Source organism: Malaya genurostris, chromosome 2 (assembly GCF_030247185.1).
Source record: "Malaya genurostris strain Urasoe2022 chromosome 2, Malgen_1.1, whole genome shotgun sequence".
NCBI classification, from domain to species: domain Eukaryota; kingdom Metazoa; phylum Arthropoda; class Insecta; order Diptera; family Culicidae; genus Malaya; species Malaya genurostris.
Window position 1 is genome coordinate 142,462,424 of NC_080571.1, and position 144,179 is coordinate 142,606,602.

A 144,179-nucleotide genomic window follows, 5' to 3' on the forward strand; every position below is an offset into this window, starting at 1 on the left:
GTTAACAACGTCATCCAGCAAAACAAATCAGTGTCCAAAACGACTGCCATGGCAATATTGGATATTGAAAAGGCATTCGAGAATGTGTGGCACGATGGACTGGTGTTCAAACTGCATCGGTATAATTTTCCCATGTATCTTATTAAAATTATCAAAAATTATCTTGCAGATAGAGCATTCCAGGTTTCTCTGAATAATGCACTTTCAGAAAGATTTACTATTCCTGCTGGTGTACCCCAAGGAAGTATCCTAGGTCCCATTCTATACAACATTTTCACATCAGACATCCCACCTCTCCCAGGTGGTGGTGTTCTGTCACAATTTGCTGATGATACTGCCATTCTTTACAAAGGTCGTGTCATTAATGCTCTGAAGAATAAACCACAGACAGGTCTGGACGCTTTAACGGAATATTTTACAAGCTGGAAAATTGTGATCCATGCAGCAAAAACTCAGGTCATCTTGTTTCCACATTCAAGATCTCCAAAACTTGTTCCATCAGACGAATGCAGAATACGATTCGGTGATGAGGTCATTCAATGGTCCGATGAAGTTATCTATCTAGGACTCACCTTTGACAGACATCTGATATTCAAGTCACATGTTGACAAAATCGTTCAAAAATGCAGCATACTCATTAGGTCTCTGTATGCGCTGATTTGTAGAACATCTAAACTGTGCCTGAAGAATCAGATGGCTGTCTATAAACAAATCATTTACCCCGCAATTGAATACGCAGTCCCTGTTTGGCGGGGCTGTGCACGAACACACAAACTTAGGCTTCAGAGCATTCAAAGTAGGATCTTAAAGATGATTCTAAATCTACCTCCTTGGACAAGGACTAGTGAAGTACATGAGATGGCCTCACTGGATATACTAGAACAAAAATTCGAACAATACTGCACGAAATTTGAAGAGAGGTGCTCAATCTCTGAAATACAAATAATTCAAAATTTGTACGTATTAGGTTAGGGATAGTTATAAGTAGGTAGACATTTTATAAATAATTAAAATAAATATTATGATTACACATTAGTATGTAAAACAAGAGTAACTAAAACACCTAATATTAATAACGAATCGTATGAACAACAAAGATGAAAGGCCAAAGGGTCAAAACACTTGTACTGTAAAATGTTGATGTAATACACAAAAATAAGATTAATAAACAGATATTTATGCAAAAAAAAGCTAACGTTTCAGTCCTACACGTAGCTTGCGAGAGGTAGGTTGTTGCTACACAGCAAGACAAAAAGTGCAATTTTGAGTGCATAAGACTAATTTTCGTTGGCTCGATTTTGATTCTGATTCGTTGCATCCATGTCATGTATCCTTTTTTATCTGACTTTTTAGGGAAGGAATGGAACGATATATCTGGTCGATATCTTTTTTTTGCAATCTGGAACATAACACACTGTTCGGCTCGTCGACTTTTTTATATTGTTGTTCTCATCAACATAACTAACACTATCAGAAAATCTGTTTGCGACCCCATCCGAACAACTTTTCAAATCCATGATCTGCAGAATTTAGAGAAAAAAATTCGCAAAAAAATCTAAATTACCTTCTTTTGTGATATAATGAATTGGTTTTTCATAATAAAATATCTAAGAAAAATTGTTTTATCATGAAAAATTAAATATTCCCTTACCTATGCGGATTGCTAGCGCCGGGAGAGAAGTTTTATTTTGCTTCGTATTAACAGAATTCCTGCTATGACACACCACAAAGCAAGTGAAAAAGGTAAAACACAAGGCGTTTCAACTTTTACCACCTCAACACGCACAACATCACATAAAAAACTACAAGGATCAGCCCCATGGGGTTGTTCGAGCCATTAATGTGGAACAAGGCAACCAAAATTTCTAATGATCGACATTTTCAATTAATCGGGAGAGGGGGGAGTGAGAGGGGGGGTTGGATTTTGGAATGTGACGTCTAATATTTTCAATGAGCGCATTTTTGAAATACCTAACTATATTATTGCTTTGCCCTATTTCCTGAAGAAATCACCACAATAAACGTTTACATTCTATAGGAAAATGTGTATTTGTTGATGTAAAAGCTTCTTCTTGTAAATTCGGAAATGAGTGATGCAGGAAATCATTTCTGTTGTGATCAGCAAAAGTGCACGGAGGAGCGAGTAAATTAGCGAAATTAATAAATTTTGCCTAATATGAGTAAAAAAGAAAAAGATGCCTTCAAACGGTTTAACTTAAGTTATGCGCTGACAATTTTTTCAGTAATTTGATTTTCTAGCATTGATAATAGTACATCATAAGAATTTCTCTTATCTGATTCTGATGCAGTTTATTCAATTGTACTCCATTTGAAAAAGGGCGGGAGATCAACGATTTCAGACGTAGATCATGTCATATCTCGATCATATGTGATTTTCCTCCACCAACGTCAAAGCTTATCGAATCATCCAATGATTGAACTTACATAAATCAAGAATCATTTTAGCTCAAAATCACTACCCATTGTGTGACGGAAGATCAGTACCGATATTGATCGATGTGATTTAAATTTCACTGATCAACTGATAATGAAAAGATTCTCCGGCAGTGATCTCGTTTTGATGAGGTTTTGGTCTTTATTTTCTCAGCCCTGTATGTATGTATGTGACATGATATTAATAATTTATACAAAATTGACTGAGCTGTAATTGTTCAAAACCTGACCACATTTATACGTGTATTTTTTCTCGAGTTTCTAGTTTGCACCCCTACATAGAAAACAAAAATGTGTTCCACATTAAAACCAGAGAATTAATAAATTTTATTTTAGCGAAAAAAATGTCTTCCTTTGTTTACATCCACTTCACACACAGATTAAACTTTCATAGGTAGCAGCACCGTTCCTTCTAAGTCGCGAATTGATTGAATTGTAGGAGAGAAAAGCAATATTATTGACCTTACTCCTAATGGGAACATTAAATATGACAATTTGATTGTCAAACGATATTATTTCGATCATATGTGAACACTCCCACGTGATATGCATATCATCTCGGTATATCAAGTAATATAAGCGCTAATGTGAACATTGTATAAATCTTTGAATTCGCCGAAACCGCAGAATTCCGCCTGCAGTTTAACTGTTTGGACAAAATCCTCGGCCGACTCATCTGGTTGTTGAACCCGATGACTGAATCTAAAACGTTGAACCAAATCTGGTTCAGTTTTGTCGAATTTTCGCTTTAATTTACTAATAATATCATTATAACTCGCAGCATCCATCGCGTCTTTTTTATAAATTAATTTTAGTTGAGAATAAACGAAAGGGCCACATAGGTTCATAAAATGACATTTCCTTTTAGCTTCCGTAACCTCATTAGCTTCAAAAGTGTATGCTGAACGGTCTGCCCAGTCCCCAAAGTAAGTTCCTTTGCGATAGGGCTCCCAAATTCATTTTGATAAAATATATTATATGACAGAAAATCCGACCTTTGCCAGTTAATAATATAATTCTTAATTATAAGCCCAACTCTCACGATCAATTTTCCACAATTCTATTTGATACCGATATCCGTCGATGTTTTCCTAGTTATCAAAGAAAAGAACTCGTATTATTGAAATCTAATTAACGTATTGTACTTATGTTCAGCGTATTTTGTTAAATAAAACCTTTGTCACACCACCAAATTCTTTCTATATATATATTTCATTTAAAAAAACGTACAACACTCTCCTTTCAATGAAAAGTTCCAGTCCACCAATTTAGATCAAATTAGTAATTCACTTCGAATGTTTTTTTTTGTGAAAAAAACTTACGTTCGGCTTACCGAGACACCGCAGACAGAGATGACACACTTGCAATAAATTGTGATGGCTTCTAATTATCCCGTTAGAAATTATTCCTTCCCTGTGCTGTTATATAAAATGATCGTTTTTATAGAGTAACCTGTACGAGATTTAAATCTTCAGCAACCGCTAGTTACGATGTCAGGAATGCAGATTTTGATCATTCGTTACCCCTGGTTTATTTTCGCGATGGCCGCCAATTCAAACCTCGTGAAATCAACGTGTCGCAGTACAGGAATTGCACCAACCTTTTGCCGTTTTATGCGTGAGAACTAACAATTACTCCACCGTGAATAAAATTAGCCACTCCTAAAAATATTATCCCTCTCGTCGCCACTTTTATAAATTTTAAATTTATTTAATAATTTTCTTTTATTTTCAGCACTGGATTTCGGATGAACTAACAACGCGACTGTACTCCACGATTTTCCAGAAAGAAGTGAAGGGTATATTCTTTTTCTTTTCTTTGACCGTATACACTTTGTTCTTACAATTGGTAACACTGGTGGTTGATGAAACATATCGACCATGTATAATTTATGTATAGGTGTATACATATCAAGGAGGTGGAAATAATGTCCAAAATAATGAACAGAGACACAATCTGTAAACTTGACAGAGTTTTCCCTCGCCTGGGGTATCCTTGAACTATAACGCTCGACAATTTCAAGCAAGTACGGAGTTAGATTCATACAGCAAGCTTCACGGAATCACATTGAACCATTCAACACCATATTGGCCGCAAGAAAACGGTCTCGTCGAACGCAAAACAGATCTCTCGTAAAACGGTTCAGATCAGCGCTGCTCTAGGCAGAGATTAGAAAAAAGATCTACATGATTACTTCATTATGTATTATAGAACACCACACTCGACTACCGGAAAAACGCCTACCGAGCCTTTGTATGGTTACACGATTCGATCAAAGCTACCAGCTTTAGGAGATATCGAGACCGATAAAAAAACATAGATTTTCGAGACCGTGATTAATCATTGAAAGAGAAAGGAAAAGAGATAGAGGATACACGTCGTCGAGCTACTCGATCTTCAATTGATTTAGTTGACACTGTGCTTGTGCAGAACCCAGTGCCAAGTTATAAGCTGTCCACAACTTTTAACCCGAGGCGATACACAGTGGTTTCGCGATCTGGCCCTCGTGTAACGGTTGAAGACCCTCAGACGTTGAAATCCTACGACAGAAATGTCGCTCAACTCAAGAAGATTATCGAGCTTGAGGAATTATCGACTAAAGTAACTGACAACAGCTCTGAAAATCAAGAGCTGCCCCGAACATCATCAGACGAAGATTTTCATGGGTTTGAGCTGGATGATAATACAGAACGGATCCCGATCTTGTCAGATCGTCAGCGCAGAACGGTGAAGAAACCTGCCTGGCTCAACGATTACCACCTTTAACTTCTTCAACTTAAACAAAGGGAGATATGATACCGAGTGTGGCCCTGCCTCGGTAATGCAGCTGTTAGAGTGAGTGAATAGAGGAGTATGGATGAAATTAAACACGCGGCTCAATAAATAGAAACTAGGCCCGTGCGCAGGAGGGGTTTTGGGGGTTTTAACCCCCCCATGAAGAATTTTTTTTAAATTAAGTTTCATGAACAATGGAGTACTTATTATATTAAAGTGCAAATAACTTTACAATTCATACTACGTTTTCAGAAATTTTTTTACAGTTTCAATATTGTGGATGACGCAACTTTCTTTTTCAAAATTTGGCGCCATTCCCACTTTCTGTCAAGTGTTACTGGAAATGCAGTCATCGATGTTACGCATTTGTATAGTGCGTGCCCGAAGTACCGACTACCACCGCTCTCAATAACGCGCATCTTTTCTCTAGAATAAAGCCCAATACTCACATGCAGGGGAACTGTTTCTTTTATCGTTTTCGCTAAAAAATGTTCGACAAAATTGCCCCCCTTTAATGATTTCTGCGCACGAGCCTGTCAGAATTCGTTTTACATTGTCAATATAGTGGATGAGGCGCCTTTTCGCTTTTTGGACAACCACCTCTCCCCTTGAAACGCCCCCCCCCCCCCCCCTTGGATGATTCCTGCGCACGGGCCTGATAGAAACATACGTTATTGGACACATCTTAATATTAAATATCACATTAGCACCACGATTACTACAGTCGTCAATGGAATATTTTTGGATATTCAATGAATGAACAGTATTGTACGAAAATATTTCATTTATATTTTATTTAAAGTGAATTAATAGTACTAAATGCTTCCAAACAAGTTTTTAAAATACCGATTCTGCTGAACGGGACAGCTGCACTGGATGAGATGGAGAACGAGCCAGTCGTTTTTTGGGTAATCGTTCCAGTAGTCCTAGTAGTTTAGGAAAATCGGGTCGGTCATCAGATAGATAGCTCCAGCTAATCATTAGAATATCTTTCACATCTCTTGAAGCTTGAAGATTCGCCAGAGTTTGCTTCATTCCTCGACCTACTTGCCATATAACCGATTCAGAAGGTTGAGATTTAAATGGAAATTCACCACATAGCAGCTCGTACCAAACAGTTCCGAAAGCAAAAATATCTGACGCTTTAGAGAAAGGTAAGTCTACATCAACAGGACGATAGGGCGTTAGGTTTCGTATCAATTCTGGTGCCAAGTAGCATAACCAGCCACTTGGAATTCCTAAACCTAAATCACAATACAATAGTTTGGTGGCACTGAAAAGGCCAAAATCTGTTATAATTACTTTTCCATTCTCTAGAAAAATATTTTTCGTTTTCAAGTCCTTATGAACAATACCTCGAGCATGTAAATATCCCATACCTTGTGAAATTTGTTGAGCCACAATTGTAGTACGATTTAGATTGAATTTATCTTTCCGTATGTGAATGTGTGTGTACAAAGTATTGCCTTTGCAAAGCGAGGTTACAATAGCTAATCGCGGAGGTTTCATGCAAGCGCCCATAAAAAGCACAACATTTTCATGACGAGTTTTTTTGAATGTTGCTACTTCTAGTTTAAATGCCTCCAGCGTCCGCTCATCGGCAACATAATCTTCTTTGAAAAGTTTAACCGCCACATCGCCATGCCAGAGCGCCCGATGAACCGTCCCAAATCGTCCGTTACCTATTTTTTCCAGCAATTTTAAATCATCATATGGAATATCCCATTCCTTTAATGAAATACTATTCTGCCTTGGCCAGTTGTCATTTTCTCTTTCTTCTGTGGAATCTAGACGGATTGGTGTTCGTTCAGAAGAATCTGTGCTTGTTGCACTAGTGGATCCAGTCTTATCGCTGTCATTACTTTGATTGGATTCCGGTAGTTTTGAGAGGTGCAATTTAGGAATTTTATTACTATGACTGAGGAGTTCTCCGCTGAAAGTACTTTGTTTGACGTTATTATGTATGGGGTGTGTTTCTATCAGTATGCCATCATGATCTATAACGTGATTTAGACTGCAAACTTCTGGAAAGTTGAATTGCGTATATTTAGATGCAATAGGAGTCTGGAGAGGAAGAGACAGCAATGCAGGACTAGACGGAGAAGAACTATTGCAACTAGATCCAGCTGAACTACTGTCGGGACCTCCGTGGATTCCATGAATTGATACACGATTTCGATCTCTAGTGTGCATTCTTCGACCGCCAAGATTTGGTGATACATTAGGCATTAATGTGTCGGACTGCAAACTTTTCTTAAATTCGTCTACAAACTCCTGAGGTAACCCACAAGAAGGGGGAACATTTGTTTTGCAGTCTTTGTGGCAACGATATTTACATTCTGTACATTTGAATCCAAAAAACATTTGTTTATTGCATAGATCGCACGTGCTTTTACTAACCAAGAACTTTTTAGTAAACCGATGTTGTATCATATGACCCATACCTCTCGTTATTATTGGTGTACAAGGAGATTTTGGAGGAATGGATAAGTTGTGGAATGCAGATATAGTATTTTCTGTGGAATCATTGGAATGTTGATCCGGACTTGGCTCAGTATGGAGGCGAGTGCGTACGGCAGACATAGTAACACTATTATTACCCATATAGTGCTGTGAATGTTGGCTCGAAGTAATATTATTGCAGTTGACTATATTTTGCTGATTTACATTGATGATCGATTCTGATAGTTGTAGCGGTTGATTCGGTAGGAACTGTGATTCGTGTGATTTTGATTTTGTAAGAGATACAACATGTTCATTGTTGGAATTTGCGGGATTTGAATTAGTGGCATTAATGCAATTGTTATTTTGTAGTATCTGCTGTTGATGCGATGATGATTGTTGCATAGCCATGTGCCGCATGTGTGTTTGGTGCTTTTTTTTTGGTGGCGGTGTGGTAGGAAACCCCTTTTTAATTTGCTTTGCTAATGCAACATTTGATGGTGAAGTGGGTGGTGAGGGTGAAGGTGTTAACGTATACGTTGAACCTTCCTCATGAGCAACGATGTGTCGTGGATGTAGTAAATGTTCCGGTAAGACATCAGATGAACTCGTTGTAAGTGAAACAACATCTACTGGACTTTGAGCGATACCATTTATTCGATGGATGGCTGGCATGAATATATTTCCACAACGCGGTTGAGAACGACTGATTCTAGGAGACACACGATGATGTAATGGATGGCGGTCCCAAGAGTCCCAATACAAATCCATAGGTTCTTTTAACTCACTAGAATGTAATTGATCCCGGCAACGTTTCAGATTGTTCATTGCACGAATCAAACGACGGCGATCTTCCCCATGTGCGTTAATATTGTTCGTCAGTATTTCCTCCAACTCGTCTTCACTTTTGTCAAGTAATAATTCCAAAGAATTAACCTTTTGTATCACAGCCTGTAATGACGCAGAACTCAAACCTGCAAGTACAAAGAAAATAAATTAAAACTTTGCAACATTCAATCTAGTATGTATGTTTGCGTTTATTTATACATTAGTAAATTAGCTTAATTATTTTGTGAAAATTTCAGTATGATTCATTGACGGTCGGGAAACTCTTTTTTCTGAAGGAAGAATTGCATAGCTGAAAACGACAACTTTCAACTTGTTCATTGAATATCTCGCCTTCAAAGGCATGCATCCAAAATCTATCCTGACAATGTCTAGATAATTTAATTTAGATGCGATTAATGCAAAAAACATAGGTGTTGTCGCGATAAAAATTAAGTGAATGTTATTTTTGTGAAGGTAAGTCTGCTCCAGTTTCCTGGTAACGTTACGAAAAATGAGAGAGAAATAAAATCGGCTGTGCAAAGCTGCCAAACAAGCGGTAGCTTTATTTGATGGAGACACATTTTATGCTTATAGATGTCAATCCCATACGACCGATTGATGTCGTCAAACTTGTAACCGAAACCTGTTTTAATCCACCTAGTGGTGTAATGATGCCTTTCTCATATTACCTATATTTTCAAAAATATCACCAGAACATTTTGTGACGATTTTTTTTTCAATCTTGAATAACCCTATAGTTCTGAAACTGGAAATCGGACCCGGATGAAATTAAACAGCAACCTATGAGACTGTAGGAACTTTTATTTGAGCCTGTTTGTGGAAATCGATCAAATCATCTCTGAGAAAATTGAAAAATTGAGTGTGTCTCGTTTTAAACTTTTTGACCACTACTTCTGGTACAGTATAACCAAAGTCGGTTCGTTCAGTAAGTAACTAATACCTATAGGACTACGAGAATAAACTCAACAAGTTATGGGCCTTTTTTTAAATAACTATTTATTGGAATATGAGTTAAAATTAAATTATTAAGATTTAAATTGCGTGTTCAGTTCAGGCATTGTGTAATGGGGAAAAGGAACTTATATACTAACTTATTAACTAATACAGAGAGCGAATCGATTCAATTGAAGATTCTGAATCCTTTGAAGCGTTTTCTTTCTGGTGGAACAACAACTTGACCAAATTGGTACTGCATAAAGCATGGCGGGTCTGAAAACTTGTTTATTAATTAACAATTTGTTTTTTAGACAGAGCTTAGAATTTCTGTTTATAAGAGGATATAAACATTTAATATATTTATTACACTTTGCCTGGATTCCTTCAATGTGATCCTTGAAAGTGAGTTTTTTTTCCATACGTAAACCTAAGTATTTAGCTTGATCAGACCATGTCAATTCCAAGCCATTCAATTTGAGAATGTGATTATTGTTTGGTTTAAAAAAAGAAGCTTTTGGCTTATGAGGAAAGATAATTAATTGCGTTTTTGCTGCATTTGGTTTAATTTTCCATTTTGACAGATAATCACTGAAAATATTTAAACTTCTTTGTAGGCTGTGGCTAACAGACTTGTGTCGTCACAGATTAGCGATTTCTGACAACCAACGGGTAGATTTGGAAGATCATAAGTGAAAATATTATACAAGATTGAAGCTACGCTCGAACCCTGCGGAACACCGGTTCGTACGGGTAGCAATTCAGATTTACAATTCTGATAGCTAACCTGAAGAGTACGATCAGTTAAATCATTTTCAGGGTTGTTACGAAAAAATTCAAGATCAAAACGCGCGAAATCCGCGTGAGGTCAAAAAAACTAAACTAAAACGCGCTAAATCCGCGCGAAATTGAAAACTGAAACGCGCGATATTAGAGTGAAGCGTTAGACAACTATTTTTATGCAGGTGATAATTTCCGCAGAACATGAAAATTCACTTAAATATAATTTAAAAATCTGCATAAGTTTGTCATATGAACGCATACAACACGTCACTTCGAGAAATCCCATGAAAATGATTGCATTTTTATTCTACAGCTTTTTCGATGTTCTTAGTTAATTAATAAAAAATAAAAATGCTTACAATTGTGATATTGAAAGAAGTTAAACAGATTTCAGCGAAGACATTTTTTTCGCTTCAACATCTTCCTCGGCCAACATCTTTCTACTTTCAGTTTCAATTATAATAGAGCCTTCTCCTGTTGTCAGATTTTACTCTGAATGTCTTTCTGTTCCTCCTCATCTTTTGCTCTTCTATTTGGATCAAGGAAAAGCCCACTGGAATTAGTATCTATCAAACTTGTTCTCCAGCAGGCATAAAACCTCCTCATCTTTTGCATTAATAGATTAAAATCATCCAAATGATACATTTCCTTAAATCTAGTGCTTCTATAGTAACTAAATCTAATGAGACAGTAACATAAGAAACGGTTTCTTGATAACATTTCCTGATAAATGAAAGTCGAAAGAATTGAATAATTTTTTAAATATGCGGCACATGCTAGCAACGTGCTCGTTATATCCATAATAAGTTCCAACATAGGGAATCTGAAGAAAAAAATAGGATCGAAGATTACGACATCGAATGACAAATTGTAACAATTGCAATCACTCGGATCTGCGACTGAAGTAGGTCTGCCACAAAACTAGCCTTACAAACATCTCGATGAACAAATAATAAATCGAGACCAATCAGTTTGCGGCGGTCATGGTAACTCGGTAAGTTTAAAGGATATTTCCATAGAATACGTCGAAGAGCTAATCGGACAAATTTGCGATGAATCGCTTTAATACCAGATAACCAGATAACCGCTGCATATTCCAGTTGAGTGAACTAAAGCACAATACGGAGCTTACAAGCAATGTACATCAGAGATTTTTTTAGTAACGCGAATAATGAATCCTAATAGCTTAGAGGTTTAGAACATAGTGAGCTCTATGTGCTCATTAAAATTTAACTTGATTCCAGAAGAACACCCAGGTCCTCAACAAACGATGCGTGTTCGAGAACAGTTTGTGAAATATTATAGTCGGACTTGGACACAGACTTTTTATTACTAAAAGAGATGACGGAGCATTTAGTAGCATTTAAAACTATTTTGAAATATGAAATATAAAAGTCATCGACGATAGTTTCATACACTTGATCGAAAAATTTAGATCGTTGAGAAACATTAAAATTAATAACTGTCCAAGGTGACTTCCTTGAGGAACTCCAGAGGTAACAGCAAATGGTGAGGATGTACAAGCTCCTTTTTTCAATTTCATTCCATGACCAGTTAGATATGATCGAAGCCAATTCAAAAATAATCCGTTTAATCCCAGTCTCGTACTTAACTTGGAGATCGTTTGTGATGATTGTTTTTGTCGAACGGAATAGCGAAATCGGTGTATATAGAATATACTTGTAGTCGTGCTTGTAAAGAACGTATGATCAAGGAAGTACAGGTTACTAAATTTGGGGAAATGGAAGGCTTTGGCATGGATCCATGCTTAGTCTCAGATATGTAGTGAAAATTCCAGAAAGCAAAGAACAATTGAAAATGTTGGATAGTGGAACCAACAAACTGTTAGAACAATTTCTTATCATCACGGATGGAATCCCATAACTTCTTCTTTTTTTCTTGTCAGACTTCGTAAGCCTGTCGTGCAAATTTTGCTTTAAGAATGCGATTTTTATCATGCTCATCATTTGTGACCATATTATTGAAGAATATCATTTCATTAATTACGTTCTTTGCATTATTGAATGTGTTTTCACTGAGACGATATCTTCCATCAGACATCAATATCCTTGAGTGCGAAAATCTTTCGATTTCTGCATTAGAATGGGAAAACGCAATCACATATATCGATAAAAATTTGTAATTCCTGGTAACAGCTCTGTTGAAATAGCAATTTGTATTACTCGAGACCGAAGAGCATAAAATCTAAATTTTGTCCACTGAACATTTTCTAGAACCGCCTTCTAGTAAATTTTGGTTTTATCAAGGTGAAAATTCACCAATTCGGCCAGTTCGACCAATTGCTGAAACGTTCGCCCATCTTTAATATTTTAGGGTTTCATAAAACTCACAAGCTTCGAAAATTTGCAAAGAACTTTTTTTATTCGAACAAATGATTCACAAATGTGGAATAATGTTTCTTGAAATTCGCGCGAAATCCGCGCCATAGCATCGAAATCTTAGCAGAAACCGCGCTAAATCCGCGAAAATCGCGAAATTCGCGAAAACTGCGAAATTCGCGCGACCGTAACAACCCTGCATTTTTAATCATTTTGATCATATAAATAGTAAACTGGAAATCAGACATTTTTGCTGTTAAACCTTTGTGCCAAACACTGTCGAATGCTTTTTCTATGTCTAGAAGAGCAACTCCAGTGGATAACCCTGAAGATTTATTTGCTTTTATCATGTTCGTAACTCTTACAAGTTGATGAGTAGTTGAATGTTCATGACGAAATCCAAACTGCTCTGGTAAAAAAATTGAATTCTCATTTATATGAGACATCATTCTCAACAAGATAATTTTTTCAAAAAGTTTACTGATAGAAGAATAAGCTGCTAAGCTAATTGGCCGATAACTTGATGTTTCTGCTGGGTTTTTATCAGGTTTTAGGATGGGAATTACTTTAGCGTTTTTCCATCTTTTTGGGAAGTAAGCTAATGAAAAACACTTGTTGAAAATTTTAACCAGGAGTCTCAAGGCAACATCGGGAAGATTTTTAATAAGAATCATTACCAGGAGCCTTCATGTTTTTAAGTTTCCTAATAATTGATTTAATTTCATCAAAATTCGTCTCAATAATGTCTTCTTGTAATAACACTTGAGTTGAAATATGATCATATTTCAGTGAGACTTCATTTTCAATAGGACTCACAACGTTCAAATTAAAATTGTGTACACTCTCGAACTGCTGAGCAAGTTTTTGAGCTTTTTCGCCATTTGTAAGAAGTATTTGATTTCCTTCCTTGAGAGCAGGAATTGGTTTCTGAGGTTTCTTAAGAACCTTAGAAAGTTTCCAGAAGGGTTTAGAACATGGTTTAATTTGTTCAACTTCTTTAGCGAAATTTTCATTTCGCAAAAGAGTAAATCTATGCCTAATTTCTTTTTGTAAATCCTTAACTATGTTTTTCATAGCAGGATCACGGGAACGTTGATATTGTCGTCGACGAACATTCTTCAACCAAATGAGCAGTTGAAGATTGTCATCGATGATAGGAGAATTTAATTTTGTTTGAGCTTTGGGAACTGAAAGATTTCTAGCTTCGATAATGTAATGATTCAAATTATCAATTGCTGTGTCGACGTCTGCAGAATTTTCTAAAATAGTTTCATGATCCACATGATTTTCAATGTGAGATCTGTAATCCAACCAATTAGCTCTATGATAGTTGAATATAGAACTAATTGGATTAATTATAGCTTCGTTGGAAAGTCTGAATGTTACAGGAAGATGATCTGAGTCAAAGTCAGCATGTGTAATCGGTTCACTACAAATGTGACTTTGACTTGTTAGAACCAGTGTAATATGACCATGTAACATTAAACCTTTCACACATCCCAGACCATGTAACATTAAATCTTTCACACATCCCAGACCATGTAAAATATTCAAAAGTAAATCTTTCCCACACTTCAGACCACACGCACTTGACAAATTTCCATAAAACACGTACTCGACAAATTTCCATTTGACACCAAGTCACGAAGCCCAGAAACCCACTTGAAATATAAACTTCACCTACATAAGACAATTAAATTGTCAGCACTTACTTCAACCCAACGAAAAATATCGCATTTATACAACAAACGTAAACACGGAAACTTGAGCATCAAATATCAACTAAAAACAATTCAGTTATGTCATTTCCCCGCTTCTCCACTTTCCACACCTCTACACCTCTCTCAAACAGTGCCATATGGCATGACCTAGAATAACGGTAACCCAGGAAAAGACACTGACTCGAACCGACACTCACGAGAGTTAAACCTGACTACTCTCAACCTCCCCTCTCCGCATCACACTCACACACTTGTCTAGAAACATTACTCACTCTCTCTCTTACTCAAATAGATTACAATGACCGAGACACGTCATTGGTTAAATCAGACTTAAGCTACGCGTTCTAACTCCTCCCCCCGGATTTATAGCAATCCATACTGGAAATTTTAATTTAACAAAGTTAGGAGAGAATAGACTATAAAAGGATGATATTTCAATAAAGAAGACAGATTATGATTATGTTTGAAACCGTGCGTATTTATTATTAAATGGCGACCGTGTGTTTTTCCGACCAGCGATTCCGTGGTGTGCAAGTGATAGAATTTCTTAATGATTCGCGGGAATTGAACTTGTGAAACAATTCGGTTTCAGTTAAAGTACTATTGACTGTTTTATACGTGCAAGTGATGGAATTTCTTAACGATTCTCGGGAATTGAACTTGTGAAACAATTCGGTTTCAGTTAAAGTACTATTGACTGTTTTATAAGTGCAAGTGATAAGGCAAGAAAAAAAAATTCGAAGAAATAAACTCTAACAATGATCAGGATTCAAAATTCGGAACAGTGCAAAAGTGCCTATATTTTTCCAAAGGAAGTTACTACTGCTTCAAAGAAATTAACTTATGAAATAGTTGCAAGCCTGTAAAAAGTGTTCCTGACATTCCACAGTGATGGCAACAAGCTCCAATTATCGGTGATTTGGTGAAGTGTGCGATTTGGCTTAAGTGGCTAAACAGAATACAAGAAATTGACTTATGAAATAGTTGCATGCCCGTAAAAAGTGTTCCTGGCATCCCACAGTGATGGCAACAAATTCCAATTATTGGTGATTTGGTGAAGTGTGCAATTCGGCTTTAGTGGCTAACAATAAACAGAATGCAATAACTGATAAACGAGTGTTTAATGATGAAAAGATGCAAGTGACGATCGTTATTATCGTTAGTTTGTTCGACTTTCGGTAATTGGTGCTCGTTTGATAGCAGTGAATAACCAGAAAACATCGTGCGACGCTAACTATGAACTACCGGAGAAATTCTGTGTGCAAACAGAATTAAAACAAAACCGTGTGTCACCAAGGAAGGATCCGCTACAACACGAAGAGACGACGACAACGCTCACACAGGAGTACCGGCAACATGAGGACGAAAAGGGAGTAAAACTAAGGTACTGTGCTTAAATTAGGAATTAGGGACAACTAGCTAGGAATATATCGAGTTGAGACAAAACAACATTTGTGAATAGGATTATGGGTTGGTTTTCGTCAGACGAAACCATCAATAACACAATAGCCTCCCCGACGAGGGAAACGGAAGGCATCGCACTCTGCGCGTTGGTAGGGATAGTAATAGGCTATCTGCTACTGAAAGGCCTACTAAAATTACACAAACAATATACGGAAAAGATAGCAGTCAAGGCCGCACGTCAGGTACAACTGACCAACGTTTAAATTTAGACTACGTACACAAACATTTTTAGGCGACAATGGAAAATTCTTATAACGACAAATGGCCTTTAACGGTCAAAGAGAAACTTAATGAAATTAAAAAATTCGTGTAGAGGAAAAACGCAAACAGGCGATTCCTGAAAAACACAAATGTGGTTATGCATGTATATTCATGTCCAGAAGACTACACACTATATCTTATAATTGCGAAAGGAATGATTTTTTCTTTTAACAAAAAAAAAAAAAAAATTACATAACGATAAAAATAATATAATGTCCACTTAAAATACGATAAATTTTTATATAAACGTTATATATATCCAAGCAAAAATGAAATGCAAAATTATAAGGAGCTAGAAAAACTCCACATTTATGTAAAAAAAGTCTATAAACACGAAACTATCAGAAAAATTACTCGACGAAAAATTGAATAGATGCCAAGAATTAAAAACAGACCTTGAAAAATTTTTTACAAAAGAACAAGAAATTATCGACGACAAAACTTTCCACAACTTAGTAAAAAATACGAGACTGTGGACTGACGAAATTTGCGAAATAATAAAATTTAAACTCGCATGTATTAAAGCAACCAAAAACGACACAATGACCCAAACAACAACCCCGTTCGACTTACGTCAGGCGACGGCTCTTATACAACCTTACGATGGTTCTCCTGAGAACTTATACACGTTTATCGACTCAGCTAGATTGCTGAATGAGTTAGTTCTGCCAGACCACATGGCCATGGCAATAAAATTTCTAAAAACCAGACTGTCCGGAAAAGCCAGACAAGGCATTCCTGAAACAGTCAACACAATCGATAATTTGATACAACTAGTCGAGGAAAGGTGTAAAATCACGACCACCCCCGAAAGTATCATAGCAAAAATAAACACATTAAAGCAAAAAAACTCAATAAATAGTTTTTGCGATGAAATTGAAACCCTCTGCACAAAACTAGAAAATACCTATGTCGAGCAAAATATCCCACTACCAGTGGCAAAATCAATGAGCACTAAGATAGGGGTAAACGCTCTAATAAAAGGGTGTAACAACACCGAATTAAAAATAATTCTCAAAGCTGGTAATTTCAGCAACATAAGAGAAGCAAACCAGAAAGCACAAGAATTGGGTACAGATGAAATAACCCACTCCCAAATAATGCACACACGTTTTGTTCAACAGCACCAACAACGTGTGAATAATTTTAATAGAGGGGCAAGACAATATAATGCACCCAGATATCCAGTGCAATACAATAGGTATCCACAAAAACAATTATTTCATAATAATAGAAATAATTATAATCATAATAATTTTAATAATAATTTCAACCATAACAATTTTAATGCAAATAATCAAGAATTCCGGCATGAAGGTAATATGCGGAATACAACAAATTACCGTGGAAGACCCCGCAGAGAAGGTCAATACCACGAAAATTTCCGAAGGAACGGAAATAACAGAATATTATTAACCAACGAGGAACAGATGGAAAATGCCTCACAAAATGAAACATTAAATATAATACCAAGTCAGTACGAACAAGTACAAAATATTAACCAATACCCAACGAACCAAAATTTTTAAGAAAGACCTTGTATACCATGAATATACACGCCGCTAATTTTATCAAAGTAGGTATAAGAATGACAAATTCAATATGCACATTTATTATTGATTCAGGTGCAGATATATCAGTATTTAAAGCAAACAAAATATCTCCACAACAACCAATCAATATAAATAATAAAATTAAACTTACCGGAATTACCGATAGCGAGATAGAAACCATCGCATCGACAGAAACAGAATTAATATTTAACAACGAAGTTTCTATTAAACATAGATTCCACCTAGTAAGCCCAAATTTTCCTATTTCTACAGATGGCATCTTGGGTAGAGATTTCCTATCGGCTCATAAATGCCTAATAGATTATGAATGTTGGATATTAAACTTTACAATTAACAATATTCAAATAGCAATACCGATTCAAGATACAATCGATAAAAATTACATTATACCAGGAAGATGCGAAGTTATCAGAATAATGCAAAATTTAAATATCAGTGAGGACATGGTACTACACTCACAGGAAATTAAACAAGGGTTATTTTGCGCAAGCGCAATTATTTCACCACAAAATCAATTCGTAAAATTTATGAATACTACTGACAAACCTATAAAGGTCAGCCAATCTGAATTCAAGCCAATTTTAGAACCTTTAAGTAAGTACACAATTTTGAAAAACAACATGTACAAAAATAACACTAGAAAAAACAAAGTTCTAACTGAACTCGATTTAAGCAATGTACCCATATACGCTAAAAACAGCCTGGAAAAATTAATTTCAAATTATTCTGATATATTTTGCTTACCAGACGAACCAGTTTCGTCAAACAATTTTTATTCACAAAATATCGAACTGAGCGATAGAGTCCCAGTATACATTCCAAACTACAAAACGATTCACTCACAAAGCAACGAAATTGCAACACAAGTAAACAAAATGTTGAGAGATGATATTATCGAACCATCCATATCACCATATAACAATCCAATTTTACTAGTCCCGAAAAAATCAGAAAACAATAATACAAAATGGAGATTAGTAGTTGATTTCCGGCAACTTAACAAAAAAATATTAGCCGATAAATTCCCACTGCCAAGAATTGATGCTATCCTAGATCAGCTTGGTAGAGCAAAATATTTTACAACTCTGGATTTAATGTCAGGATTCCATCAAATACCCTTAGAAGTAAACTCCAGGAAATTTACAGCATTTTCAACCCAATCCGGTCACTTTCAATTTAAAAGATTACCGTTTGGTTTAAATATCAGCCCAAACAGTTTTCAAAGAATGATGACAATCGCAATGTCAGGATTAACACCTGAACATGCTTTTGTATATATAGATGACATTATAGTAGTTGGATGTTCAATTCAACACCACCTTCAGAATTTAGAGAAAGTTTTTGAACGCATTAGGAAGTACAATCTCAAATTAAACCTCAATAAGTGTAAATTTTTTAATACAGAAGTAACATATTTAGGTCACAAAATTACAGACAAAGGAATACTACCGGATAGTAATAAATACGAAGCAATAAAAAATTATCCTACGCCAACAAGTAGCGACGACGTACGAAGATTCGTTGCCTTTTGCAACTATTACAGAAAGTTCGTCCCAAATTTCGCAACCATAGCCTACCCATTAAATCAGCTACTAAAGAAAAACCAGAAATTTTCATGGACATTAGAATGTCAGCATGCTTTTGTAACCTTAAAATCCTTCTTAATGTCACCAAAACTTCTACAATACCCAGATTTTAATGAACAATTTATTTTAACCACAGACGCCTCAGACGTTGGATGTGGTGCAGTTTTATCACAAATAATTAATGGCAATGACCTACCAATAGCATTCGCCAGCAAAAGCTTTACACCCGGAGAAAAAAATAAATCAGTAATTTTGAAAGAATTGACAGCAATACACTGGTCAATTAATTACTTTAAGTCCTACCTATATGGACGTAAATTTACTATACGAACGGATCACAGACCGTTAGTATTTCTATTTAATATGAAAAACCCAACCTCCAAATTAACTAGAATGAGGTTAGATTTAGAGGAATTTGAATTTAATATAGAATATATTCAAGGTAAAAGTAATGTTGCAGCCGATGCGTTATCACGCATAATAATGTCTTCCGATGAATTAAAGGCAAATAGTATTTTGATGGTTAATACAAGGTCAATGTCAAAAAAACAAGAACTGATAAAATAGAAAAAAGAACAAGATAAATTAAATAATACCAAAAATACTAACTATAATAATAATTTAAGTAATAATCCTTGCATCAACAGTGAGCCTGATCAACTCTCTGTTTATTCAACGGAAACTCCTAGCGAAGTAAGAAACTTATTGAAAATGAGGTGTTTTTTCGAAAACAACCACATTATAATTGATACAAATCAAGGGATACAAAAACAAAAACCGATGCATCGTGTAATTACAGAAATAAGAGATATCAGACAAACACTCGTGTTTGCAATCTCCAAATATGATGAAGAAATGAGAAAATTAAAAGTTAGCAGAGTAGCAATCTCTTGCAATGATAAAATATTTGAAATGGTACCTATGGAAATGTTTAAAGGTCTCGCCCTAAAAACAATTAAAACATTACAAATTATTATCTACAAACCACCGAAGTTTATTAGTAAACCTCAGGAAATACAAACAATATTAAAGAATCACCATGAATTACCAACAGGAGGACACATCGGACAAAACAGATTGTACCTCAAATTAAGAGAAATATACACATGGAAATTTATGAAAAGTTCAATTGCTAATTTCATCAAGGCCTGTGAAATTTGCAAAAAGAACAAAATTATTAAACATACTAAAGAAAAATTACAAATTACTAATACACCTAACAAACCATTTGAAGTAGTGGCAATCGATACGGTTGGACCATTACCCAAAACAATCCATAATAATAGATACGCTGTAAGCATACAGTGTGAATTAACCAAATACGTTGTATATATACCTATTCCAACCAAAGAAGCTAACATCGTAGCTAAAGCGTTAGTAGAAAATTTCATTTTAACTTACGGTAAATTTCTTGAGTTAAAAACCGACAGAGGAACCGAATATAAAAACGAGGTTCTAGAACAAATTTGCAAATTTTTAAAAATTAAACAAACATTTTCGACAGCTTATCATCCTCAGACAATTGGTTCTTTGGAAAGAAATCACAGATGCCTCAACGAGTTTCTGCGATCTTTTATCAACGAACATCAATCTGACTGGGATGATTGGTTACAATACTATGCATTTTCATATAACACAACACCACACTCAGATCATGGGTATACACCCTACGAATTAGTTTTCGGCGTAAAAGCCAGACTACCACAAGAAATTTATTCAGACAAAATTGAACCAATATATAATTTCGACATGTACAATAAAGAATTACAATACAGACTACACAGATCACACGAAATAGCAAGCAAACACTTAATACACCAAAAAGAATTCAGAAAATCGACAACAGAATACCTGTGCAATCCGATAGAAATACAATTAAACGACATAGTATATCTACAAAACGAAAATAGACGCAAGCTAGATCCATTTTATATTGGTCCATTTAAAGTTACACAACTTCAAGATTCAAATTGTGAAATACAAAATTTACAGTCAAAAGAAAAAACCATTGTTCACAAAAATAGACTCATCAAAGCATAAAATACAAAATTGTAACATCAAACTTTTAGAATTAAGATTTAGATACCGAGCTTAACACCACGTAAAACAAAAAAAAAAAGAGAGAAAAATCAAAAAATAATTGCCGTGGATGTAAGTGAAGTTTTACTCAGCTTCTCTGAGAAAAACTGTAAAATTCGGTTATTTTAGATATAAGAAAACACTGTAATATATATTAAAATTGTTAGGGAGTTCGAACGCAACAGTAAACTAATCCCTTAAAACACTACAGAATGATTTCCCTTCGTTACATCATTCTTCCAAAAGGGGGATGATGTAATATGACCATGTAACATTAAACCTTTCACACATCCCAGACCATGTAACATTAAACCTTTCACACATCCCAGACCATGTAACATTAAATCTTTCACACATCCCAGACCATGTAAAATATTCAAAAGTAAATCTTTCCCACACTTCAGACCACACGCACTTGACAAATTTCCATAAAACACGTACTCGACAAATTTCCATTTGACACCAAGTCACGAAGCCCAGAAACCCACTTGAAATATAAACTTCACCTACATAAGACAATTAAATTGTCAGCACTTACTTCAACCCAACGAAAAATATCGCATTTATACAACAAACGTAAACACGGAAACTTGAGCATCAAATATCAACTAAAAACAATTCAGTTATGTCATTTCCCCGCTTCTCCACTTTCCACACCTCTACACCTCTCTCAAACAGTGCCATATGGCATGACCTAGAATAACGGTAACCCAGGAAAAGACACTGACTCGAACCGACACTCACGAGAGTTAAACCTGACTACTCTCAACCTCCCCTCTCCGCATCACACTCACACACTTGTCTAGAAACATTACTCACTCTCTCTCTTACTCAAATAGATTACAATGACCGAGACACGTCATTGGTTAAATCAGACTTAAGCTACGCGTTCTAACTCCTCCCCCCGGATTTATAGCAATCCATACTGGAAATTTTAATTTAACAAAGTTAGGAGAGAATAGACTATAAAAGGATGATATTTAAATAAAGAAGACAGATTATGATTATGTTTGAAACCGTGCGTATTTATTATTAAACCAGATCAATTGTAGACGGGTTTTCCACGGAAGAGAAACAAGTGGGATTACTGGGATGAAGAACTGTGAAGTAACCAACTGAGAGTTGATTATGAAGTATTTTACCATTACTGTTATTTTGCCTACAATTCCACTGGACAAGCTTAGCATTTAAGTCCCCTATTACGAAAAATTTCGGTAGATATCTTGTGAGTTTTTGTAAATCGCCTTTAAAGAAATTTATTTGTTCGCCGGTGCACTGAAATGGCAAATATGCTCCAGCGATGAAATAACTTCCATGAATGGTTTCAACTTCGATTCTCAAGCTTTCAATAACTTTAGTATTGAAAGAAGGTAGAATTCGATGTTTAATTTGCCGTTGGACAAAAATGGCAACTCCACCACCCATTCCAGTAAAGCTGTCAAATCGATGAACCCACCCATCTGACACCGGTATGTGAGCACCAGCCATTTGAAAGTATACCGATTACGTTGAGCCTCTCGCGTTTCGAGCCCCAAACACTGCGATGTTTTGATACTCATCGCGACTCTCAAATTGTGAAAATTATCCCCACTTGATGTCCCAAAACACTGTCTGCTGTATTTTAGGTAAACCGGCAAGTTATTGTGAGAGAGTCCAAAAATTCACTAATTTTCGTGCACTAAACAAGGTACACGCGTAGAACAAATGTATTACTGTTTGTTTGTTTACGTTGCAATCAGCTGATTTGAAGTTCCGATTTTGATTTCATCAAGATGGCGTCGTGACAGGGGGCAGGATGAACCACATAATTTGGATTACTTTTCAATTTGATATTAGGTTTAAGAAAAGTTTCTGTAACAATGGCAATATGAATTTTGTGAACTTTGAGAAAATTATAAAATTCATCTTCACTCGATTTCAAAGATCGAGCATTCCAATTTGAAATATTCAAATAGTTATTTAACATCACTGTAAAATTTTAAATTCATTATAATATTATTTGCGAATTGCCATCCGATTTGAAATGCTTCAAAAAGTGATGAAGTCGAATTCATTCGGATGATCATTTGAAAGAGTTGATCTTGCGCGAATGGCATTGAAGGAATATTTGTAGGTAGACTGCCATTAGAAGAAGATGATATGGCCGATCTACCTATTAATAAATTGTTTTCGTTAGAAGATGAACTGCAAGGCGGTCCTGTGTTTTGATTATTTACATTACAAGAATTAAGTGGTAGATTTCTACCTGTTATACTAGCATAAGTGACATTAGAAGAAGATGATGACGAGGTCGATCTACCTGACAATACATTGTTTTCGTTAGAAGACGAATTGGAAGGCGTACCTGTTTTTTGTTTTAACTTTTTTTTCTTTTGTTTTAAATTCGAAGAAATAAGTGCCTTAGAAGAATTAGGCGTGGCATTTGTAACGGTTTTTTGATTTTCAGGTATGTCTGTAAATTTAAGGTCGCTGATTTGACTTGTTGTCTAAGCGAACTAGCGTTTAAAATTTTTTCCCTGACAGGACATTTCAAATAATTAGATTTATGATTTCCATCGCAATTTGAACATGAAAATTTATCAGTGGTTTCATTCATTGGACAAACGTCTTTCGAATGCGATTTGGCACAATTCAAATACCGTATATCCATACGACAATTTTTGGTTCCATGGCCGAAGCCTTGGCAACGATGACATTGCGTTAAGTTTGCAATACGATTATGCTGTTTGTAATGTTCCCAGTGAATTTTAATGTGGGAAAGGAAACGTACTTTTTCTAAAGTTTTCAAATTGTTTACATCACTTTGATTGAAGTGTATTAGGTAAAGTTCATGGGAAATTCCAGAGCGTGGTTTAGAAATACCATTCGCTCTTTTTTTCATAAGTATTACTTGGGAAGGGGCAAAACCAAGCAATTCTTTTAGTTCATTTTTAATTTCATTAGTACTTTGATCATTTGATAAGCCTTTCAAGACAGCCTTGAAGGCTCTGTCTGATTTCATATCATTTGAATAAAATTTATGAAGTTTCTCGGACAAATATCGAATAAGACGTTCGTAATCTTCCAATTCATCAACCAAGACTCGACATTCTCCTCTTCGTCCGATTTGAAATGAGACTTTCACTTCCGGGAGAAAAGTAGAAAGCTCAATTATCACCGTCACTGGTGGCATCGATTGTTGTTTCTTCACAGAATGACAAGCGTCCATTTTGGGAATTTTTTAAACCTCTGCCCGACCCAGAGAAGTGAGCAGCGTATCTCTTCGCGACAGTAACTGGTTCCTTTGTTGGTCGTCTGCCATTTTGTATGGCGGTAACGCGAAACGTGGTCCAATTTATACAAAGTTACCTGCAGAACAAAAGACCCCAGTAGACCCACAGGAGGGTGGTAAAAACTTGGAAAGAGGCTCACCTTTTTCAAGGCAAAATGTGCCTTGTATAATATTTCAGCCAACAGGAACTTGAATTAGTACAGTCCGTACAAACTTGAGATTTGAAAGCCCGGGACGGCTTCCGAAATCCAGTAAAAATTTCAGCAACAAAATCCGGTTATGTTAAACGTGCAGTGAAACGATGAACCTCAGAACAGATTTCCAGTAATCAGCCAGAACCACAGCAGCAGTAGCGTACAAAATGGCGCGCGGCTAATGGTATTCACCACGGCTAGGTACGCCACAGTGAACAATGGAGCGATTGTAACCGAATTACAAAGGAATAATGGCGCTTGGTGGCCAACACAATGCAAACTCCGCGAATAATGGCCACAATTGTTCGTACGAACAATTACAGGAACGTGTAACGTACATGCAACAAAGGAAAAAATATCTAAAAGGCACCTGCGATACCAACGAAATGTACTGGACAGGTCGTTACCTTATGCCCAATTATTTAGTCCTTGTACATATAAAGCAGCAATGATCCGAAATTCCATCCAACGCCTGGCTCCGAATTGCAAAATGTCTGCAGCAGAATGACGCGGTCCGAATCAATCCTGGTCTCGGCACCAAAATATGTTGGCGCTAGCCGGGACCCTACGTTGTGTTTAATTAAATCCTCACCAGGATATTTCAGCGAAGCGACGACAGCACGTCGACCTTACTTGCAGGCGGTCGACCTTACTTGCATTCGCACTTCAGTAAACCGGTAGCGAACAGCAATGCAACTAACGGGTTCTGCAAACAGCCACAGCGGTCACCAAAGCAGCCAAAGAAGCAGAAGACGAACAGTCACAAACAAACAGCTGCACTGATAAAACTCACAACTGGATGAACCTTGGCGGACTCTTGCCAATAAAAAACTACACTATTTTAACGTTTGAGTCACATTATTCACTGACTATTGCTAGTGTATTTCACTTCGGCTGTTCGATACACTTAGGACTTTATGACAGATCAAAAACGGTCCGATTCTAATGCAGGTTTATTTGAGACTGACTGGTCTGATGATTGTGAACAGAGCGAGAAGATAAAATGAAAAACTGAGTTGCCAGAAGGGCCTGAGAAACTGACATAATCCTATGAACGGTAGCACCAACTATCTGCAGAAGGCAGTGTTGGTAAACAGTGTCGCCAGTAAAACTAGTGCGACTCAACAACGGTGTTTCGTTTGTATTTGGTGTCGCGGCGCGGGTAATCTTCTGTTCCGGAACAGAGTCTGGGCATACTTTTCTAGCGAAATCGAATATCCAGCGGTTGGAATATTCCTCACTTTCATGCGTGGTGCTATGATTGCGCCTTTTTCGGGCTGTGTTCCAAAGAGTGCTCATAGATGTTTCTTTCGTTAAGCCGTCTATAAACCGACGCCAGTAACCGCGTTTTTTGGCTCTAATCAAGTTCTTAGTTTTAACGTCAAACGCCGTGTAACTCCGGTAATTATCAGGTGTTCTATTTTTACTGAATATTCGCGGAGGTTCTCTCCGCGTTTAAATTTGTGCACACTTTGTCCCACCACGGGTTGGGAGGACGGATGTTAGTTTTCGCGCCGGGTACACGTTTCTTCTGAGCTTGAATCGCATAATCAAGCATCAAGCCAGCCAAAAACGTATACTCTTCCTCCGGAGGAAGTTGTTGAGTTCTTTCAAGGTTCTCAAATATGGAGGTCGCATAGCTATTCCAATCAATATTTCGTGTGAGGTCATACGAAACATTGATTGTCTTCTTGGTCTTGCTGGTGGTGCAAGAATCCGTGTCATTTCTCCCGTATTCAATATTGTCATATTGAAGTTGTCGCAAATATCATGGATCATAGCTGATCTGTTATCGTCGTGAAGACAGCCCCATCCCGTACCGCGTGAGTTAAAGTCTCCTAAAATCAACGTCGGTGCGGGAAGGAGCTCTATGATATCACTGAGCCGCCGATGCCCAACTTAAGCTCTAGGGAGAATATAGATGGAAGCAATATAAAGGTCCTTACATTTGATTGCAACATGACATGCGACAACTTCAATATCTATTCGATAAAAAGAATATCACTTTTTGATCCCCAAAAGTACTCCTCCGTAGGGATCATCTCGATCCAGGCGAATAATGTTAAAATCGTGGAAGTTCAAGGATATTTCAGAAGTTAGCGAAGTTTCGCACAATGCAAATTCGCCACATTCCAGAATATTTATTAGAAATTCAAAAGAATCTATTTTGGGAGGATACTTCTGCAATTCCACTGTAAAACAGTGATTAGATCCGTGACCTCGGTGCATGATTTAGCCATCGAAGGATACAAGTGCTGAGAGAAGGGGCCAATTTGCAGTCAACTGCTTCAAATATGATTTTACTGTTGACATGAAAGCAATTAAAATGCTTCTAAGAGGGTCTGAAATATTGAAAGTTGTAAAAATCCAGTCCACAACATCAGAGAACTTGGTAAGTCCAGCACCTAGTTGGTTCTCTTGTAGATTTTCTTGGACGCTTGGGGATTTTGTTAAGGAAACTTGGGTTTGCTAAGGAAACTAAATAACCGTGGATTTCCGACTTATGGTTTTGCCGACGATTATCATATATGGATGACCAATATAAGCATTAACACTCTCTTTGATTTTATGCAGCAAGCCCTGCGATCTGTTGAACAATGGTGTTGTCAGGTTGGATTATCTGTAAATCCGGTCAAAACCTCAAAGGTGCTTTTCACTCATCGTAGGATAATCACAGTAGTTCGTCCGTTACAGTTCTTCGGTTCAGAAGTCCCTGTGGTCGATCAAGTTAAATACGTCGGGGTTATTCTTGATTCAAAACTGAATTGGTCTGCTCACATTGACTTCAGGATTAAAAAGGTGGGTGGGTAATGTCAGAGACATAACTGGATGTCGTGAATACGAAAAAACTGGCACGCTCCCATAACTTTTCCGAATATCAGTTAGTTGATTGATTGTATGAATTGTGCAAGCTTTCCCCTTTTTCACTAATAAAGTTTGAAGTGATGCGCCTACATTAAAGTACAGATTAGTTACACTAAACAGCTACTATTCTACAACTGTATATTTAAAATTTGAAACAATTCCTTTTTAATTTGCTAATACAGGAGGCTAATTACGACAAATTTGTAGTTTATTTTTATTGAAGCTATGAAGTTCGAAGATATCTGATCCCTCTCGAAATTTCAGTACGAGACTGGTCTGGTCTGAACACACGACCCCATACTAGTATAAAGATGTGTTCAACATCATTACTTTCTCTTTCGCATTGCCTTTCGTAATTGAATGTGTTAGTGACGGTACAAATTATTTGAATTTCCATCTTGATGAATCTTTTGGTAGGCAATATTGAAAGTTTGATTAACTCTCAATGATTATCTGTGGCACTAAAAAGTGCCTTGAATTGTCACAATCAACAAAATCTGAATTTAGATCTGAGATGGTTCTCGTGTGTGTCTTGTTTCCGCAACAGTTGCTCAGAAAATGGTAGGAAAGCGACAAAATTCAACTAGTTCTTTATGATGATCTTTAGCACTGAAAAGTGCTTTGAATTGTCTGAAAAGTACTGAAAAGTGCTATGAATGGGTCTTGCTGAACTTTTTGGCTGCCTTTCTACCGGTTTTCGGTGCCATCGTGCTGAACGGTGTCTCGTGCGTTCAGAGTACCTGTTTTAACTTAAATGACGCTATTTCTTACATGACATTTCGTTTTATACCTGCTACTGGCAGCGGTGTACGGACAGCCCCTTTGCCAAAATTCCTTTTCCTGTTCACAGAACGGGAAATAGTGAGGCGACAGGTCCTCGATGTTGCTCTCGTGCTGTCATGGGTTAAATCAAACAGATTTTTCAATAGTGTACTATTGAGAAATTTCAATGATGTTGCTATACACGTTCAAGTTGAACATTTTCGATTCTATTGGTAGTTAGATTATATAAATCCTTCCACAGATCACTGAGCTATGAGCTTTCAAAATACGAGATTATCCTCTTTGATACTCGTTTATACCAAACATTTCAGAAAAGTTTAATTTTGAACTATTTGAGATTATGTCACACAACTGAAAATTTTATCATAAAATTGTGATCATATTTCCGATGGCATGTAGCAAAAATTATGTTGATTCGTTAGATACAACAAGAGATATTCACGATCAAAAACTTATCACTCTCTTAGAGGGTAAATTTTGAAAAGGCGCTCCATAGTAAAGTAAGTCGTATTCACGACAAAAAGCTTGTATGGCTTTCGGCCAATGCAGACGAGCTTTTGGAAAATCGTGGGACCTCAAACCCAGATACATTCATTGGATCTACACAACTATTGTTAGACCAATTAGAATTTTTTTCTATGTCGCTACAATCGGATTCAGGAAGAATCTCGTAAATATTGTTAGACGGCATAGGATCAACGGAAGGGAAATCCGTCCGTTGTCTTTTATTTTTACATTCAGATTCTATAAGATCGTGAATGTTATTAGAAAAATGTTGAATACAGGATTGTGATTTATTCCGTATTGAATTATTTTTAGCCTTAGGTTTGTTGCCTTTCCGGTTGGACGCAGGCATTTTTGAAATGAATGAAATTTGAAACTAAATTAACTTGGCTAAATTAGTCTTCGATTAGACTCCTAGTTTGGAAAAGTTCTGGTAAAGACTGATTAATTCGAAGAATAGTTCTTTGAATAGCTAGCCTTAAAAAAGGCTGATTAATTTCTTAGTCACTCTAATATCACTCTTTGTATCACTTAGTCACTCTAAGATCACTCTTTGTATCACTTAGTCACTCTAATATCACTCTTTGTATAACCTTGAGAAAGACTGACTAATTGTTAGTCTTTAAAAAGACTGTTAGTGATTCAAGTAGCCTTGAAAAAGACTGAAGCCTTGAATCAATGAAACTCTAGGTAGCCAGAAAAAATTTCCAGGAGCCAAGAGTTATCCGCGTGCGGTGCGAACGACTGTTCAACACCGACTGATAGGACAGTCCCCTTGCAAGATACGAAGAATTCATCCCTCAATTTCGTTCTGTTCTTTACGCAGCTCATACACGATTGTTGTAATGGATAAACGTTGCTTCCCAACAACTTCTGTCCAGCGACGATGCCACTTTGTAGTTTTACCAAAGAACCGGATGAAACAGAGGTCTGTTATTCCGATTCCGTCCTGAAATGTACGTAACTTCAAAATAGTCCAGGAAGTCAGCCAATGCTGTTGGCATGTCAGCCTTAATGTCATAAAATGCTGCCTGGATTCTTGTATGCGAGAAGAAAAAAAAAGAGTGCATGGGAGAAAATGTAGATGAAAAAAAGTACGGGTGTGTAATGTCAGAGACATAACTGGATGTCGTGTATACGAATAAAACTGACACTCTTTCTTTATACTTTCGCATATCAATTAGATGATCAATTGTGTTAATTGTGCAAGCGTTCCCCTTTTTCACTTCTAGAATTTGAAACAATACACCGAAACTACAGTGCAGATTAGTTACATTGAACATTCTGACATACAATTAAATGTTACGAAACAGCCAGTATAGTTCTTTATGATAAAATGGTGATTCTAAAAAACTACAAGGATCTGCCCCATGGGGTTGTTCGAGCAATTGATGTGGAACAAGCCAACCAAAATTTCTAATGATCTACAATCAAACAGTACAAACAATCGTTACACTTTTGAATCCCAATTGCACGAGAGTCTGCTTAGATTGATCTTGATTACGAACCAACACCGAACATTGTTTGTCTTGATTTGTATTTGTTTTACAGCCGACGAAATTACATCAACATCGCAAATGTATGCAACTATAGCTTTGTACATACTTGCCATACGGATTTCGAGCTTCTTTTCGCCAAGCTTGTGTTCAAGTTTTGTATGCAAGCTGTTATTTTTAAAGCTTTAACTTACTCTACCATTCTGCGATTTCGGTTGAAGCGATAAATCTTTTTTCATTATCTATCGAGTTCATCTTATATAAATTAGAAATTAATCTTAAGCATCCTGGGGTAGTTGCAAATTTCTCAGGCGAAAACGACATAACATGGAATTGAAGGCACAAATCTCCAAATATCAAGGGGAACGTGCCATTTGAGCCAATTTGTTCTGATTCCTGATAAATCGTTTTATGGCACTTTTCGTCCTGCTGTCTAGCAACAACCTACCTCTAGCATGCTACGCGTAGGACTGAAACGTTAGCTATAATTTCACTTTTATTCATAGATTCGCGTGCTTCCAACAGCTTCGCTTTTGCATCGATTGACCAATCAGAGCAATGCTTTCCCTTTGATATATCGCTTACTCCTTCAAAACCCGTCGACTAAGGCAGGTAAATCCGGTATGCCGGAGATTTTTAGCAGCCAAATAGGACAGTAATCGCTACTAATCAAAATTTCAATCATATATAATAGAAAATACGTGACTTGATACATTCAAATCGAAACTTAGAAATATTTCTAATCAAATGATGGAATAATATTAACAATTGATACAAAATAGACTGAGCTGTAAGTGTTTAGAACCTGACCACATTTCTACGACGACTGTTCAACACCGACTGACGTGTATTTTTACTTAAGTTTCTGATTTGCACCCTTATATAGAAAATAAAGATGTGTTCCACATCCAAAACCTTTTATGAAGGCGTTAGTGATGGAGAGTGACGAGTTGAGTTCAGATCTATTCTGAGTCGGTGCTATGCATTTTATATAGCAAATCAGCAGAAAATTCTACTACAAACTACAACTGGTTGAAAAATGGCCCGTATACAGTATAGTGAAAGAAAAATATCTCATAATTCTTTGGGTACACAATTATAGTTATAATAACAACATACAGAATTTCGATGTCGATCATTTTCTTTTGGATTTTTATATTACAGTGAAAGAAACTATCAAAGGGCAGTACCGGATTAATTTCTGGCATTCAGAAGGACAATATTATGTAATCCTCTAAGTTATTAAACATCGTTTGAATAAGCGATATCAGACACTGTTGTGAATTTTGCACTACAAAAAATTGAACAAAGCTGATCAAATTATCGCAGATTTGCACTACATTGATGGTTTTTAATACCGATTTGCAAGGAAGCAATCTTTATAGTTCTTTAGATAAAATTTCGAGCCATTAGAAGGGCTGATTTTGTATAATATTCCCCATTGTTTTTCATTTTTCGGATGATGCAATCGATCGTCTTTGAAGGGAAACTGACAGCGACCTGTGCATTTGAGGTTTTGTACCATGCAAAAGGTCTGCGCTTTCATTGCCGTCTGCTCCTCCTGACGATCGAGGTCCAAATGAAAGCACGACCTAAGCATTTGGGGCTTTTTTTCTTACTGATGGTGAGAGAACTTCGCCTCGACATCCAGTTCCGTCTGAAGCACTAGAAGAAATGAACGATTTTCAATCAATGTTTACCTTTTATACTCTTCCAGTAGATAATCGGAACTGATATGTGCTTGACTACCTCAAAACCGTCGTCCGGGTGCGAAAAAGGTAAGCAAGCGTGATGAATTTTTCTCATTATTTCCAAAAATTTAAGAAAACGTTATTTTTCAATTATTTATGGTTATCTCACACTGTTGAAAATTTTATCACAAATTCCTGATCATATTTCCGATAGCTTGTAGAAAAAAGGCGGGTAGGTAATGTCAGAGACATAACTGGATGTCGTGAATACGAAAACAAATGACATGTTCCTTAACACTTCCGAATATCAATTAGTTGATCAATTGTATGAATTATGCAAGCATTCCCCTTTTCCACATTTTTCGCAAAAACAAAGAAGGCTTCACTTGATCTCGATTACTGTGAATTTCACACAGCGAAAAGTGCAAAAATCTAACCAAACTGTTCTACATTTGCACTAAACTGAGGATATTTTCTTTCGATTTGCGAACAACAAATCCTAATAGTTTTTCAGAAAACTTTTAGAGCCATTAGAATGGCTGATTTTTTATAATGCTTTCCAACGATGCTTTTTCATCCCTCGAAATGACTGGCAGCTGTGACGTAATCGCTCTTGTCGGAAGCGAAACTAGCTTTGCAAACGGCACAAAATACATCTGCTCGCATTGGCGATAGAATCCAAACTGATTAGATTTTTGTTAGGAGCTTTCTTTTACGTGATTTCATTTGTAGCTTTTTCACTTATGGGCGGTCCTAATGGCTATAAAAATAGTCGCATACAGAATATTAATGTCGATTATTTTATTTGGCATTTGCACAATTTATTGAAAGAAACTATCAATATGCTGTAGGAATTCGTTTCTAGCATTCAGAAGGGTCAAATTGTGCAGTTCTCTACGAACTCTGGAACATTTTTCGCAAAAACACAGAAGGTTTCACTTGATTTCGATTACTGTGAATTTTACACAACGAAAAGTGCAAAAATCTAACCAAACTGTTCTAGATTTGCACTAAACTGAGGATACTTCCTTTCGATTTGCGAACAACAAATCCTAATAGTTCTTCAGAAAACTTTTAGAGCCATTAGAACGGCTGATTTTTTATAATGCTCTCCAACGTTGCTTTTTCATCCATCGAAATGACTGGCAGCTGTGACGTAATCGCTCTTGTCGGAAGCAAAACTAGCTGTGCAGGCGACACAAAACACATCTGCTCGCAGTGGCGATAGAATCCAAACTCATTCAATTTTTGTTAAGAGATTTCCTTTTATGTGATTTCGTTTGTAGCTTTTTCACTAATGGGCGGTCCTAACGGCTATAAAAATAGCCGCATACAGAATTTTTATGTCGATTATTTCATTTCGGATTTGCATAATTTTTTGAAAAAAACTGTCAATATGCTGTAGGGATTCATTTCCAGCATTCAGAAGGGTCAAATTGCGTAATTCTCTACGATATTAAACTCTGGAACATTTTTCGCAAAAAAAGGCTTCACTTGATCTCGATTACTGTGAATTTCACACAGCGAAAAGTGCACAAATCTAACCAAATTGTTCTTGATTTGCACTAAACTGAGGATAATTACCTGCGATTTGCGAAAAACAAATCCTAATAGTTCTTTAGAAAAATTTTAGAGCCATTAGAACGGCTGATATTGTGTAATGCTCTCCACCGTTGTTTTTTTCCCAATGCTAATGACTGGCAGCTGTGACGTAATCGCTCTTGTCGAAAGCGAAACTAGCTTTGCAAACGACACAAAACACATCTACTCGCAGTGGCGATAGAATCCAAACTGATTCAATTTTTGTTAAGAGATTTCCTTTTATGTGATTTCGTTTGTAGCTTTTTCACTAATGGGCGGTCCTAACGGCTATAAAAATAGCCGCATATAGAATTTTAATGTCGATTATTTCATTTCGGATTTGCATAATTTATTGAAAGAAACTATCAATATGCTGTAGGGATTCGTTTCTAGCATTCAGAAGGACCAAATTGAGGAACTCACTACGATATTCACCACTTTTCGGAACATTTTTCTTGAACGATTTGTTGTACAGCAGCAGCTATTTCCTTCTCTTCCTCAGAACGCGTTCTGATTGGCTGGTGTTGACATGGGTCAAATGAGATAGGTTTTTCAATAGTGTACTATTGAAATACTTCAATGCTTTTGCTATACACGTTTAAGTTGAAAAAAAACCACAGATCACTGAGGTATGAGCTTTCAAAATACGAGAAAGGCAAACGCGCCTTATGAATTATCCTTTTTGATACTCGTTTATACCAAACATTTCAGAAAAGTTTAATTTTGAACTATTTGAGATTATGTCACACAACTGAAAATTTTATCATAAAATTGTGATCATATTTCCGATGGCATGTAGCAAAAATTATGTTGATTCGTTAGATACAACAAGAGATATTCACGATCAAAAACTTATCACTCTCTCAGAGGGTAAATTTTGAAAAGGCACCCCATAGTAAAGTAAGTCGTATTCACGACAAAATTATGTTGTTGGGTTGAGTATATCAAAAGATATTCGCGATAAAGTTCTGCTTGTACAGGGTAAATTTTGAAAAGGCGCCCCATAGTAAAGTAAGTCGTATTCACGACAAAAATTATTGTTTTTATTAGAACACTGAACAAACCTGAAGTCGTTTCACAGCCGTATAAACATTGATATCATTTGAATATGCATTCTTCAGCCCACGAAAGTTTAGCTGTTTAATAATTGTTACTGTGCAAAATGGAAATAGCACAAATAACATTCTGCAGCACTGAAAATTTCTGTCATAACATTTATTACAGCTTTTTCAAAATCCGATAGGATGTATCGTGGCTGTAAGTTTATTTCCGCATCTTTTTTTATTAAATAATGTTATATATTTTAAGGCACACTGCTTAATCTCTAAGATACCAATCTTAATTAACGACTAACTTAATACTAAAATAGTATCATTAGACTATGTCATCTCGGAATCTCAAAAATCCAGCTTTCAACTAGCGATCGGCAGTTGTCGATGAATTGAATATTGCATGAGTTTTCCAGATGGCGTTGGTAAATATCTATGCTGGCCACATCCTTCGGTCAGTGTGGGTCCGCGGAAAACACCCCCAGGCTGCAAAGGCCCGGCGGGTGGCCCGCTTGCTGGTTTTCGACTGGATCGGTCTTCCGTGGGCGGTGATGGTGATGTTACGGAAGAGAATGAAAAAAGTAAATATTGTGGAGACGGGGTAAAAAGTGTGTTTCCTTATAGTTTCTTTATATTACATTTTGGTGAGGAAAGGGTTCCAATCAGCTTTACAGCCCTGTTCAAAATGTATTGGACTCCCCGTTAATTTGTATCAGGCCGAATTAGCGCATGCGCGCCATATAAACGCCTCTTTCAATGTGAGGAAATTATATTATTACCCAACAGTTTCTATTATTCACCGTTGATTTTCTTACCTTTGGTCATAGTTTATATTCTGTTTTACCTTAATTCCAGTGGTTCTATTCAGCTGTGATTCGTAAGTGTCTTTTGTTGTCATTTTTGTCATGTTGTTTCCATAAATGTAAAAGTTAGTTGTATGCAATGGTGTTTATGTTCTTACCAATATTCCTTTCTAATTTTTTTCAGATTCACATCCAGCGGGTTCAGTAATAGGATTAGTGTTTTTTTACATCTTTGTAGAGCCGCTCATCATGGTTTGACGCAAGGGGCAAATCACTCTAAACTTTGTCTGAACTCAAACAAGTTTTACCGAGAGTAAAAAGGTTTAGCAGGGATCTCGCTGGATTAGAAAAGTTTAGCCAAGATCTGGAAAAGCATTATTTTGACATAAGAATCTATCAACGTAGTATTTGTTTCTTTTATGTTTTTTCTTTCTTTTTGCAACTGCTCAACGCAGGCAAAGACATCATATTAACAAGATATCCAGCTTTCACATTTCCCGAACAAATCATTGGCAACATCCTTTTTTGTGAGCATGGTGCCCTCATCGAATTTCGTACATAGAAGTAGAGGAAGGAAATATTAAATTCGTGCGCGCCAAATTAGCAGCACTGCGCACCTATAGAATTGAAATGATATGTTGAATGTGATACCGCACGATGGCGTTGTTAAACTGAAGATAGATTTCGCTCCAAGCTGACAGGGTCTGATGCAGGTCAACTCTTTGTCTACTTGTCATACACTTTTTTGCGAGCAGAGATACCAGATATTTGTATAAAATTTTGTATAAAAAATCTGTATTTATCTGTATTCTCTAATCAAATAAAATTTTGGAAAGCTAAAAAAAAGTTTGTACTAGTGCAGCGCCCTTAGCAAATTTTCCTTCGAATTTGCTAGTATTGTAGAAAAAGTAGGAAATTGTGAAGGAAACTCTCATATCAGCGTAGCTGCAACCTTCAGGTATAAAATTTGTTATTGAAGCGTGCGCATTTTTGAGCATTAGTCATCGCCACGATGTTTAAGAAATTTTGTCATAAAACCATAGACAGTTCCGGGCATTAGTCAGCGCAGTAATGTTGTAAAACAAAAGCTATTGTTATAAAACCATAGACAGTTCCGAGTGTTAGTCAGCGCAGCAATGTTGCAAAAACAAAGTTATATCTTTTTACGGACACTGCCTCTGGCCTAGCGACAGTGGTTTCGGCTTTCGGTAGAACTTCGGGAGAAAGTCGGATGAACTTTCTACTTGAACTCACAAGCTCGGCTTGTACTAAAATCTTCGGGCTTCACCCGAAGGAAAATGTTAGGAGCTTAAAAACCCATAGTTGGGAAGAGTTAAAAGTAGTTCAATTTTAACGAGTGCGCGGTAAATAGCCGTTGGTCTCGGGCGTCGGCCCGTAGACAAGTTAAGAAGCAGTTCAGTTTCACAGAGTGCGGTAGCTAGGCGTTAGTCGCGGGATTCGACCCGCAGATAAGTTAGGCCGTCTCGTCCGAGTTCTCGTGTTAATAAACGTTTTCTTTAGTGATATCAATTCGGGTATAAAGTCATTACAAAGAAGAGAATTCGCAGAATATGAGTGACAGAAATCATGTTAACAGTTTCTGAATAGTGATAAATAGAATTAAATATCGAAGTTGTAAGCACATAGTCTGATGGTAACAAGTGAGAGAAGAAACCTTCTCTAAGGAATAAGATAGATTGCGTGAACAAAACATATAGTGTCATCGAGAAAAGATAACAAGTGGTAACAGTTTTGCGAAGAATTTGCTACAAGACGTTATTGCGAATTACAAAACAAATAAAGGTTTAAATAAGAAACAAATTTATTATTTTTCTAACTGTGGAAAAGAAACATCCTCTTCGTTATTCCTCTTCCGCCACCGCTCGGCCGGAAGCGATACAAGTGGTGACAGCGGCACTAGCCGGAAGTGGCAAGGATACGCCAGGACTAAGGAATAGGAATCCGGAATTACGGATGTTGGGAGAAGTAGCATTAGTATGGTGAGTCCCCACTATTTTATTTTTTTTTTCTCCTCGTTGTTTTGATCACGTAATGTTGCCACTTATTGTCATAAAAAAATAAAGATATGCCATGCGCGAAAATTTTTCTGATTGATTTAGCTCGCGCTCGCAAGGACCAATATTATTTTTTCTAACTACATTACTCACAATCCATCAACTAGTAAACGATATCAGATTTTTTTTTCTCATGCCTTCGCGCCGTCTGACATAATAAAGCAAGCCAACGAGCGAGGCACCAGGAGTGCATGCTACGATGTATGTATACTTAAACGGTGGTGAACTAACCCATATGGGCGGAGCCTACCGAAAAATGCGTTGCTAGGCGACGAACCAAAACAATCGCGGCCATATTTACGGCTAATAGCCGGGCATCCGAAACAAGAACATAGCACGAAAAAAAAAAAAAAGCTTCATATGATAATAATAATAATAAACCGACATTGACTTTGAGTCGCGTACGGTAAACTATAATGTTAAACCACGAGTATGGTACGATGCGCTGTTGAAGCCTATGCCGTCGACCCTTATAACAGAATTAACAAACACAGTTTATTTTTGCGCACACGGCGGGCATGACAAATTTGAGAGCACCGAGTTGGGCTGGCTCAATAATAAAGAGAAAAAAATGCCAATGCGAACGAAATTTGACCACGCAGTGCTCGTAGCAGTTAAAGATTTATATTATACAATGACCAGTAATTTAAAACTAGGTCAAGTTTGTTTACGATGATTGTTCTTTTTGTTTGTCGACCATGACCACGGTCAAGATCGTAGTTTTCACTGTTAAATAATGATAGGTAGTCGACGGAAATCGTACAGGTGGGGGGTTTCATTTCAGTATTTTCTAAACATACGGCAAGCCAAATAATAATTTTAAGGCTTGACAGAGATATCATAGTACGAGAATCAAATTCAAACAAGCATGGAGTTTCAATTCCCTAAGGCGGAAGCACTGCAGTGCATTCCAGAGTTCGATGGAACTACCGAACAGTTAGATGCGTTCATCTATCATATTGAACATTTCGAAAAACAATTCCCAGAAGAGACATCTAGAGACGATCTGATCTACGTAATATTATTGAAGTTGAAAAAAGAAGCAGCAGCTAGATTACTGCACATAAAAGCCGAAAATTGGCCTAAAATCAAAGAAAATCTTATACGTGAATTTGGGGAAATCGAAAAAATCGAAGACGTTGTTTTAAAAATAGAAACTTTGCGGCAAGAACCCGATGAACCATTCAAAAATTACAAAAAGCGCATAATGAAAATTAAAGAGCAGTTGGACAATTACAATGAAGGGTGCTTTGCTCGGGAATCGCCAATGGAAGTCAGTCTAAGACTACATTGCTTAGCAGGCTTATACAACGACGAATTGAAACGAATGGCACAAGGCCACAAAAAAAAGACATTGTATGAGTTATTGGAGTATTTAGAAGAAATTGATATAGAACGAAAACATATCGAAGTACTTGAACACAGACTTCAAGCAACAGATCTGGGCTATAGAGTTCTTAGGAGGAATCAAAAGTTTAGAACTCACGAAGGGTACCAATATGAAAATAATGAGTATCAGCAAAAATACGATTTAACAAATCGGTATGATAATAGAAAACCACCTAATAGATACAATGGTAATATTCGAGAGAAGAATAATGCACTTGATAGAAAACACTACGAAAATAATGAAGCACAGTTATGGGTAAATTGCATGACTTACGATAATAGAAAAATATTTCGAAGATATGATCATAATATCAGGACCAGAAATATGCCTGATCAAATGAGATATGGAGCATCAAGAACTCCGAATGCAAATTTAGCCAAGCAAACAGGTAAAATGCAAAATTGGGATCGATACGGGGACAATGAAAATGACGATAACCGTAAACCAATGAAGAGTGATGTGTACAAAAAACGTAAAGAAGGGATATGGGTCAAATTACATAAGACGAAAGACAACGAATTTATGATGCTGTCGAGATCGGCAAACGAACCAAATAACGAGATAGGGTTGCTGGTAGACACTGGAGCATCTGGCAACTTGATAAGTAGACGAAGTGCAGAGTACATGGGAGCATATACAATTAATGATAACGAAATCCTAGAATATTCCGGGATAACAGGTAATGTTATAAAAACATTAGGTACCGTAGAACTAAACTTCATCATCGCAGGAAGAATTTTCCAAACGAAGTTCGACGTAGTGGAGAATTTGACTCCAGGGGGCATTTTGGGAATGACATTTATGAATAAGTATGTGACTAGCATACACAATGACCAAGGTTGGATATGCTTACGGAAAATACCTCTAACCTTTGAACCAAAAACAGACTCATATGAAGCTCATCAAAAACAGGAGAAGAGAGTCGCAAAATATGAGGCAGAGAACAATGTCAAAATACAGGAAAAATACCAAGCGTATGATCAATCCAAGCTTAGTCCACAGGGTACGCAGTGTACAGAAACGACAAAAAAATATACGGGGCAATGGCAAGAAGGTATGCCGCCTCACGAAATGTTAAAAATAGATTGTGCTAAAAACAACCAGTTATTTGTAAAAGTTGCTGCTGCAAATAGACCTAACGAAAAAATTAAGTACTTGCTCGATACTGGAGCATTTTATAACGTAATGAGATGGGATACTGTCGCGAGAATAGGATCAGAGAAAATAAACTATAAAGATAATTTATACATTGCAGGCTTTGATGGAACTCAATCACAGACTATTGGGTCAGTAAAAGTCACGTTGGTGATTGGAAAAACTCATTACAGAGTTAGATTTTATATAGTAAAAGATTTGTGTGTTCCTGGAATCATTGGAGCAGAGTTTTTAAAGATATACACAATTTATGTCACTCAGAATTTCGAGTACATATGCCTAAGTGTACCAAACGAGCACAAGAATGTGGCAAATACACCAGTAACAGGCAAAGAAAAGGTACACGCAACTGAGCATTATGGGATGCGTGCTGCAGATCAGAATGAGTGCAACATTGAAATAGCCACCCGCATAAATAATGAAAGAAATAATGAAGTAAATGATAATAATGAGAAGCCAAAGATGTCTTCAAACAGTGCAACTGAAGCAAAGAATAATTTTGAAATAAAAAAATCTCCTAGTAGAAATAGGACAACCGAAAAACATATTAAAACTGATGCAAAGAGTGGCAAAAATGAAGTAATTATCGTAAATGCTGAAGTCTTAGAGAGCAGTTTATCAAAGCATAATAAATATGAAGTGAATCAAAAGCACGTGAATAAAAATGATAACATTAATGCATCGTATCAGAGCAATTATGAGTTATACAAAAACGACGATCGTTCAGATAGTATGCTCCCCGGTTGTGGGACTAATATTACTCATGAAGAAGAAAAAGATTTTATAGGTGGAGAATGTGACGAGGAAGACAAATGTTTCCTTGATTTAGATTCAAATCAAGATGTAATTCTTACGGAAAATAAAAGATACGGTCAAATAACTGGTCGAGACCGAACGGAAAAAGTATTAGAATCACTAAATATGAATCATCTAAAAAGAGAAAATTTTAGGGATATAGAGAAGATTATGGCATCATATAGCGATGTATTCTATCTGAAGGGGGACAAATTAACTATCACCGATGCGGCAGTGCACGAAATTGAGACCACGTCAAACGTGCCTATCAACAAACGGCAATACAGATTTCCGGAAGCTACAAAGAAGCATATTAATGAAGAAATTGAAGAAATGCGTAGACAAGGTATCATAAGGCCTAGCAAAAGTCCGTGGAATGCACCAGTCCTATGTGTTCCCAAGAAGGACGATGAATTTGGTAACAAGAAATACAGAATCGTGGTTGACTTCAGGGCTTTAAATTTAGTTACGAAGCCATTTGTATACCCAATTCCACTAATTGATGAGATTCTAGATAATCTTGGAAACAGTAAATATTTTTCTACCTTGGATTTAAAATCAGGGTTTTACCAAGTACCAATTAACTCAAAAGATGCAGCCAAGACTGCGTTTTCAACTCCAAAAGGCCACTTTGAATTTACAAGAATGCCTATGGGCCTGCGTAACAGCCCGTCAACATTCCAAAGATTAATGAATACGGTACTTTATGAGATAGAAGGGGTTAAAGCAATCGTCTATCTAGATGACATAATTGTTTTCGGTGTTACTATCGAAGAACACAATGAAAACTTACGCAAAGTTTTAGAGGCTCTCCGTCGACATAATCTAAAAGTCGAGCCAGGTAAATGCCAAATTTTGAAAAATGAAATAAAGTATTTAGGACATGTAATTGACAAAGAAGGAATTCGCCCTATGGAGGACAATATAAAAACAATTAAAGAGATGGCGGCACCAAAAACAGTCAAAGGTGTTCGGTCATTTTTAGGAACAGTAAATTTTTATGGAAAATTCATACCGCACATAGCAGAGAAACGTAAACCTTTGAACGATCTCTTGCGAAAGAATGTTAAGTTTACTTGGACAGAAGAGTGTCAAAAATCTTTTGAGGAATTGCGGAATTTTTTAACTTCTGACACACTGTTAGTTAGACCGAACTATAAAGATACGTTCGTGATCACGACAGATGCAAGCGAGTACGCTATTGGAGCAGTACTCTCGAATGAAAAATCGATCGACAGGCCTATTTCATATGCAAGCAGAGGTCTAGTAGGTGCTGAAAGAAAGTACCATACGATTGAAAAAGAGTTGTTAGCCATCGTATGGGCAGTGAACCGTTTCAAACACTTTATTTATAATCAGAGATTTATTGTATACACTGATCATAGACCGCTAATTTCAATATGGCATTTAAAAGAAACCTCGCCTACGCTAACGCGTTTACGTCTGAAACTTCAAGGGTTGGAAATGGACATTCGCTATAAACAAGGCAAAGACAATGTCGTAGCAGACTTTTTATCCAGACTGCCCGAACAGGCCGAGTCCTTACACCCTATTTCAATAGTCACTAGACAGCAAAAGCGTCGACAACAGCAGCAAGCAGAAAAAAATGAACTTGCGAAGCGGAAAGACGCGGAGAATAAAACAACTTCCCCAAAACAACTGAAAGACGAATCAGGCAGGTTTACGCTATATAAAAATAAACAAAAGACAGAATGGAATCCGCACATGGACGGATTAGAAAATATCGATTTTGGATGGGACGAAAAGGAAGATTTGGGAGTACTCTCACATTTCGAAGAATACGAAATATGCATAAATAACAATGACATCAAATTTGATCTGCTGAAATTTTCAAAACAAAAAACTAACGAAAGTGATTTTGATGGTACTTTCGTAATAGTAAACAGTAGATCAGCATATAAAGAACTAGCCGAGCTGATACACTTACCACACGGTTTAAAAGACTACCTAAATGGAAGAGTATTTTCAATCCCAGATCGTAAAATATGGGGATTGGTTCTAAATGGCTCGAGTAGATCAATAACCGATACAAGAATTCTAATAGATGGGTTAGTAGATGCATTCACTAACTGCCCTGAAGACATGAAAAATGCAAAGAACATGCAAATTATCTCTTTTCGAAACATGCAGAAAACCCCTGAGGCAAATGTGTTGAGATTTATTGCCGAGAAATTTGATAAAATTTTCACACTATATGCACCGGAAAAAGACAGGATGTGGGTGCCGGAAAAAGACCGCGAAACTACATTGAGAGAATTCCACGATGCTCCTCTAGGCGGACATGTTGGAAGCAAACGAATGTTGAAAAGAATGAGTCCACTATTCCATTGGACTAATATGCGGAAGGATATCGAAAATTATGTTAAACAATGTAGCTCGTGCCAGAAAAACAAAATCGGTCGAGCGAACAAAATTCCAATGAGAATTACCACGACATCGTCCGAACCGTTCGAGAAATTGTATATGGACATAGTGGTTCTACCCGAGTCAGAATGGGGGAACAGATACGGACTTGTGATGCAAGACGATCTGACTAGATACTTAATTGTAGCACCGATGGAAAATCAAGAGAGTGCCACGGTCGCGCAAACTTTTGTGAATAATTATATTTGTAAATATGGAACACCAGTCGAATTGGTAACCGATAATGGAACCAATTTCGTTAGTTCTCTTATGAAAAATGTATGTAAAATTTTAAAAATTAAAAAAATTACTACGAGTACATATCATCCACAAGCAAACTTGGTGGAACGATCGAATAGGGAACTAAAAACCTATTTAAGACAATACGTAGGTAACGAACCGAAAACATGGGATCAATTACTCCCATTCTTCAGTTTCGAATATAATACCACTGTAAATTCCTCAACGGGTTATACACCGTTTGAATTATTATACGGAAGACGGGCGAACATCCCAAACTCCGTCTACAAATACGATAATGATGGTCTCTACTATGAGGACTACGTCAATGAAATGCGATCTACATTTAAACGACTTCACCATCAAGTCCGGGAGAATCTAATTGCATCTAAACACAAGCGCAAAGAATTATATGATAAAAACTCCAACGAATGGCAGCCAATGTGGGGAGACTTAGTGCTAGTAAAAGCCAATCCCACAGGCGCAGGACAAAAATTGCAATCACTTTGGAGAGGACCGTATGAAGTAGTTGCTCTTCCTAGTGAGCAAACAACAACTATAAAGAATGGGAATAGACTAGAAAAGGTTCACAATAACCGATTGAAAAAGTATACGGATTGAGAAACTGAACCTTATCACAGAATATTGAGATAGTTAAGAAATTATCCAAGAAACGTTAGAAAAGTAATAAAAAGATTCAACATGTATACAAAGTGATACACGAAAATAAACATATTGTAATAAAAAGTTTCATCGGAAAACTAAATACAAAGGAATAATATTTAAAACATAAGGGAAATTGAAACCCTGAGAGTAATTGAAATAAAGAAAAATAGGATACAGTTATAAAAGAAATTAACAGCAAACATCATACAATGATACGTTGACACAAGAATTCAACGAAAAACTTAAAACCACAGTGTAAGGAAAACAATGGATAAGATAAAAACATGAAAAATATACCAAGAAGGGAAAAATATCAGCGAAATATGTAAGATGAAAGTCGAAATGAATCAATTCGAACACGAAAAAAAAAACATGATTGAGAGCAGAAGGATATTAAAACTGTTGAGAGGGTAATAAGAGAGGGTCAATAAGAAATAAAATTTTACTTATGCAATGAAACGAACACCATAAAAACAAATGGACACCAAACGAAGAAAGAAAAGTAATACAAAGTGGAAATAAACTATGGGAAAATATGGGATTCTAATGATCCTAGATGAGTCAACCAATCAAGAAAATTCAAATCATGCCATACACAGCAATACCGTGCTGGTCATAAGAAAAAAAAAGTTAAATTCAAGAGGAAGATTATAGATGTGAGAAAAATTTGTTCTTGGGAGGAAGCTAAAATGCTACAAAAGAAGAGTACATTACACAGGGGAGGTAAACATAATGGTATAGAATACGGAAATAATGTTTCAATGGTGAAATCAGATAAGATTATCAATAAATAACATAAAACTAACTTTAAAAATATACTAAAACAAAAATACTTCGAACTAAAAAGAAAATAGGGATGAGATATGACGGATACGACAAGAAAAGGATAAGACACTAGCGAACAGACTATCAAAACGACGCTGGCCAGCAAATAATTTCTATATAATGTATGCAGTTATGCAATGATATTAGTATGAGTGATCAAGTGTGTGTGGACAAGGGGATCGCGACCCCGGAATGAAAAAAAAAACTATATGCGTACTATATGAATGAATTGAGGATTTCTAAAGTGCAAATTACGCACTCAAATTAAGATGTCGGAAAAATACAGATACGACAATACGGACATGTAAAAGTTACGAAAACACAATGAAAGAAAGATACAACAAGTAATTAAAACATTATACCACCAAAGAATTCATGGGGGATTACAAAAATACATATATATGAAAACTTCTGCCACTAACAAACAAATAATATTTTAATACTTTATGGGTTACCGTTATTATTGGAAAAATATTAAAACCCAGACTTGAGTCTATTTTTAGAAAAGAAAAAACAGGAACACCTGCCGAAAGAACCAGCTCAAGTAGTGGGGGAGAGAAGCTGCGGCATGAGCACTACACAACCGACCAGATGAAAGGACGGCTTCTGAAGCTACGCAAGCAAGGATGGTAAGACACCATTAAAATGAACACGGTATAGAAGCTAGTTGCGGGAAAAATTTAGAAAAAAAAAAGATTTATTATAACCTGCAACAAGCATTCGCATGCCGCAACTTTAATAACAATTTTATATCCACAGACAGACGTATTGTCGACAGACGGGTTGTCGACCTGTATCTACGGGTTAAAGGTACCTCAAAAAAAAAAAAAAAAAAAAAAAAAGAAGTATATATGTATAAGTAAACATAAAAACCTCTCGATTAATGGAAAAGTACACGAGACAACATATAGACAAATAAATATATCGCAGAAACACTTAATAATATGCTTAATAATGGAAAAAAAAATTACGATGAACAAAGTTATGATAACGAAAAAAAATTAAGCGAATATGATGCACAATGCGATTATTAAGAAAAAAAAATATACGTATATACAAATAATCACCATCACAGAATACACAATAGATCACGTAAGACGTTTATAAAAATAATAACAATCATAAAATAGAAAAAATGTTTACACTAAAAGCACAAAATCATACAAAATGAATAAAAGTTTTTTTTTTGAAGTCCCAAACTGTGTGTGTGCCCGAAAATAGTCGTCGCAGAAGGAAGGATGTCAGTAGCTTAGCCAAGCTACCTAATAGAATGAGAGGGTGTGATCGGATGCGGTGGCAAGTTGAAGACAAAGGGAACCGGGGAATCACCAAGACGTCAGAAGGAAGAACAGCAGAGCTGAAAAAAATCGAGGCCGAAATTGCGGAAAAATTTAACATGGAAGACGTAATTACAAATCAAAATAATGGCAACGCTACAAATTGCTACATCAACAAGTACAAATGATAACAAAACAAGAAGGAAGTAAATGCAGTCAACAAAGTTAAAGATGACTTGCGCGGGTATGCAACAACGTTACAAACTGCTACCCTATAATTTATTCAGTGAGCATCGTCAAAGCTCAGCTGAATACCATAAACAATTATTGGAAAATCAAAGTTTATTAATACGTGAAAATTTAAACAATTGGTTGTTTAAAAATACACTACGAAGAAGATAACCACGAAATGAAATGCAATGCATAAAAGCTGCTAGGAGCCTCAACACATAGTACCAAACGAGAATCCATGATGAGAAGCAACAATACAGAATACCAATATTACTACTAACAGTAATCCCAATGATGTCCAAAATGCAAAGGAGTCAACGGTCAATTTTCAACTATGCCCAATGAAGCGAGTACATAAGCAATGAGAAGCCCTACTACGTATCACCAACACAGAAGAACGAGCTATTAGGAACGAGAACGACACGGAACCCAGAGTCCGAGACTAGCAACCGTTCGATCACTCCCACAGATAAAGCAACAATAGAAGCATACCATGGGACAGGATGGCGTCAGAGGAGAACACACACGAGGACCACCGTAAGGTTAGGAAATTTAATTTGCGTATAGCCAAAACATGTAAACAAGTCCGGCAATAGTAATTAGAAACACAGAAATTTGTGATCCAGCTACAAACCTTAATGTTATAAACCAGCGCATTCGACTTGATGTCTACCCTTCAGGTAACATCAAGCTCAGTAAGTAAGGGGGCATGCAGCGCCCTTAGCAAATTTTCCTTCGAATTTGCTAGTATTGTAGAAAAAGTAGGAAATTGTGAAGGAAACTCTCATATCAGCGTAGCTGCAACCTTCAGGTATAAAATTTGTTATTGAAGCGTGCACATTTTTGAGCATTAGTCATCGCCACGATGTTTAAGAAATTTTGTCATAAAACCATAGACAGTTCCGGGCATTAGTCAGCGCAGTAATGTTGTAAAACAAAAGCTATTGTTATAAAACCATAGACAGTTCCGAGTGTTAGTCAGCGCAGCAATGTTGCAAAAACAAAGTTATATCTTTTTACGGACACTGCCTCTGGCCTAGCGACAGTGGTTTCGGCTTTCGGTAGAACTTCGGGAGAAAGTCGGATGAACTTTCTACTTGAACTCACAAGCTCGGCTTGTACTAAAATCTTCGGGCTTCACCCGAAGGAAAATGTTAGGAGCTTAAAAACCCATAGTTGGGAAGAGTTAAAAGTAGTTCAATTTTAACGAGTGCGCGGTAAATAGCCGTTGGTCTCGGGCGTCGGCCCGTAGACAAGTTAAGAAGCAGTTCAGTTTCACAGAGTGCGGTAGCTAGGCGTTAGTCGCGGGATTCGACCCGCAGATAAGTTAGGCCGTCTCGTCCGAGTTCTCGTGTTAATAAACGTTTTCTTTAGTGATATCAATTCGGGTATAAAGTCATTACAAAGAAGAGAATTCGCAGAATATGAGTGACAGAAATCATGTTAACAGTTTCTGAATAGTGATAAATAGAATTAAATATCGAAGTTGTAAGCACATAGTCTGATGGTAACAAGTGAGAGAAGAAACCTTCTCTAAGGAATAAGACAGATTGCGTGAACAAAACATATAGTGTCATCGAGAAAAGATAACAAGTGGTAACAGTTTTGCGAAGAATTTGCTACAAGACGTTATTGCGAATTACAAAACAAATAAAGGTTTAAATAAGAAACAAATTTATTATTTTTCTAACTGTGGAAAAGAAACATCCTCTTCGTTATTCCTCTTCCGCCACCGCTCGGCCGGAAGCGATGCACTAGCTTGGATGTCTGTTCTGTATGAGCATGTAAAAATCTGTATAATACAGATAAATCTGTATAAATGGCATCTCTGTTTGCGAGCTCGAATGACAGATACACTTCAAACAAGATTAGGCAAAACTAGGTTGGATTACCTTAAAATTACCCAAACTTATCTAGACTAGTTGGGATTAAATGAGATTAGAGAAGATTATTTTGGAATAAAATGAGTTTATTAGTATGAGATTGTCTAGAGTTTAGAGTCATTTGCCCTTGGTTTGACGGATAAGAAAAGAGGACATGCGTTTTTATTTAAATGATATTAACACCTGGGTTTTATTAGTATTGCTACAGCATGTTCACATTTCGTTATCTTCGATTGATCATTGACAGTATTACCATCCGCTCAGGCACTTTTGAACATCTGATGTACACTGACTCACAATCGAAATGTATCACGACCAATTTGATACAACGCAGCCGAGGGCACGGTATAATGTATATTGTACACACAAAAATACATGCATACATACCACATGTATTTCACAAGCAAGCATCACAACATTGAATTACTATTTCTATTCTAATAGATTCTAACTAAAATTAGTGCGCCAATAGTCATCTCATTAGTAGAGTCACCATGTTATTTTACTGATTACTCGACTTTCAATAAATGAAGCGATAACATCGAATACAAAATCCTTGCCTCGTCTTTAAGAAGCAATAGCGCATAAAAGTAGTTCGGAAATGGTTCAATAACAGATCGGCTGAAAAGTTCGTATCGTTTCTATGAGATGGCGCCACTAGAATTAAATCCATACCATTTTCAGTTAGTACCAACCTTCAAAAGATACGTGTATAAATTTGACAGCTGTCTGATTATTAGTTTGTGAGATATTGCATTTTGAATGAAGCTACTTTTGTTATTGTGAAAAAATGGAAAAAAAGGAATTTCGTGTGTTGATGAAACACTAATTTTTGATGAAAAAAAGTGCCGCCGATACCAAAAAATGGCTTGATGAGTGTTATCCAGATTCTGCACCAGGCGAAGCAACAATTCGTAAGTGGTTTGCAAAATTTCGTACTGGTCATATGAGCACCGAAGACGATGAACGCAGTGGACGTCCAAAAGAGGCTGTTACCGATGAAAACGTGAAAAAAATCCACAAAATGATTATCAATGACCGTAAAGTGAAGTTGATCGAGATAGCTGACACCCTAAAGATATCAAAGGAACGTGTTGGACATATTATTCACGAATATTTGGATATGAGAAATCTTTGTGCAAAATGGGTGCCGCGTGAGCTCACGAATTGATGATTCTGAGCAGTGTTTGGAGCTCTTATATCGAAATAAAACCGATTTTTTCGTCGATATATAACAATGGACGAAACATGGCTCCACAACTTCACTCCGGAGTCCAATCGACAGTCAGCTGAGTGGACTGCACGCGATGAACCGAACCCAAAGCGTGGAAAGACTCAACAATCGGCCGGTAAGGTTATGGCGTCTGTATTTTGGGATTCGCATGGTATAATTTTCATCGACTACCTTGAAAAGGGAAAAACCATCAACAGTGACTATTATATAGCGTTATTAGAGCGTTTGAAGGATGAAATTAAAAAAAAACGGCCTCATTTGAAGAAGAAAAAAGTTTTGTTTCATCAAGACAATGCACCGTGTCACAAGTCTATGAAAACCATGCTGAAATTGAACGAATTGGGCTTCGAATTGCTCCCTCATCCACCGTATTCTCCAGATTTGGCCCCCAGTAACTTTTTCCTGTTCTCAGAGAATGCTCGCTGGTAAAAAATTTAGAAGCAATGAAGAGGTAATCGCTGAAACTGAGGCCTATTTTGAGGCAAAGGACAAATCGTACTACAAAAATGGTATCGAAAAGTTGGAAGATCGCTATAATCGCTGTATCGCCTCTGATGGCAATTATGTTGAATAATAAAAACGAATTTTGTCAAAAAATGTGTGTTTCTATTAAACGATACGAACTTTTCAGCCGAACTGTTACATGGTTACAATGGTTTTAGAGACGCAAAATGCTAAAAATTTCAAAATCTATCAAACAGAGATAACAGATCTCACTCTAACTAATGGTTTTCGTTCTTGAAATGACTAATGAATTTAAGATGAATGAGGGTACCGTTACCCAATTTCTATCTCTTCTATTGGTCGAGCGTTAGTCCTGAGCTGAAACGGTGGCCTTTATTACCGTTCTTGCATGCACTTTCTCTTACATTTCATTCACACATCATCTCACCCATATGGTCCCAAATGACACATCCTCACAATATAAACTGGATAAACATCGTTTGACAGCTATCAGTGGTTTGCTCATTGGTTCGGCCGTTATTATTTTATTCTATTCTACAATATTCTATCTCATGCCACAGTATTCCATGGTACACAAACCACCAATGGACTCGATTTACCGTTCATTTGTTGTCATCGTGTGAAACCCAATTAAGATACGTTCATCATTTGCTACCCTGTTCGCTGCATTGTGAAAAGGGGAAATGATACGAGCTGAACGGATCTTCGGCTCTTGAAGAATGAAAAAAAATGTTTGCACCAAGTTTCGTTCTTTCTAACATGCCTGCATCTATCCTTCAACGGATTGAATGAGACATTATCAGTAAGAAATCTTACCTCTCCTGACGCAAGAAAAACGGGTAACAAAACTAATTATCAGTTCAATTTAAATGAGGTGATGAGTTGATACATCGAATCGATTCATTTTGGTGAGCTGATCGGCTCGAGGCTGCTCACCAATATGAGCTGTTTCGCACACCTCTAATTTGCACTAAACTGAGGATATTTACCTTCGATTTGCGAGCAAGAAATCCTAATAGTTCTTTAGAAAACTTTTAGAGCCATTAGAACGGCTGATTTTGTGTGATGCTCCCCGTCGTTGTCCTCTTTTAGTTGTTTTTCACCAACGCAAACAACTGGCAGCTGTGACGTAATCGCTCTTGTCGGAAGCGAAACTAGCTTTGCGAACGACACACAATACATCTGCTTGCAGTGGCCATAGAATCCAAACTGATCCAATTTTTGTTAAGAGGTTTCTTTTTACGTGATTTCGTTTGTAGTTCTTTCACTAATGGGCGGTCCTAACGGCTATAAAAACTCTCTCTCTCAGAGGGTAAATTTTGAAAAGGCGCCCCATAGTAAAGTAAGTCGTATTCACGACAAAAACATATAAAAGAGCTCAGTTAAACCCTACCGGCCTCTCCAACCCCGGATGTTGGAGTATAATGCAATCAACATCAAATCGTTTCATATCTTATTCATTTAGTACAATTATGAAGCTCACAGCTGTGACGCAAATTGTCAAATTGTAACACTAATTGATTGTGTGTGATGATGTTTGCAATACCGTCTAGCCCACCAACCAATGGGAGGGGTTGTGGAATCGGGGTAAAAAGGGGATGTGGGAACAAAATCGTCGTCGCGAGTATGGGAACAAATTCATTGTCGCGAGCATGTGTCGATAACGGTTGCGAATCAAACAGCTTCAAAAGTGAAGTTGCACCGTACGTACAAAATCGAAAGTTTTCGGACGCGTTCCAGAGTGGATGTGCTCAATACCGATGATGAAATCCGGATTGTACTGTATCTAAGCTAAAATTTTGCTATCCAAAATCGAATTGCGAACAAACCATGTATTGATACTCCATTGTTTTGCGTGCTTGCCCGTGATCATAAATAGTTATCGACACTGTATAGTGTAAACGGCCTCGCTTTCTATACAATACATTTCTGCACATTTTGTTTACACGCGTGATGGCAAACCTGCAACGCGCTCCTCCTGCTGCTGGTAGCGATACATATTCAACGAAAAAGCGACTTCGAACTGATCATCAAAGTTTGGAAACAGCTGATACGAATTCGATCTTACTGGAAGGAATAATGAAGACAATGATGCAACAGTTTACGGAAACCAAATTAATTGAATCTCTAAAACAAAATTGATTCCGTTAAAACTGAACTTAAAACAGAAATAAAATCCGTGAGTGATGAATGTTCAGCACAATTTCAACGACACGAGTCTGCGCTGGAGTCGTTAAGTAGTAACATGAAAAATGTGACAAATAGAATTGGTGCCTAGGAAAACCGAAACGAGCTTGTCATAAGTGGAATCCCTTTCAAGCCTGGCGAGGATCTAAATTCCATGGTAAAAGAAATCACAAAACATATAGCATTAAAGGATACATCTAATATGCAAGCAGAAACCAGGCGTATGAAGTACAATGGCAAATTTAAAAACGACAGTCTTATCGTGGTCGAGTTTGCATTGAAGGCGGGATGAATTCTACAGTGCTTATCTGCGGAAGCGAGACCTCAATCTGAAGCATATTGGATATGATTCTGATAGACGTGTCTATATCAACGAAAGTCTAACCATCGAAGCTCGTAAGTTAAAATCATCAGCATTACACCTGAAGAAGGCGGGGAAGTTTTCGTCAGTGTACACCAAACAAGGAATCGTCCATGTGAAAACTGCAGCTGGTGCACCATCCACTGTGATACAATCCGTCAAACAATTGGATAAATTTTCGTAACCATGTGATGATTTCCGTTCACTTTTGAAGTGAAGTTTTAAATTGCCTAAAAGTTTTATTTTTGTGAATTTTAAATTGTATGATACAGATAATGGTTAAAAAATTAGTTGAGACTATGCAGCCCTTTAGAAATTGTTTCCCTAATTTTACGTAATGGTTATCGGAAAATCACACCCCCACGAACATCCCAGGAGCGGTATTGAATGCTGCTTTATTATCTGTAAAATTGAATATTTGTCACGGAAACGCACAGAGGCTTTGTGTGCGTCGTTCAGGAGAACTAGACGAAATTCGGACTTTGCTGGCTTGGAGGCATTGTTGATTACTACAGAGAACATCTCGTCTGTTGCAAAGTGTTCAACACAGTCTTAGTAGGAGGATCAACTGATAAAACTGAATGCTTGGCTTTGGAGTTCCGTATAGGTGGCCAAAAGATTCTGTTAATGACGGTATACAATCCACCTGAAAATGACTGTTTATCCTTCCTGACAGAGAAACTGGAAGAGTTCGCAATTCGGTAGGACACAATATTTTCGGTTGGCGACTTCAACATTGGTATGCTTCGTCCTAGTACCAAACGTGAGCGGCTTGAATCGACGCTTCTGAATTTTTCATTGTCATTTGTTAACGAAGAACCGACATTTTTCCACCGTGGAGGGTGCTCACAGCTTGATCTATTGATAACAAACAATAGCGACAAGGTTTTGCAGTTCGGCCAAGTAAGTTTCCCGGCGTTGTTGCACCATGATCTTATCTTTGCGTCAACTGATTTTGAGTTTTCCCGACCCTCAGTTCGTTGCACGTATCGTGATTATTTAAATTTTGACCCGCATGCTGTGGAAAATGCCGTGCTCTCTATTCCTTGGAATCGATTATATGAACTTGAAAACCCAAATGATGCTAAGGAATTCTTTAACGTTAACATACAAATAGTGCATGATCGGTGTATTCCTATTCGTGTCCGGGCCACTCGCAGACGTCACAATCCATGGTTTTCTGATAGTGTTCGTAAATCTTTACTCGAACGTGACCTGGCTTAAAAGGATTGGTTACAGGCTCCAACATAACTAAAAGACGAAAAACGACAGCGTTACAAGGTATTGAGGAACCACGCTAACACTAAAGTAAGTCAAGCCAAGCAGCTATACTTAAACCGCTTTCTGTATAACAGAACTTCGTCGAAAACTCTGTTGCAGCGAGGAAAAAGGCTTGGTGTTGGTAAGGAAAAATCAACGCCACCATGCAGTTTCGATTCAGATGACGTGAATCACGCATTCTTAGCCAACTATATGTAAAGCACCCCTCGTAGTGAAAGACTTTCAAGATCAGTACAATCCTCGCCACATAGTTTCTCATTCCAAACAGTGCGCTATTGGGATGTTATCAACCCTCTAGGGAATACAAAATCGAACGCTGTTGGGTTAGACTGCATACCGATACGTTTCATCAAGATCATCTCGCCCTTAATCATTCAACACTTAACGCACTTATTTAACGTATTCATACGGACATCAACATTTCCCAATCACTGGAAGCAGGCCAAGGTTGTGCCACTGAAAAAAGCGCATTTGAATGACATTATTAATCTGCGTTCTATCAGCATACTACCTTCGCTGTCAAAAGTTTTCGAAAAGCTTCTAAAGCAACAAATGACTACTTATATCGAAAGGAATAATTTGTTGTCAGACTACCAGGCAGGTTTTCGTGGTGATCAAAGCATAATAACCGCTGTTTTACGAGTTCACGACGACCTTGAAGCCATCATAGATAAAAAAGGTACTGCCATTCTTCTACTTTTGGATTTTTCCAAGGCTTTCGATACCATCTCTCACAACATACTGTTAGATAAACTCGAGCAAGTGAAAAACTGGTCCTGACGAAACAACCTCCACGTGAATCCAATCAAAAGTAAGGCAATGTTCATGAAAAATCGACATCGGAGAATCAGTGTATCTGTTCCAATGTTTAATGAAATTGTATTAGATGGGCAATGCATCGAGTGGTCCGAAATCGCAAACAATCTCGGATTCAATTTTCAAAATGATCTGCAATGGGATGGACTGATAAAGCAACAGTGCGGAAAGATTATGCCAGCCTTTGTACAACTGTGTCCCTACCGACCCGTCTTCTACCAAACTGAAGCTCTTCAAATCTTTGATTTTACCGCATTTCATGCTCGGAGATGTTCTGCATGTGTATCCTAGTGCAAGCTCGTTTAACCAGCATCACGTTGCTTTAAACTGCTGTGTGCGTTACGTCTATGGACTAAACCGTTACGATCATGTGAGTAATCTGTAACAGAACCTTATTGGATGCTCTCTACGAGGTTTCTATGCATACCGTTCATGTATATTTATTAGACGCCTATTGGAAACACGATACCCTGCTATACTCTACGAGAAAATTATTCAGTCTCGAGGACGCCGTTTGGAAAATATCGTACTTTCTGCTAACAACACAGCGTGTTACGCCAGTTCGCTGTTCGTTCGAGGTGTGATAAACTGGAACACATTACCTCCTGTAGTAAAACGTTCTTCTACGGAATCAAGTTTTGAAAGTGGCTGCATCGATTTTTGGAACCGTAATTAAAAATAATATGTTTTATTGTTAGTAAAGTAGACTTAGTTTAGATTAAAATGAATGTTTCTATCAGTTGTAAAATCGGACGTAGTAAATTTAAAAGATATATTATCTTACGCTACTGGACAATGAATAAACAAACAAAATGTCTGAAAACGACAGAGATCTAATTAGTTGCCATCGAGATGGTGAAAAACCAGGGAAGAGGGGACGAAAAAGCTAGTGACAAAAAAGATCTTGTTAGTTCCAATGAAGGTGGTGGACAGGGACGGGGATCGAGAGAATCGGGCGAATGTTAGTATCGAACCTGTAGGTGGAGATTATACTTTCTGAGCGAAATATAACAGATTACACTTGTATATTAATGTGTTTGAGGTAACGGTATATAAGAAGCACATATAAACTATCCCGACTCGCCAACACATCCTGAACCGGAACCTCAGGCGGTCTACCCCAGGCCCTAAGGGATTCCAATAGCTTCGACCTGGCGTCGCGATACTCTACGCACGACCACACGACATGCTCGATGTCATGATAACCGTCGCAACAGGTGCAGAAACCACTCTCCGCGAGCATAACACACCGAAGATGTGCGTGAAAGTGTAGTAATTTGACATGAGCCGCGACATAACACGAATGAAATCGCAACTCACGTTCATACCCCTTAACCAAGGTTTCGTCGATACACTAGGGATAATGAAATGTAGCCATCGTCCCAGTTCGCCTTTGCTTCATGAAGTTTGCCAGCTTTCGAGAGTTTTCTGACGAGATACTGAAAAATTCAGTGAAGCAGATTGGTCTTTCATAAATATCACCTTCTAATGCGCCAAATGAGTCTGCCTTTTCATTTTCCGGAATGGAACAATGCGAAGGGACCCAGACTAACGATATTGAATAAGATCGTTCAGATAAAGTTCTTTGGTTGGTAAACGACTGGACAATGCGCTATTCAGGCCCCAATGTGGTTCTTAGCCTCTTCTTGTCCAGTAACTCCTATCCCTACCTCCCCGCAATGCCGGCTGGAGTACGAGCAACCATAGGAAAGATCGGATAACCAACCCCGGTGGGACCTTGGTCGTATGCTGACAGGAAAGGGGGGGGGGGCTTGCCTTCTCTTTACAGAGAGCGAGCCTACCTGAGCGTCTGTTCCCCATGTTGGGGCGACTCGAAACAGAGTCTGTTCTCCATGTTAGGAGCGGCTGATTACCGTCCTTGTGTCAGTGTGGGACTCTAAACAGTGCTGACACCAGCCGCCCGGAAAACATATGTTACGTAGGATCAAGAAGGAAATACGACTCTGAATAATCGGCAAAGACCTACGCAACGAACAAAGAACTACGATTGGAAGTTTGGCACATGGAACTGCAAATCGCTTGGCTTCCCAGGATACGACCGAATGCTGCATGATGAGCTTCAAATCCGCGGCTTCGATTCGATTTGTCGAGGTTTGTATGCGCTCAAAACTATCGACGGTGCACAATACTCGTCACACAGGAACGCCGGAACTAAATCTCGAGCTGCTACTTAGCATTCGTACTTCAGAGGAATACGCGCAACAACTGGAGTTAGTGCTACCAACGGAAGAGCAGCTTGGCGCGGCGACTCTTGAAGACGGCTGGGGGAACATAAGGTGCGCCATGAGTAGCACTGCTGCAACCGTTCTAGGTACGAGGTTATCAAATCGAGGAAATGACTGGCTGACGGCGCATGTCAGCAGTTGGTCGAAGAGAAGAATGCAGCAAGGGCGAGGATGCTGCAACACCGCACTAGAGTGAACGAGGAACGATACAGACAGGCGCGGAAAAGACAGAACACGGTTTTCCGGAAGAAAAATCGCCACCAGGAAGACCAAGATCGCGAAGCGATGGAACAGCTGTATCGCGCAAATGACACACGGAAGTTCTATGAGAAGGTGAACCGCTCACGTAGAGGCTACACGCCACAGGCCGAAATGTGCAGAGATACCAGTGGTAACCTTCTCACGAACGAACGTGAGGTGATCGACAGGTGGAAGCAGTACTATGACGAGCATCTGAATGGCGAAGCACAAGATACAGAGAACGGTACAGGAATCAATCTGAGTGCACGCTCAGTCGACGACAGTTTTCCAGCCCCTGATCTGTCGGAGATAAGTGAGGAGATCGGCAAGCTAAGGAACAAGAAAGCCGCGGGCAATGACCAGTTGCCAGGCGAGCTGCTCAAACATGGAGGAGAGGTACTGGCTAGAGCGCTGCACTGTATGATTTCTAGGATTTGGGAGGAGGAGATTCTACCGCAGGAATGGATGGATGGAGTGGTATGTCCCGTCTACAAAAAGGGTCAAATCACATTGCTGAACGCCGCCTACAAGGTACTTTCCCAAATCCTTTGCCGTCGTCTATCACCTATCAAGACCAACGCGCCCTCAGTGTTTTCGAAAGAAAGGTACTGAGGACCAGCTATGGCGGAGTGCAGATGGAAGACGGAACGTGGAGACGGCGTATGAATCACGAATTGCAACAGCTGCTAGGAGAACCACCTATCGTACGGACAGCTAAAATCGGACGTCTACGATGGGCTGGGCATGTCATAGGGATGTCGGACGACAGCCCAGTGAAAATGGTTTTTGAATCTAATCCGACTGGTACAAGAAGAGGAGCGCAGCGAGCAAGGTGGATCGATCAAGTGGAGTGTGATCTCAGAAGCATCCGTGCCTTGAGTGGCTGGCGACGAGCAGCCATGGACCGAGTTATGTGGAGACGTATTCTTGATACAGCAAAGGACACCCTAGGCCTATAGCTGTTAGGTAAGGTAAGGTAAGGAAGATAAAGTTCTCAAGTGTTCTCGTATTTTCGCCACAAAATATGGGGGATACTTTCCTGACTTCATTGCCCGGAGAGCTTCTATTGAGCTTAGACTGTCCGTGACAATGAAGTAATGATCTTTGGGCAAGGTTTCAATGATCTCGAGGGTGTACTGAATAGCAGCTAATTCTGCGACGTAAACTGAAGCCTGATCACTGAGTTTGTAAGAAGCGGTGATGCTCTGATTGAAGATGCCGAGGCCTGTGAACCTGTTGATGTTTGATCCGTCAATGTAAAACACCTTTTCACAGTTGACTGTTCTAAATTCATTATAAAATATTTTAGGAGCCACTTGAGGGCGCACATGATCCGTAATTCCACGAATCTCTTCCCTCATGGATGTGTCGAAAACCACAGTAGAATCAGAAGTATCCAAGAAATTAGCACTAGTTGAAGCTGTAATTGTGCTGGTTCTCGCTTCCTTCAAAATACAACCAGCTCAGTTTTCTCTGTAGAGAACTCGATACCCATTTGAAGAGAGCATGTCGACAAGTTGTCGAGGGTATCTTGCAATGGTCCTTGGAGATCTGCAGCTTTCGGTCCTATAATAAACACGCAGCTGTCGTCGGCAAGTTATCTTAGCGTGCAAGCTGTGTTGATACATTCATCAATGTTGTTTACGTAAAAGTTGTATAAAAGGGGGCTTAAGCATGAGCCCTGAGGAAGACCCATGTAACTGAATCGTATTGTCGACAAATTATCATGCGCGAAATACATGTATTTCTCGGATGAAAGATTATACAAAAAGTTATTCAGAATTGGTGAAAGATCATGCTGATGCAACTTCTCAGATAGGATGTTTATGGAAACTGAGTCAAAAGCCCCTTTGATGTCTAGGAAAACTGACGCGATTTGTTCTTTAAGAGCAAATTGAGTGCTCGTAAGACTCCACTAAGTGTAGTCTAGGGTTTTTCACAAATAGCCAATGCAAATGTCAAGCTCTTGGTTAGAAAAATGATGCCTACTATGTGTCATAAACACTGAAGCATGCTTTTGTGAACTACTCGATCCAATCTGAATCAATTGGTATTATAAATGAGCCCAATATAGTGTCACAAATTATTTAATAAAAAGAACCCTTAGAACTGTCGTTTTCTCTCCGGGGTGTTCATACTTTGATGAATTTTCCGCACTTGTTTGAAGCGTCATATCAGTCGGTGTTGAACAGTCGTTCGCACCGCACGCGTATAGCTCTTGTGTCCTAGAAAGTTTTTCTGGCTACCTAGAGTTTCATTGATTCAAGGCTTCAGTCTTTTTCAAGGGTAACTGGATCACTAAAGTCTTTTTAAAGACTAACAATTAGTCAACCTTTCTCAAGGCTATACAAAAAGTGATATTCTAATATAATCAGTCTTTTTCAAGACTAAGAAATTTATCAGCCTTTTTTAAGGCTAGCTATTCAAGGAACTATTCATCGAACTAATCAGTCTTTATTAAGAGTACCACAAAATCACTCTTTATTAAGACTTTTCCAAAATAGGAGTCTAATCGAAAACTAATTTAGCCTAGTTACTTTCATTTCAAATTTCATTCATTTCAAAAATGCCTGCGTCCAACTGGAAAGGCAACAAGCCTAAGGCTAAAAATAATTCAATACGGAATAAATCACAATCCGTTATTCAACATTTTTCTAATAACATTCACGATCTTATGGAATCTGAATGTAAAAATAAAAGACAATGGACGGATTTCCCTTCCGTTGATCCTATGCCGTCTAACAATATTCACGAGATTCTTCCTGAATCCGATTGTAGCGACATAGAAGAAAATTCTTCAAAAATTCCCTAAATGGACGCTTGTCGTTCTGGGAAGAAACAACAATCTAACACATGGATCAATAAGTCCCGAGACTAAAGCAGAGATGGCGCTCGTAGTAAACCAGTAACCACGTCTTTCTAGAATACTAACCTTTGCTTGAAACGGGTCAAAATTTTAAGTCGATCCGACCAGAAACAGCTGAGTTATCGAGGTTGGAGTAAAGTCGTTTTGTAGTTTGTTTAAAGAATGAAAAAAAACGAGTTTCGTGTTTTGATAAAACATTATTTTTTAATGGGTAAAAACACCGTGCAAGCGAAACAATGGATTGAAAAATGTTATCCGGACTCTTATCCATCAAAAGCAACGATTTGTCGCCGAGTTTAAACGTGGTCGTACCGACACAAATGACGCGGAACGCTCGGGTAGACCTGTGGAAGCCGTTACACCGGAAGATGTGAGTGAAGTGACAAAAATTATAATGAAAGATCGTAAAGTAAAGCTCCGTGAGATTTTTGAGATGACACAGATATCATATGGAAGTGTATTTACTATCCTTCAAGAAAAATTGAACATGAAAAATGTTTTTTCCAAGTGAGTGCCGCGATTGATTTCGATGGAACAAAAACAGCAATGAACAAAACAATGAAAACAATGGCTAAATTGAACGAATTGGGCTTTGATCTGCTTCCCCACCACCCATACTCGCCAGATTTGGCTCGCAGTGACTACATGCTCTTTGCTGATCTTTAAAAAATGCTCCAAGGAAAAAGATTTGGATCAAATGAGGAGGTCATCGCTGAAACTGAAGCTTATTTTGAAGCGAAAGATAATTTTTTTTATGCACATGATATTGAAAAATTGGAAAAACGTTGGAATCATTGTATCACCCTAAAAGGTTATTGGATATTGATGAATAAAAAAAAATTTTGCAAAAAAAATGATGTTTCCATTGTTAGTCTCGGGACTTATTGATCCATGTGTTATACCACCAGTGACGGTGATGATTTCCGACTTCAAAGCATTCCGTACTGAGCTTTTTACTTTTTTCCCGGAAGTAAAAGTCTCATTTAAAATCGGACGAAGAGGAGAATGTCAAGTCTTGGTTGATGGATTGGAAGTTTATGAACGTCTTATCCGATATTTGTCCGAGAATCTTTATAAATTTTATTCATATGATATAAAATCAAACAGACCCTTCAAGGCTGTCTTGAAAGGATTATCAAATGATCAAAGTACTGATGAAATTAAAAATGAACTGAAAGAATTGCTTGGTTTTGCCCCTTCCCAAGTAATACTTATGAAAAAAGAGCGAATGGTACTTCTAAACCACGCTCTGGAATTTCCCATCAACTTTAATTAATACACTTTAATCTAAGTGATGTAAACAACTTGAAAACTTTAGAAAAGGAACGTTTCATTTCCCACATTAAAATTCATTAGGAACATTATAAACGGCATAATGGTGTTGCAAACTTAACGCAATGTCGTCGTTTCCAAGGCTTCGGCCATGGAACCAAAAATTGTCATATGGATATACGGTGTTTGAAATGTGCTAAATCGCATTCGAAAGACGTTTGTCGAACGAATGAAACCACTGATCAATTTACATGGTCAAATTGCGATGGAAATCATAAATCCAATTATTTGAAATGTCCTGTCAGAGAAAAAAAATTTAAAGGCTCGTTCGCTTAAACAACAAGTCAAATCAACGACAAATTTGCAGAACATACCTGAAAATCAAAAAACCGTCACAAATGCCTAATTCTTCTAAGGCACTTAACAGATCGGCTGAAAAGTTCGTATCGTTTCTATGAGAGGGCGCCACTAGAATTAAATCCGTACCATTTTCAGTTAGTACCAACCTTCAAAAGATACGTGTATAAATTTGACAGCTGTCTGATTATTAGTTTATTTATTTTTTGAGATATTGCATTTTGAGTGAAGCTACTTTTGTTATTGTGAAAAAAATGGAAAAAACCCTTCTTAATCCACCTAGTGGTGCGATAATGCCTTTCTCTTCTTTCATAACAGTCTCATGAAAATATGTTTCATACTTTTATTAAATAATTTTGGATACTAATTTTGACACCAATTGATTCAGATTGATTCGAGTAGGTCACAAAAGCATGCTTCAGAGTTTATGTCACACAGTCAGCATCATTTTTCCAAACTAGTGCTTGACATTTGCGTTGCCTATTTGTATAAGAACAGTGATGCTAATCTAAAAAACCCTTCTTAATCCACCTAGTGGTGCGATAATGCCTTTCTCTTCTTTCATAACAGTCTCATGAAAATATGTTTCATACTTTTATTAAATAATTTTGGATACTAATTTTGACACCAATTGATTCAGATTGATTCGAGTAGGTCACAAAAGCATGCTTCAGAGTTTATGTCACACAGTCAGCATCATTTTTCCAAACTAGTGCTTGACATTTGCGTTGCCTATTTGTATAAGAACAGTGATGCTAATCTAAAAAAAGCCTTCTTAGTCCACTTAGTGGGATTTTCATATATCTTGAAAAATCACCATAGGGGGGAGTACATGAAATTTTCGAAATCGAAAAAAAATTTTTGATGCCAAACGGCTTAGAATTGCATGAAACGTCAAAATATAGTGTCATCTCGAAAAAAAAATTTTTTGAAAATATCGACTTTTTGGGACTTAGAAAAAATATGAAAATTTTTCTAAGTCCCAGAAAGTTGATTTTTTCAAAAAAATTTTTTTTTGAGATGACACTAAATTTCGATGTTTTATGCAGTTTTAAGAGTTTTGGCATCAAAAAAAATTTTCGATTTTGGAAATTTCATGTACTCCCCCCTATGGTGCTTTTTCAAGATCGATAATTGTCAAACCTTTACCACCGGGCAGCACCCCTTAAGCATGTCCGATTTAGGTCAAATTTTGCATGAAGGCTTTTTTCGAGGTGCTTAAACTTTTGAGCACTAGAACTTTACGAAAATAGAGTTGATCCCAAAATTTTGGCACCCTTATATATACAAGAGCGGTAAAAATCAACGTGTTTTGTCGGTTACGTCACTTATACCATCATATATCTGGAACCAAAAGTCACAACCATTTGATCTTCGAACTTGATCAACGGCCCGACAGTAGCTTTCAAACGAGCCCAAGTTTGTTAAAATCGGATCAGCCATCTCTGAGAAAATTGAGCGCGTTCAAATACAACGCTTTTTGTCGGTTACGTCACTTATACAATCATATCTCCGGAACCAAAAGTCACAACCATTTGATCTTCGAACTTGATCAATGGCCCGCCAGTAGCTTTCAAACGAGTCCAAGTTTGTTCAAATCGGTTCAGCCATCTCTGAGAAAATTGAGCGCGTTCAAATACAACGCTTTTTGTCGGTTACGTCACTTATACAATCATATCTCCGGAACCAAAAGTCACAGCCATTTTATCTTCGAACTTGATCAATGCCCCGATAGTAGCTTTCAAACGAGCCCAAGTTTGTTAAAATCGGTTGAGCCATCTCTGAGAAAATTGAGCGCGTTCAAATATCTTCGAAAAGTGCACACACATACACACATACACACATACACACACACACACACACACACACACACAGACATTTTCCGATCTCGTCGAGCTGAGTCGAATGGTATATAACACTATGGGTCTCCGAGGCTCCGTTCGAAAGTCGGTTTTTCCAGCAATTCTAATACCTTTCTATAGAGAAAGGCAAAAAGCCTTCTTAGTCCACTTAGTGGGATTTTCATATATCTTGAAAAATCACCATAGGGGGGAGTACATGAAATTTTCGAAATCGAAAAAAAATTTTTGATGCCAAACGGCTTAGAATTGCATGAAACGTCAAAATATAGTGTCATCTCGAAAAAAAAATTTTTTGAAAATATCGACTTTTTGGGACTTAGAAAAAATATGAAAATTTTTCTAAGTCCCAGAAAGTTGATTTTTTCAAAAAAATTTTTTTTTGAGATGACACTAAATTTCGATGTTTTATGCAGTTTTAAGAGTTTTGGCATCAAAAAAAATTTTCGATTTTGGAAATTTCATGTACTCCCCCCTATGGTGCTTTTTCAAGATCGATAATTGTCAAACCTTTACCACCGGGCAGCACCCCTTAAGCATGTCCGATTTAGGTCAAATTTTGCATGAAGGCTTTTTTCGAGGTGCTTAAACTTTTGAGCACTAGAACTTTACGAAAATAGAGTTGATCCCAAAATTTTGGCACCCTTATATATACAAGAGCGGTAAAAATCAACGTGTTTTGTCGGTTACGTCACTTATACCATCATATATCTGGAACCAAAAGTCACAACCATTTGATCTTCGAACTTGATCAACGGCCCGACAGTAGCTTTCAAACGAGCCCAAGTTTGTTAAAATCGGATCAGCCATCTCTGAGAAAATTGAGCGCGTTCAAATACAACGCTTTTTGTCGGTTACGTCACTTATACAATCATATCTCCGGAACCAAAAGTCACAACCATTTGATCTTCGAACTTGATCAATGGCCCGCCAGTAGCTTTCAAACGAGTCCAAGTTTGTTCAAATCGGTTCAGCCATCTCTGAGAAAATTGAGCGCGTTCAAATACAACGCTTTTTGTCGGTTACGTCACTTATACAATCATATCTCCGGAACCAAAAGTCACAGCCATTTTATCTTCGAACTTGATCAATGCCCCGATAGTAGCTTTCAAACGAGCCCAAGTTTGTTAAAATCGGTTGAGCCATCTCTGAGAAAATTGAGCGCGTTCAAATATCTTCGAAAAGTGCACACACATACACACATACACACATACACACACACACACACACACACACAGACATTTTCCGATCTCGTCGAGCTGAGTCGAATGGTATATAACACTATGGGTCTCCGAGGCTCCGTTCGAAAGTCGGTTTTTCCAGCAATTCTAATACCTTTCTATAGAGAAAGGCAAAAAGGAATTTCGTGTGTTGATGAAACACTACTTTTTGATGAAAAATAGTGCCGCCGATACCGTAAAATGGCTTGATGAGTGTTATCCAGACTCTGCACCGGGCGAAGCAATAATTCGTAAGTGGTTTGCAAAATTTCGTACTGGTCATATGAGCACCGAAGACGATGAACGCAGTAGACGTCCAAAAGAGGCTGTTACCGATGAAAACGTGAAAAAAATCTACAAAATGATTTTCAATGACCGTAAAGTGAAGTTGATCGAGATAGCTGACACCCGAGATAGCCATCCATGGAAGTTGACCATCAATGTCAACTTCCCTCTCTGAGCAGCCTAGATAGCCGTGTAGTGTCGGTAGCGGTTTCCCAACTGGCTAAGAATAACGCTACGGTCCACCTGTACCGGTGGTATAAGTCCACCAAACAGGTAAGCCGTGTGGCATCCGGCGGAATTATTTTTTACCAAGAATTGATCCACTGGTTTCCTGTTCCATGTCGTAAAAGGCCACAAAAGTAGGAACTCCTAAGTCAAGGTGTATTTCCGTGCCGATGGCTGAATGGCTGCAGGAGGTTAAACATTGCAGTCGTGAACGGAATATCTTGGGTTTTTCCCTAACTGGATACACGCAATGCTTAGCAATCGACTTCTTTGTTCATCGCTTCGGCAAGCAGAGATTAGAAAGCTGAGTGTCTGTGGGTGTCCTCAAGGTGGTGTACTATCCCCACTTTTATGGAACCTAGTCGCTGATGGTTTGTTAAGGAAACTTAATAACTTTGGATTTCCGACTTATGGTTTTGCCGACGATTATCATATATTGATGACCGGTATAAGCATTAACACTCTCTATGATTTAATGCAGCAAGCCCTGCGATCTGTTGAACAATGGTGTTGTCAGGTTGGATTATCTGTAAATCCGGGCAAAACATCAATGGTGCTTTTCACTCATCGTAGGATAATTACAGGAGCTCGTCCGTTGCAGTTCTTTGGTTCAGAGGTCACTGTGGTCGATCAAGTTAAATACGTCGGGGTTATTCTTGACTCAATGCTGAATTGGTCTGCTCACATTGACTTCAGGATTGAAAGAGCTTGCATGGCTTTCGGCCAATGCAGACGAGCTTTTGGAAAATCATGGGGACTCAAACCCAGATAGATTGATTGGATCTACACAACTATTGTTAGACCAATTTTAGCATATGGATGTCTTGTATGGTGGCAGAAAGGAGAAGTCGCGACAGTTCAGTCAAAGCTAAATCATCTCCAAAGGATGGTCCTAATGGCGATGACAGGAGCATTCACGACAACTCCTAATGCTGCTCTAGAGGCGCTACTGCGTATTAAACCACTAGATGTGTTCCTAAAACAAGAAGCATTATCTTGTGCATACCGGCTTAGGGTTACAGGGCTTTGGAACAGTAACCCATTAGATTATGCTACCAGCCACACTCGCTTGTGGTCTCAAATGGTTATGTGGGATGAGTATTTACTCGCTCCTAGTGACCTAACTCTCACATGCAGTTTTCCTTTCAAAACATTCAATGTGAGCTATCCTCTTCGTCAGGAATGGTTGTCTGGTTGTCTGGAACGACAACTTGATGAACACATAGTTTGTTATACGGACGGTTCTCTGTTGAATGGTCGTGCTGGTGCTGGTGTCTACTGTCGTGAAATGAGGCTGAGCAGTCTCATTCACTTGGTAGATACTGTACTGTGTTCCAAGCAGAAATCTACGCAATTCTGTGTGGAGTACAATCGGCACTTCAGCAGAGGATCTGTGGTAAACGTATTTATTTTTGTTCCGACAGTCAGGCAGCCTTAAAAGTACTCAGTTCGAATGACTCACGGTCGAATCTAGTGATCGCATGTCGAACTCAAATTGAAGACCTCAGCATAGCTTCAACTAGTTGGATAAAGCACAAGATTCGTTCTTGGGCTGCATCCAAACATGCCAGCTACTGGCGCAGCTTGCAAACTTGCGCTCAGACAAAAGCATTTCTACCAGATTTAAATCTGAAAATGTCAAAGTGTCTACTGCATTTCTCCAAGTATCATTGCAGTATTCTGATCAGAGCTCTGACTGGACATTGCAAACTCAATTATCACATGGCTACTATTCAACGTGCTGAGTATTATTCGTGTGATTTGTGTGAATGCGATTATGGTACTTCATATCATCTGATATGTAACTGTCCCGCATTGACGCAGCTACGTATCCGGGTTTTTGGTTCTCCATACATGGTTGAGTCTGTGTATGCGAAGCTAAAATTGAAGGAGGTTCTCTCGTTTCTCACCCAATGTGGTAAGGAGCTATAGTCAGAAGGGTTCATCGTTCTTCCTGGAGTGAATGAATCCCTTCTGTATTCACCTTAAATAGGGTTTAGTAGATTGTTTGGCATCCTTTGGGGGGTACCGAATTTACTTCTGCTCGTACATACTGCGAGTCGTTCTGCATTCTTCCGAGAATGGTGTCGCTTTTGTAAGATCTCTAAATCCTCTCGGGGGTTGGAGGTTTTATTAACCGCAGACTGTTCGGGACCTCGTAGAGGTTCAGAATTTCCTTCTGCTTCCACTAAATGTGATCCTCAGCAGATTGTTCAGCATCCCTTAGGGGTACAGAATTTACTTCTGCATTTATGTGTTTTTGTGTCGTCAATTTTTCCCATCCTCCTAGTCTAACCCTTACCATTTCCTTTCAATCCTTCCCTCTTATATATCGGGAAAATGATGCTAAAAACAAATTGATGGCAAGGCACAAATCTCCAAATATCAAGGGGAACGTGCCATTTGAGCCAATTTGTTCTGATTCCTGATGATTCCTGAAAGATATCAAAGGAACGTGTTGGACATGTTATTCACGAATATTTGGATATAAGAAAGCTTTGTGCAAAATGGGTGCCGCGTGAGCTCACAATCGATCAAAAACAACAACGAATTGATGATTCTGAGCAGTGTTTGGAGCTGTTATATCGAAAAAAGCCGATTTTTTTCGTCGATATATAACAATGGACGAAACATGGCTCCATCACTTCACTCCGGAGTCCAATCGACAGTCAGCTGAGTGGACTGCACGCGATGAACCGAAGCCAAAGCGTGGAAAGACTCAGCAATCGGCCGGTAAGGTTATGGCGTCTGTATTTTGGGATTCGCATGGTATAATTTTCATCGACTACCTTGAAAAGGGAAAAACCATCAACAGTGACTATTATATAGCGTTATTAGAGCGTTTGAAGGACGAAATTAAAAAAAAACGGCCTCATTTGAAGAAGAAAAAAGTTTTGTTTCATTAAGACAATGCACCGTGTCACAAGTCGATGAAAACCATGCTGAAATTGAACGAATTGGGCTTCGAATTGCTCCCTCATCCACCGTATTCTCCAGATTTGGCCCCAAATGACTTTTTTCCTGTTCTCAGATCTCAAGAGAATGCTCGCTGGTAAAAAAAAACTTAGAAGCAATGAAGAGGTAATCGCTGAAACTGAGACCTATTTTGAGGCAAAGGACAAATCGTAGTACAAAAATGGTATCGAAAAGTTGGAAGATCGCTATAATCGCTGTATCGCCTCTGATGGCAATTATGTTGAATAATAAAAACGAATTTAGGCAAAAAATGTGTGTTTCTATTAAACGATACGAACTTTTCAGCCGAACTGTTATTTCTTCGAATTAAAAACAAAAAACAGGAGCGCCTTGCAGTTCATCTTCTAACGAAAACAATTTATTAATAGGTAGATCGGCAAAATCATTTTCTTCTAATGCCAGTTCTAATGGCGATATAAGATTTAGGTGATATAACGGAAAACAAAATCAATTTTATCAAATGGTCATCACTTTTTGAAGCATTTCAAATCGGATGGCAATTCGCAAATAATATTATAATGAATTTAAAATTTAACAGTGATGTTAAAAAATTATTTGAATATTTTAAATTGGAATGCTCGATCTTTAAAATCGACTGAAGATGAATTTTATAATTTTCTCAAAGTTCAAAAATTCATATTGCCAATGTGACAGAAACTTTTCCTTAAACCAAATGTCAAATTGAAAAGTAATCCACATTATGTGGTTCATCGATTTGACAGGTTTACTGGAATGGGTGGTGGAGTTGCCATTTTTGTCCAACGGCAAATCAAACATCGAATTTTACCTTCTTTCAATACTAAAGTTATTGAAAGCTTGGGAATCGAAGTTGAAGCCATTCATTGAAGTTATTTCATCGCTGGAACATATTTGCCATTTCAGTGCACCGGCGAACAAATAAATTTCTTTAAAGGAGATTAACAAAAACTCACAAGATATCGACCGAAATTTTTCGTAATAGGGGACTTAAATGCTAAGCTTGTCCAGTGGAATTGTAGGCAAAATAACAGCAATTGTAAAATACTTCATAATCAACTCTCTGCTGGTTACTTCACAGTTCTTCATCCCAGTAATCCGACTTGTTTCTCTTCCGTGAAAAACCCGTCTACAATTGATCTGGTTCTAACAGATCAAAGTCACATTTGTAAAGAATTGATTACACATGCTGACCTTGACTCAGATCATCTTCCTGTTAAATTCAGATTTTCCAATGAAGCTATAATTAATCCAATTAGTTCTATATTCAATTATCTTAGAGCTAATTGATTGGATTACAGATCTCACATTGAAAATCATGTGGATCATGAAACTATTTTGGAAAATTCTGCAAATATCGACACAGCAATTGATAATTTGAATCATTACATTATCAAAGCTAGAAATCTTTCAGTTCCCAAAGCTCAAACAAAATTTAATTCTCCTATCATCGATGACAATCTTCAACTGCTCATTCGGTTGAAGAATGCTCGTCGACGACAATATCAACGTTCTCGTGATCCTGCTATGAAAAACATAGTTAAGGATTTACAAAAAGAAATTAGGCATAGATTTACTCTTTTGCGAAATGAAAATTTCACTAAAGAAGTTGAACAAATTAAACCTAATTCTAAACATTTCTGGAAACTTAAGAAACCTCAGAAACCAATTCCTGCTCTCAAGGAAGGAAATCAAATACTTCTTACAAATGGCGTAAAAGCTCAAAAACTTGCTCAGCAGTTCGAGAGTGTCCACAATTTAATTTTGAACGTTGTGAGTCCTATTGAAAATGAAGTCTCAATGAAATATGATCATATTTCAACTCAAGTGTTATTACAAGATGACATTATTGAGACGAATTTTTATGAAATTAAGTCAATCATTTGAAAACTTAAAAACATGAAGGCTCCTGGTAATGATGGAAATTTTAATATTCTTATTAAAAACCTTCCCGATGTTGCCTTGAGATTCTTGGTTAAAATTTTCAACAAGTGTTTTTCAGTAGCTTACTTCCCAAAAAGATGGAAATACGCTAAAGTAATTCCTATCCTCAAACCTGATAAAAACCCAGCAGAAACATCAAGTTATCGACCAATTAGCTTACTTTCTTTTATCAGTAAACTTTTTGAAAAAATTATCTTGTTGAGAATGATGTCTCATATAAATGAGAATTCAATTTTTTAATTTAGTAGTTTGGATTTCGTTATGAACATTCAACTACTTATCAACTTGTAAGAGTAACGAACATGATAAAAGCAAATAAATTTTCTGGGTTATCCAGTGGAGTTGCTCTTCTAGACATAGAAAAAGCATTCGACAGTGTTTGGCACAAAGGTATTAAACAACAAAAGCAAAAATGTCTGATTTCCAGTTTCCTATTTATTTGATCAAAATGATTCAAAATTATTTAACTTATCGTACTCTTCAGGTTAGCTATTAGAATTGTAAAGCTGAATTGCTACCCGTACGAGCAGGTGTTCCGCAGGGTTCTAGCGTAACTAAAATCTTGTATAATATTTTCACTCTTGATCTTCCAAATCTACCCGTTGGTTGTCAGAAATCGCTATTCTGTGACGACACAAATCTGTTAGCCACGGGTAGAAATCTAAGAGTGATCTGCAGTCGCCTACAAAGAAGTTTAAATATTTTCAGTGATTATCTGTCAAAATGGAAAATTAAACCAAATGCAGCAAAAACGCAATTAATTATCTTTCTTCATAAGCCAAGAGCTTCTTTTATTAAACCAAACAATAACATTCTCAAATTGAATGACTTGGAATTGACATGGTCTGATCAAGCTAAATACTTAGGTTTAACGTATGACAAAAAACTCACTTTCAAGGATCACATTGAAGGAATCCAGGCAAAGTGTAATAAATATATTAAATGTTTATATCCTCTTATAAACAGAAATTCTAAGCTCTGCCTAGAAAACAAATAGTTAATTTATAAACAAATTTTCAGACCAGCCATGCTTTATGCAGTACCAATTTGGTCAAGTTGTTGTTCCACCAGGAAAAAAACGCTTCAAATGATTCAGAATAAAATTTTGAAAATGATCTCTCTGAATTAGTTAGTAAGTTAGTATATAAGTTCCTTTTCCCCATTACACAATACAAGTAGGTTTAGAATTTTCCCTACACAAAAATCTAAGAATTGCGGAAGCAAATGATGTCCTCATGGTAATAACCAAATCATGTATTCAATAGTAGAGATGGTCGGGTATAGAAATTCTTATACCCGAACCCGACCCGTACCCGAGTGATCAGCAAAAAAATTTACCCGTACCCGATTAAAAATTAAAAAATTACCCGTACCCGACCCGTACCCGATCAATAATAAAAAAAATTACCCGAACCCGATAAAAAATAAAAAATTACCCGCACCCGATTAAAAATTACCTGTACCCGTACCCGACACGAATGAGTAGTAAAAATTTTACCAAAATTCAGGATGGAAAACATAAAGTTTTTTAGATAGCGAGCCGTATCAGGCTCTAGTTGGTTAGTAAAATACATTAAAATGCTTGTTTACATTAAAACATATAAATACACTGTGAAGCAGGAATAGATTTCCAATGTCTTTGGTACTTTATACTCATTTACAAATGTCAACAAAAGGGAGTAATATCTACTCAAATTTTTCGAGAAGCATATTTACCCATACCATATTGGTTTTTACGAAACAGTGCTACTTTTGATTCTATTCTTTAGAACTACAAGTAAGCGTGCTCATTATCTTGACACACAAATAAAAATTCACATTCGAATCACTTGAAAAATCACGTAAAATGGTCCCAAATGTCAAATTGAATATTATACGTGACGAAAATGTATGTTATGCGAACATCCCCTAAAATGAATAGAGAATTATCAGTTTGTTTACGTGAATTGACCAAACATCAAATAATGTACATGTATTCCCTTATATCCTTATATTACATTTTGGTGGGGAAAGGGGTCCAATCAGCTTTTTACAGCCCTGTCCAAAACGTATTGCCCTCCCCGTTAATTTGTATCAGGCCGAATTAGCGCATGCGCGCCATATAAACCTCTTTAAATATGAGGAAATTATATTATTACCCAACAGTTTCTATTATTTATTCATGTTGGTTTTCTTACCTTTGGTCATAGTTTATATTTTGTTTTACCTTAATTCCAGTGTTCTATTCAATTGTGTTTCGTAAGTGTATTTTGTTGTCCTTCTATTTTATTTCCATTTCGTACTTTTGCTGATGTTATTTTATTCCCTAAATGTAAAAGTTAGTTGTATGCAGTGGTGTTTTTATTCTAACCGATGTTCCATTTTGTATCTAAGATTTCCTAAGAATGTTAATAAAATTATTTTCCAATTTTCAGTTCCACATCTATCACATTTGTTCCTGCTTTTTTTGAGTATCTTATTCTTTATTCCGGATTTCTTGTTCATGCTCAGTCATCCATTTCCAAAAAGAGATTTGTTAGAAATGGATTAGAGACAAAAAAGGATTAGTGTTTTTTTAATGACATCTTTGTACGGCCAGTCATGATGGTTCGACGGAAAAAAACTGAGAACATGCATTTTTATTTAAATTATATTGACACTTGGGTCCCATAAGTATTGCTACAGCATGTTCACATTTAGTTGTCTTCGGTTGATCCTTGACAGTGTTACCATCCGCTCAGGCACTTTTGAGCACCTGGTGTACACTGACCCACAATCGAAATGCATCACTACCAATTTGGTACAACGCACTCAAAGGCACGGTAAAGTGTATATTGTATATACACACAAAAACACATACATACACACACAGTCACACACATACACACATGCATACATACCCACATGTATTCCACACGCAAGCATTACAACATTGAGTTACTAATTCTACTCTGATAGATCCTAACTAAAACTAGTGTGCCAATACTCATCTCATTAGTAGAGTCACCATGTTATTTTAGCGATCACTCGACTTTTAATAAATGAATTGTGATAAATACAAAGTCTTTGCCTCGTCTCTAAGAAGCAATAACGCATAGCAGTAGTTCGGAAATGGATCAATACTGCTGTTTTAGCGAAGCAAAATGCTCCAAAATTCATGTTACTTCTGAAATTAATCTATCAAACAGAGATAACAGATCTCACTATAACTAATGGTTCTCGTATATGAAATGACTAATGGATTTGAGATGAATGGAGGTACCGTTACCCAATTTCTATCTCTTCTAATGGTCGATCGTTAGTCCTGAGCTGAAACGGTGGCCTTTATTACCATTCTTGCATGCACTTACTCTTACATTTCACTCACACATCAACTCACCCATCAGGTCCCAAACGATACATCCTCACAATACAAACTGGATGAACATCGTTTGACAGCTATCAGTGGTTTGTCCATTGGTTAAGTCATTATTATTCCGTTCTATTCTACAATATTCTATCTCATTCCACAGTAATACATTGTACACAAACCACCAATAAACGTCAAATATGAACTCGATTCACCGTTCACCTGTTGTCATCGTGTGAAACCCAATTGGGATACGTTCACTCAACTTAACTTCCACTTTACACTGGTAGTATAAAAATAACACATAAAAAGAGCTCAGTTAAGCCCTGCCGGCCTCACCAACCCCGGATGTTGGAGCGTAATGCAATCAACATCTTATTCACTCACAATCGAAAGGTATCACCATATACGGTTCGATACAACGCATACATACATACATGTATAAATATATACAGGCACCAAGGCATACTGACGTACACACATATATTGTAATTGTAATTGTAATTGTAATTTATCAGCCCACAACCTGGCAGACCGTGTCCGCCCATCTGCTTGAGTGAGGTTCACTACAAGCTGGTTGTGAGCCTACTAAAGCCTGACCGTTGATATGCACTAGACCGTATAGCACACCGGCTTCATCCACCAGCAGGCGCTGCTTTGAGTCCCACTGGTTTCAGATACATTAGGTTAGGGATAGTGGAGATGAATAGGGAAATTCAGCATTTAGAAGTTTACTAACTAATGTGTTTATGGCTGAAAATAAAGCGTACGGAACTATATTAATAATAAAAAATAACAGTTAGTTGGGTTGTTGAATTATATAATGTAAGGTAAGGATGCGAATTCAACACTAGATTGTCCAGGGAAGTCACAGTCGTCCCTATCCCGAACAACGACGTACCGATTCTTCGACCGAATGTGATTCGATCGAATCATAGCTACCTTTGATTTTGCTAGCGTTATGGGGAACACAAATGAAATACGAGGGAAAAAACGATACGACGCTATTCAGAATAAGGGCGAGTATGTGCACAATGGCACGATTGCTTTAATCGCCCTTATTCTGAACAACGACGCATCAGCCTTTCGATCGAATATGGTTCGGTCGAATCCTAGTAACCTTTGATTTTGCTAGCGTTATTAGGAATACGAATGAAATACGGTCGAAAAAACGATACGTCGCCATTCAGAACAAGGGTGAATGCCTTCGCCTCTGGCCGAATCAGTTTCGCCGTCAATGCAATTTGTATAAGTACCGATATCGAACCGGATCGGAAAGTGCAAAAGTTCACGAATGCAAAAGTTCAAACTCTGTAACTCGATCGAGTGATGCTTTTGTATGGAAAACTCGGACTCGATCGAGCACAGAACACAATATGCCTCCCTTGTTCGAAACAATCCGATACGAACGACATACTGAATTGGGATGAACACTCATCTCAATTGTATCAAGATAATTCAAATTGGTGACCAATTCCAGGTATAAGAATGCCTGAAACCACCCAATGGCCTATTGTCAATTTCAAGCAGTATTAGTCATGTCCACTCCGTGATCAATCCAGATGACATAATCGCCCTTATTCTGAATAAAAAGCGAAGATACGCGCCCTGTAGTTCACCATCCAAAGCTTAGGGCAATAGGATAATTACTAGTAATAATATAAAATTTATGAATTTTTAATACAAGTTTACGTGTTGCACACTTCCCACGTTAAGAATATTAGTAAGAGTCACAAAGTGGGTTGATAATCGAGACATCTATAGTAATATGGTAGCTCCTTATCAACAGTTGCACGCTGTCCCACCGCTTGCTAATACTCCGCACCTCCTCATTCTGCTAAAAACAGGAGTCACCAGTCATCATTTGACACCGGGTAGGTATGAGGTGGGAGCTTGTGACGACCAGAGCTAAGTCAATCAAACTGCCGATACAAACAGTATGATATGATATTTGTCGCTCTTTTCAGGATGTCGTGCACCTTTGACCCCCCCTACTGACGTACACACATATATACATACATAAACACACATGTGTACATACATATACATATATACAAATATGTATTTCACACGCAAATATTGTAACATTGATTTACTGTTTCTATTATAATGAATTAAAACAAGACGCCGGTTATTCTTTAGAACGATTGCTTTTATTCGAGCGTGATTTTTTTCCATCTGCACGTGTTGCTGGTTAACAATACAATGCCGGTCTGGCTTCTTAGTGCTTTTCCCGAACATGCGAGAACTTGTTTCCAAGCTCTCCCACACACTCTCTCACACTCTCTCGACCGGAACTAGAATCTCAAGATAGCGTAATGGCATTACGTTAGTAGGTTCAGTGCGGCCAGATCTATCTGTTTTGCATCATTATTTAAAGTTCAATACAAAAGACTACTACAACTCGGCCATTCTGACTCATGATCGTCCCGATCATCCAATCACACAGCACTTATCCGTATAGCTTATTCTAAGGGTTAGAAAGATCGATTACCCGCGATCTGCTCGGGGTTAGTAAAATAAAAATCGGAAAGTGTTGCAATTCTTATGCTTTCTCTTCGTTATTAACCATGTGCAGCCCTATGGATTCGGGGAACTCCTCATTCGAATCGCGCCAGTCAGCCCATCGTTTCAGTCGTGCTGCTTCTACGATACCGTCATAAGGTAACTGAGAGACTTGCCCGTTTTCAATATCCCTAATAACGTATCGATCATTGGGTAAAACCTTGTGAACACGATATGGACCTTTGAATTTAGGAATAAGCTTTTTATTCGTACCTGTTGTCGTGTCGACGTTCCGTATTACAACAAACTCTCCCTCAGAATAACTTTTTGGGGTCTTATGACCTCTCTCGAATGCTACTAGGTTCCTCATTTGCGAATTTTGAATGTTGCGAGAAGCAATGTCTCTCATTGTAGAGAGTTCTCGAGAACGAGTAGAATCAGACTTTTCATCCAAAAATTCTGAAAGGACGTCTACTTTATGACCGCGTTGATTTTCTCCAAATAGTAGCATACAAGGGGAATAACGAGTAGTCGAGTGGATCGAGTTATTGACAGCGTATTCTACTTGGGTCAGCAGTTTAGACCAATTGGAGTGCTGAATGGGTTCTGATACCTTAGAAAGCATTGATTTGAGGACCCTGTTCACTCGTTCAACTTGTCCATTCGCTTGAGCGGAAGCAGTTGCAACTTTCACATGGTCGATGTTTTTGTCCAACAGATATGAGCCAAATTCCAATGAGGTGAAACAAGTACCTCGATCGCTAATAATTCTCCTCGGCCGACTGTAATATTCGAAATATTTATCGAGACACGAACAAACCTCTTTGGTACTAGTTGTGTTTACTGCATATAATTTAACATGCTTCGTAAAGGCATCAACTATTGCGAGTATGTATTTTCTTTTTGAGATAATCGAAGGGAGGGGCCCGAAATGATCCACATGGACAGTGTCAAACGGAATGGGATTCTTTGGAATGTTATGCAAGTTGCGACAAGTGTTATTAGATGGAGCGGAACACATTATGCAAGGAATGCAATTTTGAACATACTTCTCAACTTTTTCCTTGAGTTTTGGGAACCAATAATGCAATTTTATCTGATCGATACACTTCGTAATTCCTAAATGGCATATCTTTTCGTGTGCCTCCCTTATCACATTCGTCTCCATTTCCTTTGGGACATACAACAACGCCCGATCGTCGGCCTGACGGTAAACTAATCCATCATCCAGGCTAAAGTTTTTAACCGGGCCTTTAACTAGCTCTTCCCTAATCTTAACAATTTTTTCATCTCTGTTTTGAGTGATTTGTAATTGAAAAACAATATCATCAGGACTCACTGCTAAAACTAACTGGTCGGAATTACCCAATGTGTGTATAGAAACGGAAGGATGATATCGGCTTAAAGTGTCAACATGATTCATCAGTTTACCACTGCGGTGATGAATTGTATAGTGGTAATTCTCGAGCTCGAGGGCCCATCGCGCTATTCTGTGATTAACACTCTTTCGGTTTAAAGTCATGGCCAGGGAATTACAGTCAGTAATAATACGAAACTGAATTCCTTCCAAATATATACGAAACTTGCGCAACGAATATATAATAGCCAGGGTTTCCAACTCGAAACTATGGTATCGAGACTCGGGAGGTGTTGTACGGCGCGAAAAATACCCTATCGGATGAAATTTACCATCATCTTGTTTCTGGAAAAGGATTCCTCCGTAACCTTCCGAACTCGCGTCGCAGTGTAGTTCGGTTTCTCTCTCCGGACTATAAAGAGCCAAGATCGGGGTTGATACCAATTTATCACGGAGACAAGCGAAAATATGCTTACAACGTTCATCGAATTCGAATTTAGCACCGGGTTTAGTCAATGCTCTCAATGGCTGAGATATTGTAGAGAAGGACGGAATGAACTGACGAAAATATGAAAACAATCCGAGACATTTGCTTACTTCTTTGCTATCTGAAGGAATAGGTAAGTTTTTTATAGCCTCGATATGCGTGTCGTTAGGTTTAATCCCTTTTTCGCTCACCGAAAAGCCTAATAGATCAACTTGTGTATAACAGAATGAACACTTTTTGAATTTGATTTCCAGTCTGTATTCTCCCAACCGTCGTAATACACGCTGTAGTAGAACTAAATGTTCTTCTATAGTAACAGTAGCAAGTGTCACATCGTCCATGTAAACCATGACACTACCTTCTTTGAGAAAATCAGCGAATACCGTATTTATAAACCGTTGAAATACTGCAGGTGCATTCCGAAGACCAAAAGGCATCTTCGTGTACTCGAATTGCCCGCTTGGGGTGACAAAGGAAGTGTACGGAATTGAGTCAGGAGCGACGTTAACCTGGTGAAAACCGTTTCTCAAATCGAGCACTGTAAAATATTTCTTTCCTTCCATCCTTTCCAAGCAATCGTCAATAAGCGGAATAGGGTAACTGTCGCGGATGGTAATTTTATTTAACGAACGATAGTCTACACACAACCGTTTTTCACCAGATTTCTTAGTCCTTAAAACAATGGGAAACGCATAGGGTGAACTGCTGGGTCTTATTATGTTCTCTGACAACAATTCATCCGTTAGACGATCTACCTCCTTCTTGTCAGAATAGGAAAGTCTCCGTGGAGCGAAGCTTATCGGTGCGTCAGAGGTTAATTTAAGCTTCAATTCATAGTTGTGTTTCTTCGCAGGGATTTTACTACAATCTAAGTAGTCTTCGTATATTATTTTCCTGATAGCGTCTTGGGTGCGTAAATCCAACAATGGGTTGAGGTTGTAACGGTCGGAAGAGTTGTCGTAATCAATAGAGAAGATATCAGGTATAGCGTGATCAAATTTCCGGGAATTAATGCCATCAGCCTGCCCAAAACTATCAGACTGGCATTTGATACAAGAGGTGGGAGGATCGGAGTCTTTGGAATTATACAAACTTAACATACAATGTAGTACTTCATCTGAACCATTTATTTTATCTCTCTCCTTAATTTTCACTTTTGGTATGGAGACAGTTGACACGTGAGTATCGAACAAAGTAATTCCAAATTTTATTAAAAAATCACGGCCCAGTAACAAGGGATGAACAATAAAGTGATCTGGGACAACGTACTTTTTTAATATGTGAGATCGATTGCGATATGTAATGAGTCCCGGAATGACTCCGTAACAGCATAAAGGAAAATTACCAACACTTCTGTATCCGGAAAATTCTTCTCTCTTAGGTACCGAGTTCTTTGGCACTGACGATTTCTAAATCAAATTAATTGGGCTTCCCGTACCGAAAACAGAGAGGAGGGCATTAGGGGGCTGCACATTTTCTCTAGATAAGAATGCAACACTTACCATGTTCATTTCCGAAAGGGCTCCGCTTAGTTCGTCGTTAACTGAATCTTCTAGCGGTTGATCACGGTCAATTTCTTTAATCGATGCCACCTGGTCCTTGCTGCGAGGTGCTGGTTTGGGACAATCTTTGAGCTTATGCTGAGTGGAACCGCAACGGAAACACGAGCCGATTTCCCGGCGTGATTTACGACAGTCCGCCGAGAAGTGACCTGTACCGGAACAATTGAAGCATCGTACACCAGAAACGGAAGCTTTTGTCGGAAGTGGCTCTGCCTTGATAGCCTTCGATTTAGCACCAGACGTCGACGGGGACGGAACGGGATACATTTCTCTGAGTTGCGTGTAGCGCCGCGCCAACTGCTTCAGATGTGCAATGTCTTTAGCAGGGTACAGCACTGCAATGTTAGCGGAACGGTCACGAAATCCATCGATTATGAACTGCACTGTCTGCATCTCGTCGATGTCTGCTCTAGCGGCGATTTCTTGCATCTTCAATATGTAGCCCATAACGGAAGTTTTCGTCGAATCGTAGGTGGTTTTCCGCAGTTTGTCAATTACCTCTGCCACCGAGTACACATAACCGAAATTAGCCAAAAAATGGTCACGGAACTGTTTATACGTCGTAGATTTGTCTATACGCAAGAACCACTCGGCTTCCGTACCAGAATCCATCATTCGTCGGATACATTTCAGCTTGAAAAAATCGTCTCCGTTCACTGCATCGCAAGCTCGTTCGAAGTCGGTGATCCATTTATTGGCATCGTAGGAGTCACTGCTGGAAAACTTTGCGATCGCGTGCTTGGCGTCCTGAAAATCCGGTTGTCTGCACAGAGCAGCATCACATGTCGCCAGCTCTCGACGCCAATCCGATATCTTCTTTCGTTTTTCCAAAATTCGGATTTCCGCATCCAATTGATCCTATCTGTCCGATAGTTCGTCATCAGTGGGAACGTCTGGGAGGTTTTCTCGGTGTAGTTGGCTTTCATACAGGGTCTGAAGATGTTGAACTGTGGCCGAAATGGGGAACTCGATATTGTGCTCCTTCAGCCAGTTTTGTAACTCACTCTTTGTCATTTGATTGGCCATTTCCAAAGTTCGATGCTCAACCGATTTAATGGTTACGGATAGTGGCTGAGAAAGATCCCACTTCTGATGTTATAATGAATTAAAACAAGACGCCGGTTTTTCTTTAGAACGATTGCTTTTATTCGAGCGTGATTTTTTTCCATCTGCACGTGTTGCTGGTTAACAATACAATGCCGGTCTGACTTCTTAGTGCTTTTCCCGAACATGCGAGAACTTGTTTCCAAGCTCTCCCACACACTCTCTCACACTCTCTCGACCGGAACTAGAATCTCAAGATAGCGTAATGGCATTACGTTAGTAGGTTCAGTGCGGCCAGATCTATCTGTTTTGCATCATTATTTAAAGTTCAATACAAAAGACTACTACACTATTCTAATAGATTTTAACTAAATTCATTGTGCCAATAGTCATTTCATTAATAGAGTCACCATATTATTCTACCGATTACTCGATTTTCAATAAATGAATTGTGATGAAATCAAATACAAAATCTTTGCTTCATCTCTGATAAGGGGCTGTCCATAAAAGACGTCACGCCGCAATGGGCAGGGGGGTGTTTCACAAAACGTGACCTTTTGTGACAGGGGGGAGGGGGAGAGTTTTTTGGAATATGACGTCCAATATTTTCAATGAGCGCATTTTTGAATAACCTAATTATATTACTGCTTTGCCATATTTCCTGAAAAAAATCTTCACAATAAACGTTTACATTCTACAGGAAAACGTGTATTTGTTGATGTAGAAGCTTCTTCTTGTAAATTCGGAAATGAGTGATACAGGAAATTATTTATGTTGTGATCAGCAAAAGTGCACGGAGGTGCGAGTAAATTAGCGAATTTAATAAATTTTGCCTAATATGAGTAAAAATGAAAAAGATGCCTTCAAACGGTTTAACTTAAGTTATTCACTGACAATTTTTTCAGTAATTTGATTTTCTAGCATTGATAATAGTATATCATAAGAATTTCTCTTATTTAATTCTGATGCAGTTTATTCAATTGCACTCCATTTGAAAAAGGGCGGGAGATCAACGATTTCGTAGATCATATCATGTCTTATCTTGATCATATGTGATTTTCCTCCACCAACATCAAAGCTTATGGAATCATCCAATGATTGAACTTACATAAATCAAGAAGCATTTTAGCTCAAAATCACTACCCATTGTGTGACGGAAGATCAGTACCGATATTGATCGATGTGATTTAAAATTTACTGATCAACTGATTTGAAAAGATTCTTCGGCAGTGATCTCGTTTTGATGAGGTCTTTATTTTCTTTATTTTCTCAGCCCTGTATGCTACACTAAGGAAATATTATTCTTTACCTAAAACAATAATATATCTGTGTACCCCTAGGAGGAATAAAACAGATGATTTAAATGTTTCATCAATTCCAACTAAATATTTTTGTTAATTTATATAATTGATATTAATAAAATAATTCCGATGATTTTGTAGTTTTAGGGATATTTTTTAATCTAATGACAGCATGTAATAAATCGATTTTTCCCTCATATTTGTATGGTTTGTCATACATATTGAGAATGTATTGAGATGAATTTTATTTATTTTGAATTCGTGACATGTGACATAGGGGTGGTGGGGGGTCTTTGCTTCTGTGACAATTTGTGACAAAGGGGGGATGGGGAGTCAAAAATCGTCAAAAAAAGCGTGACGTCTTTTATGGACAGCCCCGCGTGACGTCTTTTATGGACAGCAATACCGCACAAAAGTAGTTCAGAAAATGTACGATATCGCGGTTATAGCGACGCGAAATACTCCTAACCTCATCTCACTCTCGAAGTCAATCTATCGAATAGACACAACAGATCTCGCTCTAACCAATGGTTTTCATATATGAAATGACTAATGGATTTGAGATGAATGGGGGTGCCGTCACCCATTTTCTATCTCTTTTATTGGTGGATCGTTAGTCCTGAGCTGAAACGGTGGTCTTTATTACCGTTCTTGCATTCCACTTCACTTATACTTCACTCACATATCACCTCATCCATTAGATCCCACACGAGCACAACAAATCTCACAGAATAAACGTCAAAGATAAACTTAATTCACCATTCAACTATTCCGTTATCGTGTGAAATCTGACTGGGGTACGTTCATTTCGCTTAATTTCCACTTCACACCGGTAATAAGGGCCGGTAGTATGAAAATGAAACATAAAAAAGAGCTCAGTTAAGCCCTACCGGCCTCTCCAACCCCGGATGTTGGAGCGTATTGCAATCAACATCTTATTCAAATCGTTTCATGCCTCACTCAATAAACTCAATAATTAAACTAAAAGTTATAACACATATTTATATTAAATTGTAACAATAATTAATCGTATCTGATGATGTTTGCAATACCGTCAAGCCCATCAACCACCGGCGGGGTGATCCAACCCGAATCCGGATCTGTACCCAAAACCCCACAAACTCTAGTGTGCATACTTCTCCATTGATCATTTAATCTGTCTCAAAGGAATTTTTCCGGGTTTATAATATTTTTTTTATTTTTTTCCCTTTATGGGCTGCTCTGGCCGAGGGGGGTGGTTACAACGATCCGCACTTTCCATATCAGACGAACTAGGCTATGGTGCCCAAATGAACACTAGTAACGAAGGAGGAAATCCTCCAGCATGTAACCCATGCGACAGATTCCTTTACGGCTATCAATTTGCAACGAAAGATACAAATATCTTCTATTGCAAGTTCGCCAGAGAATTTGTCACTTGAGCTGGAAGTGTGTGCTTCACCCTGTAACCAGTCAATCATTGAGTCGTGCGTCTGTATCATATTAGTATTTTGTCATCCTACCAACTGCTTCTGTGTCTTAAATGTCCTCGTCGATGAGACTTTGCAAAATTTCGCATTGTATCCGCTTCGGTCTTGGCCCTGCTTTCCTATATAGTCTTTTATGTCTGAAGCGGTACAAACGATTATTACTTAAAGTTTCTAAATAGATGTAGTTTGGTCTACTAACACTATCCAATCTAATCTATTCTAATTGTTTCTATCTTTGTCGATGTTACGTTACGTTTCCTTTTGCCCCAATGCATTGCTTTTTACTATACCGGAGACACCTGTTAATATCACAAGCTAATAGATTATCAAGAGCAAGGACGGAAAAAATCAATCATCACCCTGAATACACACGATCATCTTTCACTATGCATCATCGTTCCATTGCGTACTCAATAATACATAACAGAGTCACTCAAACTCGTTCGGTATCATACTGCGTGCGATGGCGGAGAATGAGAGAATTGAAAATCGCAAAATTTTGAAACACGAACCCAATTGCCAATGCATGAGTTAAAGAGTGCCAGCGAACATCATCGGAAGCGATTATGTTCGTTCGTAAAAATGAGCCAACTGTTCGTGTGCAATCGAAAATCCGAACGATTGACAAGTGTGACTGGATATATTCAGCAGGAGTTAGATCGAAACGTTCTGTTGTAGGGTAGGGTGGAAAAAAAACTGGCTATGGCAAGATTGCATGATGAGTTCGGTCGGCTGAATATAAGTTTTTGCTTGAAGGGCAATGTGCATTATGATGATCGTTACATTGCCAGTTATGTTAACATGTTACAAGTTTGATGTGCAATTCTAGTCAGAGTTAATTAGGTCTTTTAAGACAAATAAGATGAGATTGTTAGTTGACGAATGAGGAAATCAATTAGTTCCAACTCTAACAAATTTGTCCGTCGATCATCGACTTCACTTCGGAATGATTTTCAAGTAAAGTAGAGCTTCATCATTGTAATTGAACAGTTCGAATGATTCCAGCAATCTGTTGAAACGGCCAGTGCGCTTTTGCATTAGGTTTCAGATAATCCGCGTTATTGCAAGGCATGCTGATTCGGTTTACCTAGTGGTGTGATGGTGCATTTCATATAAGTTTGTTTTGGAAATCTGGACATAATCATAACTGTATCTTCATGTAAAACCTCTCAATAGGCATAATATTCCAAAGCAGTTGTTTCCTTTGTTGCTTGCTCAATCTTCTCAAGCAACAGTTTATGCATTTCTGTTAATCATATCAATCAATGCATATTCTGACTAATTTCAGGAAGATCAAACAAGTGACACTGGGAAAACCTTCCTTCGAAAAATCTTCATACCACCAGTGTTTGCATTATAATGTTAACGAAATTTTTTTTATTTTCTGAGATTGATATTGGGTGCTGATCAGTGCTGCACAATTATCACCTAGGCCACCTCCGCTAAGTATGGGGAAAATTTCTTTCCTTTCAATATCACTACAGTAATATTATTTAAATACACACATGATTATGAATGATCATTCTCACTATTATAAGCCATGCAGCGATTTGCACTAGCAGATGATGATATTCAGATGTCGGAAGTCCAGTACGCAATAGCAATATGCGCAATAGGATACAGCGAAAAAACAATACATTCTGAATATTGATTATAGAGACAAAGGACTTTGTTTTAATTCTAGGGTTGATTAAATCTCATGGTCTAAGTAACTTTATTACCCTTATTAAACGCTATTTAGCATGAATTTTGTGTATAGAAGTAACAAGAGTGCAAATATTTGTGCGCAGCACTTGAACCAGCCCTCTACTGAGAAGCCTGTTGGCTACGATAACACTTGCTACAACACTCTTCCACCGGGCTGGTTTGAGCGCTTGTTTGTGTTCGCTCTAGCCAAGTTCTCCGCTCCTGTTACTTCGGTGTATGAAATGCAAGCAATAGTGACATATTTTTTTAAACCTGCACAAAAAATGTACCTGCAATTTACTCTGCATGAAACATGCTTTGTGATTGAAGTTATATTATTGTCATTATAATTGTTTTTAATCACAGAGTGGCATATTGAGATCAGATTTAAATTGATTTTCAATACATCACACACCATATTGAATATCAGCATTTTCAGTGAGAATCTTTGCATGACTGATAATAGTGAGAATGTTTTTGAATGATTATGATTTTATTATCACGTTCGAGTTTATGGATCATCACTTCTTGTCAAGTACTGATACTTTTTTGAGTTTCATTGAATTCTTGAATGATTACGACATTCTATTCAGTTTAGTTTTCGAAGTTTTCGATAAAAAAACACTGAAATAAATTAGTTTTAATAGGAAAAAGTTTGGTTGGAAAACTTTATTTCCTTAGTCATATTATAAAAAAAGTATTGCCCCATTACCCAATCACCAGACTGGTGATACACGATCACCTTCTGTGATTTCTAAATTTCTGGTGATCACCGCTTGATCACCGTACGTGATTCCTCCTCTGATACCCCAGAGGACACTTAAACAACACCATAATTGACATATTAGACGAAAATTGGGAACTACTCTACGTTCATCGAATTTTAATTTATTGGGTGCTGATGGGACTAACATACACCAAGCGATTATATTAATAATTTTAGACTATTAAAAAATCACGATTCATGGTTTTAGATACAAGGAATAATATTGTTAACAGAATGTTTCCGCTGATTTGTAAACAACAACAGTTGAAATGTTTATTATTTTGGATAGCGCATGCGTTATTATAAAGAATTATTTCTATTTTTTTCGATATGTGTTATATTTATATTACCGCCCACTCAATATCTGTTAGTAGCTAGTTAGTTAGATGCTTGCGGAAATCGGTTCAACCATTTCTGAAAAACTCCGAGGATCCGTTTGAAAGTCGGATTTTGCAGCAATTCTTTTACCTCTCTATAGGGAAAAGCAAAATATCCAGTTTGGTCCAGTAGTTTTATTGTTATCGTGTGTTCCCTAACGGTTTCGAGAAAACGCGCAAAGGGAATATCTCCGAAAGAATTGTAAGACTGATTTTCCAATTTTGCATTCATGATTTCTTATAATTATTTATCGATTGAAGCAAACATTGTTCATTCATTTCTTTTGCTCTCTTGTAATATGCTGTTACAAAAGTTGTAACAAAATTGGCACCCGCCCACATGTTATCGTATTCGTAATGGAAACTACAATACCTTGAACAATATAATGAATTTTGGCTATGTATAAACATTTGTGACAAATTATACAATAAACATTTGTGTCGAACTTTTAAGTGAATACTTTTTCCAGCCCCCAAAAAAAACTACACGAAGCTATAATATAAGGGTAGATAGGGTTCTATAACATTTCCCCGAAAACCATTCTCCAGAACATAAAAACCCGAAGCTTTTTCCCCAGAAATTTATTGCCCAGAAAGTACTCATCTCCAGAAATACAAACTCTAGAAAGTAAGAAAATCCAGAAAAAAAATCCCAGAATGTACCAAAGTCCAGAAAACCATACACTCGAAGGCATTAGTCGCTAAAACAGTATTTTTGGTATAATATCGTTTGGCATGATGGTTATTTGGTATAATAGTTATTTGGCATAACAGATAAACATGCTGCTTAATAGAATTTGTTCTAATTCACTGCGATTTTGAAAGGTCTAATGCGGCTACGCCTCATCGTTTTTAATAACCTGCTGTCCGACCTCGCTGCCGCTCGTTCGGACTTAACTGAGAGATAGCTCCTAGCTTTGGGTAATCCGGGCAAACGCACGCAACTAGACAGAGGTGATTTCTGCGGGGGCGCTGCCCCCCCGCAGTGGCCGGCGCTTCCGACGGCGGGTCGCCGGCGCACTCGCGGCCTTCGGCCTTCTCGACCTGAATCATCTATGACGAAGAGAATATTGTGTAAGCATTGAATAAAATAATTATATAAAATGGTAGTGTGCTATTTACTACCCTTTATCACTAGACCGAATTAACGACGAAAGGTTAGCTTGCTACTATAATCTATATGCAGAAACAAATACCCAATTTAAAGAAGCTATGTTTGAATTTAAATAAATATAGCTAAATGATTTCATACCCGTTATATAATTTGATTATTTTTTTATCAAACTCGTTATTTTCAGAACCCTCTTTTTCAGACTAACAAAGCTTGAAATAAGTATAGTTGCCTTGGAAATTACAGTTAATGAGTATTCAAGAAATTTTCGCGAAAATTATTTTCGTTGACCAGTCCAACGAAAATAATTTTCGCGAAAATTTCTTGAATACTCATTCTAGTCAGGCGCGTACCCAGAAAAAAAATTCGGGGTGTGTTTTCATAATATTGGGGAGACCGGGGCTAAATCGGACAATTTTAGAAATTGTAAAAACATCCATTAAAACTGGGTTTTTATCGAAATCATTTCTACCGCGTCATCTCCAAGCGCGTTTACAAAGTCAATCTATGAATTAAAATATTAGCAGGTTGATAAGATATTTAAGCTGTCCAGTTTAACAACGTGTCCGGTCTAACTCCTGTATCCCCTAATAATTTCTTAAGTTTCGGAGGGGGGTTTAATCTCTCCCCCCATTTATACGCGCCTGATTTTAGTAGATGCTTTTCTGGTAAAAGATCTGTTCCTATGTTGTTTCTGTATTATTTTCCATTATGGAGAAACAGTTTCTAGGTATTTCCTTCTTCTGGGAGATGGTATTCTGGGGAATGGTACATTCTGTTGTATGTCTTTCTACTAATTGATACCTTCGTGACTATGGTTTTCTGGAGAATGGTACATTCTGGGGAAAATACTTCGCTGCTTTCTTTTCTGGGAAATGGTTTTCGAGAGATTGTCGTACAACCGGGTAGATAGTACTACTAAAAATCAAAAACTCTTATGGACTCGTTGAGAGCTGTATTCCAAAACATTCAATTTTGATGAGGAGAACCGTTTGTCATATGTTATCGATTCTGGATCGAAAAGTAAAGATATATGTGAAAATCTAATGTACATAGAAAATAGGTTTTCAGTTGAAAATGTTAGTTCCTTTCGGCAACTGTCAAGCCTCTACTGAAATATAGCAAATCGAGATACTACAATTACCTGAAAATACGGTATCATAAATTTTCTAGGTGAGCGGGCCACTAGAAACAACATCGTGAAAACTGCAAATAATGTCGCTTTAATTTAGAAAATAACAACTTTTTTCACATATTTGCAGCATGAATCAAAAATGCACTTAAACTTCCCGTCGGCTCGTGAAATCACCCCACGGATACGATTATTTTGCGCCTGCCTTCATTATACTCCAGAGCGTTAAAAGAATGGATCGTCTTGGATCACGATTCAAAATACTTGCAAATATTCGGATTGCCGAGCGAGTTAACTCATCATTGGTTCGGATTAAAACCGAACATGTACTAAGCAGAATTCAAATGGCAGCGCTCCATAACGAATGAAAGAGAGAATAAATGCGAGAGAATTCACTATTGCGCTTTGCCGATCGGGTGTTACTTGAGGCAATCGGGTGTTCGGCAGAAGCACACTTATGCACGAATAAAATCGAGTGACTCGCATCAGGTAGAAACGTGTCTATGAGTGCTAGCCGAGTGAAAATAGATACGATTATTCCCTTCCTTGATCAAGAGTAAAGGAATAATAATAAGATTGATAATAATAATAATAATTACAATAATAATAATAATAATAATATTTAAGGCATTTTACTTACCAAAAGTTAGGTAATTACATTAAATACCCATTTTTCTTCATTTTCTTGAGAACATTCTAGGGTCTGTTTCTTGGTCTTAAATCTTCGATGATAGTCCTTTGTTTCAGCGGGCTCGTTTTTCGTTAAGAAAATAAAATAAAATAAAATAAAATCAGGTGTTAGTAAGCTTGTTAAATTATATAATGTAAGGATGTGCATTTAACACTAGATTGCCCAGGTAAGTCACAATATGTAAACAATGGAAGGATTGCTTGAAACTCTGTGAACTTTTCTAATTCTTTATTTAACGATATATGCACTTAGGCACACTGCACTAGCTTTTATTTATTCTGTCACAGTTTATATTATTGACTTTCTCTCTTTCAATCATATTGACTGCTTTTGAGAAATTTAGGTCTAAACTAATTTTTGGGCCTTCCAGTGTTGAGCACGCATCCAGGAAACAAGAACTACATGTATTTCGTGAAGAAATACTAGGCGTGATTGGATGAAATGGTCAACGTGAACCGTTCTTTTCCAGAAACACACATCTCACACTCTTAGTTAGAAGGTGACATCTGTGTCCAAGTTGGAGAAATCTAAGTACATTCAAACCTTTCCCGATTTGAGAGTGTATTTAAACCTGATCAAATAGTCTCGCCGTCATTGCAACTTGTGAACACTAGTACCGATACCGAACCGGATCGGAAAGGTTTGAAAGTTCCTAAACGGTTCTTAAGATATCAATTTACTCCTATTCCTGATAACAATAGTCCTCCTTCTAGAATTAAATTCACCAAGCTCAGGACGACTATTATATATTAATATTCATCCCAACTAGATCAAGATAATTCAAATTGGTGACCAATTCCAGGCATAAGAATGCTCGAAACCACCTAATGACCTATTGTCAATTTCAAGCATTATTAGTCCTGTCCACTCCGTGATCGATCCAGACAACATAATAATTTTCATCTTTTGCATTTATAAGCGAACGATCGATCTCGGTATGGTCCGACTTTGTCAATACGCGAAGTGTAAATTGACTCCCACCCCCATCCACCAAGCGGGGGTACGCGCCCTGTAGCTCATCATCCAAAGCCCAGGGTTTACGTGAATTGACCAAACATCAAATAATGCTTCTATGCAGATTTTCTGAAATGTTCCTGGTTTTATGGTTAGAATCCTAATGATTTATATAAAAATTTTGAAAATCTCCAACCAATATTTAAAATAACAGTTTTCTGGTATCTGAATGTGATATGAGTACTACACTACATTTTAAATATGAATCAAATAATTTTTACTGGATTGTGCATTAAACACATTTGAAATGGCAGTCCATTAAAACCTACGTGAAAAGTAGGGTCTCACCGCAACATCTTAAAGCTAAGGCTAATATATATATATATATATATTAACGTCATCGGCAAACGATAGACGAGGGCCCTCTAGAGTAAAGTTGATGTCGTTGAAATACAATAAAAATATTAAAGGCCCGAGATGGCTACCCTGCGGAATTCCGGACGAAGCGATAAACTCATTGGAAACGTGATCACCGATTTTCACTGCTAAACGACGATCTATAAGATATGACTGCAGCCACCGAAGGACGTTAGAGCCGAATCCAATTTCATGAAGGGACTCTAAGTGAGCATTGATTAGAGCAAGATCGCGACATCGATCAGGTGGAAGATAAACTACGCAGAAGAAGAGTGTGAACTCGGCGAGCTTGACACTGATCCACAATTGGTCGACACGACTACCAGGCGTTGATTCGATTAACTGCGACTTCGAGACGTCTATGTACCGCAACGAGCACTCCGCCTCCGATGGATTTGGGACTGTTAAGAGTACTGCGATCGGTTCGAAAAACTTCGTAACTGGCACCAAACCCCTGGACAGACAGCGTGTTTTCTCGGAGCCAAGTTTCGGTAAGAGAGATAATGTCAAAACAATCGTCTGAACTTGCTAATAAATACTCGTCGACACATGAGTTCATACCACCGACGTTTTGGTAGTAAATCTGCAGATTGGAGTTACTTGATCGGACTTGCGATGGAAGGCTGGAAACGGGGATCGGATCAGTGCTAGAACCGTTCAATGCAGATGAGTACTTGGCATTTGTGATGGTTTGGAAGACCCCCTTTTCGTTTCCGCACACAGGACCGGGACGGTTGACGATCGCTGGCGGCAGTGGCTCGACTGTGGGGAACGTATCGGGGGCTTCCATGATGCTAACTATGTTGCGTCCCAGTTCAACCTCAAACGATGAATCACGCGCATCAACGGTGCTGGGCAGCAAGAGGTTTCCAACGAGGGGCAGACATCTACAAGCGCGAACAAGATCAGGACTTGGATGCAAAGCGAAAAGACAATACTTGCCGTGCGGAAATGTTTGGAAGACTCCTTCATCACATTAAGTGCAATATCACGATATTTAGCAGGAATTCCAACTTTGAAGGAAACAAAGTTCAGAGGGTTGACGTCCATTCCTTTTTTCACCAGCGGGATGACGAAAATTTCGTCATTGCAATTCAGTCCATCTTTCGTTAGTTTTTCGACCATCTCTTTACTAACGCTGGGATGAAAGCGAGAGATGTAGATCCATGAAAGAGGGGAAGCTAGCGGAACCGTTGCAATATTGCAGTTTTCGGCTGGTTTCCGCCCACCCATCAATGAATTGCTTGTCTCAATTGCCTCTTCGCGACGACGTTTAGCAGCCGGACGAGAAACTGGATTCGCTGGTACCGATGACGAAGTTGAAACGATGCGAGACAGGCGAGATATTTGCTGGCTATTTTTTTGTTATTTCGGCTTTCAGCTCAGCACATTTTGACTCAGTTTTTTCAGCAATAGCTGAGACAGCACACCCAATGGAGGAAACTGTCTCGCGAAAACGAGCAAGTTTTATCAATTTACAACATTCGTCACAAATCCAGAGCAAATTGGGGTTCTCGTCAATTACTTTCAAAAACGGCTTGTTTAGTTTTGCGCACTTCATGTGGACTACATGATTGCAAAAACCCGAAAACCCTATGAAATCATCATCTGATTTAACGGTTTTAGCACACCGATCACTAGCACTAGCCATCGTGCACAAATCTCACAATGCTGACACTGAGGTTCAGATGGCGCTTCGAACGGTAAAACAATCCAAATCTCGTCGAAATCGTGAATAACGCAGTGTGAAAAACACTCATAAAACTCCGAAATATTCAGAAAAACTACCAGAGCGAACAAACACACAACAATGGCGGTAAGTTGTTTACAGTTTTGATTGTGTATTATTTCCGCTTTATTATTTTAATTATTTATTATAATATATAACCAATTATATATTGGTTGATCTGGGCAGTCGGCTACCGAGAAAAATATTAATTTATTGTATGAAATATTAGTATCAAGTGTTTTTTTTGCTATGTATTCAATGTACCGATATATGTTATCTCTGTTATTAACTTTGTAATATCAACGGATTTGCGAAACAGTTGATTTTTATCATTCAATTTATAATCCTGAAAGACAATCAATAACATGGAAGAAGAAAACATTTCAAATAAAACTTGTCTCCAAAGCTAGACGGAAATTGATAGATTGAATAAAGAGATAATTTGTAAAACAGAGTAATCAGAAGTGAAACATTGGAAACTGATAGGAAAAAAAAACTCCTGCAATTGTCACCTTTTACGACATGGAAGCAGGAACCCAGCGGATCTATTCTTGGTTCATTTTTTCCGCCAGATTCCACACGGCATCTAGGCTGGTACTGTCTGGGGAGAGCTAATAGGTACTCTCAATCTCCTAGTGGACTCCAGCCCCTAGACTTTTATATCGTCACTGGAATCAAATACTAAAAGATAGCTCAGACAGAAAAGTTATTTTTTTTCTTTCTTAATTTTTGTGAGATTTGTATAAATCTGTATTAAATTGAGGAAATCTGTATAAAATCTGTACTCTGTATTAAATCTGTATGAGCATGTAAAAATCTGTAAAATACAGATAAATCTGTATAAATGGCATCTCTGACACAAAGTACAAAACAAAGCGCAGAAAATATAGGAACAAGTACAGAAAAAAGTTTAAAGTTAATCGCAAATGTTGTCGAGACAATTTTGAATGACAAATTAGAAGAAAAGTTTTCATTCCACGCCAAGTTCCTGATACGCCGCCATGTTTTTTGTGACCATCATCTTTTTCGCAAAGACGAAAACAACGAAGAAGTATATAAGTTCGTTGTTGTTAAATATCTGTGATATTTAGCTGTGAAAGTTGATTTTTTTAATGTTTGATTATAAATGTGATATCGTTATGAAACGTGCGGTGCCAAATTGTAATACTGACTTTCACAATCCGATCGCGGAAATCGATGAAGTGTTGTATTTTACTTCATTTTGTTTACTTTGCTCTCACTGACTTGCTAGCTTTGAAGGCTCTGAGATGTTGTTTACGATAGCACTAGCTGGGGCGCCTTATTGTTGGCACCGGGCTGTTCCACGCATTCCAATAATGTCCACTGATATGTCATTTCAATTTGAACGTCATTTTTTCGTCCGTTTAATTTTTCTATTGTCGTTGGAAGTTTGTAGCGTGGGCAATCGTCATGAGTCTGTAGCATGAATTTAGTTTTTTTTTTTTCAGATGGAAAATTGTAGGCTGCCTGTACGCGTTTTGGCAAATCAGCGGTTTTATATATTTTGTCCTATTATACGCAATATAAAAAGGTTGAGACCACTATCATAAAGCATAATTTTTTTTTCTTCAATAATCATTAAAATTGATAAGTAGTTTTGATTTTCTACATCTAATCTAATATTACTGCGCTACGAAGTGTGCAGGGGTCCATTAGTTATCAATGAAACTACGGAAATTTTACACACAAATTTATGTAAGCTTAAAAAACAAGCTTAGGAATTTCAGGGACACATACCTACAACACGTAACCATTGCCTGAGTTCAGTTCCGGCTGTTAGAAGTCCACGACTTGGCAATCTCTCCGGCAACTTCGCCTTTGTAAGCAGTAACTCTGAGAACATCTTTACTAATTTCGTCTCTAATGTACGTATTTCTTGTTGAGTGAGTTCCGCGCTTGTTGCACACTGAGTCCTTAGACCCTCTAAGCGGTCTGCGGATATGTCTATCATACTTTGAATAACATCTAAACCTCGTCGTATCTTTACTTCATTATCAATGTTCAAGTTTGAATCACTGTTTTCCTCAGCCATTGTGTAAATGAAAATTACAAAAATGTAAGATTTCACCAGTTCGCAATTTTAATGAAAAAACACTAAACCATCAAACAATATCTAAACACACAGTTGGTTCCATTGACATTTATTTGTTTTCAGTGAAATTCCAACATCATATATTCTCATGAATCTGTTGATACACATTGTTTTGCTATTTTCACTAAATTAAATTGAAGAGTAAAAATCAATATTTTCTTCAAGAAGAGCAGAGATGCCAGGTAAAACTTTCAAATTTTACCAGGCAGGGTTGTAAAATCCTGTAAATCCGAAAAAAAATGTCTGCGGGCTTCAATTTCTCTACAAAGTATGATACACAAAACTGGCTTGCGAGCAAAACAAAACATAGCGGCAATTTCAAAAATATGTAAACTTTGACGAAAGTCTGCAAAAAACTCCATTTTTAAAGGTCTGCAAAAGGTGCAAAAGAGCCTGCAACAGCGATGCCAGACAGTAGTAGTGTCATTTTCGTAAATTGGCATGTTTCTCTGAAGCTCTTGTAGTGAAAAGCTTTTTTTGCTCGTCAGACAAAACTAGTTTCCGTAGTTCTCCGTTGATAAATTTAAATTTCCGTAGATTTCCGTAGAAAAATTAAAATTTCCGTAGATTTTGTATACGGATCCGTATATCCGTACAAAATGTTCGAATCTGTAGATCTGACATCGCTGGTCTTAAACAAAAAATATTGGTTAATATTTCAAAAGGGCGTATAAGCAAGTGACAATTTCTCTTTGTTTACTTTCTCTTCTATTATCAAGCGGTTTCCACGTATATCACTCAAATCTTTGCATGAAATGATACCCGAAACTTTCGACTTTCAATAGAATAGTGATATCAAAGAAAATCTTTTTAATCACATCACAATAATCGATAGAAAGTTTGATCAAAGAGAAACTGTCACTTGTTTATACGCCCTAATGAAAAATCAACCGAGAAATCTCGATGAACATTAGAAAAGGTCCAAAGGGCAAATGACAATTTCTCTTGGTTTACTTGCTGTTTCAATTATGACGTCAAATTCCAGTAATTTCCAACAAATTCTACAGTGCATAACGAAAGTTGATAGTTTTTGCTATTATCCTATGTGAAGTGTTAAATGGAAAGATTGCTGATCGGACCGTAATACTCAAAAGAGAAAGTAAACAAGGAGAAACTGTCATTTGCACTTACACGCTCGTTCAATGTTACTCTAAAGTGAGTACAATTTCACTCACTTTCGTTAAAAGTGGAACTACTCTATAGTGAGTGAAGCTTCTTTACTCACTTTTGAGTGAATACTGTAGTTGTCAAAATCTGAGTAACATTTACTCAGTGCTATAAATGGGAAAATTAGCTCGGGTGAGTAAATGTTAAACACTATCATTCGAATTATCTAAAGAATTCTTTATTATAATCGATACTGCGTGTAAAATAAAAAAAATGCAACATTTTTTAAATATTTTCTCAATTCCCTCATTTACATTTTGTAGCATTTTCATAGAAAGTTGAAAATGTTCTCTAAATTCCCTCACGTATCCTGGAACGAAGATTGCACAAATGTGGCAACGAAAAACTTCAATCATTATAAGGATTAGGAGGTACAATAATATTACCTTTTAATTTTCGATAGTATTAATTTACCTTGGCTCCAACCTGCTCCATTTTTTTCAAATTTCCTTTCTTCAAAAATCATTGAACGTAAATTTTCACGCAACGTTTTCAAAGTCCTGTGAGTAAAACTTGTTGTCAATTTAGAAACTGAGTAAAAGTTACTCAGTCTTGTACATCAATATTACTCACTTTTTGACATTTGCACTAAATAAACAAAAGTGAGTACAAATAGCTCACTTGAGAGTAACATTGAATGAGCGTGTAGGACCTTTTCTCGTGTTTGTCTTCAAATTGCAGTGATATTGAGGTTTCTATGCCCGGTGAAAAAGAAACGGCGGCCCTACTGAAAAATGGGTGGCCAATACGTTTCCTGATGAAAACAAAACAATATGTAAAAGCACTTCACACGCAACATCAAGTGATCACCTGCATGGGATTACGGAACAGCAACATTAATAGTAAGCAATTCATATGAAAGGACACTACGTCAAGTTCACGGAACATTTTAACGTCGGATACGTAAACAATATTCGGCTAAAAATTAATAAATTATTCTGAACGTTGACCAAAGTTGATTGATCGTCTGAATCGTGTTAAATGCATGCGTTTCCTGATGAAAACAAACCAATCTCATTTGCATTTGTGGTTGTAAGTGAGCTGTCAGAGAGCCTAATATTAAAAATCAGCAGATTTTCAGACAAATCTGCAAACCTTGCATGTCCGAAGAACAGAATCTTGATTGTCAAAAACCTTGCCAAATTAGGGAAGCGCGGTAATTTTCAAAATAATTACACTGCAAGTAATTTGCACACTAGCATCATGTGCAGAGAATTTAAGTTATCACTACTTGTAGAACATATGACATTAATGAAAACTTACACCACAGACTAACAGACATGACAGTATGAGTAAATTCTTTTGAAAATAATTTTTCGTGATGCACTAGTTCCACCTATATTGTACTGCGCGAACTATTTACTATCTGTACACCCCTTGTGTTATGTAAACGTTTTTTTACTAGTTGGTTTCCCCTCGTTTGTCAACACCGATCAGCTGCTTGCAGGGATGCCTGATTTCATCAACATATTTGAGAATGAATCGACACAATAAATTATTGGATTATTATCTACATTTAACTTTTTCGCGAAGATAACCATTTATTTGACTCAACGTTGTTCATCAAGACAATTTTTTATTGTGTTGGTAGTTTTCACCCGAAATTAAGTGGCGGCACACCAGAAGCAAGTAAATATTGTAACAAAACGGGTTCGATTTTGTATTCCGTTGGAGGATGAGAAGTAGGCACAATTATGTATATAGTTTTGGCAATATGTATTAAATCTGTATCCTGCATGAAATTCGCATGGACGTAAACAAATCAATACATTACCGGTAATTCTGTATGAATGGCAACTCTGTTGGTAAATGAAAAAATAAACACAATCTAGATGACAGACAGGATGTTGTTGATAGGGTAACGTGGCGCCATCATGACACATGTGAGTACTGTCCCAAATAACACGCTTACTTGTGGCTACCCAGTGAGTGAATCGAAAGTACTCATTTTCAACAACTGTAAACAGATGTCAAAAAATGAGTAGAATTTAAAACTGTCACTGTGTCAAAGTAACTTAACCGCGCCATCCGACATTTTCAAGTTTTTCCGGATGGATAAAATTAAAAGTGATATAGACAGCGAGTCGTGGCTCTAGCTGATAAGTAAAATACATTAAAATGCATTTTTACATTATGCAATAAAAATATATTTGAACTACGAATAGATTTCAAACGTCCCGTTTGTGGTTGCTTGGTGGATTGATGCCGAGAGAAGCAGAACTGTTCCGGATACATGTTTGAAAAAAAAACTTGAATTAAACCTATTGCACATGTGGGTATTGCAATAAAACGTAGTTGTTTTTTAAAAGTTTTTAAAGCAATTTATTTAAACATCATTGGGTTGGATAATAATGGGTACTTTCCACATATTTACAAATGTAAACAAAAGAGAGTAAGTTCTACTCAAATTTTGCGAAAAGCATATTTACCCAAAATTGCGTAATACTTACTGTACTCAATTTTGGGTAGGTATAGTTTTTGCGAAATTGAGTGACTTTTGACTCAATTTTGGGTAGCCACAAGTAAGCGTGAAAGGAATATTCGAAATGACCGTTAAAATGATTGAAGAATCTAATTTGAGTGTCCTGTCTGTTAGTCTGTGCTTACACTTAACTCAGAAAATAAGTGTAAAACCTACTGATATTTAGTGGAAATTATGCTACAAATATCTGAAATGAACAACAAACGATTAGATCGTAACCTGTAGATTCTCAATAAATTTCATACGAATGTCCAAAGGATAAACACATCAATGCTAAGCGAAAAATAATTTGATCTTGCATCTTAGTGAATTTGAAATCTGTGAAATCCTCAAACAAATTGCGTTGGCTATGTGTTGAAATGACAATAAACTTTAAATTGAAGTGCATTTTACATATGAATCGATCGTTCAAATTTTTACCAGTGTAGTTTTGGATGAAGTGATGCCACTTTTCTAAAAAGTAAAACTACAAATTTGTACACTCTTACCAGTCGCTTTGTAATTTTGAATAAAAATCTACCCAAAATCAACTAAATTGCACCGCCCCAGTTTTAGGTAACGAGTGACGTCCTCAAAATTTAGGTAAATGTAAGTTTACCCAAAATGTTATACCGTAATAGAGTACGCTGCATATTTTTTACGATTAAGACCAAGTTGGAGTAGATAACGACCTAATTTTGGGTAACTTATAGAAGATCTCGACAATGACTGATTTCTCCTGAAAAATAGGTAAAAACTATTTGCAGAGTACACTCAATTACAAATTCACAATCGAATTACTTTCAAAATCATATGAAATGAATCCAAACGTCAAACTGGTTATTTACCTGACGAAATAACTATCTATATAATCTTACGTCATTCGAACCTATTCAGTGTAGTTGACTGTACATGAAGAGAAAAAAATGTAAAGATTACAATATTTGGGGTTCACACAATGATTTATTTGATCGAAATAGTGACAAAAGAAAAAAAGGCTTGATACAGTGAACTTTGCTGTTTGAAAAAACAAAACAAGATAATTAATTTTTCGTAGTAGATTAGTTTGATTCAATCAAAATTTGGTTGAAAATCAACAAAGACAAATATATTGATAAAAAATAACAAGAGTTGTGCGTTTCTGTCAATTTTATTACAAACAATTTCGTAGTAAATTCAATTTGAAAAATTAGTTTGAAACTAACGACCAATGTTGCACATATTCTTCGTGTAACTAATTTATTCACCCATCCTCGCCGCGGATATAGTGTCTATGAGTATCATGCACGTCTCGAACAACGTTGAACTATTCACTGCACGAAAGAGAGAATGGTGAAAATGAATAAGCAATAATCGTAGGGAACACATTCTTCTCTGCTGGTATACATCGAGCATGTTCGTTTTATATATTCGTTTGTCATTCGTTCATTTACTTTACTCTTCGAATTGGTTCGAATAGCGTCACTGCGATGATCGTTGGATTCCATTCTTCGTGAAGCATTCTTCATTTAATAAATTTATCATATCTCGTGAGTTAGCAGCAATGGGAGTGTGCTGGGATTTATCACACACAAGTTCGAATATTAGAGCGATTATCGAACAAAGGGGCAAAGGGGAGCGGCATTCGTTGCATTATTGATATTCGGGTAACATTGATTGTAGCCCTTTGAATTTACTAATATTTTAGTTGAAATAAATAAACTTAAATTTACTTAATTTTACGTTTCGCTTTCAGCTCATCAGTGCGTCAGCAGTTTATGTTGAACTGCTAACGCCACCTAACGGTTCAACATAAACCGCTGAGCAGACGTAAAGTTAATGCTATTAACAGCATTAACTTTACGTCTGCTCAGCGGTTTATGTTGAACCGTTAGGTGACGTTAGTAGTTCAACATAAACTACTGATGAGCTGAAAGCGAAACGTTTAAATTTAGTTATTTAAACTAACACTATTGTATGTTGTAATCATGCATTTTTGTTTGTTTTAAGAATAAAATAATTTCTTTTAAACTAATTTGCAAGGTAATTTATGATACCACTGATATAATAAAAATTAAGATTTTGATTGAAATTGTCGAAATTGATCACTTCTAGCCTTTTTGTCGGAAGATCTCTGCATCAAATAATTTTCAGAAACAGTGAAGCAGCCCATATTTTTTCTGTTCTTTAAGTTTCGTCTTAGACTCGACAGTGCAGAGCAGTTCAAACTGAACTGCTTATTGCAAACTTAAACAGTTCGATTTGAACCGCTAAGCAGACGTAAAATTAATGCTATTTGCAAAACACTTATATATTTGGTACCGAAGTACCACGTCTTTCCTGACGTGCCGAACGAAAACGTTGTTTTCGGCTTATTCTGGCCGATGCAGGTATGGTCATTTAGGGGTATTTTTTTCATAAATACGCTTAAGGCAGCTATTATAAGTTTTTTTTAGCCGTCGCATAACTTTTACATGAAATTCTTATCTCAATATGTTCTTAATAAAGCCATAGCGATTTGAATTTAATAAAACATATTCCTTCTAATTTTTAAAAATCATATTAGGTCTTTCGTCATTTATTACTGAATAATAGAATATTATTTGAATCAAACGATTAACTACTATAAATTATGAAATTAAGGCAGCTATTATAAGTTTTTCTTTGCCGTCGCATCACTTTTACATGAAATTCTTATCTCAATATGTTCTTAATGTAGCCATAGCGATTTGAATTTAATAAAACATATTCCTTCTAATTTTTTAAAATCATATTAGGTCTTTCGTCATTTATTACTGAATATTATTTGAATCAAACGATTAACTACTATAAATTATGAAATAGGCTGTTACTTTTATACATTTGGTTGATAACTTCATAAACTGAGTTCGCTTTTACATCTCATCCAAGTCAGTCGATATAACAAAACCGTTTACGTTCGGGACGGAAGAATCCAAGTACAGTATTGTGTAGTGAACAATAGAACGATCTCGAAACGAGTGAACCAAACAAACAAAAGCTACCGCCGACACGAAAGAATACAATTGTTGTTGACTTCAGGCAGTGAAAATTCGACCACAGACTAACAGACATGACAGTATGAGTAAATTCTAATAAAAATTATTTTTCGTGATGCACTAGTTCCACCTATATTGTACTGCGCGAACTATTTACTATCTGTACACCCCTTGTGTTATGTAAAAGTTTTTTTACTAGTTGGTTTCCCCTCGTTTGTCAACACCGATCAGCTGCTTGCAGGGATGCCTGATTTCATCAAAATATTTGAAAATGAATCGTCACAATGATTTATTGGATTACGTTGATAATATATTTAACTTTTTCTTGATGTTGGAGGGTAACCATTTATTCGACTCAAATTTGTTCATCTAGACTATTTTTTATTGTGTTGGTAGTTTTCACCCGAAATTAAGTGGCGGCAGACCAGAAGCAAGTAAATATTGTAACAAAACGGGTTCGATTTTTTATTGAGTTGGAGGATGAGAAGTAGGCGCAATTATGTATATAGTTTAGGCAATATCAAAGATAAACTCAAGATAGAGTAGTCTGCGATTTCTTAGGTATCATTTGAATAGGACCCCTCGATGAGCTCGGTTCACTGTCAATTTGAGTATTTTGAAGCAAAACAACAAGTGTCTGATCACTAGATGCGTCGTAACTATGACAATGATTGTTTATGTTTGGAAAAATATCAAGTTACAGTATGAACGATATTGAGAAATTTCGCTTTATATCAGTGATTCTTAGAATAAGAAAGTGAAAACTACTTAGAACCATTGTCTAGAATTTATTTAGTTTGTTATAGCCTCATCCCATGAAGCATCAGTTGTGGCAAGAAATCATTATATGCTGAATGTAAACATATGTGTGCTTCCTTTCTAACTTGTATTGTTTCCATGGCATTTTGTCGGAACTAGTCGACGCTTGTTAACGGAGGGTCAATAAAATTACATTATTACTGAACCAACTGGTTCACGATTACTGACCCAACATTTTTCAATGAAACGTATGGAACATTGTAATCTTCAGTTTATCTTTGGCAATATGTATTAAATCTGTATCCTGCATGAAATTCGCATGGACGTATACAAATTAATACATTACAGGTAATTCTGTATGAATGGCAACTCTGTTGGTAAATGAAAAAAATAAAGACAGTCTAGATGACAGACATGATGTTTTTGATAGGGTAACGTGGCGCCATCATGACACATGTGAGTACTGTCCCAAATAATGGAATATTCGAAATGACCGTTAAAATGATTGAAGAATCAAATTTGAGTGTCCTGTCTGTTAGTCTGTGATTCGACCTTCGATACGAGAACTTGAAGGCTTGCTTAAGGAGCAAATGCATCTTGACATTAAACGTGTTCATTTACTTCAATGCAATAAGACGAATAATGTTGTTTAGATCCAGTTTTATAAAGAGTTGAATGCAATTCAATTCGCAAAAGACAATAACAATGTGCACTATGTGGAGCACGAGAACATTAAGTACAACACTCCAGTATATATGGAAGTCAGTGCTATAGAAGTGCGTGTGCATGATCTTTCCTCAAGCGTCACTGATTCTTACATTCGCAAAACTATGTCCCAATATGGAGAGATTCTCTCTATTGAAAAAGAAAAGTGGAAGAACTTTTTTCCCGGTATTCTAAATGGCGTACGTTTGTTACGTATACACTTGAAGAGGCCTATACCGACGACACGACCTGCCACTCGACTATTAAAACTGTATCGCAAATTTAACTACCCCTCAGTAACTGGTAATGTCAAAACGAAATCGCTTGAAAAAATGTTGGAACTGGCAACACAAGTTGGTAAATTCTTGATTTTGAAAAACAGTTACCAGTAGCCTTGGTAACTACATAAGGCAAGTAAACAAAAACAAGAGATTCTCACTTAAAACGAAACCACTGAATGTAGTTGGCCCGCTGGTAGGTATTAAATTTATTATTTCAGAGAGTTTTGAGTCATTTTGGCTTATTTTTTTTTTAATTTGAATCTTTTTTTTTAATGAACTGGGACAATTTCGTCGCTGCCACAGAGAGGAAGGCTTTTATCATTTCATATTCACAGCTAGAAAGTTGTATTGTCGGGTGGTAGTGAATGATTTGCCTATAGGCACATTTACAGCGCGCAACTGTGTTTGGAACTCAAAATAATGCGAATTAGGAACATAAAAAAATTGTTTTATGCAACTATCGTAAATAATGTTTTTAATTGAATAAAGTTTACTCGTAGTAAAAGGACATACAAACGAAAATAAAAATAACATGATATTGAAAGAATCGGTTGTCCTTTTCTGACAAAATCAAAATGAAAATAATTATTTAAAAGCAAAAGTTATTAAAGCATGAAATAAAAATACATATATTTTGAAAATAATTCAAGAATATCTTAATTTTTTTATTACCACTAGCGTTTTTGAGAAGTTGAAAGTGTTTCTCACTGCAATTTATTGTTAATTTCGTTTGGTATTCCGTGGACATGTCTTGGATCGTTTTTAAGAAATGAAGTGAACAATCAACTAAATTATGTATATCTGGCTTAAATTTACATATTACTGTTCGTAGGAAACGAATAGAAAGATACTGGATCTCCTTCACGACTGAAACACCCAGCAACGCAACAATGTCTTCCCATTATCGAAAATGTTTTCCTGAACTATCAAAACTAAGCATTGCATGCTGCCACTGTAATTCTCTATGACTAACAAAATTCATATTTAAAAATGAAGGAAATGATCTGTAAAAACATGGTAACTATCACATAGCAACTAGTCAACAAACTAGAAGATTACGCTACAAAAAGAATCATGAATATTCGGACTTCTGTGTATAATATCACAAGATCAATGTATAATTTAGAAAATGTAAATATATTTTCTACATAGATACGGTAATTACGGTATACGATCAAAACCTACGTAGTAATTATTATTTGTATATAATAACAAAAACAGTGGAAGTAATCATCTTGAAACCGCTTTAGTTTCCGTGCAAAATGTCGCATTACCTCACTCTGGCTGGTTTGGTAACCGTGGAACTGCAGGATAATGACTTGTTAAACTGCTCTATTTGTTTGCCCATGTCCAGAAGCATTTTCGAAGTCGGCGAAAGAATGTTAACTGCAAACAGAAAATTTTTATTTAATAATAAAATTCAAGCATTCACCTGCACTCAGCTTCATCATAATTTGCATCGATGATGATTAAAATTATTTAGTTGCTCTCCGGAATTCACTAAATAACCGGAATAGACTCAAAAATAAAATTGGTGGAATTATTCCACAACAATTTTAAACTGTTTGTTTACTTATTCTGATGCTCCTTGGTAACTAGTTCATAGCAACCTAAACAGTGTTGCTCGAAAAGTTAGTTTTTGTCATTTTCAAGGGGTCGCTATATTTATGGTAACTGGTGGTAAATCGCTCACGAACACTTTTTATTCCGATTTTTCTTCGGAGTGTCTGGTCGTGTCGTCGCCTATACCTTCCTATGTGATTTTCGGTCAAGATACAAGAATTCCGTGCAAATCACTTGTTACCTATGACAATCAGATGACCACATGTCAATATTGCCAAAAAGCTGTTCACTACGATAAGCCATGTGATAAACTGGACAAGGAGACAACTACACCAAAGGGCAACGGTGCTTCCTTCACACCAACCCCAAGCAACCCCAGTACACCTGTGACAGCCACCAACAACAATGAAGCATCCCCTTCAACGAAACCATAAGTATCCCCTATAGAACAAAGTACACCAGCTGCAGTTAACAACTTCCCCACCAACCAATCAGCAACTGCAACCAATGTACAACAAGGCGCATCTACAGCAACTCTTAACGAGCCCAAGACGATGAAGCAATGGATGATGAGATAAGCCGTGGACGAAGTGACCCCCGATCCTCGTTGGATGGAAATGGAAACTCATCTCCCCCTAGAAAAAGGGTGACAACGAGATGCAATAGCAAAAAAAAATTTTAAGTAACAAAAATGTAAGCCAATCGGCCACGTAAAGCTTTTACGCAAAAAGGCCAGAATAAAAATTTCATTACAAAACAAAACTTCATAAACTATTTCGAGTTTGTTTGTATCAGTACATCATTTCTAATTAAATTTAGCTATTGGTTAAACTTATCAACCCATGGAATTAGAACTAAGTCTTAAAAGGAACAATTATTAAATTCAAACTCCAATTATGTTTATGAAAAAGCAAAGAAGTTTCATGTATGGAAGGTCACTTGTCCATCTTCTCTGTGTGACGAAGAGCAAGCAAAATTTCTCCCCTCGCACTGACAACTTCAACGAGAGCTCTTCTCTTTCACACATATACATTACTGTTATAAAAAGTATGCACGCATCATGAGTGCGCGTGTTTATTTCCTTTCATCGCTTCCACTGAATTCTCACCAAAGTGCTAGAGCGGAGCTATCAAATTCTCTAAGGCAAATGCAGACACTTTCACAGAGGTGTACACGCCGGTGAGCTCTCTGGTGTATGGTTTGCGTATAAGAAGCGTGGGGCATGCAAAATCAGCAAAATAAAGCAATTTATCTTTGAATTTTCGTTTTTCCTTGCAAGTTTTTCATAGCAAGGCCAGATCTACTCTATTTATTGAAGTTCACAGAAGTGTTCGCTCCCCATCACGCGCCTGTGATCACTTGGGTGTATTTAGACAAGAGCACGTGAGAGCGATTCATGCGAAGAGAATGTGGTTCTCTCGCACCAGCTTCTTTCAACACAAGCACGCACTCAAAGTCTGTTTAATGGACACTGAGAAGAAATGCGCTTTCTTCTTTGTGTGGAGCACACTAAATGTATCCGCAGTGTAGAAATCTCAAAATGTATCCGCAGTGTACTCTTTGGACGTGAGTGGATTTCTCATTTTGTGGAACATATCAATCTACATGAAATGTTCTCTACCGACACATCGATCAATTCCATAAGCACTACCCGACTGAATACAATGGATACAATACGTCTTTTTAATCTGCTGAAAGGCTTCGAATATGTATTAAGCGACACTGCAGGAAAATTATCTGGACCACCAGCTAAAGTTCATTTAGAACCAAAAATATTTTCTACATTCGCCAAAGCACATAATGTACAGTATGCATTACGGAAGCGATACGCTGAATCTTCAAGAAGGTGGATTCCCCCGAGTGGGCATCATCGACTCATATAGCCGTGAAAAAAATGGAGAACTGCGAATCCCCGGAAACTATAAACCAACTGTCAACCCGCGGATGAACAACCCATACCGAAGATAGAAACGATTTTCGACAAAAGGAATGGCGCTACGTTGTTTTGCCATTTGGACTTGACCGATGCGTATACTCATCTCCCGATATATGACGAGTTCAACCATATACTTCTGTCCGATAATTTTGAATGGACATCTCTGTCGTATCCTTTTCAGTTCGTCTCAATCGCACAAGACATCTTTCTTCGGCAACTGTTCTTTAATAACTTCTCGATTTTAATTTTCCATATTTCTAATATCTCTGTCATAGTTTCCAAGTATAGCTTACTTCGATTCTCTCAGTCGAACATAGTCAAGCTGTCAAGTTTTCTCGATCATAAGCATACTAAGCATTCCACATTCATTCTTATAATTTTTATAACCATTCTGATATACACTACATATCTTCTCACCTCTACTCTATTAGTAAACATGATACATATTTTTGTAATCAAATCTTACATAAAAATTAATATTTGGAACATACATTGTTTTATAGATACCAACAACCCAAGCAACTAAAAAGTCGTCGATCAATCGTTTCAGAGTATCTGAAATAATCCATTTTCAAATCCATTAAAAGTTCACTTCATTCGTATCCGAATGTTCGAAGTGAGCACACGCGTTTTTTTAACAATCGACATCGGTAAGACGAAGGTGCCTATCACAGCAGAGGCTGTAGTATAGGCATTAAATAAAAGTGATAAAAAGTAGCATCCCCGCAAGTGAGTTCTGTCTGTGCACCGGTTTTGTATCGGTATCGACAGTAGACGCTATTGTGCTATCCTCGGGCAGCAGTTATTTCTATTGTTTGCTACCCGCATCGCAGCAGCCAAATCCTGAGTCAAGGTCACGCTGAAGCAGTGAAGGAGTGAAGGAGCAACTCACCTAACAGCTTACTGTGACATACTGTTAAGTATTTTCTCAAACTTTTTCTTTCAACTTTTACTATTCATATATTTTCTTTTCATTTTATTTCTTTCTTTCTCATTTCAAGTGCGGGAGACTTCTTTACTCCCGCACTTTAAATATGAATATTGATGACAGTGGGGGTGTCTCGGAGGAGGGCGAAGCTGAACGAATGAACGAAGAACATTTAGAGGCTGAGTTTGCTTCCGAGATGCCATCTACCCCTCCTATACCATCTCCCCCTCCGATACTATCTCCCCCTCCGATACCATCTCCCTTTCCGATGCCATCTCCCTCTCCGATGCCTCCATCTCCCTCTAAGATATTGCCTGCTCGCCAAAAAGTTTACCAAGACGATGGCTCGGGGGGTCCGTGGGTGGTATACTTCCGGCCCAAATTAAAGTCTCTCAGAGTTTTAAATATTGCTCGGGACCTGGAAAAACATTACTCGGCAATAAAAACAATAGATAAGGTTTCGCCAAACAAGTTACGCGTTGTTGTGTCCGACCTGAAGCAAGCAAACGAGATTGCTACCAGCGAGTTGTTCACGAAGGAGTACCGCGTGTACGTCCCGTCTCATGTGGTGGAGATCGACGGTGTGGTCCGTGACGAAAGTCTGACAATCGAAGATCTGATGAAGGACGGGGTAGGCCGTTTCAAAAACCCCGACCTTCAACCAGTGAAAATTTTGGAGTGCAAGCAATTGCACTCCAAATCGATAGATGGTAAATTTTACCAATCGGACTCATTTCGCGTGACTTTTGCCGGATCTGCACTTCCAAATTATTTGGTAGTGAGTGGAGTTCGTCTACCTGTTCGGCTGTATGTACCGCGGGTAATGCATTGTAAAAGCTGCAAACAGCTAGGTCATACGGCAACCTATTGTTGCAACAAACTGCGATGCGGCAAATGCGGAGAGGCCCATGAGGACGATCTCTGCAGAAGAGCAGTGGAAAAGTGTTGCTACTGCGGGGAGAATCCTCATGATCTTTCGGTGTGCCCTACGTACATACAGCGTGCGGAGAAATTGAAGCGATCCGTGAAAGAACGTTCCAAACGTTCTTATGCGGAAATCTTAAAAAGAACCACTCCATCGACCCCTGAGAACCCGTTTGCAATCTTGCCAGTTGAAGAGGATACCTCTGACGACCCAGGCGAAGGACCTTCCTACACACAGGTTGAAGGAAGCAGGAAAAGACAAAATCTGGCTTCTCCCAAGCTTCCTCGTAAAGGCCTCAGACTGTCCTCTTCGTCACAAAAGAACCAAACGGAAACAAAAAGTGCTGACTCAAAACCGAAGCAAACACCTCCTGGGTTAAAAAAACTTAGGGATGATAAGGAGTGCCCAGCACTTCCTGGGGCATCAAAAAACCCGAATGACCCCAAAGCACAACCAGAAAATCCAACAAACGCTGGATTATTGAAATTTTCTGATATCGTGGACTGGATATTAACAGCCTTTAATATTACTGATCCTCTGAAAAGCTTCCTAACTGCTCTACTGCCAACAGTAAGGACATTTTTAAAACAGTTGACTGAACAATGGCCCCTCCTTGAAGCGATCGTATCTTTTGATGGATAATTTACCACTGAGAATCGAAGATATGATCATTGTGCTTCAGTGGAATTGCAGAAGTATCATCCCAAAACTTGATTCTTTCAAACACTTAATACATACTCATAATTGCGATGTATTCTCCTTGAGTGAAATTTGGCTTACTTCTAACATCAACCTCGACTTCCATAATTTTAACATAATCCGCCTGGACCGAGAAGACTCTTATGGAGGGGTACTTTTAGGGATTAAAAAGTGCTATTCATTTTATCGTATTAACCTCCCCTCGACACCGGGAATTGAAGTTGTTGCTTGCCAAATTAATATTAAAGGCAAAGATCTATGTATAGCTTCTATCTACATTCCTCCCAGAGTCTCGATAGGGCATCGTCGGCTTGCAGACATCATAGAACTTCTTCCTTCACCGCGGCTGGTTTTAGGGGACTTTAACTCGCATGGTACAGGATGGGGCTGCTTATATGATGATAATCGTTCTTCGTTAATCCAAGATCTGTGTGACAACTTCAATTTGACAATTCTAAACACGGGAGAAATGACACGGAACCCTAGACCGCCAGCACAACCAAGTGCGCTGGATTTATCCCTTTGCTCGACTTCGCTACAGTTAGATTGCAAGTGGAAGGTAATCTGTGATCCTCACGGTAGCGATCACTTGCCGATCATAGTTTCTATCACCAACCGTGGAAGACCATCGGAAACAATCAATGTTTCGTACGATTTCACACGAAACATTGATTGGAAACGTTACGCGAGCTCGATATCTGAGAAACTAGAAACATCACAGGAGCTTCCTCCGGAGAAAGAGTATACATTTTTGGCTGGCTTGATTCTTGACACCGCAATTCAAGCTCAGACGAAACGAGTACCTAGCGCGCAAACTAGTATGCGTTCTCCCAACCCATGGTGGGACAAAGAGTGCTCAGAGCTGAAAACGAAAAAAGCTTCAGCCTTCATCTCGTTTAGAAAGAACGGAACTCCAGATAATTATCGGAAATACGCGGCGTTAGAATTTCAAATGAAAAGTCTGATTAAAGCTAAGAAACGCGGTTACTGGCGAAGGTTTGTTGACGGATTAACGAGAGAAACAGCAATGAGCACTCTTTGGAATACGACCCGTCGCATGCGCAATCGAAATCACGCGAACGAAAGCGAGGAATATTCTAACCGCTGGATATTTGATTTCGCTAAGAAAGTATGTCCTGATTCTGTTCCGGAACAGAAGATATCCCGCGTCGCGACATTGAATACAAACGAAACACCGTTTTCGATGGTAGAGTTCTCACTTGCGCTCTTGTAGTGTAACAATAGAGCCCCGGGGTTAGACAGAATTAAATTCAACTTGTTGAAAAATCTGCCCGACTCTGCAAAAAGGCGCTTGTTGAATTTATTCAACAAGTTCCTCGAGGGTAATATTGTCCCACACGAATGGAGAGAAGTGAGAGTTATTACTAGTCAAAAACCTAGAAAACCAGCCTCCGATCACAATTCGTATCGGCCGATTGCTATGCTTTCCTGTATTCGGAAATTGTTGGAGAAAATGATTCTCTTCCGTCTAGACAATTGGGTCGAAACAAATGGATTGCTTTCAGGTACATAATTTGGGTTCCGCAGGGGCAAAGGAACGAACGATTGTCTAGCGTTGCTCTCAACAGAAATTCAAATGGCATTTGCTCGTAAAGAACAAATGGCATCAGTTTTCCTAGACATCAAGGGGGCATTCGATTCAGTTTCCATTAACGTTCTATCTGAGAAGTTGCATCAGCATGGTCTTTCACCAGTTTTGAACAACTTTTTATATAATCTATTGTCCGAGAAACACATGCATTTTGAGCATGGTGATTTGACGACAAAGCGATTCAGTTACATGGGTCTTCCTCAGGGCTCATGCTTAAGCCTCCTTTTATACAACTTTTACGTAAATAACATTGATGAATGTATCAACACATCTTGCACGCTAAGACAACTTGCCGACGACAGTGTTGTGTCTATTATAGGACCCAAAGCTGCCGATCTCCAAAGACCATTGCAAGATACCCTCGACAACTTGTCGACATGGGCTTTTCAAATGGGTATCGAGTTCTCTACGGAGAAAACTGAGCTGGTTGTATTTTCAAGGAAGCGAGAACCTGCGCAATTACAGCTTCAACTAAGGGGTGAAACCATAGCTCAGGTTTTCACATTTAAATATCTCGGGGTCTGGTTCGATTCCAAAGGTACCTGGGGATGTCACATTAGGTATTTGAAACGAAAATGCCTGCAGAGAATCAATTTCCTTCGTACAATAACCGGAACTTGGTGGGGCTCTCACCCAGGAGACCTGATCAGGTTGTACAAAACGACGATATTGTCAGTAATGGAATATGGATGTTTCTGTTTCCGCTCCGCTACGAATATTCATTTCATTAAACTGGAAAGAATTCAGTATTGTTGTTTACGTATTGCCTTGGGTTGCATGCAATCAACCCATACGATGAGTCTTGAAGTGCTGGCGGGCGTCTTACCGTTGAAAAACAGGTTCTGGGATCTCTCATATCGACTGCTAATACGATGCGACATTTTGAATCCGATGGTGATAGAAAACTTTGAAAAGCTCGTCGAGCTTAATTCACAAACCCGTTTTATGTCCTTGTATTTTGACTACATGGTTCAGAATATAAATCCTTTTACGTTTGTTCCCAATCGTGTTCATTTTTTGGATACTTCTAATTCTACTGTGTTTCTCGACACATCCATGAAAGAAGAAATTCGTGGAATCCCGGATCCTGTACGCCCTCAAGAGATCCCAAAAATTTTTAATAATAAATTTAAAGAAGTCGACTGTAATAAAATGTTTTACACTGACGGATCATATCTAGACGGGTCCACTGGCTTCGGTATATTCAATGTAAATTTCACCGCTTCCTATAAACTCAGTGATCCAGCTTCAGTTTACGTCGCAGAACTAGCTGCAATTCAGTATACCCTTGAGATCATTGACACTCTGCCCACAGATCACTACTTCATTGTATCGTACAGTCTCAGTTCCATTGAGGCTCTCCGTTCAGTGAAGCCTGGAAAGCACTCACCGTATTTCCTGGGGAACATACGGGAACAATTGAGTACTTTATCTGCAAATTCATGCCAGATTACCTTGGTTTGGGTCCCCTCACATTGTTCCATACGGGGCAATGAGAGGGCGGACTCGTTAGCCAAGGTGGGCGCACTAGAAGGTGATATCTATGAAAGACCAATCCGCTTCAATGAGTTTTTCAGTTGCTGTCGTCAGAAAACTCTAGCTAGCTAGCAGAATACATGGAATAGTGGAACTCTGGGACGATGGTTACACTCAATAATCCCACACGTATCGACGAAAGCTTGGTTCCGGGGGTTAGACGTGAGCCGAGACTTTATTCGTGTAATGTCAAGGCTCATGTCTAATCATTATATGTTCAGCGCGCATCTCCGTCGTGTGGGGCTCGCTGAGAGTGGTGTCTGCGTTTGCGGTGAGGGTTATCATGACATCGAACATGTTGTTTGGACATGTGTCGAGTATTGTGATGCCAGGTCCCAACTCATAGGTTCCCTTCGGGCCCGAGGTATACCACCCTTCGTACCAGTCCGCGACGTCTTGGCAACTCGAAATCTTCCTTATATGACTCTCATCTATAACTTCTTGAAAACTATCAATGCTCAAATTTAGTGCTCTCCCTATCTCTTTCTCGTCTACAGCTCTACCGCACTCTTCTTTACGTTGCTGGAAGTATGGCCTGTGTAAACGATGCTTCGGAGCATGCACCTGCCTTGAACTGACTGAGTTGCTGGAAGCTACCCAAAAACGTCACATCAACGTCAGAACACACCAACGAAGCATCCCAATCCAGAATAATCTCTTCATTGCTACAAGCTGAAAAACATGAAGATTCATCGAACGCAAAATGTGTCTAAAAGATGTATGCCACAAACCAATGATGTATTCAAATTTCAATTCAATACTGTGTAGGTCCCACCCTCCCTATGTCCCCTTACTAACTGGGGAGTATGCCGCCCCGTAATACGGCATCCCTTTCTCTCTCCCTAACAACAAGACAATCGGCCACGTTAAGCTAAAGCAAATGAGCCTAATAAAAATTTTATTCGAAAAAAAAAGTTCACTTGATTTCGGCGTAAGCTTTTTGTTGCTTAAAGGTACAGGTGGAAAATCGCACAACTTGACAATACGAACATGTAAAGTTCTGCAAGAACTCGGTGCTTAAAATATTCGACAAATATTTGACAATTTAGAAGTACAGAACAAGTTCAAAATGAACTGCTGCTGAACAGTATGCATGGAACTAGCTGAATAATCTATTCCAGAAACTTAGAAGTTCGTTCAATCGCGTCGCGTGAACTTTCAAGAGTGTTATTCAAAAAAAAGGAAATTGTAATGTTATTCTTGAACCTCGTAGCCTGCCTGAGCCGACTCGTTCCTTTGATTCGAACTTATAGTAACTTGAGAACTCGCACTAGAATCGGAGTTATTTCAAACAAATTGTGGTTTTTCACATGAACTCAAACATAAGTCATCAGTTTCACGTTCTCTCGATCGAGTTCAGGCGTGAATCCGTTCGATTCGTTTTCTCTCGCACGAATCCAAACAAAAACCCATTTCCATTCGTGTCCTCTCGTTCGAAACCAGACATGAATCCTAACGAATCGTGTCCTCTCGCACGAATTCTAACAAAAATACATTTGATTCGTGTCCTTCGCACGAATTCAAGAATAAATCTTTTTGATTCGTACTATCTCGCACGAATTCTAAACAAGAAGTTGCACACTTAAATTTTATAGCTGAGTCTCGGCAAAAATATGCCGAGATTCGCACAGCCGAGTAGTCAGCAATCATATCGGCAAAAATAAAATTACTGAGCGTCTCGGCACCCTCAAATTTGACAAACGTCAAATATTGCCGAAATCGTCAGCATAAGATTTACTGTTTGCAAGGGGCAAATCACTCTAAACTTTGTCTGAGCTCAAAAAAGTTTTACCGGGAGTAAAAAAGTTTAGCAGGGATTTCGCTGGATTAGAATGGGATTAGAGAAGTTTAGCCGAGATCTGGAAAAGCATTATTTTGACATAAGAAGCTGTAAACGTGGGAGCAGAGATGCCAGATATTTTCATAGAAAATCTGTGTTGCTTTGTATAAAAAATCTGTATTTATCTGTATTCACTAATGAAAGGAAATTTCGAAAATTAAATGATGTATAAAGATGTTATTCCATTAGATTATTGTTATAGATGCACTGGCAGATGCAAGGAGAATTCCTTTATATCGTAAGTCCTTGCCGCACTGACAAGAACATTCAACGACGAAATTCAATTGTTTTTGTTATCAACCACAATTGAATTGTAAATCCATATACTTTTTTCGTTTGAAAATGATGACTTGGAATTCAAACGCCCAATACGCAACGTCAAGTCAGGTCATACAACTTTTCAGTCTGACAATAAAGTTTCATGACGCCATGACTTCCATGAACATCAGTTCAAATTGGTTTCAAATTATGATATAAATGTATTTCAGCGTTCATCATTAAACAGCTGTACGAAAAAAAATTCATTTTAATATGGGCAATAAAACACGCTCAGACGGAAAATTTCATTATTTCTTTCTTACTTTTTGTGGTATCTGTATAAATCTGTATTTAATTTGAGAAATCTGTATAAAATCTGTACTCTGTATTATATCTGTATGCCCATGTAAAAATCTGTATAATACAGATAAATCTGTATAAATGGCATCTCTGCGTGGGAGCTCGAATGACAGATACACTTCAAACAAGATTAGCCAAAACTAGGTTGGAATAGTTTTAAATTACCCAAACTTATCTAGACTAGTAGGGATTAAATGAGATTAGAGAAAATTATTTTGGAATGACATGAGTTTATTAGTATGAGATTGTCTAGAGTTTAGAGTGATTTGCCCCTTGTACCTAATACACTTCAATCGGAGTGATGTACACTCTTACCAGCCGCTACCTAATTTTGGGTCAAAACCTACCCAAAATCAACTAAAGTGCATCTCCCCAATTTTGGGTAACGAGTGATGACCTCAAAATTTAGGTAACTGTAAGTTTAGTACAAATGTTATGCCATAACAAAGCACGCTACCCATTTTTACCGATCAACTCAAAGTTTGAGTAGGTAACGACCTAATTTTGGGTAGCTTATAGAAGAGCTCGACAATGAGTGATTTCACCTAAAAAAATAGGTAGAAATGATTTTCAGTGTAAACAATTTGAAAACTGTAGAAAAAGTACGTTTCATTTCCCACATTAAAATTCACTGGTAACAATACAAACAGCATAATCGTATTGCAAACTTAACGCAATGTCGTCGTTGCCAAGGCTTCGGCCATGGAATCAAAAATTGTCATATAGATAGACGGTATTTGAATTGTTGTAAATCGCATTCGAAAGACGTTTGTCCAATGAATGAAACCATTGATAAATTTTCATGTTCAAATTGCGATGGAAATCATAAATCCAATTATTTGAAATGTCCTGTCAGGGAATTAATTTTAAACGCTCGTTCGCTTAGACAACGAGTCAAATCAACGACCTTAAATGTACAGAACATACCTGAAAATCAAAAAACCGTTACAAATGCCACGCCTAATTCTTCTAAGGCACTTATTTCTTAGAATTTAAAAAAAAAACCGGGTACGCCCATTCGTCTTCTAACGAAAACAATTTATTGACAGGTAGATCGATCTCGTCATCATCTTCTTCTAATGTCAGTTATGCTAGTATAACAGGTAGAAATCTACCACTTAATTCTTCTAATGTAAATAATCAAAACACAGGACCGCCTTGCAGTTCATCTTCTAACGAAAACAATTTATTAATAGGTAGATCGGTCATATCATCTTCTTCTAATGGCAGTCTACCTACAAATATTCCTTCAATGCCATTCGCATCTTTAAATGGCGACATAACTGAAAATAAAATGATCTACCTACAAGATCAACTTTTTCAAAAGATCATCCGAATGAATTCGACTTCATCACTTTTTGAAGCATTTCAAATCGGATGGAAATTTGCAAATAATAGTATAATGAATTTAAAATTTAACAGTGACGTTAAATAATTATTTGAATACATTAAATTGGAATGCTCGATCTTTGAAATCGAGTGAAGATGAATTTTATAATTTTCTCAAATTTCACAAAATTCATATTACCATTGTGACAGAAACTTTTCTTAAACCTAATGTCAAATTGAAAAGTAATCCACATTATGTGGTTCATCGATTTGATAGGTTTACTGGAATGGGTGGTGGAGTTGATTTTTTCGTCCAACGGCAAATTAAACATCGAATTTTACCTTCTTTCAATACTAAAGTTATTGAAAGCTTGGGAATCTAAGTTGAAACCATTCATGGAATTTATTTCATCGCTGGAGTATAGTTGCCATTCCAATGCACCGGTGAACAAATAAATTTCTTTAAAAGCGATTTGCAAAAACTCACAAGATATCGACCGAAATTTTTCGTAATAGGGGACTTAAGGTGAAATGTAGCGGAATGCGAAAATCGCGTTTTTGATCAATTATTCAAAAACTAGACCGATTTTAGAAAAACCAAAAACACTTAAGTTTTCGAAATCAAATTTATCATAACTAAGTATTCTTAGAATTTTGAAATTTAGCTTTGCCGAGCCGTAATTGGTTTTTGAAATGTATAAACGGTAACTGTTCCGTTCCACGGGGATGATTTTAGAACTGAAAAGTAGTGTTTGTAGCAGAATTTCACAAAGAATCTGAAAATGCAACTCAAAATTATAAAATATTAGCTAAAACAACCGAAATTTGAAAAAGTTTACACAAACTTTGCCGCATTTTTTTTATTGCTTGCGCGCTGCTGTTTCGTATTGAGGTGGTGTGAGAAATGCACGGTGGGCACGGTGGCATTATATCGTGAGCAAAAATTACATGTAAAATTATGACGCGAATTTATGCAGCATTGGGTTTTGTGTTGAAATAAAAACGAGTTGAATACAATAAAATGGGTATTGTAAGAAATTGTTTATTTTCTAAGTAACTGTCATTTATAATGCTAATAATGTCCAATTCTGTTGAGTTCAATGCATTGATGTTGCTGAAGCAATAAAACTTGGCTGTGTGATATCGTATAACAGGTATTATTTTAGATTGTAGCAATTTTTATAGCAAAACTATAACTTCATATAACTTCATCATTGACAAGCTACTGAATGAAATACAAACCAAGTATTATCGTGATATAAACAATGTGATAAACATTGATAAACAACAGACATATACATGGTTATCAAGTTGGTTAATACATATACATATAACCTCATGTTAGTCATTCATAATTACTCATGATTTATAGCTCTAGTGTAAGAGTAATCACTAACAATAACGATTGTATTAGCATATATTCAACGTGTGAAGGATTCAAAATCCATTACGTTCAGTCTTTTTTACAAGCCAATATAACGAGAGGTAAACCCACTGCGCTCAATCATCGAAAAAAGTTCTTGTTTCTATGTGTCCGTTTTTCTTGGTATGCTTTGTGCGACGGTTCGTTCAACTGAAGCGGATAAAATTTTGCGCGCATTTTATTACGCTACATTTCACCTTAAATGCTAAGCATGTCCAGTGGAATTGTAGACAAAATAACAGTAATGGTAAAATACTTCATAATCAACTCTCAGCTGGTTACTTCACAGTTCTTCATCCCAGTAATGCGACTTGTTTCTCTTCCGTGAAAAACCCGTCTACAATTGATCTGGTTCTAACATTTGTAGTGAACCGATTACACAAGCTGGCTTTGACTCAGATCATCTTCCTGTAACATTCAGACTTTCCAACGAAGCTATAATTAACCCAATTAGTTTTATATTCAACTATCATAGAGCTAATTGGTTGGATTACAGATCTCACATTGAAAATCATGTGGAACATGAAACTATTTTAGAAAATTCTGCGGACATCGACACAGCAATTGATAATTTGAATCATTACATTATCGAAGCTAGAAATCTTTCAGTTCCCAAAGCTCAAACTAAATTAAATTCTCCTATCATCGATGACAATCTTCAACTGCTCATTCGGTTTAAGAATGTTCGTCGACGACAATATCAACGTTCTTGTGATCCTGCTTTGAAAAACATAGCTAAGGATTTACAAAAAGAAATTAAACATAGATTTACTCTTTTGGGAAATGAAAATTTCGCTAAAGAAGTTGAACAAATTAAACCATATTCTAAACCCTTCTGGAATCTTTCTAAGGTTCTTAAGAAACCTCAGAAACCAATTCCTGCTCTCAAGGAAGGAAATCAAATACTTCTTACAAATGGCGAAAAAGCTCAAAAACTTGCTCAGCAGTTCGAGAGTGTCCACAATTTTAATTTGAACGTTGTGAGTCCTAATGAAAATGAAGTCTCACTGAAATACGATCATATTTCAACCCAAGTGTTATCACAAGATGACATTATTGAGACGAATTTTTATGAAATTAAATCAATTATTAGGAAACTTAAAAACATGAAGGCTCCTGGTAATGATGGAATTTTTAATATTCTTATTAAAAACCTTCCCGATGTTGCCTTGAGACTGTTGGTTAAAATTTTCAACATGTGTTTTTCATTAGCTTACTTCCCAAAAAGATGGAAAAACGCTAAAGTAATTCCTATCCTCAAACCTGATAAAAACCCAGCAGAAACATCAAGTTATCGACTAATTAGCATCTTTTCTTCTATCAGTAAACTTTTTGAAAAAATTATCTTGTTGAGAATGATGTCTCATATGTTATAAATGAGACTTCAATTTTTTTACCAGAGTAGTTTGGATTTCGTCATGAACATTCAACTACTCATCAACTTGTCAGGGTAACGAACATGATAAAAGCAAATAAATCTTCTGGGTTATCCACTGGAGTTGCTCTTCTAGACATAGAAAAAGCATTCGACAGTGTTTGGCACAAAGGTTTAATAGCAAAAATGTCTGATTTCCAGTTTCCTATTTATTTGATCAAAATGATTCCAAATTATTTAATTGATCGTACTCTTCAGGTTAGCTATTAGAATTGTAAATCTGAATTGCTACCCGTACGAGCAGGTGTTCCGCAGGGTTCGAGCGTAGCTCCAATCTTGTATAATATTTTCACTCTTGATCTTCCAAATCTACCCGTTGGTTGTCAGAAATCGCTATTCTGTGACGACACAAGTCTGTTAGCCACGGGTAGAAATCTAAGAGTGATCTGCAGTCGCCTACAAAGAAGTTTAAATATTTTCAGTGATTATCTGTCAAAATGGAAAATTAAACCAAATGCAGCAAAAACACAATTAATTATCTTTCTTCATAAGCCAAAAGCTTCTTTTCTTAAACCAAACAATAATCACATTCTCAAACTGAATGGCTTGGAATTGACATGGTCTGAACAAGCTAAATACTTAGGTTCAACATATGACAAAAAAACTCACTTTCAAGCTCTGTCTAAAAAACAAATTGTTAATTTACAAACAAATTTTCAGGCCAGCCATGCTTTATGCAGTACCAATTTGGTCAAGTTGTTGTTCCACCAGGAAGAAAACGCTTCTAAGGATTCAGAATAAAATTCTGAAAATGATTTTGAAGCGTTCTCCCTGGTTTAGTTACACAGACTCACAACTTAAGAACCATTAGATGTAATGTCACATAATATTATAAGCAAATTCCGACAAAAATCGATGCAATCTTCAATTGAATCGATTCGCTCTCTGTATTAGTATACTAACTTAATATAAGTTCCTTTTCCCCATTACACAACACAAGTAGGTTTAGAATTTGCCCTACACAAAAAATCTCAGAATTGCGGAAGCAAATGATGTCCTCATGGTAATAACCAAATCATATATATAAAAAAGGGCTGAAAAGTCACCACTTGTGGCTGAAAACCCAATTTAAATCTTAATAATTTAATTTCAACTCATATTCCAATAAATAGTTATTTTTAAAAAAAGGCGCGTTTGCCTTCCTCGTGTTTTGAAAGCTCACAGCTCAAAAATCTGGGGAAGGATTTATATAATCTAACTACCAATAGAATTGAAATTTTTCAACTTGAAGTTTTTCAATAATACACTATTGAAAAATTTGTCTGATTTGACAGCACCAGCCAATCATGACAGCACCAGCCAATCAGAACGCATTCTGAGGAAGAAAACAAAATATCTGCTGCTGTACATCAAATCGTTCGAGAAAAATGTTCCGAACAGTGCTTAATATCGTATGAATTTCACAATCTGGTCCTTCTGAAAGGCAGAAATGAATCCCGTACAGTATCCTGATAGTTTCTTTCAATGAAATATACAATTCCGAAATGAAATAATCGGCATCAAAATTCTATTAGGGACTATTTGTGTGCCCGTTGGAACCGCCCATTTGTGAAAAAGCTACACTGAAAACCATTTCTACCTATTTTTTGAGGAGAAATCACTCATTGTCGAGCTCTTCTATAAGCTACCCAAAATTAGGTCGTTACCTACTCAAACATTGAGTTGATCGGTAAAAATGGGTAGCGTGCTTTGTTATGGCATAACATTTGTACTAAACTTACAGTTACCTAAATTTTGAGGTCATCACTCGTTACCCAAAATTGGGGAGATGCACTTTAGTTGATTTTGGGTAGGTTTTGACCCAAAATTAGGTAGCGGCTGGTAAGAGTGTACAAACAAAATCACGTAAAAAAAATCTCTCAAGTAAAATTGATTCAGTTTGACATCGATCGGCACTGCGAGCGGAAGTGTCGCGATTCGTTCACAAATCCAGTTTCACTTCAAACAAGAGCTGCTTTAATCAAAATACAACGAAAAGTGAAGAACCTTTGGAAACATTAGCAAAAACAGCCCTTCTATTGGTTCCAAATGTTTTTAAAAGAACTATCAGAATTACTTATGTGTTAAAATATGCTAATCGGAAGTGAATAATCAGTTTAGTGTAGGTCTAGTCTGATAGATTCTAATTAGAAAAAACTCGAATTTTTCTCTTGGTTAGATTTGTATTGAAAAATTAACCTATTGGTGGCAATATTCTAGCCTCGTAATAATACATCGATGATCGTTTCTAATTCTAGTAGTGAAGAAGGGGATAGTTTAAACAATTTACACAATTGATCCACTAACTGTCAGTTTTATTCGTATTCACGACATCCAGCTATGTCTCTGACATTACCCACCCGTACATTTTTTGCTCGTCCAGGTCACCTTTTCGGAGATGGAGATGAGCTTTTTTTCGCTCACTAACCCAACAATGAAGGTCTTGTTTTGTCTCGGGTGCCAAATTTCCTCGGTACGCCACTGGACCCAGATCATCCTCATCCCATGACGCTTGCAAATTAAGAAGTGTACTTTAACGGGCCGCGGTTATTACATTCGTTGAAAGTATTAGGTATTACATTCGTTGAAAGTATTAGGTATCTCATAAATTTTACCATCAATAGCACCCCGTTTGGCCAGGATGTCCGCTTTCTCATTACCCGAAATGGAGCAATAAGCTGGGGCCCAAACTATTGTAATTTGGTAGTTATTGTTCAATATGTCGTTCAGATACTGTCTTATTTTGTCCAAGAAAAACGGTACATTCTTGTCAGCTCGAACGAATGGCTTCAATTGTACTCAGACTATCTGTAAAGAGGAAATAATGGTTTGGAGATAATGTGACGATTACACTCGAGCCATAATGCACAGATGCCCCTCTTCAATTCGTGATCCGTTCTTGCAAAACATTTTCTCAGAGTCAATATGTCTAAACTTACTGGAAAATATTTTTAGAATTTCCATCGAGCGTAGGTCATCCGGGATTCCACGCACTTCCCGCTGCATGGACGTGTCGAAAAATAAAGTTAAGTCAGAGACATTTAGGAGGCTGACACGGATAAGAATATATATTGAGTAATCATTGCATGTGTCGAATGCATGCAGCCTAAGGCAATTCGTAAACAACGATACTGAATTTGCTCAAGTTTGATAATATGAGAGTTTGCGCAACGAAAGCAAACGCATCCATATTCCATCACTAAAAGTATCTTTATCTAATACAATCCGGGTAAGACCCCCCCCCCCCTAGGATCCTATTATTGTTCGTAGAAAATTCACTCTTTGTTGCCATTTCTATCAGATACCTAATGTGTCCTCCCCACGTGCATTTGAAATCAAACCACACCCTGAGGTATTTGAAAGTCAAATCATTTTTTCCATTATATTATAATTTGAATTCAAAGAAATTTTTATTTGAATCAGCGCCTATTTTCATTTATTTTTGATTCCAATACACTTGATATTCACTTCAAAACAAATAATTTTTGTTTCTACACGCAAAGAAATAAATAAAGTGAATATTCATTTCAAATATATTTTGCTTCGAATTCAAATATATAGTTTTTAATTTGGATCTAATTTCATTTCACTTGGAATCAAAAAAAAATTGTTATTTGATTCAAAACAAACAAGTTTTGTTTCTACAATTCTGCTTTCGTGTGATTGTGTGTAGATTCAACGATATATTTTTTTAAATTCATTAAATTGTTATTTAAAACAAATTTCTGAAATCAATAAAAAATATGTACTTGATATAAATAATTAAACACTTTGAATTTAATTTATATTTATTATTTCAATAAATTTACATCACAGACTAACAGACAGGACACTCAAATTTGATTCTTCAATCATTTTAACGGTCATTTCGAATATTCCATTATTTGGGACAGTACTCACATGTGTCATGATGGCGCCACGTTACCCTATCAAAAACATCATGTCTGTCATCTAGACTGTCTTTATTTTTTTCATTTACCAACAGAGTTGCCATTCATACAGAATTACCTGTAATGTATTAATTTGTATACGTCCATGCGAATTTCATGCAGGATACAGATTTAATACATATTGCCAAAGATAAACTGAAGATTACAATGTTCCATACGTTTCATTGAAAAATGTTGGGTCAGTAATCGTGAACCAGTTGGTTCAGTAATAATGTAATTTTATTGACCCTCCGTTAACAAGCGTCGACTAGTTCCGACAAAATGCCATGGAAACAATACAAGTTAGAAAGGAAGCACACATATGTTTACATTCAGCATATAATGATTTCTTGCCACAACTGATGCTTCATGGGATGAGGCTATAACAAACTAAATAAATTCTAGACAATGGTTCTAAGTAGTTTTCACTTTCTTATTCCAAGAATCACTGATATAAAGCGAAATTTCTCAATATCGTTCATACTGTAACTTGATATTTTTCCAAACATAAACAATCATTGTCATAGTTACGACGCATCTAGTGATCAGACACTTGTTGTTTTGGTTCAAAATACTCAAATTGACAGTGAACCGAGCTCATCGAGGGGTCCTATTCAAATGATACCTAAGAAATCGCAGACTACTCTATCTTGAGTTTATCTTTGATATTGCCTAAACTATATACATAATTGCGCCTACTTCTCATCCTCCAACTCAATAAAAAATCGAACCCGTTTTGTTACAATATTTACTTGCTTCTGGTCTGCCGCCACTTAATTTCGGGTGAAAACTACCAACACAATAAAAAATAGTCTAGATGAACAAATTTGAGTCGAATAAATGGTTACCCTCCAACATCAAGAAAAAGTTAAATATATTATCAACGTAATCCAATAAATCATTGTGACGATTCATTTTCAAATATTTTGATGAAATCAGGCATCCCTGCAAGCAGCTGATCGGTGTTGACAAACGAGGGGAAACCAACTAGTAAAAAAACTTTTACATAACACAAGGGGTGTACAGATAGTAAATAGTTCGCGCAGTACAATATAGGTGGAACTAGTGCATCACGAAAAATAATTTTTATTAGAATTTACTCATACTGTCATGTCTGTTAGTCTGTGTTTACATTTTCTTAAAAATAATTTTCCATCTATTTTATGCAGATTAACCGGATAAATATCTAGATTGTCTATTTTGTCTAAAATTCTCCTCTTGGTAGCTCTTTTCACTTCGAATGACTGCAAATGATCATGAAACTCACGAGATTCCATACAGAAGCAAATCAACATTAGTTGTTCATTGCTATCTAAAATTATTTTATCCATCTTGTAAATGCTGATAAGGTTGCCACATTAAATGTAGAAATAAATGTTGTTTTTGAAAATCATTCCGTTCTTTTTAAATCGGTCTACGTATTGTAAAGTGCTTTTATCAATCATGTTGAAATTACTCAACAGTTCTTTGTAATCTTCATGCAGTGGATCCTCGACTTCCTTCCGTTCAATAATTTTTAATAACTCTATTGTGAAACCGTTCTCTGAAATTGATACAAATATTAGTTCCCTGTAAATACATAAATCGTAATATACCTTACCTATAAAAGTATTCATTATGGTATCACACAATCCGAAGGATTTCAAAAGAACAAATAGTTCAAAATGGTTGACTGCTTCGAAACTTATCACTTCCTCGAATGTGTCCATTTTATCCGTTTGAATGATGTGGCAAAATGGCCGGTACACGCAAAATTAAAACTCAGCAATATTAGTGTAGAATATATCATAATTAACTAGTGTCAAAATTTGATTTAATGGTAAAATTTGAAAAACAATATTCTCTGTCATTTGATTCACGAACGAAAAATTTTACTCCACATTCATGAATTTGAATCTAAGACTAAGACTAAGAGTATATTTGTTTCAGTTGAATTCAAAAGCCAAAAAAATTAATTCAAATCTGTACTACCCCATATTTGATCCAAATATATTTAATGTACTGTAACAAGCATTTGAATCAAATAAATTTTTTATTTGATTCAATAAAATTTTCAAACTTTGAATCCATACCTTAATATATTCAAATCTAATATGCATTGCAACACAAAATTTTATTCAAAGAGAGTTTTATTAGAGTCAAATTTCAAATCAAAAATAGTTTTTTTTTTATTTAAACAAAATTTTGAAGTTGATTTAAAGATTCAGTATATCAGAATCTAATGTGTTCTATTTCTCTGCGTGTATGCTCTGTTTTTTTTCCGCAGAGAATTGGATATGAAACGGACAAATCATCTAAAGTATCTTTCTCAGTCGTTCGTACCGCACGCGTATAGCACTTGGCTCCTAGAAATTTTTTCTGGCTATCTAGAGTTTCATTGTTTCAAAGCCTTAGTCTTTTTCAAGGCTACCTGAATCACTAACAGTCTTTTTAAAGACTAGCAATTAGGCAGCCTTTCTCAAGGCTATACAAAGCGTGATTTTCTAATATAATCAGTCTTTATTAAGACTACTACAAAATCAGTCTTTATCAAGACTTTTCCAAACTAGGAGTCTAATCGAAGCCTAATTTAGCCTAGTTATTTTGATTTCAAATTTCATTCATTTCAAAAATGCCTGCATCCAACCGGAAAGCAACAAGCCTAAGGCTAAAAATAATTCAATACGAAATAAATCACAATCCGTTATTCAACATTTTGCTAATAACATTCACGATCTTATACAATCTGAATGTAAAGATAAAAGACAACGACGGATTTCCCTTCCGTTGATTCTATGCCGTCTAACAATATTTACGAGATTCTTCCTGAATCCGATTGTAGCGACATAGAAGAAAATTCTTCAAAAATTCCCTAAATGGACGCTTGTCGTTCTGGGAAGAAACAACAATCTATGCCACCAGTGACGGTGATGATTTCCGACTTCAAACATTCCGTACTGAGCTTTCTACTTTTCTCCCGGAAGTAAAAGTCTCATTTAAAATCGGACGAAGAGGAGAATGTCGAATCTTTGTTGATGGATTGAAATAGTACGAGCGTCTTATCCGATATTTGTCCGAGAAATTTCATAAATTTTATTCATATGATATAAAATTAGATAGACTCTTCAAGGCTGTCTGGAAAGGCTTATTAAATGACCAAAGTACTGATGAAATTATAAATGAACTAAAAAAATTGCTCGGTTTTGCACTTCTCAAGTAATACTTATGAAAAAAAAGAGCGAATGGTACTTCTAAACCACGCTCTGGAATTTCCCATGAACTTTACCTAATACACTTCAATCGGAGTGATGTAAACAATTTGAAAACTGTAGAAAAAGTACGTTTCATCTCTCTCATTGAGAACATTATAAACGGCATAATGCTATTTCAAACTTAACGCAATGTCGTCGTTGCCAAGGCTTCGGCCATGGAACCAAAAATTGTCATTTGGATATACGGTGTTTGAATTGTGGTAAATCGCATTCGAAAGACGTTTGTCCAATGAATGAAACCACTGATAAATTTTCATGTTCAAATTGCGAGGGAAATCATAAATCCAATTATTTGAAATATCCTGTCAGGGAAAAAATTTAAACGCTCGTTCGCTTAGACAACAAGTCAAATCAACGACCTTAAATTTACAGAACATCTGAAAATCGAAAAACCGTTACAATTGCCACGCCTAATTCTTCTAAGGCACTCATTTCTTCGAATTTAAAACAAAAAACAGGTACGCCTTCCAATTCGTCTGCTAACGAAAACAATTTATTGACAGGGAAATCGACCTCGTCATCATCTTCTTCTAATGACAGTTACGCTCTGGTAGACAGGTAGACAACTACCTCTTAATTCTTCTAATGCAAAAAATCAAAACACTCAAAATCAAAAAATCAAAGCCTTCCAGTTCATCATCTAACGAAAACAATTTATTAATAGGTAAATCGGCCAAATCATCTTCTTCTAATGGCAGCTACACTAGTGTTTGAACTGAGGCGTGATCCTTCGATCCGGCAGGTATATCTTAGCGTGATGCTCTTGCACGCTAAGCGCTACCTGTTGGCAGATCAGATCAGTTCTGTATTTCTATCGGCAGCTCGAGACTGACAGAAGTGGCCACTTCGAATCAGCTAGAGTAAAATCTTGACTCTTGCTACCAGCCTCTCCACTAATGCCAGCTTGTGACAAGAGATTGTAAGAGGGGACGCTTCGGAGCCGATTGTAGGCCATATAAATATGGTCTTCCGCGGTTTATCGGCCAGAGTCCAGCTTATGGAAAATGGTTTGTAACTAAACTCAGCCTATTTCAGTGAGCAGAGAGTGAGAAAGGCGCTTCCAACCAATTCCATCCGACACTAAAATCAGCTAGTCATGATTCTCTCACTGGAGACAAAAGACAATAGCTGTATAGCATCAAATTGAAGAATGAAGGTGATATTCACTACACGCGAGATATGTCCAGGGTGAACAAGACTTAGACTTATACTCGTTTATTAACAATTTCTTGAAGATATTTATGATCGGAAAAGTGTTTCGTCGAGTGAAAATGTTGCGCAAAATATTACTGTATTCTTTTTTCGTCCTGTATCGGTTTACCCGCTTCCCTAGCTCACGCATACGCGCGCGTCTAGTTTACATTATTTCTGCCTGTTTATCTCGGCCGGCATTTGTTTACCTCCTACATAGAATCGTCTATAAGGCCCTAGCGCGCAGCTCTGTAAAATCGATCCTGCCTGTGTGCATATGCTGATCCTTGTTCGGACGGAACGGAAAGGATTTATTACTATGGAAAATAAACATGAGACTTAATCTGGGGTAAACAATTCCAGTTTTATTATCTGGTGGTTGAGCGTTTTTCTGCTAAATTGAAATGTTCGATCGCGTTTTGAAATCCTGGATTTGATCTTGTCGAAATGAAAAGTAACTTTGCTAATTTTAAGCCGTGCTGGAACATTCTGGTCCCAGTAATTCTTTACTTCAATAAGGGTGAAAACACGAGATTAAAGTTTGTTTTGTTGTATATTTCAACTTCTGTGCTTGATATACACCCTCATTCTTGTTTACGGCCGTATCGACTATTCGTACGAATGCATACTTTCAAACGTATGCAAATAAGCTATTCTTGTTTTCACTCGAATCGCACACGAATACGCTAAAGAGTGTTGCTGCATCGGTACACTTTTTCGAACCAATTCTAAGCAACAAAGAAGTGTCAGATGGGCAAAATAAACAAAAACAATCTATGTTAAATTTTCATTTGCAGGCATTTTTATTTTAAAAGGATGATTGTAATATGACCATGTAACATTAAACCTTTCACACATCCCAGACCATGTAACATTAAATCTTTCACACATCCCAGACCATGTAAAATATTCAAAAGTAAATCTTTCCCACACTTCAGACCACACGCACTTGACAAATTTCCATAAAACACGTACTCGACAAATTTCCATTTGACACCAAGTCACGAAGCCCAGAAACCCACTTGAAATATAAACTTCACCTACATAAGACAATTAAATTGTCAGCACTTACTTCAACCCAACGAAAAATATCGCATTTATACAACAAACGTAAACACGGAAACTTGAGCATCAAATATCAACTAAAAACAATTCAGTTATGTCATTTCCCCGCTTCTCCACTTTCCACACCTCTACACCTCTCTCAAACAGTGCCATATGGCATGACCTAGAATAACGGTAACCCAGGAAAAGACACTGACTCGAACCGACACTCACGAGAGTTAAACCTGACTACTCTCAACCTCCCCTCTCCGCATCACACTCACACACTTGTCTAGAAACATTACTCACTCTCTCTCTTACTCAAATAGATTACAATGACCGAGACACGTCATTGGTTAAATCAGACTTAAGCTACGCGTTCTAACTCCTCCCCCCGGATTTATAGCAATCCATACTGGAAATTTTAATTTAACAAAGTTAGGAGAGAATAGACTATAAAAGGATGATATTTAAATAAAGAAGACAGATTATGATTATGTTTGAAACCGTGCGTATTTATATTAAATGGCGACCGAGTGTTTTTCCGACCAGCGATTCCGTGGTGTGCAAGTGATAGAATTTCTTAATGATTCGCGGGAATTGAACTTGTGAAACAATTCGGTTTCAGTTAAAGTACTATTGACTGTTTTATACGTGCAAGTGATGGAATTTCTTAACGATTCTCGGGAATTGAACTTGTGAAACAATTCGGTTTCAGTTAAAGTACTATTGACTGTTTTATAAGTGCAAGTGATAAGGCAAGAAAAAAAAAAATTCGAAGAAATAAACTCTAACAATGATCAGGATTCAAAATTCGGAACAGTGCAAAAGTGCCTATATTTTTCCAAAGGAAGTTACTACTGCTTCAAAGAAATTAACTTATGAAATAGTTGCAAGCCTGTAAAAAGTGTTCCTGACATTCCACAGTGATGGCAACAAGCTCCAATTATCGGTGATTTGGTGAAGTGTGCGATTTGGCTTAAGTGGCTAAACAGAATACAAGAAATTGACTTATGAAATAGTTGCATGCCCGTAAAAAGTGTTCCTGGCATCCCACAGTGATGGCAACAAATTCCAATTATTGGTGATTTGGTGAAGTGTGCAATTCGGCTTTAGTGGCTAACAATAAACAGAATGCAATAACTGATAAACGAGTGTTTAATGATGAAAAGATGCAAGTGACGATCGTTATTATCGTTAGTTTGTTCGACTTCCGGTAATTGGTGCTCGTTTGATAGCAGTGAATAACCAGAAAACATCGTGCGACGCTAACTATGAACTACCGGAGAAATTCTGTGTGCAAACAGAATTAAAACAAAACCGTGTGTCACCAAGGAAGGATCCGCTACAACACGAAGAGACGACGACAACGCTCACACAGGAGTACCGGCAACATGAGGACGAAAAGGGAGTAAAACTAAGGTACTGTGCTTAAATTAGGAATTAGGGACAACTAGCTAGGAATATATCGAGTTGAGACAAAACAACATTTGTGAATAGGATTATGGGTTGGTTTTCGTCAGACGAAACCATCAATAACACAATAGCCTCCCCGACGAGGGAAACGGAAGGCATCGCACTCTGCGCGTTGGTAGGGATAGTAATAGGCTATCTGCTACTGAAAGGCCTACTAAAATTACACAAACAATATACGGAAAAGATAGCAGTCAAGGCCGCACGTCAGGTACAACTGACCAACGTTTAAATTTAGACTACGTACACAAACATTTTTAGGCGACAATGGAAAATTCTTATAACGACAAATGGCCTTTAACGGTCAAAGAGAAACTTAATGAAATTAAAATTCGTGTAGAGGAAAAACGCAAACAGGCGATTCCTGAAAAACACAAATGTGGTTATGCATGTATATTCATGTCCAGAAGACTACGCACTATATCTTATAATTGCGAAAGGAATGATTTTTTCTTTTAACAAAAAAAAAAAAAAATTTACATAACGATAAAAATAATATAATGTCCACTTAAAATACGATAAATTTTTATATAAACGTTATATATATATCCAAGCAAAAATGAAATGCAAAATTATAAGGAGCTAGAAAAACTCCACATTTATGTAAAAAAGTCTATAAACACGAAACTATCAGAAAAATTACTCGACGAAAAATTGAATAGATGCCAAGAATTAAAAACAGACCTTGAAAAATTTTTTACAAAAGAACAAGAAATTATCGACGACAAAACTTTCCACAACTTAGTAAAAAATACGAGACTGTGGACTGACGAAATTTGCGAAATAATAAAATTTAAACTCGCATGTATTAAAGCAACCAAAAACGACACAATGACCCAAACAACAACCCCGTTCGACTTACGTCAGGCGACGGCTCTTATACAACCTTACGATGGTTCTCCTGAGAACTTATACACGTTTATCGACTCAGCTAGATTGCTGAATGAGTTAGTTCTGCCAGACCACATGGCCATGGCAATAAAATTTCTAAAAACCAGACTGTCCGGAAAAGCCAGACAAGGCATTCCTGAAACAGTCAACACAATCGATAATTTGATACAACTAGTCGAGGAAAGGTGTAAAATCACGACCACCCCCGAAAGTATCATAGCAAAAATAAACACATTAAAGCAAAAAAACTCAATAAATAATTTTTGCGATGAAATTGAAACCCTCTGCACAAAACTAGAAAATACCTATGTCGAGCAAAATATCCCACTACCAGTGGCAAAATCAATGAGCACTAAGATAGGGGTAAACGCTCTAATAAAAGGGTGTAACAACACCGAATTAAAAATAATTCTCAAAGCTGGTAATTTCAGCAACATAAGAGAAGCAAACCAGAAAGCACAAGAATTGGGTACAGATGAAATAACCCACTCCCAAATAATGCACACACGTTTTGTTCAACAGCACCAACAACGTGTGAATAATTTTAATAGAGGGGCAAGACAATATAATGCACCCAGATATCCAGTGCAATACAATAGGTATCCACAAAAACAATTATTTCATAATAATAGAAATAATTATAATCATAATAATTTTAATAATAATTTCAACCATAACAATTTTAATGCAAATAATCAAGAATTCCGGCATGAAGGTAATATGCGGAATACAACAAATTACCGTGGAAGACCCCGCAGAGAAGGTCAATACCACGAAAATTTCCGAAGGAACGGAAATAACAGAATATTATTAACCAACGAGGAACAGATGGAAAATGCCTCACAAAATGAAACATTAAATATAATACCAAGTCAGTACGAACAAGTACAAAATATTAACCAATACCCAACGAACCAAAATTTTTAAGAAAGACCTTGTATACCATGAATATACACGCCGCTAATTTTATCAAAGTAGGTATAAGAATGACAAATTCAATATGCACATTCATTATAGATTCAGGTGCAGATATATCAGTATTTAAAGCAAACAAAATATCTCCACAACAACCAATCAATATAAATAATAAAATTAAACTTACCGGAATTACCGATGGCGAGATAGAAACCATCGCATCGACAGAAACAGAATTAATATTTAACAACGAAGTTTCTATTAAACATAGATTCCACCTAGTAAGCCCAAATTTTCCTATTTCTACAGATGGCATCTTAGGTAGAGATTTCCTATCGGCTCATAAATGCCTAATAGATTATGAATGTTGGATATTAAACTTTACAATTAACAATATTCAAATAGCAATACCGATTCAAGATACAATCGATAAAAATTACATTATACCAGGAAGATGCGAAGTTATCAGAATAATGCAAAATTTAAATATCAGTGAGGACATGGTACTACACTCACAGGAAATTAAACAAGGGTTATTTTGCGCAAGCGCAATTATTTCACCACAAAATCAATTCGTAAAATTTATGAATACTACTGACAAACCTATAAATGTCAGCCAATCTGAATTCAAGCCAATTTTAGAACCTTTAAGTAAGTACACAATTTTGAAAAACAACATGTACAAAAATAACACTAGAAAAAACAAAGTTCTAACTGAACTCGATTTGAGCAATGTACCCATATACGCTAAAAACAGCCTGGAAAAATTAATTTCAAATTATTCTGATATATTTTGCTTACCAGACGAACCAGTTTCGTCAAACAATTTTTATTCACAAAATATTGAACTGAGCGATAGAGTCCCGGTATACATTCCAAACTACAAAACGATTCACTCACAAAGCAACGAAATTGCAACACAAGTAAACAAAATGTTGAGAGATGATATTATCGAACCATCCATATCACCATATAACAATCCAATTTTACTAGTCCCGAAAAAATCAGAAAACAATAATACAAAATGGAGATTAGTAGTTGATTTCCGGCAACTTAACAAAAAAATATTAGCCGATAAATTCCCACTGCCAAGAATCGATGCTATCCTAGATCAGCTTGGTAGAGCAAAATATTTTACAACTCTGGATTTAATGTCAGGATTCCATCAAATACCCTTAGAAGTAAACTCCAGGAAATTTACAGCATTTTCAACCCAATCCGGTCACTTTCAATTTAAAAGATTACCGTTTGGTTTAAATATCAGCCCAAACAGTTTTCAAAGAATGATGACAATCGCAATGTCAGGATTAACACCTGAACATGCTTTTGTATATATAGATGATATTATAGTAGTTGGATGTTCAATTCAACACCACCTTCAGAATTTAGAGAAAGTTTTTGAACGCATTAGGAAGTACAATCTCAAATTAAACCTCAACAAGTGTAAATTTTTTAATACAGAAGTAACATATTTAGGTCACAAAATTACAGACAAAGGAATACTACCGGATAGTAATAAATACGAAGCAATAAAAAATTACCCTACGCCAACAAGTAGCGACGACGTACGAAGATTCGTTGCCTTTTGCAACTATTACAGAAAATTCGTCCCAAATTTCGCAACCATAGCCTACCCATTAAATCAGCTACTAAAGAAAAACCAGAAATTTTCATGGACATTAGAATGTCAGCATGCTTTTGTAACCTTAAAATCCTTCTTAATGTCACCAAAACTTCTACAATACCCAGATTTTAATGAACAATTTATTTTAACCACAGACGCCTCAGACGTTGGATGTGGTGCAGTTTTATCACAAATAATTAATGACAATGACCTACCAATAGCATTCGCCAGCAAAAGCTTTACACCCGGAGAAAAAAATAAATCAGTAATTTTGAAAGAATTGACAGCAATACACTGGTCAATTAATTACTTTAAGTCCTACCTATATGGACGTAAATTTACTATACGAACGGATCACAGACCGTTAGTATTTCTATTTAATATGAAAAACCCAACCTCCAAATTAACTAGAATGAGGTTAGATTTAGAGGAATTTGAATTTAATATAGAATATATTCAAGGTAAAAGTAATGTTGCAGCCGATGCGTTATCACGCATAATAATGTCTTCCGATGAATTAAAGGCAAATAGTATTTTGATGGTTAATACAAGGTCAATGTCAAAAAAACAAGAACTGATAAAAAAGAAAAAAGAACAAGATAAATTAAATAATACCAAAAATACTAACTATAATAATAATTTAAGTAATAATCCTTGCATCAACAGTGAGCCTGATCAACTCTCTGTTTATTCAACGGAAACTCCTAGCGAAGTAAGAAACTTATTGAAAATGAGGTGTTTTTTCGAAAACAACCACATCATAATTGATACATACCAAGGGATACAAAAACAAAAACCGATGCATCGTGTAATTACAGAAATAAGAGATATCAGACAAACACTCGTGTTTGCAATCTCCAAATATGATGAAGAAATGAGAAAATTAAAAGTTAGCAGAGTAGCAATCTCTTGCAATGATAAAATATTTGAAATGGTACCTATGGAAATGTTTAAAGGTCTCGCCCTAAAAACAATTAAAACATTACAAATTATTATCTACAAACCACCGAAGTTTATTAGTAAACCTCAGGAAATACAAACAATATTAAAGAATCACCATGAATTACCAACAGGAGGACACATCGGACAAAACAGATTGTACCTCAAATTAAGAGAAATATACACATGGAAATTTATGAAAAGTTCAATTGCTAATTTCATCAAGGCCTGTGAAATTTGCAAAAAGAACAAAATTATTAAACATACTAAAGAAAAATTACAAATTACTAATACACCTAACAAACCATTTGAAGTAGTGGCAATCGATACGGTTGGACCATTACCCAAAACAATCCATAATAATAGATACGCTGTAAGCATACAGTGTGAATTAACCAAATACGTTGTATATATACCTATTCCAACCAAAGAAGCTAACATCGTAGCTAAAGCGTTAGTAGAAAATTTCATTTTAACTTACGGTAAATTTCTTGAGTTAAAAACCGACAGAGGAACCGAATATAAAAACGAGGTTCTAGAACAAATTTGCAAATTTTTAAAAATTAAACAAACATTTTCGACAGCTTATCATCCTCAGACAATTGGTTCTTTGGAAAGAAATCACAGATGCCTCAACGAGTTTCTGCGATCTTTTATCAACGAACATCAATCTGACTGGGATGATTGGTTACAATACTATGCATTTTCATATAACACAACACCACACTCAGATCATGGGTATACACCCTACGAATTAGTTTTCGGCGTAAAAGCCAGACTACCACAAGAAATTTATTCAGACAAAATTGAACCAATATATAATTTCGACATGTACAATAAAGAATTACAATACAGACTACACAGATCACACGAAATAGCAAGCAAACACTTAATACACCAAAAAGAATTCAGAAAATCGACAACAGATCACCTGTGCAATCCGATAGAAATACAATTAAACGACATAGTATATCTACAAAACGAAAATAGACGCAAGCTAGATCCATTTTATATTGGTCCATTTAAAGTTACACAACTTCAAGATTCAAATTGTGAAATACAAAAATTACAGTCAAAAGAAAAAACCATTGTTCACAAAAATAGACTCATCAAAGCATAAAATACAAAATTGTAACATCAAACTTTTAGAATTAAGATTTAGATACCGAGCTTAACACCACGTAAAACAAAAAAAAAAAAAAGACAGAAAAATCAAAAAATAATTGCCGTGGATGTAAGTGAAGTTTTACTCAGCTTCTCTGAGAAAAACTGTAAAATTCGGTTATTTTAGATATAAGAAAACACTGTAATATATATTAAAATTGTTAGGGAGTTCGAACGCAACAGTAAACTAATCCCTTAAAACACTACAGAATGATTTCCCTTCGTTACATCATTCTTCCAAAAGGGGGATGATGTAATATGACCATGTAACATTAAACCTTTCACACATCCCAGACCATGTAACATTAAATCTTTCACACATCCCAGACCATGTAAAATATTCAAAAGTAAATCTTTCCCACACTTCAGACCACACGCACTTGACAAATTTCCATAAAACACGTACTCGACAAATTTCCATTTGACACCAAGTCACGAAGCCCAGAAACCCACTTGAAATATAAACTTCACCTACATAAGACAATTAAATTGTCAGCACTTACTTCAACCCAACGAAAAATATCGCATTTATACAACAAACGTAAACACGGAAACTTGAGCATCAAATATCAACTAAAAACAATTCAGTTATGTCATTTCCCCGCTTCTCCACTTTCCACACCTCTACACCTCTCTCAAACAGTGCCATATGGCATGACCTAGAATAACGGTAACCCAGGAAAAGACACTGACTCGAACCGACACTCACGAGAGTTAAACCTGACTACTCTCAACCTCCCCTCTCCGCATCACACTCACACACTTGTCTAGAAACATTACTCACTCTCTCTCTTACTCAAATAGATTACAATGACCGAGACACGTCATTGGTTAAATCAGACTTAAGCTACGCGTTCTAACTCCTCCCCCCGGATTTATAGCAATCCATACTGGAAATTTTAATTTAACAAAGTTAGGAGAGAATAGACTATAAAAGGATGATATTTAAATAAAGAAGACAGATTATGATTATGTTTGAAACCGTGCGTATTTATTATTAAATGATTCTACCAACTTCAAGTCCCAGTTTGAAGCCATTATACGTTTAATATTGGTGATGTTGACGAAACCGAACCAGTGTCGAGCGGTGGTGAGTTGTGGCAGTCTGTTTTGGTGAAAAAAGTATGTAACTAGTTGTGAACATTTGGTATCATATTATTAACGCGCAAGATGCACATAGCAGTATAAAAGCTTAACCAGGTACGACGTGTTGATAAAATAGTTCAACACAAAATGTTTAACCAACGGAATTTGTGATATATTTTCCAGTTCATCGTGTTTCCCAATTTTGAGCGGACAAATCAAATGAAGCAAATAGAGATTCACTGTCAGATACTTGCAAGAGAATGGAACAGCTGAAATCGGGAGGTTTCGTACGTCGGATTTTTAGAGAGTTGAATCGGTGCGGCGAACTGTTTGAATGCTTTCAAATATTTTGATCTCGTCGTTTTATCGACCTTTCAGTTGATTACCACTTTGAATATGAGTGTTCCGAGGACGGATATAGCGTGAAGAATAAATCGATGCCGTTCATGTATTCCACCTGTGCTCGATTCTCAATTCGGCACATAAGGTCAGAAAGTTAATATTATTCATTCAGCAAATTAGCTTACGCAAGTCAAATGTTAGATTTCCAATGAGAAAGTACATGTGACGAACGAGAATAGAGAAGTTCAACAAATAAAATTTAGTGAAGAAACTCCGATTTTTGTCGTGAATACGACTTACTTTACTGTGCCTTTTCAAAATTTACCCCATGAAAGCGTTTGCCTTTCTCGTATTTTGAAAGCTCATAGCTCAGTGATCTGTGAAAGGATTTATATAATCTAACTACCAATAGAATCGATTTTTTTTCAACTTAAACGTGTATAACAAAAGCACTGAAGTATTTCAATAGTACACTATTGAAAAACCTGTCTCATTTGACGCATGTCAACACCAGCCAATCAGAACACGTTCTGAGGAACAGAACAAAATATCTGCTGCTGTACAACAAATCGTTCGAGGAAAATGTTCCGAACAGTGTTTAATATCGTAGTGAGTTCCACAATTTGGTCCTTCTGAAAGGCAGAAATGAATCCCGTGCAGCACCCTGATAGTTTCTTTCAATGAAATGCAAATCCGAAATGAAATAATCGAAATTAAAATTCTGCATGCTGCTATTTTTATAGCCGTTAGGACCGCCCATTAGTGAAAAAATCCTCTTAACAAAAATTGAATCAGTTTGGATTCTATCGCCACTGCGAGCAGGTGTATTTTGTGCCGTTTGCAAAGCTAGTTTCGCTTCCGACAAGAGCGATTACGTCACAGTTGCCAGGCATTTGCATTGGTGAAAAAACAACGGTGGAGAGTATTACAAAAAATTAGCCGTTCTAATGGCTCTAAAAGTTTTCTAAAGAACTATTAGGTTTTGTCATGAATACGACTTACTTTACTATGGGGCGCATTTTCAAAATTTACCCTCTGAGAAAGTGATAAGTTTTTGATCGTGAATATCTCTTGTTGTATCTAACGAATCAACATAATTTTTGCTACATGACATCGGAAATATGATCACAATTTTATGATAAAATTTTCAGTTGTGTTACATAATCTCAAATAATTCAAAATTAAACTTTTCTTGAATGTTTGGTATAAACGAGTAACCACGAGGATAATTCAAAAGGCGCGTTTGCCTTTCCCATATTTTGGAAGCTCATAGCTCAGTGATCTGTGAAAGGATCTGTATAATCTAACTACCAATAGAAACGAAATTTTTCAACTTAAACGTGTATAGTAACAGCATTGAAGTATTTCAATAGTACACTATTGGAAAACCTGTCTCATTTGACCCATGTCATCACCAGCCAATCAGAACGCGTTCTGAGGAAGAGAACAAAATATCTGCTGCTGTACAACAAATCGTTCGAGATATCGTTAATATCGTAGTGAGTTCCACAATTTGGTCCTTCTGAAAGGCAGGAATGAATCCCTTTCAGCATCCTGATAGTTTGTTTCAATGAATTGCAAATCCGAAATGAAATAATCGGAATTAAAATTCTATATACTGCTATTTTTATAGCCGTTAGGACCGCCCATTAGTGAAAAAGCTACAAATGAAATGACGTAAAAAGAAACCTCTCAACAAAAATTGAATCAGTTTGGATTCTCTCGCCCCTGCGAGCAGATGTATTGTATGTCGTTTGCAAAGCTATTTTCTCTTATGACAAGAGCGATTACGTCACAGCTGCCAGTTAGTTGCATTGGTTAAAAAAACAACGAAAAGAGGACAACTGTGGAGAGCATCACACAAAATCAGCCGTTCTAATGGCTCTCAAACACTGAGCTAAATTCTCTTTTTCACATTATATGATATTCTAATGATTTTGCACTATTAGCATTTCCAATAATAGTTACAAGATGTGTTCAACATCATGTCAAATATATGAGATAATCTTATGAAACATAAAACTCTTCTTAACGTTATTTTCACAAGATTTCCATATAACGAATGAAATTTCCAGTCTGAGTCAAATTTATTGGCGCGTCTTATAACCATTACTAGATATCCGCACAACATACATTGGAACAATCTATGAAGCGCATATTATATTCACTTCGAATTTATTTATATAGGTTCATATATACCATATGACTAGTTTTATAAAATTTATTTATTTATATATATATATATATATATATATATATATATATATATATATATATATATATATATATATATATATATATAAGGTAAGGGAGCACCTCATGATATTTGCGAAAGAGAAGTGAGATCCCGAGACTGAAAATAAAAAAAATGAATCTTACTAAACAGATAGAGTAATGAAATGTACCGGATATATATTTCATGGTTCGTTAACGCTTATCCTTGAACGAAGTTGGATGAGCTGTCTTGTCAGCGATTTAAAATTACATTGAGATGCGAAACTTCCTGAAAAAATTGGTCTGGAGCAGTTGATGAATATCGAGGACACAACTATTCACGACTTTCATCGGATTTCCATATAAATTATATGGGATATTTTCATAACTTTCATTATGATAACGTCCATTTAGATTTGACGTACACATTAAATAAAGATTATAAGTTTCCATATAATTTCTATGAATTATATTCTGCGTATGATTCATATGACAAATCTAATGAATATAAATAAGATTTTCATTTCAGTGAAGTTTTCTGAAGAACTATTAGGATTTCTTTCTCGCAAATCGAAGCTAATATGCTCAGTTTAGTGCAAATCTAGAACAGTTTGATTAGATTTGTGCACTTTTCGCTGTGTGAAATTCACAATAATCGAGATGAAGTGAAGCCTTCTTTGTTTTTGCGAAAAATGTGAAAAAGGGGAATGCTTGCATAATTCATACAATTGATCAACTAATTGATATTCGGAAGTGCTAAGGTACATGTCAGTTGTTTTCGTATTCACGACATCCAGTTATGTCTCCGACATTACCCACCCGTTTTTTTTCGTTTGATTCCAAATATGTACAAATTCCATTACGTATTTCGATCGAGGAATTTTTCTGCTTTAAACACTTAAGCTGGTTGATGACAAGTATCCTGTAAATCAACCAAATTGATGAGCTGAATGATATATCTACAGCGATTATTAACGATATGGTAATGGTAATTCATCTCAACTCATGTGTTCATCTCGTATATGAAACCATTAGTTAGAGGAAGATCTGCTGTCTCTGTTCCACTGATTGATTTTGAGAGCAAGATAAAATTAGGTGCATTCGCCTTGAGTTTTCGTGTCACTATAACAGACATATACTCAGACAGATCTGATATGCTCAAACAGATCGAATGGAGTGTTTTATACGGAGAAATTATTTGCGTATTTCTATTTCACCTCTTTGAAACACCAGCAAAACTGGCCAATTTTCCTAATTTTATTGTACAGAACACGAATAATCCGAGGAAACCCGATTGGAACATACGTAAATGTAAGCTTGAGGGTAAGAAAAAACATATTTTTGAATAATAAAAGTTCAAAACGATGAACATATTGAGCATCTCCCGAGGCTAGTCATAAAAAAATCGTCTTCCGATTCACACGATACCGTCCGAAGTTGAACTCCAAAAAATGAATGAACTTGATAAAGAAGCTTGTAGATTGAACCTTAGATACGGAAATCAGTGCAAAATATTCAGCGAAATATAAAATACAAAAAGTTCATTTCTTGCTGTATTTATAAAAAGTGAAATAAAAAAAATTTCTGCTGTATTTTCTTCGTAAAATATCTGCTCGCAACAGCGAAGCGTTAACCTTCCATTCGCAGCAAGCGAAGTGTCAACTTTTCATTCGTAACAGCGAAGCGTCAACCTTTCATTCAATTCACTCACACACTAACACATCAATGAGGAACGTTCGAGAATGATCCATTCAGTGGAGGGAAATGCCGCGTCTCTCGCCCGTCAACTACGCAAAGCAACAAATAGCAATACCATCACTCCCGCTCATTCTCCCACTGCAGCCAATGGGAAGCCAGGATACATCAGACAATACAACCGATTTAGCTATAAATACACATTTTCAATAGATGTAAAATCAGTATTTTTTGAACCTTCGAATAGAAAACATCAAAAGCAAAAGCAAGTGAACTAATCATTCATCCGAACAATTCTTCTGGTGCTTTCGAATGGGCTACAGCCAGGATACAAGTGACTGCCGGTGGAAACGCTCTCGGCCAGAGCGGGTTTGTCTTCCGCTTGCTTTCGATTTCTTCCAGTGACCTTTCTCCGATTGATATTGTTTTAATGCGCCAGTACAGTCGTTGCATCCCCTGCAAAGAGTTCTTCGATATTCAGATGCACCTTACTGAAAGTCATTAAACAAATCGTTCGCCGTCCTCCCTGTGGTGCTCCAAGAGATGCAAGTATTCCAGTAGGTATCAGTTGAGTACTTGCTTTCATCAAACGTTGGCGCAAGCCAACAATATCTGTACATATATGTGTTCGTATATGCACCTTTAAAAGATTTTTCCTTATGCTCAATCGTCTCGGAGATAGCGAAATCGGTTTCAACAAACTTAGACTAATTTGGAAGTTATGTTCTAGAACTGTAGATCAAGTTTGAAGATCAAATGACTGTCACTTCTAGTTCCGAAGATATGATGGCATAAGTGATGTAACCGACTAACCGCATTTTTGTCGTGAATACGACTAATTTTACTATGGGGCACCTTGTCAAAATTTAACTTGTACCAGGTAGGGTCTAAACCATGAAAAATAGCATCATTTTTGAGAATTTTTTTCAGAGTTATCGTACAACAAAATAAATTCAAATTTTTTGCATGATAAAAAGCATCATTCGAACAACATTTCGTAATTTTCTCGTGGAAAAATATTGAGAAATAAGTCCGTGAAGAGGCATTTTTGAGAACGCTTCTTAAAAATCATGATTTGCGGTGTCCACTGTATCTCAGCGCAAGTCAACAAATCAAAGCAGCGTAGATAGAGTAAATGTTTTGCTAGACCCCAACGTTTCTGTTTTATTTTTTTTTTTTAATTTCTTGAATTTTTGGTGTTTGTTCAAAGTGACAACTACGATTTTTGACGAAAAAATTCGCGTTTTTGTTGCTGTTAAGCCTCCCCAAAGTAACAAACAAGAAAAAGGAAAACGTTGGGGTCTGGGTTTTTATGTGTAGAAAGTGTGTACAAAAAATTGGTTCGATAGTTTTTGAATGACGATGGACACGGACTTTCAAAACCTGCTTTCGAGAAAAATGCGTTAAATTTTTTTTGTCTATAAAATCAGTGGAAACAATTTATTACTCAAGGGAGCCCGTAGGGTATAACATTTTCACAAAATCATATATTTTTTGGTATTCTTTTATAATAAAACAATTCAAGAATGTTTTGTCAAGTTTTTAGGTCAATCATTTCATCTTGGGCCTGTGCGCCGAGCTCTTACTTCTTCGCAGTATGAGATAAGCAAAGATAAAGGCTCATAACTTGCCAAGGCTTGAAAATTTCTCAGAATATTCTTGAAATGTTTTACGATGAGTGTTAGACCCTACCCGCTCCTTAAGGTGAAATTTAGTGTCAAAGTAAGGCGCAAAAAATAGTATCGTGCAAAACCGACACATAAAAATACGGAATATTTTCAGTGGTTGCGTACAGTGGGCTTGCAACATGTTTCGTTCGTTAGTAAAACAGACCCTATGTTCAATTTATAATTGAAATGTTCTTTTAATTGATTTTGTTGCCCATTGCGAAATTGTCCATGGTGTCAGATCAAATTCTTTGGCTTGATGACAATACTTCATCTAGCTGATTCCAACTATGTATCAATTTAAAAAAGAACTGAAAAATATTCAAACAAGATCTTTTTATATGGAGTTACTACTGTCTTGTAAGATGTGCACTAAAAATATATAGTTTATGAAGTGCATATCATGTCAGTATACAAGCGAATATGAATTAATTTGAACATTGTATTTTTGATTTAATCGGTCTTGGTTTCTACACAACCCCATATTTTTTACTTGTGTAATGTCGTTTTCGTTTTTAAATTGCACTACACCGGTAGGTAAGGTTGCACTGAAATCGTTCGTTTTTGCCAATTGCACTACACCAGTGCTACACTTTTTCTGCACCGATACCACTGGTGTAGCACTCAACAAAAGTTTGGTGTAGCAATTGAATCGTTTATTGTAGTCAATGGTTTATGTTTTCGTCATTTTTGTTCGTTTATTCATGCCTCCGTGTAGCACTGCACCGGGGTAATGCGAATTAAAAACGAAAACGCCATAAGTGACGCATTGAAAGATTGCAAAATTCGCACAATCAATCAACTAGTACGAGGGATTTTCAATATTCGGATGTGTGGAAAAAGCATGTCAGTTTTATTCGTCATCCAGTTATGTCTTTGACATTAACCTTCCACTTGTATACAGTTTTTCCTATCTATTCGATTTTGACAAGCTTGGGCTTGTTTGAAAGTTTCTTTTGGTTCATTGAACAATTCCGTATTTCAATTGACTTTCACTCCGGATACAGAGATATAATGAAAAGTTGCTCAATTTGCGATGTAAGCGCTTTTGTGAACTACCCGAATCAATCTGATGAATTTAAAAAAAAATCGGTTCTAATTCGTGTCAGAAATTATCATAATATAAAAATTATGTACTACTTGAACGACAAGAAAAATCCATCACTAGGTGGATTCGGAAGAATTTTTTTTCTTATAATACGCCGAATGCGTAGATCAAAAGCATTGCAAGTGTGACGTATTATCATAAAACTTTTATGTTGCTGTGTAAAACTGTTGTAGACTGTAGTTGTAGTTGTCAAATGGTGCATAATTGACAAATGTAATCGACGAATTTTTTTTATCGGTAATACATATTCGATTTTTAGATGGATACTGTAATACTGGGTTTAATGGCAGTGGAATACGAGAAAAGTGTAATTAAAAACAGACGTTCAAACTTACGAAAACGTTGCGACATTCTAGAGATGTCGGATTCAGAGTAAGTAAATAGAATACTAACCAAAAAACTGTACACTTTGTCCAACAGCTCGAGTTTCTTACATAGTAATAGTTGTGCTTTATTGAATAAATGTTCTAATTTTAGATTTATTCAAAATTTTCGATTAAATAAATCAGCATTCTAATACGTTCTGGATTAGATCGCAGATGAGTTTCCTCCTCAAAAGCAAGGCGGAATTTCGACAGAAGTAAAACTTGCGGCGTGTTTTCGGTTCTTTGCAGAAGGTAGTTATCAACATGGCACTGGAAAAGACTTTGATGTGGCAATAGCTCAACCTACATTTTTGAAGATTCTTTTAAACATGCTTGTCGTTTTGGAGAGGAAAATCTGTTTAAAATGGATAAATATAGTAATGACAGCAGAAGAAATGATGGAAGTAAAACGGTTTTTTTTGAGAAATCTGGAATATCTGGGGTATGTGTGTCGATGGAACTCACATTAGAATAATTCCACCTACGAGCAATCGCAACCTTGAACGTTATGATCATAAGATTTTTTATAAGCTTGTATTGTATGACATAATATATGTTTACTATATTTAGATGTGTGACAACAGGCAGCGGATTCGTTTTGTTGATGCTAGTTATCAAGGATCAAACCATGACTCACATGTTTGGATAATGAGTTCTGCTCGAAGTTACATGAACGAGTTGTACAGAAATGGGGAAAGAAATATAAAAATTTTAGGTACTGAAAGCTAAAATGAAGTACTTACACAGGATAATTTTTACTAAATTCTAGGTGATGCTGGTTATCCTTCTGAG

The 144,179-nt window shown here is 37.1% G+C and overlaps 2 protein-coding genes across 2 annotated transcripts; one reads left to right on the plus strand and one right to left on the minus strand.

Moving 5' to 3' along the window:
• Nucleotides 1-5,995: 5,995 nt before the first annotated feature.
• Nucleotides 5,996-94,657, minus strand: LOC131432786 (kinase suppressor of Ras 2). Its single transcript, XM_058599298.1, has 3 exons — nucleotides 94,500-94,657; nucleotides 93,943-94,421; nucleotides 5,996-8,645 (listed from the first exon to the last, which is right to left on the minus strand). The coding sequence occupies exons 2-3, from the start codon at nucleotides 94,235-94,237 to the stop codon at nucleotides 6,067-6,069; spliced, it is 2,874 nt and encodes a 957-aa protein (XP_058455281.1). The 5' UTR covers nucleotides 94,238-94,421; nucleotides 94,500-94,657; the 3' UTR covers nucleotides 5,996-6,066.
• Nucleotides 94,658-143,380: 48,723 nt separating this feature from the next.
• LOC131428873 (uncharacterized) lies at nucleotides 143,381-144,116 on the plus strand. The gene is given in 3 exon segments (XM_058592932.1): nucleotides 143,381-143,394; nucleotides 143,443-143,791; nucleotides 143,958-144,116. Coding segments are annotated over 3 exon segments (522 nt in total).
• The last annotated feature ends 63 nt before the right edge of the window (nucleotides 144,117-144,179 follow it).

Coding starts and splice junctions, on each gene's coding strand:
- LOC131432786 (XM_058599298.1), bottom strand. CDS start 94,237: ATGGCTGAGGAAAACAGTGATTCAAACTTGAACATTGATAATGAAGTA. Junction 8,646..93,942: donor GCAATGGTTACGTGTTGTAG/GTATGTGTCCCT, acceptor TTGTACTTGCAG/GTTTGAGTTCTGCGTCATTA.